The 130324-nt window shown below is 37.2% G+C and overlaps 2 protein-coding genes and 1 long non-coding RNA gene across 17 annotated transcripts; 2 read left to right on the forward strand and 1 right to left on the reverse strand.

Moving 5' to 3' along the window:
- Nucleotides 1-10771: 10771 nt before the first annotated feature.
- Nucleotides 10772-74101, reverse strand: LACC1 (laccase domain containing 1). Of its 8 annotated transcripts, XR_004428866.1 has the most exons (8): nt 73473-73598; nt 72184-72775; nt 71373-71551; nt 69811-69976; nt 64453-64678; nt 62855-63015; nt 61584-61705; nt 10772-10952 (listed from the first exon to the last, which is right to left on the reverse strand). XR_004428866.1 is itself a non-coding variant. In XM_033177003.1 (7 exons), exons 2-6 carry the CDS (start codon nt 72743-72745, stop codon nt 62856-62858), a joined length of 1293 nt encoding a protein of 430 aa, XP_033032894.1. In that variant the 5' UTR covers nt 72746-72775; nt 73987-74101; the 3' UTR covers nt 59192-61705; nt 62855. The 8 variants fall into 8 exon arrangements, 7 of the variants coding, with proteins under 7 accessions (XP_033032894.1, XP_033032893.1, XP_033032896.1 ...); XM_033177003.1 differs by lacking the exons at nt 10772-10952; nt 73473-73598 and adding an exon at nt 73987-74101 and having other exon boundaries at nt 59192-61705; XM_033177002.1 differs by lacking the exons at nt 10772-10952; nt 73473-73598 and adding an exon at nt 73996-74091 and having other exon boundaries at nt 59192-61705.
- On the forward strand, nt 45815-72679 carry LOC117063317. Of its 2 annotated transcripts, none has more exons than XR_004428869.1 (4): nt 45815-45935; nt 59226-59338; nt 71411-71500; nt 72594-72679. It is a non-coding gene; the product is annotated as an uncharacterized LOC117063317 (long non-coding RNA). The 2 variants fall into 2 exon arrangements; XR_004428870.1 differs by having other exon boundaries at nt 71411-71496; nt 72594-72675.
- On the forward strand, nt 73712-114499 carry CCDC122 (coiled-coil domain containing 122). Of its 7 annotated transcripts, XM_033177008.1 has the most exons (7): nt 73712-73849; nt 83095-83122; nt 84494-84655; nt 85101-85210; nt 90499-90897; nt 91676-91792; nt 113742-113922. In XM_033177008.1, exons 3-7 carry the CDS (start codon nt 84610-84612, stop codon nt 113889-113891), a joined length of 822 nt encoding a protein of 273 aa, XP_033032899.1. In that variant the 5' UTR covers nt 73712-73849; nt 83095-83122; nt 84494-84609; the 3' UTR covers nt 113892-113922. The 7 variants fall into 7 exon arrangements, 6 of the variants coding, with proteins under 6 accessions (XP_033032899.1, XP_033032900.1, XP_033032902.1 ...); XM_033177009.1 differs by lacking the exon at nt 83095-83122 and having other exon boundaries at nt 73715-73849; XR_004428868.1 differs by lacking the exons at nt 73712-73849; nt 83095-83122 and adding an exon at nt 103072-103179 and having other exon boundaries at nt 83887-84655; nt 113742-113852.
- Nucleotides 114500-130324: the final 15825 nt, after the last annotated feature.

Consider the following 130324-nt stretch of genomic DNA (forward strand, 5'->3'; position numbering starts at 1 on the left):
TGTATCTTAAGCAGCCTGTTTTTGTATTTTAATCTTGACCTATGGTATACAAGACATAAACCAAACCAAAACAAACAAAAAAGAGAAAAAAAGAAATTTAAAGAAAAAGGCATTGAGTAAAACACTAAGAAACCGTCAATCAAAACATAACTAATCCTCATAATTCTCAGAGAAATAAAAAAGAAATAGCATCCACAAAACAAAAACAGGAGGCTATAAAAAAGCAATATTTTGTGAACAAAAACTCTTGGAAATCAAGGGAACAAAAGCAGAAATGAACATTTTAATAGAAGGAATGGAAGATAAAGTTTAGTAAATCAAGTAGAAAGTCTGATAGTTCAAGAGATAGAAAATAGAAAGATTAAAAATGTAATTGATTTAGAGGTTCAACATCATTTTAATGGAATCTTAAGGGAGATTTAAAAAAAATCCAGGGACATAGAAATTATTTAAAAAATAATTTGAAAATGTATCAGGATTAAAAAACTTTGAAGGATCCACAAAATGCTCAGAACAATGCATGAGCAAAGATCCATATTGGTTCCTATAGTCAGAACATTTTAGAAGCTGAAGGACAAAGAATTTCTAAAACCTTCTTGGGAGTGAAAAACTGACGAGGATTAGGAATCAAACTAACATTGATTGCATTATGTTATTACAACTGCAAAATAACAAGGGTATTATCAGAAGCTAGAAGATAACGGAGAAATGCCTTCAAAATCCAGAAAGAGAAATAACTTTCCATCTCACCACCTAGTCAAATGATCAATTAATTACCAGACTAAAACAAGGGCAGCAAGTTCTCAAAACACTTATGTCCTATGAACTCTTTCCTAGGAAGCTACTACAAAATGTGCTCCATCAAAACAAAGGGTGAAATCAAAAAAGAGGAAGATGTGGGATGCTGGAATTAAGAAGCCCACACAAGAGGAGAAGGGAATCCCAAAAATGGTAAAAAAATGCTATGGTCAGAATATGTCCCCCCAGATTTGTATATTGAAACTTAATTGCCAATGTGATAGTATTATGAGGTGTGGCCTCTACGAGGTGATTATGTCATGAGGGCAGAGCCTTCGTGGATGGGATTAGGCCTGTATGAAAGGGCTGGAGAGAGTGAGTTCCCTCTTTTGCCCTTCCATCAGGTAAGGACACAACATTCCTCCCCTCCAGAAAATGCAGCAACAGGCACCATCTTGGAAGCAGAGAGAAGCTCTCACCACACACAAAACCTGCCGGTGCCTTGATCTTGGACTTCCTAGCCTCCATAACTGTGAGAAATAAATTTCTATTGCTTATAAATTACCCAGTCTGTGGTATTCTGTTATAGCAGCACAAATAAATTAACACATGAAGGCAGATTCTTTGGCAACATCTAACGCTCATTGTAGACCTAGAGATCAGTCAGTCCAGACTTGAGGGGGGATAGAGGGCTATGAGAGAGATATTTTCAAGAAAAAAAAAAATGTGATAGGTTTCCTGATGTAATTTAATATATTCAAAGGAAACAGTTTTGGCAGAGTTCAAGAATGAATTAATAGTAGTAAACTATATAAAACAAAATGAATGTGGGCAAGGAGGTGATTATTGTCTCTAGGGAAAACAAAAAGGTATAGAAGAATGCTGTGAAGGCCGACTGCAGTGGCTCATGCCTATAATCCCAGCACTTTTGGAGGCCGAGGTAGGTGGATCACTTGAGGTCAGGAGTTCAAGACCAGCCTGACTGATATGGTGAAACCCCGTCTCTACTAAAAATACAAAATTAGCCAGGCGTGGTGGCACACACCTGTAATCCCAGCTACTTGGGAGGCTGAGCCAGGAGAATCACTTGAACCCGGGAGGTGGAGGTTGCATTGAGCTGAGATTGTGCCGTTGCACTCTGGCTTGGGCAACAAGAGCAAAACTTCATCTCAAAAAAAAAAAAAAAAAAAGAAAAGAATTCTGTGAAAAATATTTACATGGAAATAATAATAATAATATAACTAACAAATATTGACCTAACAAAAGTGATCTATGTTGAGAAAATGTAAGAGAATTGAATTATGCTCTATAGTAGACATCATCTAAAGCTGAAAATCAAGCAATAAAATTATAAGTAAATTGTTGAGAAATATTAAATTAAATACCAGAAGAATGCTGAAAGACTTGAAAAGCTTGCTTCTTGAAATGAGATTTAGGAGTAAAGGACTACTTTTTTCATTTAAATGTTTATAGTGCTATTTGACTATTTAAATTATGTACATATGTAACTTTGACTAAAAAAATATAAAAAATTAGAGAGTATGCTAGCTATAACTTAGTGGTACAAAATTGTAAAGAAGAGTTTACTTAGAACTGATTCTAAAATGTATATGATAATGTAAACTATCTAGAATCACCAAGATAAGCTACAAATGTTTTTGTAAAGCTTTGTAATTGAGTCAGTGTGATACTGGCACAAAGATAGACAAATATGGCAATAAGACAAAGTAGAATGCAGAGAAGGACCCAGTTATATACAGTCATCTGATATACAACAAAAACACCACTTCAGTTAGGGTGAAAAGACTGGAATTTTCAATAAATGTTGCTGAGAAAAAGAAAAGAGAATAATATGTTTAAAAACTTGGAATAAGAAAAGACCGAAGCAGTTTAAGAAAAGCACTGTTTTTAAAACAAAAAATTGATAAATTAAATTTCATCAAAATTAAGAACTTCTATTAATCAAAAGATACATTAAGAGAGTGAAAAGGCAAGCCAGAGACTGAAAAGAAAGATAGTTGCCATATCTGACAAAGGACTTCTATTTAGAATATATGAAGAACTACCACAGATTAATAATAAGAAGTAAATCCAAGTTCAATAATTGGCAAAATACTTGAGTAAGAACTTTGCAAAAGTGGATATCCAAATAAACAATAATTAAACAGGAAAAATGCTCGATTTTATTACCCGTTGGGCAAATACAAACTAAAACTAGAATGGTTACTACTCTACACTGACTGTAATGACTAAATTTAAAAGACAAGTACTAGCAAAAGTTGCTGAAGATGTGGAGCAACAGGAATCCTCATATGTTGCTATGAAATTTAAATTGTAAAAGTGCTTTGGAAAAATGTTTGGCAATATCTATATGCCTATCCTGTGACATAGCACGCCCACTTCTTGGTAAAGACACAAGAGAAATACATGTGTATATCCACCAAAATATATATAAAAGTATGTTCATAGCAAATTTATTCATTAAAGTAAAAATACTGGAAACAACCCAAATGATCATCAGCAATAAAATGGATAAACTGTGGTATTTCATACAATAAAGTGTATGAATACCAATTTTAGAAAGCCACTGTTATTACATGAAACAATATAGACTCTTACAGACATACGTTGGGTAAAAAAAGCTGGACACAAATGTTGTGCATGTAGTGCAATTCCATGTATATGAGATTTACAGGTAAAACTTACTTTTAGTGACAAATCAGAATGATTGCCTCTAAGGGCAGGGATATTGACTGGGAAGGAGCAAAAGGAAGCTTTCTAAGGTACTGGAAATATTTTGTATCTTGAACTGGTTTGCGGATCCATGGGTCTATGCATAAATAAAAATTCAACAAGTTGTACATTTAAGATTCATGCACTCTCCTATATATATGTTATATCTCAATATAAAAGAAAAGTTCATTTGGGGGGACATACTGTCATCTACTTTATGCCCCTTCACCTTACTCTAGGCCTCACGTCACCATTACTCTGATTTCCAGTACTCCTAGTAAGGCCTGTTTATTCTTGGAGTTCAAACGGAGAGCAAGTTCCCAATTGTTCAGCCCCATGATTTTTCTAGTGTCACATTATACTGCTTCACATAACCCCCGCCAGAAACCATCTTTTGCTTAATCATCTCATAAGTATATACCATGCCAGACACTCTAGCCTTCCATCAGCAATAAGTAAAATGCATGCTTTCAGGAAAAGTGCACAAACTATTTTAAAAATTCCAATGCCATCAACTTATTCCACATTCTAAGTTTGCTAAAGTCTCCATTCCTACTCCACTTCCCTAAAAAAGAACAAAGGAAGAAAAGAGAAAAAAAAGAGAAAGAAAAGATGGTTCTCTAAATTTCTATTTTTTTTTTCTGGTGGCACAAATTCATTTCTTTATCTTATAATTCTTACATGTTTCTGCCTCTCCCTTTGCTTTACACTCTTCTTATTCCCTCTTTTCTCTCTACCTATATCTGTTGTATTTTAATAAGCCATATAAAGAATGAGGTATCCTTAAATGACTTTTTAATTAATAGATTTTTTTTAAGAGCAGAAAGTACAGAGAGTTTCCATATACCCTCTCTGCAATCTACCCTCCGTTATTCCCAGTTTTCCGATTATTAACATCTTGCATTTGTGTGGTACAATTATTGAAGCAATATTGATACATTATTGTTAACTAAAGTCTATAGTTTACATTAAGATTAACTCTTTGTGTTGTACAGTTCTATGAGTTTTGACAAATGCATAATATCATCTATCTACCATTACAATTTTATACAAAATAGTGTCCCTGCCCTAAAAATCCCTCCTCTCCCCTTCTCCATCCCTCATCAAACCCACAACAACTTCTGATCTTTTTACTCTCTATAAATTTGTCTTTTCCAGAATGTCATATAGTTGGAATCATATAGTATATAGCCTTCTAGATTGGTTTATTTTACTTGCAATATGATCTAGGTTTCCTTCATGTCTTTTTGAGGCTTGATAGCTGACTTATTTTTATCATTGAATGATAGTTCATTATATGAATATGTCATCATTTGTTTATCCATTTCCCCATTGAACAACACATTGGTTGCCTTCAGTGTGGGTAATTATGAATAAAGTTATGTAGAGTAGGAGAAAAAAGTTTTCTTTGCCTTCTTAGGTTCAATGAAAGAGGCTTGCAAATTAAACGAACAAAGGACTGATTAATAGGAGAAAAGGTTCATTTTGCATGCACAAAGGAGCTTCACAGAAAATAAGTGAAAACCTAAAGACATGGTTAGACCCAGTACTTATATACCACTTTAACAAAGGGTGATAAAGTGTGGAGAAGTGACAAAACAAAGGAAAGCAGTTTGAGTTTCTAGGGACATTAAATTACAGAAAGGTAAATACATGGGGGAACCTAATGGAGGATAAGAGTTATTTTAGTAAGGTTTGCTTATGCAGACACATCTCATGCCAGCTTTCTGTCTCCTGTGATGAGAGTTGTTTACTGCCTCCTGGCATGGGAGAGCAGAGGGAGGATGCCTTCACAAAGGGAAATTTATGCCATGCTTTAGGCAGAAAGAGAGACGTCAGAGAATTCCTCCTATAATTGCCGTGAGCCCAAAATAACACTTATGCCAAAGTGGCATATTTGGGGCTGACATAGTCTGATCCCCTTTGGCTACCATAAACATTTGTATGCAGGTTTTTGTGTGAAAATAAGTTTTCTACTCATTTTAGCAAATACCTGGGAATACAATTGGTAAATCATATGGTAGGACTACATTTTGCTTTGTGATAGAATAACTTTTTAAGCATTCTAAAAATGAAGAAATGAGATACATCTTCAGAATAGGACATTAGAAATAGACTTCCTTCTATTGCCACTCTAGTCCTGCTCAGTAATGAGTCTGATAATTGTTAATTTATTAATATTATCCTCTACATTTCTTCTCTTGAAGAAACCTCTGAATTACTTGGTATAACAAATCTGAACCAAGTAAATAATATGGCTGGGCAAGGTGGCTCACGCCTGTAATCCCAACACTTTGGAAGGCCAAGGTGGGCGGATCACCTGAGGTCAGGAGTTCAAGACCAGCCTAGCCAACATGGTAAAACCCTGTCTCTACTAACAATATACAAAAATTAGCTGGGCATGGTGCTGCACACCCATAATTCCAGCTACTTGGGAGACTGAGGCTGGAGAATCACTTGAACCCGGGAAGCAGAGGTTGTAGTGAGTTGAGATCGTGCCACTGCATTCCAGCCTAGGTGACTACAGAGCGAGTCTCCATCTCAATAATAATAATAATAATAATAATAATAATAATATATGGGTGGTGAGGAAGAGAACCCAATGTCTTCAACAAAATTCCATAGGAAAAGTCCCTATCTTACTCCTAATAACTTCCACAGAATACCACTGATTCTTGGAATTCTTTTCAGTAATTCAACAATTTTTGAATAACTTCACTATTCAATAATTCACTTGGAAGTCCTATTAGGGGAGATTTCCTGGTCTCCTGAGTGGGGGTGCCTATCCGTCGGTGTTGTCCTAGTGAAGCAGGGAAAGAAAATATAATGTGATATTCAAGTACTTTTAATCAAAAGAGAAAAATAAACTTTTGTTAAATTTTTCCCATCTGCCCAGCTCTGTTCTGTGTCTTTTGCATATGTCATCTAATCAATTCCTCCCTTCAATGCTATTATGCTGTTACTATTATCACTGTTTTACTTTCACGGGAAACTGAGACTATGGGAGGTTAAGTAATTGCTGCAAGGAGCTGAAGAGTAGCAGATCTCAAATTCAAACTTATTTCAAATTCCATTAAACCAAGTAAAAGATAGGGACCCTTCCTATGGAATTCTGTTGAAGACATTGGGTTCTCTTCCTCACCACCCACGTATTTACTCCTTAATGCTCTTTAATGTATTACCATCTCTGGGTATTTGCATTTTAAATAAGGGTGCCAGAAAATAATACAAAGGAATTGGCATCCAGTTGAATTTTATCAATCCTGTGGTTCACTCCCCTTAACCTGCCCCGGAAAATACCAGAGTTCATCTAACTAATTCATCTGAGGATTGTCCATGGAATTCATATTCTTTAAACAACAAAGGAATGTGAGATCGTTATTCCTACAAGGACTTCAGAGTTCAAATGAAAGGAACACTGTGTTGACACTGCTTAGAGTCTTGGGAAAATGAGACTGCGTGTTTCATGAATGAGAGTATAAAAATCATTTTTTGTAGAAATACACCTATTGTTGGACGTGTTAGTCTTACCTACTACTGGGAGTATCCAGTCAAAATTAAGTGATTTCACACCAAGCAAAAGTGCTGAGATTTGCTGATCAGGATTAGGATACGTCAGATACTTTAGAGCTAGCTCTGTGCTTTTAGTATCAAAATAAGTGATTTCTCTCTTTTGTCTCCCTAGATGACTACTGGGGGACTAACAGCTGTTTAAGTGCACCAGTATTATGACCTTCTGCCAGTCATAGGTAACACTGTTATTGCCCCAAGGTAATTTACTCTCCCAAGTCTCAAGGTTACATTTCCATCATGGAGCCAGTATTTTCCCTTCCTCAAGTGAGTCTTGTTTGTCCAAGTACTTTGTAGCATGGTGCTTGTATACAACGGTATTAAATATTTATTGGCAAATGCTATAGCCTCATTGTAAAACAGGAAATTAAATATGCAAGTTATTTCTTTACAATGTGATTACTGCCACGATGGTTTAATAATCTGCATTTTGCAATCTGCTATACAACAAGAACAATGTGGTAGTATTAAAAATAATTATAAGAGACCCTGAAATTCTTAACAGATACACCCTGAGACATGTACACATTCCCCAAATCACAGATACCATTATAGCACAGAATTTTCCCATAAAGTTCAGTCAAGTATTACTAAAAACTTATAATTAACCCCTTAAGACCTTTAGAATTTGGTAGAGGGCTAGACTCATTTATAAGGCTAATAATACAAATTCTGTCTGGAAAACTTATTGAAACCGTTTGTGAATTAGCTTTCTTTATTTCCTTGTAGAGCACATGGTAAAAGCATTCATAGCATGGATCCAAGCCGCTGCCAATGTGGCATTCCCACTCCATAATTTATCCCAAACTCCTGTTTTTCTGCATATCATCTGTTTCTTTGTTTTGTTTTGTTTTGTTTTTTTAACTTTTTTTTCACTTCTATGCCAACACAATTTGCTAATTGGTTTTAGTTTAGTTTTTGTTTTTCTGTTTGTTCCTTTGTTTAGCAGAGACATTTTCCATAAGATACAGAGGTTTTATTGTTTCACAAAAGGCATGCGGATGGAAAGATGAGCTAAGAACTATGAAGTCAGCCTAAGATGAGGATGCTTGTTATTGGGTAGGCTATACCCCAGGTAAGTTACTCACTCCTGCAAACCAGCCTTTTCTCAGTATATAGGATTCCAATGTGCACCTTGGCAAAATTCAAATTGTTACATTATGTGGACCATTGGAATTACTTGGCAATAGTCAAAACTATACATGTTAATTCTCTGGATGCCTAAGGTCTTGCAATGATTTTTTAAGATTCTAACATAATCTGTAAACATATACTCTGTTTGAGAGCAGGAGGGAAGGACACTAAATTAGTTAGTCCCATTGTGAGTAAGGAGCTGGGTTATTTGCTTTATGCTTTAGAGACATGACATCATTTAATTCTCATGGTAACTTTATGAGGCAGGTATATTATTCCTATTTTTACATGAAATTAAACTCAGAGAAGATTTAAACTTCTCCAATATTACACAACTAATAATTGGCTGGGAAACAATTCAAAGTCAGGTCTGTCTGACCCAACGATGTTATTTTCACTGGAACCTTGCTACACAAAATGTCCTCAGACCACAGCCTCAGTGTCACCTGAGAGACTGCTGAAAATGCAGCATCTCTGAGAAACGTAAACCAGCTTATAATTATAGATACTGAGGTCTATCAGATCTCATTGTGGCCTAGGAAAGAATGGAAAGCAGAGAAACTGAGACAAAGAGAGACTGAAGGGGTTAACAGAGTTGAGTTCACTACTTAATTAAAAAGGTAATCTAACTCTCTAATCTGTTCTTTTTCTCTGGAAACTTTGTACCCTGTCCTTAGGTAGCTCTAGATCCTCTGTTTCCAAATATGCTCCTCTTTTCTTTCTCTACTAGTGGTACTGCTACTTGCTCAGGCCTAACCTAGGGGTCATCTTTAATTATTCTCTTTTCATGGTCCTACATTGTAATGCATCACAAATCCTTTTGAATTCACCTTCAAAATAAATACCAAAAGTCAACCACCTGTCGCCATCACCACCCTAGTTCAAAACACCCTGTCTCTTTCTTGGGGTGAGACTATTACATAGTCTCATAACAATATATATAATAACTATAATGATTGTCTCTATTCTACTCTTCAAACTCCTGTAAGTCATTTATTACTCCTGTAAGTCAAAGTGGTATATTTAATTACTTCTAGTAACTCCTTATTTCATTTAGAATAAAGTTCAAATTCCATGATCTGGCCACTGTTTCCATCAGCCTCATTCTCATTTGTCTTGCCTGAGTTACACTGAACTTCTTTCATTTTCTGGAACATGTTAAGCTCATTGTCACCTCAGGGCCTTCATATTTCTCTCTGTCTGGAATGGTACATGCTACTCCCCCAGATCTTTCTGTGATCTTTCTCATCATTCACATCTCAGCTCAAATATCAGCTCCTTAGAGGAGACTTATCTGATCATCATAACTAGAGTAGCCTCGCCTTGTATCTGATCTTCTAGTTCATTTTGCTGTTTTATATATTTTAATAGTACTGTTGCAGGTGGATGCCCAGGGAACCAGAGAGTGAGGAGTGGTTTTGCATGGAAGAAGTTATAAGAGGTGTTCTTGATCAACACCTGAAGACGGGAAGGAAAATAAGAGTGCTGGGAAAAGGGAGAAATTAGGCTACAACTGCAGTCTCAACAAACACCTCAGCCAATCCCACAGGGATTTCTGAAGCTAGAATGACTTTTTAGAATATACCAAGTTTCAAAACGAGGAGACAAGTCTTTATGCCCCCCACATTGGATGCTAGCTGCCCCAAGAAGGCACAGCAGCTCTTGAGATGAGACAATTTCCAAAGAAGCCTGAAAGCCAAAACTATCTGTTTGCAACACTCTCGGCCTCTTGAGGAGTAAGATTTTTAGTATTGAATAGGAATATGGGCAGCATCTCACCAGAGTCCATCCTTTGAATCCACTGCTTTGTATAAATTCTGGAGGCAGCTTAGTTAGGATGCTGGGGCATCTGATTCTCAGTGAAAATTATTGACGTTTAGTGGAATGACATACACCTCTAGCCACTGCAGCCAGTCTTGGGATCACATTCTCCCTCCTCTACTCTCCATTCTATATGCTCCCTAAACTCACCTAGAAACTCCATGGGTTTATTTGTCTTGCCTGGTAGCATGAACCAGACCCTTATCTTGTGGGATCTGAGCTCTCAGTCACCATGATCTTCTCCGATTATGGCTTTTGCACTTGTCTACTATTGTCAAACTTGGGCAAAGGAATAACAAGAGGCACCTAAATAGATAATGTAGGTGCCATATATATTCTTCCCTGTCTCCATTGTATAACAGTAGCCCAATGTCCTACTGATACCAGGAAGCATCCCCTTCTTGCCTGTCGGTCCCTTAGCACAAAGATCTCAAAGTGCCCAAGAGTCACCTTCAGCTTATAGTTTAGTAAGATTCCTGCAGCGTCCTCTGGTGAAAGCATTTCCCCTCTGGGAACCAGGACCACCAAACCCATAGAACCCAGAGACACCAGGAAAGGAAGATACATCCCGCAAGCAGGTAACTGGGAGAGATTAAGGACCATTCATGCCTCTATCTCTTAATTCCAGGACCCATGTATTCTATCTAGTGGGGATGTAGCACTACATAAAATTCATTGATTACTGGTAAGCATCACACCCTAGATAAATGACACCCATCCCCACAAAGTATAATCTCAAACCTCCTGCTTCAGCTGTTCTTTGAACATACCTTTGCTCTGCTAAGCCAGCAGCTTCTGGTGGTATCTGAGAGGACTGGTGGATTTCTTAGTCATGTGCCCACTACTGCATCCCCTTTTCTTCAAAGTGGGACCCTAACTCTGATGCCAGTATGAGTCATTCCATGCTCATGGACACATACTGCATAGGTCCTCAAGTAGTAGTGCTGGTTGAAGCTCTGTGGAAAGGAAAGACAAACTTTTATGTATATTCCCCAAATATATTTCTATTTCTATAAAAATAAGCCACTACTCTTTCCAGGGTGGAAAATGTCTAATGTGTTTAACTTGCCATCAAGTGTCTAATGTGTTTTACTTGCCACCAAGTGGCTGGTTGGCATCCTGGAGGGTTGGTGCTGTACTGGGGACTCGGCATTGGTCTCTGCTGCTGGCCATGCTGATTTCTGTTGGGCTCGTCCATAGTACTAATCTCTACCACCAGTGACGGTATCTTTACTCCTAGCTAGGCAGCAGGTCATCCAGCCCCCAAATGCTAAATCAGTGTCTGTTTCCTTGATATTCTGCTAGTACTAACTGCTGCAGATCAGGACTCCCAAGAAGTAGACTGAGGTAGAGATTAATAAATAGAAAGTTTATTAGGGAGTTCTCTTGGTCCTCACTGATGGAAAGGATAGAAACAGGATTAGGCAGAGGAAGAAGTCGGGTTGTGATGTGGTCCCAACAAGGACCAGAGCTAATCCTACCAAAAGATGGAATAGACCTTCAGAGTTGTCCTGAGCTGGGTTAAGGGGGTCCAGCTATTGGATATGACTGCCCTATAGGCAGGAAACATGACCTTTGGCAAGGTGACTCTCTTCAGCTAAGGCAATTCCCAAAGAAGACTATGTTACTCAGGGTTCTCCAGGGAAACAGAGTTAATAGGATGGATAGATAGATAGATAGATGGATAGATAGATAGATAGATAGATAGAGGATTATGAAAATTGGCTGACATGATTATTAAAGCTGAGAAGTTTCATGATAGGTCATTTGCAAGCTGGAGAACCAGGGAAGCTGGTAACTTGCTTCAGTCTAAGTCCAAAGGGTTGAGAACCAAAGACCAGAGAACCTGAAGTTCTAATGTTCAAGGGCAGGAGAAGACAAGTTTCTCTGCTCCAGAAGAAAGAGCAAATTCAGCTTTCCTCTGCCTTTTTGTTCTATCCAGGCCTTCAGTGGATTGGATGGTGCCACACACATTGGGTGAGGATAGATCTTCCTACTCAGTCTATTGATTCAAATGCCAATCTCTTCCTGAAACAACTCTACAGCTATACCTGGAAATAAAGCTTTACCAGCTGTCTAGGTATTCTTTAATCCAGTCAAGTTGACCCATAAAGTTAACCATCACAGGGTCTGAGAGGTGAAGGCTGTGTATAGACAGCATTCCTAGTGACCAGGGAAATAAGAACATCACACCTGAAGGGGTGTCTGGGAAGGCTATGGTAGAGCTAATTACAAGTATGTGTCATTATGTGAAATTATTTTACTTAATTTTTTCCTCTCATTTATTAAATATCTACCCTAAGCAAAACTAGACACCATGAGGGCTGATAACTTACCTATTTGGCATGCAGTAGGTAGATTCTCAACAAATATTGTTGAATTTTGAATAAGTAAATTAAAACTGGTTATAACTCCTATCAAAATAACCAAAGATAATTTATAGAATGTTATTCGAGGGTACAATTTCACCAATAGATTGGAGGGGTTTTTGTACGTGTTTTTGTGTGTGTTTTTGTTGCTCTCTTCTTCCTTCCTTCCTTCCTTCCTGTTTGTCTTTTTGTAGTTCAAAGCCAGAATATAAAGGTCTGCAGAAGTCACAACCAGATACCTCAAAATCATTCATTTTTTGGATGCCATCAAAAGAATTGTAGTTATTTGGAGGAAAGAAGGAAGGAAGGAAGGACGGATGGACGGACGGACGGAAGGAAGGAAGGAAGGAAGGAAGGAAGGAAGGAAAGAAGGAAAGAAAGAAGAAAAAAAAGAAAACAGCCTTAGAAATTGGTTTGCCCACCACTAGAAGAATTTATATTTAAGAGTAATGGCATGAGGAAAAATAAATTGAACTGGAGTATTTGGGTATGTGTTTATGTGGCATAAACGTAGGAGAGCTGGTTGCTCCCAACAGCTGCTATGGTGAAGCTGAGACCACATCCCTTGCATTTGAAGCCATAATGGTTTCAAGAGACCTCACGTTTATGAGGCAAGGACTGGAAAAATCCTGTTATAGAGAGCACATTTTGGGGTAAATTCTTCCTTCAACTTGGGGCAAAGTTGCAAGGGTGAACTGGAAACCTTTTTAGGTCCACTACAAGTTTAAAATGTGATGGAGGAGTGAAAAAAATATCAGAGTTTGGTCACTGGAATTTCTGGAGCAGTTCAGATGGTAAAGTTACGGCTCCAAGCACCAAAGGGTCACCCTATTCAACTTCAGGGAATGTCTGGGCCTCCAGTGATATTTTACTCCAACTTCAAATCACAACTTCAATTCACATTTTAAAGAAAACTAAGAAAAAAATATATTAAGCTATTTTAAAATTATGAACATTTACCAATTAGATGAAAAACTAGATGCCAACTTGTGGAACTACAGTTTTTATCTGTAGTTACCTAAAGAAAACCACGTATAAATTTTGTTAATATTTTATATCTATAACTGTTTATAGATATAACTGTTTATATATAACTGTTTATATATCTATGTACATTTACATGTGTAGACAAATAAAGATATATCAGATGCCAGCTGACTTCCAGATAGCGATTGGTAATATTCTTTTGACGATAATACTCTTCAAAGCCATAATTTTTTTTTTTTTTTGCTAGGATGTCTAGCCAAAACACACTTACTTTTCATAATGGCATGAAATATGTGAAAAATAAGAAAAAATATCTATGAAAACAGCTAGTGCCAAAATCAAACCGAAAATTCAAGGAATGCCAAAGTCTGAAAGGGCGTTATGTGTGCACACTAGTGAGCTGAAGTGGTCAACCACAGTCACCAAACAGTTCTCAGTTCACTTGCAAGGTCCGTTGTAGGATTTGCTCATCTGGCCTGTTCATTCTTCTTTGGCTTCTGCATGAACCTAAATAAATACATTCTTTACCCAGAAGGGTGCGTCCATCTTGTGGTGTGGGTCTGGTTATTGGCGTCAGGAAGGAACTAAGTATTGAAATTGGCTGTGGACTCCATAGTCTACATTGCCTTTGAGCCGCAGTCTTGTTTGCTTAGGGAGAGGAACAGCCTGTAAGGAGGAGGCACCTTCTTCCTCCACTGCTGAATTTCAATGAGCAGAGAGAATCTATCAACAAAGTCAGGGCACTGTAAGGCCTGACAGGCCCCGGGCCTCTTCTAGGCTGAGGCCAGATGGGATTTGAGCCTGATGCAGAACTTGTTACATTTAATGTTAAAGAAACATGAAGCAACAGCATGACCCAGGAGGCGCTTTCTCCTGGAAACAGAGGAGTAGAAGTTATCGCCAGGCAGCCTTCTCTTTCCTGCCCTGCTGTCTGATGCTACTCAGAAATAAAGGCATCTTCTTTTTCAGATAACTATATAAACAATACATAATAGGTGCTAGTTACACATTTTACTACCATAATTCACAAAAAGAAAATGCCACAGCTTATAAATTGTGTGTGAATTTTGAATTTCATTTTGTCCTTAAAATGACTTCCCTTCCCTAAAACTTGAATGCCAGTACATTGAGCTGCCTGTATAAATTAACTCAACAGTTTGAGGTGTGACCAGAGAGCAGGTTTAACTTCAGTACCAGGCTTACCAGATTCAAGGGTTCACAATACAGCCTGGTCTGTTTCTGGTTTTATCTAGTTGTACACTATACTGGTGGGAAAACATTTCGTAGTGGTAACTTGTTCAGTATTACTCCTCCTAGGGTGTCTGAGTCCTCTTAATTTATTTCACTGACAAAAAGCATGTTTTTAATATGTCTGCATCACTGAACCGACTGAGAAAAGGGAGAGCACAAAATAGATTCTATTCCTTGTGAATTATTAAAGCAAGCTGTCAGCAACTATAAATCCTGCTAACGGATGACAGCCTCAGAAACAGAGAATACAATCTGTACAGCCTAGTGGAACAAAAGAAAGAAAATCACTTCTTGAATGGAAAACTGAAGAAATTCCTATTTAAATTTAGAACATGAATTTCAAGGCCATCCTGACAATCAACCCAAATCCAAATTAACCAATAAGTCCTCTTAAGCCATGGTTGGATAAACTTTTATACCATTTTGTTGTTGTTGTTCTTGTCTTTCCTTAACATCTTACCTGGTTGAGATCAGAGTCAGCCAAAGTGATTTAAGCGATGTTTCAGAGGAAAAGTTTGTGGACACTTAATATAGATACCTTTTAAAGCCTTTGTAAAAAGGTGTAAAAATTGTATATAAAATAAATGTAATACTTTAACCACTAAATGAAACTAAATGATACTGAGTTCATGTGAGTTCCATTCTCCCTTTTGCCAATTCTAATTCATTGTCTGTTCATTTGGCAAGTGTTTGCTGGAGTCACACAATAATTTATTTCCTCTCTGTTCTTTTTGCAGCAAATACTCTTGGGAAGGTATTTAGAACTTTCTGGCCAGAAAAAGAATATGAAAAAAAATGTCTTTACTATGGTGTTAACCAAAATTTTTCTATTTCACCAGTTTGGGAGTTTCTTTTTATCCATCCTACATTAGTAAATGCCAGGGAGTAGCTAAATATTAATAATGTTGTTTTTCTTTTTCAAGAAACACCATGAGCTCCACAGACTCTCTGATTCAGAATGAACTCATGGCCTAACGTCCATGAGACACAGAGCACCAGATGTCAGGTCCAGAGCTGCCCTGCCTGGGGTGTGAAGGGGCCCCTCCCCTCTCTGAGCCTCGGTGGCCCCGCATTCATATGACCTGAAGAGTAAATGCCTCCTGAAGTTTTGTACTCGAGGCACCTCACTCACCCACCCTGGTCCAGGCTGTGCCTCAATGTTACTACTTTGGTAAGCTTTATGACGCCAGAGCCAGCGAGTATGAAGGGCTTTCTTTATTCTGTCTCCTCACAGTGTAAGATGGGTGAAAACTTAAACAGCTCACCTTGCCTCCAAGATTAATCACACTCCCAAATCCCAGCAATAGTGGATGCTTTCTACATGAGCTGCCTCAAGTTGGGGTTAAAGAAGCATTGTTGCACCAAGAGTATTCAGAAATTGCATCGAGGGCAGTGTCTGAATGCTTATGCTGGACTGTTTTGCTCAACAGTGATCGCTCCTTTGGTTTCTGTCTTGTGCTTTGGCCCTGATTTTTGCTAACTGTGACTTTTGGCTTTAGTTCCTCTTGGGTTTCTGCCTCCTGGCTTCCGCCTTGTCTCAGTAGCAGAACTTCCAACTCTGACCGTTAGCTATGTCCTTGATCTGGTTTGTCGTGTAGATTCCCTTTGGGTTTCCTGCCCTTTTTTCCCCACAGTCCTGGGCTAAGGTCTGGAGGCCATTTCAAAATCCATGATGGTCACTGTGAGTATGTCCTGGAAGGGACAGAGGAGGCCAGAAAAACTTGTTTTCTAATGCTATTTTCCTACCATATAAAACAGATTTTTTAAAATATATTTTGCCCTTCTGGAATGCATAGGTGTGTTACAAAAATTAACATCTGTGAAGCCTGTGTGGATTAATGTGCAAAGCATTCGTGTAGAAGATTGCCAAGCTATTGCCTTGGCAACAACTCCACAATAGAAAAAGAAAACCTTTAACATAAGCTGTAATTACAAAGTAAGGCGGCTGTTTTTGTTTTTATCAACACAGCAACTCTGTAGTTCCAGGTGCCAGTTATCCCCTTCAAATTAGCTATTGTGATAAATTATCAGTTATTTCATCTATTTCAGCAGTAAACCTCTGTCCAAAAAATTGTTTGGAGTTACCTTTTGGTATTCCCTTTATGACTGGTAGCAGGCACATTAAAAAAAAAAAAAATTCTTAATGGTAAAAAGTCTCTGTCCTACCAAATGTGGGGGGAAATTTAGCCATAATCTAGGAACTATTGGAGAGAGAGAGAGACAGAGACAGTGACAAGGATAGATAGATAGATAGATAGATAGATAGATAGATAGATAATTATGTCTATCACTATCAGACCTAGTTCTAAAGTAATAAGGTAGATGTGTGCACATGCATGCATGCTCGTGGGGCAAAGGGGAGGCAGGTGTATGCATGAGGGAGTGAGAAAGAGAGAGAGAGAATATCCTAGGCATTCCAATTTGTTGGTGGAGTAGTGATTTTATTTCTCACCAAACAAAGGAAGCAAATCTAACAGGCTATGCATGCTACAACTTCCACTCTTGTCAGGAAAATTTCTCAGTTTCAGTCTTGATTGGAAGCAGAAATTTTTTTGAAACACAGATGATGTTGTCAGCTGGAAGGCAGAAGGTCTCATGGGACACACCACAAGAGTGTCTTTCCTCCGTCCAGGAGTCACACAGTCTTGTCATCATCTCTGCTGCTGCAAACCAGCCAACATGGTTAGATGTACAGACTTGTGAACACTTTCAATTGGATTTTTGAGGAAAAGGTTATTCTCCAAACTGGTCAATTTGTTCCTAAGCTTCAAGCTCTCTCTCCCTTCCCCATCTAAAACACTTCCTTCTTTTTCTGCTTCTACTAGTCTTTATTTCATTATTCTCTCCCTCAGACCCCTCTCTGCCTCTATAAAGATAAGCAATTATTTTAGTCTTCAAACAAGATGCTGCCCCCTGGGGGACCTTCAAATGTAGTAAGTCTGGGAGAAGGTGGAGGATTTGCAGATCAACAGCTCCCTGGTGGATACTCTGGGATATCTTGCAGTTAAGATCAAGGGACTGATGCTCATAGTTTTACTACCTATAGAAAAATCTGCAAGTAAAGAGAAACCAAAGCCTCTCCCCTTCTCTTGAGGAATCTGGTTGCTGCTTTCCTTCCCGTTGGCAGACAATCCAATTTTCAGGTGCCCAAAAGAGAAACATTCTTGCTTTATGAATTCTGGTATTTCTTAATTCGTACTGTGTATGATTCCAGACCAACATTAACAATGGACTGAATTCCCTGGGATTATAATACTCCCTGAATCCCAGGGGATCTGCCTGTCAGATTCTGGTGAGGACCACCTGAGGCTAAATCAGTATGAAGGCATTCATCCTGTGTTATTGCTCCTAATTCTCCATGGCGCTCTTCAACTTCTTACTCTGTAATTGGCATACCTACCTTCCCAATTTGCCAGGACTGGCGATTTGCCACATTTCAGAAACTACTTTTGTGTATGCCAGATTATACCGAGGTTCTATGTTCATGGGGTTTTTAAAATCTCTTTTAATCCCTTTGCTTGATAGATCACTAAAATATTTCAGGGTGGATTTGTTGGGTCTGTTTTCCTGTTGCATAAATTCAATTCAGTTTAATTTATACCCGGAATTTTACTACAGATAAATATAATCTTTAGTAAGAATTCCATAATTCCATATTTAACTGCAGAGGGGTACATACAAATTTAAGGTATGGTTTACATTCTAATTGGGTAGATAATTCAAGCACAAAGAGAAACATAATATAGGACAGAGTAAGGTGTTGTGTCCTAACACATAGAAAGTTATTCATTTACTACTATTCTGTCATGTGTTGGCCATCAGGAATGGGATACTGATGAGAAAAAAAAGATGAACAACACAAAGAAGGAAAAGGGCTCTATCAAAGAGTTCTTACCAAAGATATGACTAACACTGAATTCTGAGAGGGGACTGTGCTCTTCTAGCTATACCAGAACCCTCTAAATAGTGTAAAGTCAATCTGTTTTCAGGGTATAAGGGTGGAAAGCTATTACATTATTTTTGTAATGGTGAAATTCAAAGGATGGAAGAGACCTCACAGACCACTTGAGCCAACCTTCCAGAAGAGGCTGAATTCCCTCTTTCAACAGAAATCTCCCTGTATCAGGGACAGCCCTTCCAATAAACAAACCCAGAAGTGATTCATTCACCTCCTATTGACCCAGCAGCCCATTCCCTCTTCAGACAACTCTGTTCAACTTTCTTACACTAAGAGGAAATCTGTTTCCCTAAAATCTATACCAGATGGACATCTAAACTCTTCCAAGAAAGCCCTTGGATGTTTGAAAACAGGTATTGTGACCCACAACCCAACTTGTTGCCTGTCTTATCTCACCACATTTTTCTCTTCTACAGCTAAATTCCCTCAATGGATATCCAATTTCCTCAATGGATAGCTCCCTCACAATTCTTTTATTTTGTTAGAATGTAAAAATAATAAACAAATATTATAGAAAACACATAAAAATATAAAGAAACAACCCTAGAAGTGTGTGATCTAGTTGGAAAGATAATGTGTAATAAGGATGCTATAAAAGCACAAAGGAAACTGTATGTGGCATAGTCCAGAGGTAGGAAAGTGCATGATATTTAGAAAACTGGAGGATTTCAATTTGGGTAATGATATGTATGAGAGAGGGGTAAAAGATGAAACTAGAGATCTAGATGGACATAAACCAAATCACAAAGGACTCTATCTGTTAAGACATTTTATTTTTCTCCTAAAAGTTGTAGGGATACATGCCATTAATGTGTTTAAGGAAAGGAGAGATAAGATAAAATGTTTCTGAAAGGTCATTCTGCTGGCAGAGTGAAGGAAGAATTGAAAGGAGCAAGCTAGGATCAAGAAGAGATCAGTTGGGAGGTTATTGCAGATAAAGAAGTGATGAAAAACAGACTGGCAGCAATGTGGGAGTGGGAGAGAGGCATGGAAAAAATATTCAGGTGATAGAGTCATTATGATTGGTGTTCAATCGAAATTTAGAAGTGAAAGGGTCTGGGAACTGAGTGCATGGCAATTTGAGGAACTGAAAGACTCAATGTGGCCAGAACAGAGTTCATTTCAGAGAAGTGGTAAGAAATGAGAGTAGAGATTTGATTGAGCCTGGTATAGGCCCTTGAAAGAGGGGTAAAGGAGTTAGAACTTCATACTCAGGACAATATGAAGGCTTTTAAGAATAGTCATCAGAAGAGTGTCCTAAGTAAGAGTTCCATTTTCAAAAAACATTCAGGTTTCAGTGTGGACAATGAATTTTAGGGGAGGGGGTGAGATAGGAGGTAGAGATGAGAGTATTGCAATAATCCATCCACATGAGACAGCATGGTAGCCTGGATGAGAATAGTAGGACTGGAGAGTGGTGGATCAGAAATACTTAGAATGAACTCCAACAGGACTTAGTTATTGTTATGATTATAACATTATAACATAATACCTCAAGTCTAGTACACATCTACTGTGTGCTTGGCACTGTGCTTAGCAGTTGGTAGGGTGAGGTCAGACAGTAAGAAGCCATGGATAATTCTTAGCATTTTGATTTGGTCAACACAGAAGGTAAGGGCAGGGCAGGTTGAAAAGAAAGACAATAGGTTCTAGTTGATGCAGGAATATCAATGAACAGTGGAACATACATGTCTAAAGTTCAGGAGAGAGATCGGGCTAGATTTGAGAATTATTAGCATATAGGTGGCAACTAAATAGATGACAGCAGATGAGGTTCCTGGGAGAAGGTGTGGGGTAAGAAGGGACTGTGGTCTAGAGTAAAACACTAAAGAACAGAGGAAGTCGCTGACTTTTCCTGTTGACCCAGAAATGGTACTTAAGCCTGTAGCTGACAACTACTGGTTCTAAGTGCCTAACATTCTAAACATAAGTATCAATAATCTATGCTAAATGTTCCTTCTAGGACTTACTAAGAATTTCAGACTTGCCCCTACAATAGTCATCCCTTGAATAGATTTGCCATGAAGCTAATGAAGCTTAGGGTCTCTCACTTGCACAGGCTGTTTCTATTGTCTCAATAATATATTTACAAATCACATGTTTTTATAAAGTTTGAAAAAGTAACATACTTTAAATGCAACCATTAAGACTATTCCAACTTCTCTCCATCACACTTTCCTAGAAACATTTGGTATAACAGGTTTTTGAGTTCTTCTAAGGGGATGTTGAGTTGAGGACTCATTTAGTTTGGGTTTAGTGGAGTATTTTTATGTAGGTCATAGTCACTTCCATGTATAGTTAAGTTATTGCTTGCTGCACTGGTAGAGGAGAAATGTTCGTAAAATGAACATTTCACCACACCAATTCACTCAGAATTGTGACAAAATAATGCATGACCAGAGGACATATAGTGATATGAACACTGCACTTGGCACTGGAAATACATAAGAGGCAAAGAAAAACAATATGAAATGTTTAGAACTAGAAGCTAGCCCTTTAGAAAATTCTTCCAAATCTTACAAATCATGTATGAAACTAATTTGACCAAGGTTTTCCCAAATTTGACAAAAATCCTAAAAATGTATATAACTATTCCTATAATGAGTTGTGAAACAGTTTATCCTTTGAAGAATCAAAGGGTAAAATAATACACAGTCAAAATTATATTTAAGGAATTAATTTAAGGCTGGGCACAGTGGCTCACACCTGTAATCCCAGCACTTTGGGAGGCCGAGGCAGATGGATCATTTGAGGTCAGGAGTTCAAGACCAGCTTGGACAACATGGTGAAATTCTGTCGCTACTAAAAATATAAAAATTAGCCAAGCAGTAGTGGTGCGTGCCTGTAATCCCAGCTACTAAGAAGGCTGAGGCAGGAGACTCACTTGAGTCTGGGAGGCAGAGGTTGCAGTGAGTTGAGATTGTACCACTGTACTCCAGTCTAGGTGACAGAGTGAGGCCCTGTCTCAAAAAAATAAAATAAAATAAAATAAGAAAAGAAAAGAAAAAGAAAAAAGAAACTAATTTAAAGACATGTTTTTTTCCGAATTTCTTGTAGTAATTGTCAGGTTTCCAAAATGTGTAATTTAGTATGATCATTACTAAAGAATAAACAGAAAAAGCATAGAGGTATTTATTTATTTACTGTATTATTTTTGTAGAGAAGGTGTCTTGCTATGTTGCCCAGGCCGATCTCAAACTCCTGGCCTCAAGTTATCCTCCTGCCTCACCCTCCCGAAGTGCTGGGATTACAAGCATGAGCCACTAAACCTGGCAAAAAGCATAGATTTAAACTCAACAATCACTAATTATATTAAATGTAATTGATCTAAACACACCAAATAAAAAGCAGAGATTGTCAGATTGGATAACATCAAAAAATAACTACATGCTGTCTATAAGAAACCCACTTTACCTGTAATCCCAGCACTTTGGGAGGCCGAGACGGGCGGATCACGAGGTCAGGAGATCGAGACCATCCTGGCTAATACGGTGAAACCCCGTCTCTACTAAAAATACAAAAAAAACTAGCCGGGCGAGGTGGCGGGCGCCTGTAGTCCCAGCTACTTGGGAGGCTGAGGCAGGAGAATGGCGGAAACCCAGGAGGCGGAGCTTGCAGTGAGCTGAGATCTGGCCACTGCACTCCAGTCCGGGCGACAGAGCGAGACTCCGCCTCAAAAAAAAAAAAAAAAAAAAAAAAAGAAACCCACTTTAAATTTAAAAAGCAGATGGGTTAAAAGTGAAAGAACGAAAAAAGATCTTCTATGCTAACACTCATTAAAAGAAATCTAGAATAGTTGTATTAATATCAGATAAAGTGCATTTCAAAGAAATAGCTGGAATAAAGAGGGTCATTTTTAATGATAAAGGAAGCAATCTATTAAGAGGACATGACAATTCTAAATGTTTTTGCACCTATTATCAGAGAGCTTCAAAATACATGAAGTAAAAACTGATAATACTGGAAAAACAAATAAATAAATCCACAGTGAAAGTTGAAGATTTCAACACCCTTCTCTCAATAATTGAAAGTGGATGAAAAATCATGAAATACATAGAACACTCAAACAGCACTATCAACAAACCTGATCTAACTAATCTTTTAGAAGACTCCATCCAACATTCACAGAATACAGGTGGTCCCTGACTTACAATGGTTTGAGTTACGGTTTTTCAACTTTAAGATGGTGCAAAAGCCATACACATTCAGTAGAAACCCTACTTCAAATTTTGAATTTTTATCTTTTCTCAGGCTAGTGATATGCGGTACTATACTCTCTCAATACTGGGCAGGAGCAGCAAGCCAAAGCTCCCAGTCAGTGACAAGATCACAAGAATAAACAATCAATACTCTATAGCATACTCTGTTGCCAGGTGATTTTCCCAATTGTGGTCATATGTAAGTGTCCTGAGCGCGTTTCAGGTAGGTTGGGCGAATTAAATACATTTTCAACTTAATATATTTTTAACTCACAATAGGTCTATTGGGACGTAACCCCATCATAAGTTAAGGAGGAACATCTGCATACATTTTTTTTTTTAACAAATGCACATGGAACGTTTACCAGGTATATTCATTTCCTAGGGCCACCATAACAAAATACCATAAACTAGGTGACTTAAAACAACATAAATTTGTTGTCTTTTAGTTCTGAAGGCTAGAAGTCTAAAATCAAGGTATTGGCAAAGTTGGTTTCTTCTGGAGGTCCTGAGGGAAAATCTGCTTCATGCCCTCTTTCCTAGCTTTAGGTGGTTACCAGCAGTCCTTGGTGTTCCTTGCTTTGTAGGTGTGTCACTACCATCTCTGCCTCTGCCATCACATGGCATTCTTGCTGTATGTGTCTGTGTCCAAATTTCTCTCTTCTCACAAGAACAACAGTCATTGGATTAGGGTCCACCCTAATCCAGTATGACCTCATCTTAACTTGACTACATCTGCATCTGCAAAGACCTTATTTTCAAGTAAAGTCACATTGACAGGTATGAGGGGTTAGGACTTAAACATGTATTTTGAGGGAACGCAATTTAACCTGCAAGACCATACATTTAAAAGGATTGAAACAACACATATTCTCTGACCACGATGAAAGTAAATATAAAAATCAATAGCAAAAATGCATTTAGAAAATCTCCAAATATTTGGAAACTAGACAACACTTCTAAAGAACAAACCATGAGTGAAATTAGAAATTGAGCTGAATGAAGATAAACACTCTGATTGGCTACAGCATAGTGTTTGCCTTATTTGAACATGGTTCAAACAGTTGGCTATGTTTGACTGGCTAAAACTCAGTAATTAGCACAAGTGTAGGCTGGGTCTGTTTACACCTCCACTTGTTACAGTACACAATGAACAGAGAAACCTTTAGAATGAACTTAAAATATGTAAGGAGGCAGCTTTAGGCTAACCTTGATTTAACAACACAATATATTAAAATCTGTTAGATCCAGCTAAGGAGTTTTAGGGGCATCAGAGGTTTAAGAGCTTATAGTAAGAATGCTTGTATTTGGAAAGCAGAAGGGTTTAAAACGAATGATTTAAGTTTGCACCTTAAGAAACTATTAAGAGAGAAAGAAAAGCCCAAAATAAGCATAAAAAGGAATTAAAATAAAAATAGAAATCAATGAAACGGAACACAAAAAAGCAGTAAAGAAAAACCAGTGAAATAAAATAAAAACCCCAGTTCTATGGGGAAAAAAGTCAATAAAATTAATAAACTCTAGCTAATCAGCTAAAGAAGGGAAAACAAATAAATTGCCAATATCAGGAATGAGAGAGGAAATATCACTACAGATTCTATAGTCATTAAAAGGAAAATTAGGAGCAACTTTATGCCAATAAATTCTTCAACTTAGATAAAATGAACAAATTCTTTGGAGGACACAAATAACCAAAGCTCACCTAAGAAGAATTAGCTAACCTAGATTGCCCCATATCTTTATTATTATTATTATTATTTTGAGACAGTCTTACTCTGTTTCCCAGGCGGAGTGCAGCAGTATGATCTCAGCTCATTGCATCCTTGACCTCCAGGGCTCAAGACATCCTCCCGCCTCAGCCTCCAAAATAGCTGGAACTACGGGCACATACCACCACACTCAACAAATTTTTGCATTTTTTGTAGAGACGAGGTTTCACCATGTTCCCCAGGCTTGTCTCAAATTCCCCATATCTTTTTAAAAAATTGAATTCACAGTTAAATTTCCAAACACACGCATCTTTAAGTTATTTTTGAATGTTGATTTATATATTTTTATTTTTTTCTCTAGTTGCTTTTAAAATCTTTATCTTTTGTGTCCTGTAGTCTTGCTATAATGTTGTCCGGTGTAATTTTAGCATGGGATCCATTGTGTTTCCTCAATCTGAGGATTGATGGCTTTCATCAATTCTGGAAATTTCTCAGTCATACAGTCAGACGTAGGACTATTCACTCTTCACATCGCAGTTTAAGGTTCCCTTTTGTGTCTACAGCCGCAGAACATACTCAAGCACACAGCTCTCACCTAGCTCAAATTCCAGTTCCCATAGGCCCTAAATTATTATAACTTTTCTAAATTTAGGTAGATTCTTTTTATAAATGACCAGTACCCTGTCTCTAACTTTAATTAGTAGAATATTGAAAAAACACAATCCTGAAGTAGACACATTTTGGAGTATCTGCAGAGTCCATACCCCTTCTTTGTATTTGATGTCTCACTTTCAACCCGTGACTCTATTGTATCATAGTACCTGTATTAGTCAGGGTTCTCTAGAGAGACAGAACTAATAGGATACATACATACATACATATATATATGTGTGTGTGTGTATATACATACATGAGTTTATTAAGGAGTAGTGATGCACATGATCACAAGGTGACGTCCCACAATAGGCCATCTGAGGCAAGCTGAGGAGCAAGGAAGCCAGTCTGAGTCCCAAAATATCAAAAATAGGGAAGCCAACAGTGCAGCCTTCAGTCTATGGTGGAAGGCCCAAGAGTCTCAAAGCTGAAGAATTTGGAATTTGCTGTTTGAGGGCAGGAAGCATCCAGGACAGGAGAAAGATGTAGGCGAGAAGACTAAACCAGTCAGTCCTTCCACGTTTCTCTGCTGCTTTTATTCTAGCCTCGCTGGCAGCTGATTAGATGGTGCCCACCCAGATTGAGGGTGGGTCTACCTCTCCTAGTTCACTGACTCAAATGTTAATCTCTTTTGGCAATACCCTCACAGACACACCCAGGAACAATATTTTGCATCCTTCAGTTCAATCAAGTTGACAGTGTTAACCATCATAGTACCTCTTCTCTCTTAACTAAACTGAAACAAAGGTGGGCACCTAGCTCAAATTGAGTTCCCTTTTTTAGAGTAAGCCAGTTTATAGAAGGCAGAAAGAGAAAAAAAAAAATGTAACCAAGGCCTTTTGAAGGAGGGGCAGTAGGATGAGGATCAGAAACACATAATTAGTATTGTCCTGAGAACTGACACACTTCCTAAAAAATTAGATTCCACAGGATTTTAATCCCCAAAAAACCATGCAGTTACTTAAGTAAGATAGTTGGTGTGGAAATATTTTGGCTGAACCAGAAAATCAGAGCATTTTAATTTTCTAGTCATAGGCCCTGAATCTTTGAGTCTGATCATGGGAGATAAAGAAATTTTTACTTTTTTTTACAATAGTAAGTTCGCCATTTGTGATAGTTAATACTGAGTGTCAACTTGATTAGACTGAAGGATGCAAAGTATTGATCCTAGGTGTATCTGTGAGGGTGTTGCCAAAGGAGATTAACATTTGAGTCAGCAGGCTGGGAAAGGCAGACTGACCCTTAATATGGTGGGCACCATCTAATCAGCTGCCAGCAAATATAAAGCAGGCAGAAAAACATGGAAAGGCGAGACTGGCCCAGCCTTCTAGTCTGCATCTTTCTTCCATGCTGGATGCTTCCTGCCCCCGAATATCAGACTCCATGTTCTTCAGTTTTGAGATGTGGACTGGCTCTCCTTGTTCCTCAAGCTTGCAGACAGCCTATTGTGAGATCTTGTGATCATGTGCATTCATACTGAATAAGCTACCATATATATATTATACACATATATATATATCCTATTAGGTTTTTTTTTTTTTTTTTGAGACTCGCTTTTTTTTTTTTTTTTGAGACAACAGAGTCTCGCTCTGTTGCCCAGGCTGGAGTGCAGTGGCACTATCTCGGCTCATGGCAACCTCCGCCTCCTGAGTTCAAGCTATTCTCCTGCCTCAGCCTCCCAAGTAGCTGGGATTACAGGTGTGCACCACCACACTCAGCTAATTTTTGTATATTTATTAGAGACGGGGTTTCACCATGTTGGCCTGGCTGGTCTCAAACTCCTGACCTCAGGTCATCCGCCTGCCTTGGCCTCCCAAAGTGCTGGGCTTATAGGCAGGAGCCATCACGCCCAGCTCTATCCTATTAGTTCTGTCCCTCTCGGAAACCCTGACTAATACACCATATTTTATGTGGCACAGTTGTGTCAATTACCAATTAGAGTTCTATATTCGGTGCCATAGATCTTGCTTTTTTGTTTTTGGTTTTGTTTTGTTTTGTTTTTGAGATGGAGTCTCGCTTTGTCACCCATGCTGGGGTGTAGTGGTGCCATCTTGGCTCACTGCAACCTCTGCCTCCCAGGTTCGAGCAATTCTCCTGCCTCAGCCTCCCAGGTAGCTGGGACGACAGGTGCACACCACCACACCGGGCTAATTTTTGTATTGTAGTAGAGACAGGGTTTCACCTGTTGATCAGGCTGAACTCCTGACCTCAAGTGATCCACTCATCTCAGCCTCCCAAAGTGCTGGAATTACAGGCATAAGCCAGTGCACCTGGCCTGATCTTGTTTTTAGAGGAATTTCTCATAAGATGTTGTTAGCAAACTGTCTTATTAGTGGCTGGTATTTTTTTTTTTTTTAAATCAATTCTGTTCTATGAATGTTGTAACAGAAAGTAGAGGATGGCTCAATGGGAGACTGCTACCTTGACATCCTTTCTTCTATCTCTACATATGGAAGTCTATAGATAGTCTACGACTATCTTGACATCCTTTCTTCCATTCACTTTTACAAAGCAAAGCTATCAATAATGCTGTCTGATTATCTGAACTCTGACTTTTCCACTGTCATAAATAAGCTTTTCCAAAATAAATTTCTTCTTAACAAAAAATTTCTAGCTTCACAGATTTCAAGAATATTCTTCCAAACCTATACACAATCTCACATTATCTTTAATCACTTTAACTCACCCATTAGTAAAATGATTATTTTCCATCAGTTCCTCTATCTATAATGCTTTTCATTACATATATATATATATATATATAATTTTTTTTTTTTTTTGAGATGGCGTCTCGTTCTTGTTGCCCAGGCTGGAGTGCAGTGGCACAATCTCGGCTCACTGCAACCTCCATCTCCTGGGTTCAAGGAATTCTCCTGCCTCAGCCTCCCGGGTAGCTGGGACTACAAGCATGCATCACCACGCCCAGATAATTTTGTATTTTTAGTAGAGACAGGATTTCTCCATGTTGGTCAGGCTGGTCTCAAACTCCTGACCTCAGATGATCCACCTGTCTTGGCCTCCCAAAGTGCTGGGATTACAGGCATGAGCCACTACACTTGGCCTTCATTATATTTTTATAACAAAATCTAGCTCCCTCTTCCAGAATAAATGCCTCTGGAAAAGTCTCAGATATAGCCTAGTACTTGTAATTGTAAGTATGTGACTAGCATGGGCAAAAGCATTAGAATGTTTCACTCAGAGAATTCACTGGAAGATGAATCACACATACTCCTTTTTCCTCCTTTGGACAGTTAGTGGTCAAAAGTCCTAGAGTGCAGCTTAGGGCCATTCCTGGCTTGATTTGCTCAGTGACCACAAGAATGGTTTCACTACCTGTTCTTTAGTCTCAACAAGCAGAAATAATAATTCCACTTCCTTTATGGGCAAGAGCATTAATATGAATGTGTTGGTAAAACAATTTGAGGTTTCAAATGATCAAAAAGAGAGGAAAGAGTCAAACTGTGAGTCTTGGAAGGAAAAGGAAGGTGATATAGCCTGAATATTTGTTCCCTCCAAATCCTACATCAAAATTTGATCCCCAGTGTTGGAAGTGGGGCCTGGTAGGAGGCATTTGGGTCCTAGGGGCAGATCCCTTATGAATGACTTGGTGCTGTCCTCTGGCTAATGAGTGAGTTCTCGCTCTATTAGTTTGTGTGGGAACTGATTGTTAAAAAGAGCTTGGCACCTCTTCTTTTCTCTTGCTTCCCTCCTCTTGCCATGTGATACCTGATCCCCTTCACTTTCCACCTTAAGTGGAAGCTTCTTGAGGTTCCTTGCCAGAAGCAGATGCTGGTGGCAACCTACTTATACAGCCTGCAGAACTGTGAGCCAAATAAACCTCTTTTATTTATATATTACCTAACCTGAGGTACTTCTTTATAGCAATGCAAAATGGACTAAGAGAGAAGGTTATTATAATTCCAGGAGATTGAAGAGCCTCTGCTTCTGCTTCTCAAGAATATTGCTGAAATCTTAGAAAGGAGTGCTCACACACATTTCTCTCAATTCCTGATTATTTCACCAATGGCAGGAGAAGTTAGGCCAAATCATGCATGCTAATTTTGCTTTTAAAATTGGAGTCAGAGGTCAGGTGCAGTGGCTCATGCCTGTAATTCCAGCACTTTGGGAGGCCGAGGCGGGCAGATCACAAGGTCAGGAGATCAAGACCATCCTGGCTAAAACGGTGAAACCCCGTCTCTACTAAAAATACAAAAAATTAGCTGGGTGTGGTGGTGGCCACCTGTAGTCCCAGCTACTCAGGACGCTCAGGCAGGAGAATGGCGTGAACCCAGGAGGCAGAGCTTACAGTGAACCAGGATCACGCCACTGCACTCCAGCTTGGGTGGCAGAGTGAGACTCTGTCTCAAAAAAAAAAAAAAAAATTCGAGTCAGAGACAATGATCAGTATAAATATTCAAGTAGAATTTATACTAAGTTCATATAATCTCAACTGCAGATCAGCATTACATGCCAGGACCAAAATAGAGAAGGAGGCGACAAAAAAAAAAAGGAAACATAAGATACAGGTACAGTATTAATAACTTCAAACTTTATTTTCTTAGATAAAGCAGATTAGAGTAAGTGCATGCATATACTATTCACACCTGAATCTACCACCCCTCATACTCAACTCCATCATCCTCATTAAAAGAAAAAAATATTAAAAGTTTAATTGCTCACAATTTAAATGATTAATAAATTACATTAAATCATCCTTAATAAACATTAATTCTATTAATTATTCTTTAGTCCCAAGTATGATCCATTAAGAGAATAAGGGAGAAAAGGGAGTAGAGAGTAGGCAATAAAAAAATGGTAAATAGAGAAGCGAAATAAATGAGAGAAAGGGGGAAAGACAATGAGGGAGGTGAAGAGTAACAAAAAGAAAGTCAAATATATCAAAACAATTGGAACGAGTACAGATAACAGACGTAATTTTTTTAAAAAACTGAAGTAATTATAAAATGTCTCTCCCTTTCTTTTTGCCTCCTTCTTCATTGAATTTGTAATAATCTTTTAATTTAAATGTTAATAATAGGGGACATATAACACTTGAATTTTTAAAAATATTTTAATTTAAATTTTAAGAAATTTTAAAAATATAGTTTCCTAAATATTAAAAAATTCAAATGAGATCTCATTTGACCAAGTGTGCTAACTCTGCTTTTTGCACCTTTTGAAAGGCATCATGATACTACAGTTTGTACAGTTAAAATAAAGGAATTTTTCAAAATTCCTTTTTCACCAGAAAATGAACTCTGAGCTTGTATTCAAGGATATGTCAACTGCTATCTCTTTGAAACAACAAAATGAAAAAAAAAAGAAGAAAAAGAGTACTACTGCCCAATGCCTGGTAGCTAAAATAATGAAGCTCTTGTGGTTTTTTGCAGGGGGGAAAGCAGAGGGTTAAACGGTCAGCCAACACCTCCAATTTTTTCTGTCAAGTAAGTCTGTTAAAACGTTAAATCAGCTGGGAGCGGTGGCTCACGCCTATAATCTCAGCACTTTAGGAGGCCGAGGCGGGTGGATCACCTGAGGTCAGGAGTTCCAGACCAGCCTGACCAATATGGTGAAACCCTGTCTCTACTAAAAATACAAAAATTAGCCGAGCATGGTGGCATGTGCCTGTAGTCCTAGCTACTCAGGATACTGAAACGGGAACATCGCTTGAACCAGCGATGTTCTTGGCAATGTGCCAAGATCACGCCATTCACTCCAGCCTGGGCGACAAAGCAAGACTTCGTTTAAAAAAAAAAAAAAAAGTTAAATCAAGTTAAATCAAGTGAGTGCACATGGAGGAAAAGCTGCTGGTTGTTGTGGCCATTATTCCCTATACTACCTATAGCAGCAACCAGAGCAACATTACTTAATGTAAAAAACATTTTAATTTATCAAATGAAATCCACAGCAAAGATTCTATCCTACATGAACATGAAGATCATGCCTAGTGATTGCTTCACAAGGTTCAACTATTTAAACTTTCATTTAATAGGTCATATTTTCCTACTTCTATGTCTATATTAACAAACTATAAATTCCTATTTATTGGTGCTGAGATTTTTCGGTACAGATTCTCAGTTCTGCAGAATAAGATACCTAGAGTGCCTTTACTACAGAATGGGGCTCACCAGGTCAAGTTTGAAAGAGACATTGATTAATATCCTATCTCCTAGACAAATATTTCTTATTTAAGCAAATTATGAACTCACTTTAAAGGGAAGTGTCAAAAAAAAATCTATATTCATATAATACTATTTTACCTTTTAAACACACAATTATGAAACCCAAAGAAATTTATAAATATATACTATAAACACATTAAAACAAAATCAGGAAACCTCAAATTTGCAACCTTCATTTAATGGGTGATGTTGGTTTGCTGAAAATAGATCTCTGATCTCTAATGTAGAAAAACAGAAACTCGGATCCAGTTTTAAAATATACTCTTTCTCAGCCAGTGGCGGTGGTTCAGGCCTGTATTCCTGCAATTTGAGAGGCTGAGGTGAGAGGAACACTTGTGCCTAGGAGTCTGAGACCAGCCTGGGCAACAAAGTGAGATCCTGTCTCCACAAAAAATAAAAAAATTAGCCGGGCTGGCTGGCATGTCCCTGTAGTCCCAGTTAGTTGGGAGGTTGAAATGGGAGAATCCTTTGAGCCCAGGAGTTCAAGGCTACAGTGAGCTATGATCACACCACTGCATTCCAGCCTGGGTGACAGAGCAAGACTCTGTCTCAATTAAAATAAATAAATAAATAAATAAAAGTTTAAAAAAAATACTGTCTTCCACCTGTGAAAAAGATACCCCATATTATATAGAATGAAGTTTAGCTCCTTAGCATGGCACTCAAGACACTCCAGTCAGATGCTTTCCAACCTCATTTCTCTCTGCGTTCCTCACTCAACTTTCATCACCTTCCAGCTGGATGACTTGCCATTCTTACAAAAAAACCCAGTCCTCTCATGGACCTCTGACTGTGCCCATGCTGACTTCTCAGCCTCCACTCTTCTCTGCCTACCAACATTCTAATTTTGCTCTTAGATTCAGCTTCAAAGCCATCTGCTCCATAAAGCCATCTCCTAGTTTCCTGGTCTTAACAACTACACCGTCCCCTGAGTTTCCAGAATGCATTGCTCATATTTGTTTTTATGTTCCCTGGAAATGTTAGCTGTTCATTGATCTATCTTCCTCATTACACTGTTAACCTTGGGGGGAAAAAAATACAAGCACAGCTTTATTGAGCTATAATCCCATAGAATTCACTCATTTAAACTACGCAATTGAATGATTTTTAGTGTATTCACAAAACTGTAAAACCATCATCACAAACAATTTTAGAACATTTTTTCTACCTCAAAAGGAAATCCTATACCCATTAACAGTCACTCATTACCCCCCTACTCCCAGCCCTAGGCAGCCCTTACACTACTTTCTGTCTTTATAGATTTGCATATTCTGGGCATTTCATATAAACGGAATCATCCAATATGTGATGTTTTGTGTACATGTCATCTTCTAAAGGCAGAGATCAAGTTCTATTCATAGATGGAAAAGTAAATGAGCAGGATCTATGAAAATGAGTTTGCAATCAGACCTGAGTTAAAAATCTCAGCTATTTACTAGTTGTGTGACTTTGAGCAAGTCACTTCATCTCTCTGAATACCAGTTTACTCATTGTAAAATGGGGATAACAATCCTTCCCTGGAAAGATGGTTGTGAAAATTAGAAAGAAGATATGAAAAAAGTTCCTAGAAATGGGTTTGCTCAATAAACAGAAGGTGTTATTTGTATTTATCTTGGTATACCCACAGTATCTGGCATAATGGGTAGTAATGTGTGTTGATTAATTCATTCATTAATGATGAAGAACTTGAATGCCTTTCCTTCAGCATGCTAATAGACTGTTAACAACTTAGGGGAAGGAGCTAAAGTTAGCAGGGCAAAATCTTTTCTGGAAGATGCAAACTAGTTTCCATTTGTTTCCAGCTACTGTTCTCCCTCAGAAGAAGACAAACCTGGTCAAAGGACCAGTGAGACAACAGAGCTAATAAACAAATCTAGGATCTGAAATCAGAGGGAATCCAGTTGGGTTCTAGCCCTGATACTGCATTCCGAAGTCACTTAGAAATAAAATCAGCTCCATCCATCTCAACTTCTGGTTTCATTTGCATACACTTCATCTAATAATCATTTTTGCTTTCCCTATTATGGGACTAAAAAACCTGAATCTCACCTGAGCAATGTTTGAATTCTCCTTAAGACAGTTGAGCAATACCATCTGAATCATGAATAAAGAAAAGTACATAAAGGGAAAGGCACAGAATAGGTGTTTATCCAAAGGAAAAAAGTTCAACCACCAAAAAGCAATTAAATTATATCTAGAGATGTCCAAATAAATTAGGAATCTTCATCATAGGAACAGTAAGGCTCCCTTGCAGAAAAGAAACGCATTAGAATCGCTATTCAATTCCCCAAAATCAAGAGAGGAAAGAGTAAAATAAGTTTAGTTGTGTTATACTTGTAATAGAAGTGATGACTGAATCAACAAACTAAAAGAAATTGAACAGTCTGCCTTAAAACAAAAAGGATATACAAGTAATTCAATCTCTACAGGAGAGAAACATGAAAGGATTTTTAAAGGAGAAAGGAATGTGTTTGCAAAAAATTTCAGTGCAAGTTATATGAGTTTTCTATAGGACTTAATTTTTTAAAAAAACCATAACCCTCAAAGCCACAGAAAAATTAAGAAAACAATTATTTAATTAGAATAGATCATTTGGCAATTGACCATTGAAGCAGTTTAGTTTTACCAAAAGAAAAAAAAAACAAAACAAAACAGAAAATGATCTTGTAAACTTTTGCTATTTTGACCTTTTTTAAATATTCAGGAAAAAATACCTTCTAGCTAAAAGCATTTGTGAAATTCAGATGTAGACATACAAAACCGATGTCACGGAAATGCTTAAATTGATAAATGCCAGCGCTTCCAAGCAGGCTGAGGAAATTTTTAAACACAGCCATGAGGAAGGATCCATAAATGGCATGAAAATAGGTTGAGTGTTCCCATCTCAAATTGCTCTCTTTAATTGACTGGTTTCCAAATAATCCATCCCATCATGAGAGGATGTTTACCTTCCCATCCTAAGGAAGAGGGTCAAAAAGTTCTTCCATCTACTTATCTCTTTAGAAATAAGACAAAAAAATTAAAAAGAAAGTATATCAATTCCCAATAGATCTAGTTTCTTATGCCAGTGGTCTGCTCATATAGGTTCATAGACAAGTGATTCTAAAATCTCATGCCATCTCCTCACCTCCCTTTTGTGTAAACAAATTTCCTTTCAGAAGATAAAACACCTGAGAATCTGTTTCTGCATCAGAAGCACACAGGTGGGAACAGCCCCTAAAGCTCTCTAAGGGTATTTGCCCACTGTAAATAAATGTTATTCTCTGAGTATCTGGACCTAAAGTTAGGAATGATGTATATACTTTTCTTGTCATTATTTTCTGTAGAGGTCTACTGAAAGTATTTTCTGCCGGGCACGGTGGCTCACACCTGTAATCCCAGCACTCTGGGAGGCCGAGGCGGGCAGATTACGAGGTCAGCAGATTGAGACCACGGTGAAACCCCGTCTCTACTAAAAAATACAAAAAATTAGCTTGGCGGCCGGGCGCGGTGGCTCAAGCCTGTAATCCCAGCACTTTGGGAGGCCGAGACGGGCGGATCACGAGGTCAGGAGATCGAGACCATCCTGGCTAACACAGTGAAACCCCGTCTCTACTAAAAATACAAAAACTAGCCGGGCGAGGTGGCGGGCGCCTGTAGTCCCAGCTACTCGGGAGGCTGAGGCAGGAGAATGGAGAATGGCGTAAACCCGGGAGGCGGAGCTTGCAGTGAGCTGAGATCGGCCACTGCACTCCAGTCCGGGCGACAGAGCGAGACTCCGCCTCAAAAAAAAAAAAAAAAAAAAAAAAAAAAAAAAAAATTAGCTTGGCGCGGTGGTGGTGCTCGCCTGTAGTCCCAGCTACTTGGGAGACTGAGGCAGGAGAAAGGCATGAACGTGGGAGGCGGAGCTGGCAGTGAGCCGAGATCGCGCCACTGCACTCCAGCCTGGGTGACAGAGCGAGACTCCGTCTCAAAAAAAAAAAAAAAGTATTTTCTAACACATTTAATGTCGCAAACTACCTGAAGAACAGGTCCAGTCCAGCCCAGTTCCAGTGCTCAGGCCTCAGGAAAGGGAAGCAAGCTATGCAGCTTTGACTGGGATTGTTTGAGAAAGAAACCCTCAATACTGAGACACACTTTCAATACTGAGCGTCCATGGAAGCGATCCTTCAAGCTTGGGAGTTGTGAAAGAAGAGGGAGAACTCAGGTAACAAAACACTGTCATTTAGTATTACCCTAAGCATAACTGGAGCATACTGAAATCAACCCCAAACAACGTGAAACTCACTGCAAAAAATAAACGGAACATAAATATCCTTTAGTAAAAAATGATAGCACAGAAATATTGTGATTCACCAAGCCTCTGAACCCTTTCTAATATTCATAATTATCCTGGTTTTTTGCCCCAGCTTTAAATGTGATGATTCAATCTTTTTCTGACAAGACACACAAAATTAAGCCTTAGAGGTTGAGTTTATTTTTGTGCCCTTAATACTTCCCTAAAACTTTTGTTTCAAGAACCAAAAATCTACTATCCAGGCTAGTAATAATTAGACTCCAGTCCTATCTTTGACTTTTCGAGTGACTTGGTACTTTACCCAAGTTAAGTGCATATTTTCTTTCTCTCTCCAGTTTCTCTTTCTTAACATGGAAACAATAATATGGTACCTATAATTTGCCTTACTAGGGTTATGGCAAATATTCTTCAAACTCATGAAAATTCTTCTGAACAAATATGAAGAGCCATTTTATATTGAAACTGTTATGATACACATTAAGAAAATATTAAAATAAAACATTACAGTAATAGCTTCACAGTGGCTAATAGAGCTGAAAGGCATAATTACACTTACACACTAACCCTCAGGATACCTGATTACTGACCACAGACATTTTACTTCTCAGAAATGAAGGACATAATGGTCTGTTCAATTTATACCTTTGTCATCAAAATCATTTATATTAACAAAAGTTCTATCCACTAAAGAGTTATTGCCTGTGACTCACATATTTTAAAAATATGCAGCCTGACTAAACCATCCTCCAGCATCTCAGATCTCTCTTAGCCCAAAAGAGGTATGCAAATCTGACTTACTACTTAATATTATTATCAAGATTAGTTTGATGGGCAATCTAAGTAAATCTAACCAAAATAAAAAGAGTAGAATTATGGAGCCGGGGAAAGCATATGTAATTCATTCTACATCTGTTATCCTGGGGTCAATTCACCAAGATACTGGCATTATGTCACCTTACAGATACCAAGAGCCCAGTATCAAGTGAGGTATTAGACTGGATCACCTCTGTGCTCACTTTCAGGGGAAGGTTATGTGGAATGATAGGAAGAGTTTAAGGTTTTAGTTCCTGCTCCCAAATTTGAACTGAAATTTTAATTTCAGTTTGACCTGTTATATAATATTGGACAAATCATTTAATCTTTCTGAGTATCAGTTTCTTCTGTATAAAATGTCAACAACCCAACCTTAGAGAGTTGTAAAGGCTTTTATTGCATTCATCACATCCAATTTTATTTTGTTTACAGTTCTGTCTCTGAGATTCCTGAAGGCAGGGACTATGTCTTATCCATCCCTAAATTTTAGGTAGTTAACATAGTGCCCAACAAATAAAAAACATTCAATGAATATTTGTGAAATTGTGTTGAATCAACTATTTGCACTAGTGCAGCCCTTTGACAACATACTGAATAATACTTTTATAAAAACAAAAATTACAGTTTTAAATTCAGATGGTATGGTAGATTAGATGATTGTTCTGCAAATATTCACCTTTGTCCCACTCCTTGATGAGAAAACTATATTCCCTAACCCCTGGAATTTAGTCGTGCCCATATGCCTTGCTTTGGCTAATAGGATGCTAGTGACCACAACCTGAGCAGAGGCTTGAACTGAGCTTGCATAACCGGGCTTGTTTTCTTGAACTGCTGCCTTGCACCATGAGAAGAGCGTGTCTTGTGTAACAAGTAGCCCAAGGAGGATGAGAGATATTTGGTGCCAAGCCCTCCCAAAGCCAGGCTGGGTCAGCCAAACCTCAATTGACTTTTAGATGTGTTAGCCAGAAACACTTATTACTCTACACCATTTTGGGTGGTTTGCTAGACAACATAATTGTGTTGTGGCTTATTGAAGCAGATAGTGTTTGATTAAAGAATGTACACCATTTGCTATGCTATAAGTTCTCAGAGTGGACTATACTTTCAAGATGAGTCAATTTTTCAATTGAACTCAGTAGATTACCCACTAATATAAATGTGTTATTTGTATCTTATGATTCCAGTGGTATAGTGGTTAAAATTGATAATCTGAGAGCAATTTCCTCAAGCAAAGTATTTTTTTCTAGGTGAAGTTCACCATGAGAAGTTCAAGTTCATTTGAAGTTTAATCTAGTGGGAAGATTTCCCTTCTCCACTGCCTCTCATGTCACCCATGAATGCCTGGTGACATTTTGGGAAGAACCAAATTTTTTTCTCTGTAGGCAGTATGATATAGGGAATTACTCATGGGGCCATGTGTGCAAATTGAGGAAGGAAAGGCGATGAGCAGCCTTCTACTCATGGGAGTGGAAGCAAGTCCTGTTAATGTCTTAACACTGCCTTTGAGTTTTTCTCAGGCCCAGTGTCATATATAGCACTTTTATTTGCTGATTGAGCATCTCTAGACACATTTAACTTTATGATCAGCTAGATCCAAACAATCAACTGATATTGGAAAGCTTAGGTCATTTGTAGACCTATGGTCAGGTATTCACTCCTATCAGGACCTGGCAGTAAGCCACAAACTGTTTTCAGAAGGAAAACAGTGACTTGATAAAGAGGTCATAGACTTGTTGCAAAATCCTACGGGCTCACACCGTGATTCTCTTAGTCAAACTTGGTGCAGGGCCAGGCTCCATTTAGATTCCTTATCTGCCACAGACACTTAAGGAACCTATGTTCCACTGGTTTATAAAAGCTGAAATTGCAGAGCCTCTTATAACTAAAATCTAACCAACCATGGATTTCTTTTTGCTCTGGACTCCATTCAAGGCTGGAAATATTTTTGGTCAGTGACTGAATGAGTCAGAGCAGAACAACCAAATGTAGTATATGTTGCCTCAAAAAATCCAAAGACACCTACTAAACATTGTGCCTCTTTCTCAGTGGTAGGGGCACAAAGGTGCAAAATGTTTGCCTCTGGACAGAATAACCCAACATGATGCAGACAATCTGACTCTAGAAACTTTGCTGAGATGGTAGGCACCTAAATGTTCATGGATTTTCTCCTCCAGCTACTGCCACAAATGTGCCTTAAAGGTTTCTAGGGTATCTGTTACTCCCTGCTATGCAGATCTTAACAGTACGTCGTCACAGCTGTAGTGTACTAATGTGATGCTCTGTGAGATGTTAGGACATTTAAGGTCCTAGTGGGCCTAATTTTGGCACAGAGCTAAAGAGCTGACATAAGCTTTAGACCAGATTGTTCTTTGGAATAGTGGGAAAATGGGCTAATTTAATGACTGCATGTTAGATGCCAAGAGAGGTGTCAGTTTGTTTCAATAAAAAAGGCCACAGCTGAAACAGCAGCTTAACTGAAGTAACCATTGGTTGAGTTTTAATAATCCATTGTCATTCATGAAAATCCAGTCAAATTTGTATGTTAAATTTGAATATAAAAGGAATCACTTCTCCAAACAAACATAACTTCTAGGTACATAGCTTCTAAGTTTTCAGTGGTGGCAATGATCTCTATGGTGCTTCAAGGATTCAGTATTGCTTTTTGGTTTACTCTTTTGGTAGCATGAGGGAGGAGCTCCAGGAGCTTCTGCTTGGCCCCTGTATTAGCCTTTAAAGCAGTATTCTTTTGGCATGTATCAGAATCTCTTGAATGGAGAACATAAATTGTTAAACCCCACCCTCAGTTTTTGATCCAGTAAGTCTGGTTGGGGTTTGAGAATCTGCATTTTTAGATGTTGGTGATACTGATGCCAGCATAGATTATGACTACAGACTACAGACTGCAGATTGGGTAAGTGAAAAGAAATTTTCAAATAAATTTACCAGCCTCAAGCATTTAACATAGTACCAGCATCAGTCAGTGTGTTTTACAAAAAAGAAAGTGGAGACAAGGGTGAAGTTAGTAAGTCAATGCAGTGGCAGCTGGTGAAGAGATCTCCTATTATCCACCTCATATAGTTGCTATAAATTTTAAATGAGGGGATGACTGTAATGTGATCAGCACAGTACCTGGTATATGGAAACACTCAATAAATATTATTTTAGTTTTTTTAAAATTAATTTTAAAATCCACCCAACATAACCACTAATCACCTACGCATCTTTGTATTAGTTATTTAACCATTTGGGCACTGAGTTTTTTTGTCTATAAAATAAAGAAGTTGTAACAGGTGATCTTTAATGTCTTTAAAAATCACTAGTTTTACATTAAAAGGAATCTGTCATAGCTGTCTTAATTAAGGTTTTATACTCACTGAGGGTGATCTTTCTTTATAGCTCTGATATTCTGAAAATCTTGTTCCTTATTTATCTTGTCTAAATTTTGCATCCTGTGGAATACATACTTTTCTAAAAAGTAGACTGGACTTTAGGCCAGTTTCTACCTATATTTATGCCTGGGAACTCAGAATTGAGGTACTATAAAGAGAAAAACCTAAATAGTAAAGGCTGTCTTTTCTGTTTATAGGGTCACACTTTTCCCATTTGGGTTTCTCTAAGGCTTTACTGGAGAGAACTAAAGCCCCTTTAGCAAAAGTGCCACAGAGACATAAAAGAAGCTGCTGTTGTTTTAATTACATGGGTCTAATTACGGTAATGTGATAGATAATTTACCATGCACTGAGGGCTGGAAATTTCAAGTTGTTTGGGGATTAGAACCTGCAAATCATTTAGATTAAAATACCAATGACTTCACTGAAGGGCCACTGTCTAAAATTCTGCACAATGATATTATTCTTATCATGAAAATTTAATATGTCATTAACCACAACTTGATGAGAAAGCAAAATAGACCAAAAATGAAATGTGTGCTTGCCAAAATGGTTAATTTATCATTGACTATTAGTTTGCCTTCTTTCAAAATGTCCTCTTTGAATCTCACTGCCTCTTGCCTGTACAATAACTACCCTCTCTGTATTGTATCACCAATTTTCCCTATTTCCTGCATCTTTGTTTTTGCACGTAAAATACTGTGATTTCTCCCATCTTAAAAACAACAACAACAACAACAACAACAAACAAAAGCCTCTTTTGATCTCACAGTTCTTCATAGATACTGCCTCTTTTCTTCTCCCTTTTGTAGCAGTGTACCTCAAAGGCACAGTGCATATTCATCTCTCCGTTTCTTCTTCTCCTGTTCTGTCCAAGATTCCTATCAGAGTCCCCTCCATTTCAATGAAGCTACTATTGCCTTTACCTCCATTAACTTCCACATTGCCAATCCAAATGTCAACCTTGGTCGTAGCCAATTGTCCTCCTTTTTGAAATATTTTCTCAATTTGGCTTCCAAAGCACTACTCTATCCTGCTTGCCCTTCTCCCTCTCTGGCTATTCCTCCTCAACCTTCCTTCCTTCCTGAACCCTCCCTATCTTCCCTACCACTAACTGTTGGAGTTCCCCAGGCTGAGTCCTCACACATCTCTTCACTAACCACATTATTCTTCAGATGATCTCACTTACTCTATGGCTTTAAATACCATCTATGTGCAAATGATTTCAAAATGTCTCTATGTCCAGGCCTTTCCTGATTATCCTATCTAAAATAGCACTCCCTCCTGTCATTTTCTATTCCCTTTCCTTACTTTACATTTTGTGACAGCACTTACTTTTTAGCAGTGACTTTATATTATATGTCTATTTGTTTATTTGCTTATTGTGTACCTCCCTGACTAGAATGTAAATCTCATGAGGGCAGGGACTTAGTTTTATTCCCTGGTATATCCCAGCACACAGAATAGGGTGATGGTGGTATGGAATATATTAGGTACTCAATAAGTATTTGTTGAGTGAATCATTAATGTTCAAATTTATTATTTCAAATCATTGAGCACTCATTTATGTTATGTAACAGTGCAAGGCAAGCAAATAGCTTTTGCTCTAAGAGTGGGATCACTGCAGCCTGCCTGGGTTATTTACCACACAGCACAATGGTGAGAGGGTGGAGAAGTGGCAGCGATTCTAATTTGTGTCCAAATAAGGGAATGGCAAATCCAGTCTAGTTTAAGGCAGTTGAGGTTGGGATGGGGAAACAATGGGATGGGTGGGCCTCCGCATAGATTCATAACTATTCATAACTATTCATAACTATTAGGTGAAGAATAGAGACAACAGGGCTCCAAATATAAACAAGGTAGTCCAGAGAAACTATCAGTTGTTCTGAAGCAGAAGAAAATTTGCCTAGCCCACAGGAGACCCACAGGAACCCAGAGTCTGGTTCCTTGATTTCAGCATAGGTTCATGGCCACCTGCAGATGCTGGATGATCGATCCCACATCAGCTGTGGGGATAGGGCTGGGGCAGGTTCTCTGGGGAATGCAAAAATAAATATAATCTCTACCTTCAAAGAGCCTGCAGATTTATAAGAGATGCAAAGACACAGCTAATAGAAGTAAGAGCATTACATAACATGTAATGTGCTCAGCAGAGCTGTGAAATCACAGCAAATTATATCTGTAAAGGAGGCTATTTATGGATTGTGTTTAAATATAGAACTAGTCTCTTGGGTGCAAGAAAAAGAACAATTTACTAGTTATGTATTTCTTCATTTGCAAAATGTAGGGTTTAGAAAGAATTCTTTTTTATGTTTCCTTCTAGTGCTACATTGCTATGATTCTTAATTCACACACGTAAGCTTATATAGGTAAACTTGTATACACCGATAATAAAACCGCATTAATTTGGACTTTGCTTATTTTGAACTTATGACCAACCATCAAAGGTTAGTTGAATTTTCATTTTATCAGTAATATTAGTAGCTTGCTCAAAAAGACTGTAAACAAATTAAAAAGGAATGCTTACCAACTTTAAAGAATAAACTGTTTTCAAAGCATTTAGAACTCTTATTTGCAAACAAATAGCTGAAGTGGATGTCAGCCACTTGGACTGATGTTTTGATGCATTTCACACAGATCCCTGAACTAGGGCCGCCTGGAGAGAAGGGAGTTGACACACCAGGTCCCTGACCCTCATCTCACCTCAGAGCACCAGGAAGCCAGAGCTTGCCTTGACTGAGGACAAAACCAGAGGAAATCATTTGCAGCAGCACTGGGCCTGGCAGATTATGAGCCTCCTGCTGTATTTCTTGCTCTGGCAGTACAAGAAACTTTTTTAACAAAGAAGATGCAGTCTTCTTTATTAATAGGTTATTGTATAAAATTCATCCATTCAAAATGTTTCTTGAATGCCTACTACGTTTATCGACTGTGCAGGAGGCACTATTATATATCCTTATTACATTATAGATTTTCAGTACCAAGTATTTATTTCATTTACAGCTCTTGAGGATGTGTTTTAAGATATCTTATTATTCACAGTTAATTTTAATAAAAGTTGCAATTACATTACTTCAAAAGGCTACTTGTGGACCTCACAGTAAATGGGGATGTTACCAAAAGAAGAAACAAGGGTGATTATGGAATACTAAAATTTATCAAAAGCTTTTATGACGAAGGTCAGAAAAGCTGAAAATCAGAATGGAATGCAAATTGAAAAATGCCAGGAAGGGAATGCAAAAACAGAATCTGGAAACCACACAACTAAAAATTTTCATTATACCTTAGACAAATCATCACAAAGTTGATCCCAAATTGAAGAGAGATATAAGAAAGCAGTAATAGGAGTTATACAATCCATCAGATGAATTTAGTCACTCTCTGTGACTGAGCCAAAAGGCTGATCAAGGGAGGCCAAGGTCTTCAATCTCCCTTGAACACACCAAAGTCATTCCAACCAGATGTTTTTCCTGATGTTGCTTTCTTCACCCACTGTCTGACTTTTCCGCTATTGTGCTATCTTCAGATCCTTGCTGCAGTTCTAGCTTCTTCGTGCAGCCCTCCCTAATTCCTCCTACCCAAAATGAAAGCCACTTTCTGGATGCCCCAAAAACCTTACAACATTGCAGTTTACCACTAAATGGTTCTCTAATGAGTATGGAGTTCTTCTGGATTAGGCTACAAATACCTTACTTGCAGGATTCATACTTTAAACCTTTTAGTGATTTATTAACTGATAAGAAAAGTCTTACAAGATATAAAAATTTAGTCACATTAAGTAAATATTGAATGACTTGCATTTGTCAAAAAGAAAAACTGTAGAAAAATAAAACTACTTTGGAAAATTTGGGATGTAGGGTTCATAATGCCCATTGCACCTAACTCCTTATAAGACATAAAGGAGGCACTTTCGGCTGACAAATCGATTGATGAATGAATGGTAGTAAGAAAGTTTTCTTTACTGAGACCTTTCATATGAAATTGATTAGTGCAAATAATCATGCAGTAGTCTCAAAGTAAACTCAAAACGTTCACCACCACCACCACCCCCTAAAAACTGCTCAGCCTACGGTATTCTTTTATGCCTAATTAAAGGCATCACTCCCCACTCAGTGACCTAAGCCAGGAACCTGGCAGTTGCAAAGCACTTTCTCCTTATTTCCATATTTGATTCCTCACCGAATTCCGTTGAATGTCTCAGATCCATCCCTGCCTCTCCTTCAGCAGAGATTTTACTTGGTTCAGGCCTTAACATCCCCACCGACCCAGACTCTATGGTTATTTCCCAATGGGTTGCACATATCTGGTCTCACCTCTCTTCAATCCATGCCGCATACAGCCAGAGAGGATCTAAAATGCAAATCTGTTCACGTCATCCCCTTTCTAACTCTTGTAATAGTTTCTAATGCCTAAAAGATAAAGTCTCTTGTAATAGTTTCTAATGCCTAAAAGATAAAGTCCTATCTTCTTTGCATGTCATTCAAGGGCCCTTTTAATCTGGTTCCAGCCTTTCGTTTTAAAATCAACTTTGGCCACTTGTCTACATGCATCATACCTCTTCCCATCTAAAATTTCAAAGTCTAAAGTTGTCAGACTTGAAGTACCAAGCCATTTTATCTCACTGTGTAGGACAATATTTGACCCTGTATCCATTTAAACCAGTTGACTTACCTTTATACATAAACCAAGGACCAATTTATTTCTTGATCATCTCTGCAAGGCTGATACTTTGGTCACCACGATGGCTGGTAAATGTCCCTAATATAGCAATTATTTGATCATATACCCATTTAACCTACTAGAACTTCTCTACTGTCAGAAGGGCAGGGAGGGACATAGCAGATCCTGGCATGAGAGGAGAGTATATAGTTTGGCATTTTCATATATCAGCATCACTATAACAACCGCTCAAATATTTGTTGAACATTGGTGAGTCAATGATGAAAGAGTTTAGAAGAAGGAATTTCAGGGAAGTGGAACAGCAGGAGCAAAGGCTCAGAGGCAACAGTGAACTTGCAGTAGGCTAAGACCAACCCAAGGTAGTTTTTTTTTCCCTGACACTGCTAAATTGAAGGTTTTTATAAAGGAGCTAAAAATTAGGAAAGTGGCCAGTCTGAATAAGCTGTGACTCAATAAGTAGAAGATGAAACCAAAACATAACTCAAAGACTTCAGCCTGGGAGACTGGAAGATTGGTGACAACTTGATGGAAAACGATAAGCCTGAATTGTACATTCAGACCAATCCTCACCATCTGAATTTGAAAATAATAATAAAAAAAAACAGTCTAAGAGGAAAAACTGAATAGTTACTACAAATTACCTACAAACGTCCTTGCCAGTATGAGGATTTATGCCACCTGGTGGCAGTTCACCTAATTTTGTTATTCAATTCTTTACAGTAGTACAAACTCAAAATTTGTACTTACAAACTTGAGCACAGTGTCAGGCATGAAGGAGCTATTAATTTTTTTTTTATGTAGAATGAATGGATGAGTGGAACGTGTAAATAAATTATTCAATGAAGCAAAGCTCTGTGGTGAAAAAAGCTCTGATCCGAAAGTCAAGAGAGTTGGCATCTAGTTCCACACTAACTGTGGAGTGATTCCCAGGTCACAGACCTCTTTCAGTTCATGTCCAGCTCTAACATTCTTGACTTTATATTTCGGTTTCAGTGTATTTATCTGAAAAAAATGATATGTAAAAATTTCTTACAGTTATATTATTTGAGCTTGTTTTATATGTATATAAAACAATGTTATATATATAACACAAACTCAACAAAAACTCAAATAATATAACTGTAAGAAATTTTTACATATCTTTTTTGCTATATATGTATATTGGGGTTTTTATTTGAAAAATTATTAACTAAGCTCAAAAGTCCTTAAAGAGTCGCAACATCAGAGAGGCTGTCAGGAGTGATACGTACACTTCTGGCAATTGAATTTGAACTTACAGCTGGAGGAAACTTGCTGGTTCTAAGTTCTCTTCTGATTATGACATCATTGTTTCTCCTTAGCCAGATGTTTCTAACGATAGCTTTCAGATGACATTCCTCCTATTTGGTCCAGCCTCAGAATCTCCTCCTACACAGCACATTTGACCTCTTCCTATGAGTATTCAGGCTATACTCACAGGTGGGAATTGAAGGGTGAGTACACACTACTATGTGGAGTTTTTTTCTTTTTAGGCTAATATTATGTTTAATAAATGGGATTATGCTATTATATGTGTTTGTCTACTTCTCTCAGCTAAAGGAAAAGATCTATCCAGAAAGGGACTTTTAAAAAAGTTGTATTCCTAACACAAGGTCTTTATGCAATGGACATTCGGTGTGTCCTTTTCAATATTGATCTTTATGATGAGAGTTAAAAAGCATTATCCAATGTAGTGACCAGGGAGGGACTTATGTAACATGATTTGGAAGTACTAGTAGTGCCAGAAAGTAACAGCGTGCTAAAATCACATCCCACAATAATGGGAGTATGTCAAAGGGACACAGGAACACAACTGAAAAAGCACCAATGGCCAATTTAAGAAAAACAAATAAATAATGTTAGATTATAATCTCAAGTATATAAATATCCATGAGTTCATACTGACTTAAATAAATGGTTGGATAATGGGAGACGGTAGACAAATCTCAGGTATAGAAGAATTTGTAATGATTGATGTATATATCCGCCGTCACAGAGTGAAACATAACCCTTCACTCTTTAAGTGTGGGCTGTGCACACACTGCCATAGAGTGTAGTATGGAAAGGGAATCACCTCGTGATGGAAAAACCTGGCAAACACTGCCTCAGTCAGACGATCAACAAATGCTAAGTCAGGTTGGTAGCACATACCCTCCATGTGAGGTAATGAGAATAGTTACCTCTGTGGTCTTCCTCCCCCAAATCCATATCCTCACTCTAATCATGAGAGAAACATCAAACAAATTCCAACTGAGGGACATTCTGTTAATACAAGATACCTGACCAGTGCTCCTCAAAGCTGCCAAGGTCATGAAAAATAAAGTCTGAGAAACTGTGATGGCCAAGAAGAATCTAAGAAGATATGACAAATAAATTGTAATAAGTTATCTTGCATGGGATCCTAGAACAGAAAAAGAACATTAGGTGAAAACAAAGGAAATCTGAATAAAGTATGGACTTTAGTTAATAATAATGTATCAATATTGGGTCATTAATTGCAACAAATGTACCAAACTAATATAAGATGTCTCTAATAAATGAAACTGAGTGTTGGGTGTATGGGAACTCTGCACTACCCGTGCAACTCTCTGTAAAATGTTTATTTAAAAAATGAGTCAAATCTCCCATCACATTCATCAGAAACCAGTGCCATGTGGAGATGCAAGGAAATGTCAAACTCTTACTAAATATCTTTTGGAATATCAGATAGCAGAAAATTAGATAGGATATTTTAAAAACAGGGATCTTTGAGGCAGGAGAAAGATAAAAGATAGCTTAAGAGCAGTTATATATTTTTTATTTGAATAAAGTATAGTTCATTAAAGAAAATACAGGAAAAACTACACAAAAGCAGAAAAAGGAAACAAAAGCTTTCATAATTCTATCATCTAACACAACTACATTAGTATTTTATTTTCAATTTTTAAAATATGTTTATTTTTGTGGGTTTTTCTCATAGTTGTAATTCTACCTAATTACACAATTTAATTTCTTGGAAGGTTTCCCTCTCTTCATTAAAGACAAATCTTACGTAGAGCAAGTTAATTGGTGTCATTCTGCATTTCAGACAGAATTAATTTAAGTGAAAGAGAACCACATGACTTCGCAAGACTATGTGAATATCAAGAATCTGCTCTATTTGTCTAGGAGGTAGTGCAGAACTAAAGGGGTACATATGGTACTATATAGAAGCTTAAAGGTCTAGTTCTTGATTTCACTGTGGAGAGGGTATGATATTTAAGAAACAAAATGGAGAAAGGGAAAAGTCTACTGCCAGACAAGTTCCTCAGAACTAACAGATAGGATACAGAAATAAGAGGTAGGATAATAGGTACTTACCAATTCTCATACTAAGAGTATTGTTGGCAGAAGAAAGAATATGATTGAGAGTAAACGGTAGGAAGTATGCAATATTAACATTATTATACTCTCCATAATCATCTCTAGGGAGGAGCTTGCATTCAGACAATTGTTGTTTCTTAAGATTCGCTACAATGGCTATTTTCCAGATTTAAAAAAGTTTGGCATCTTTAAATTCCATTAGATTGAAGCAACGAGAAACATTAAATATTCTTGAGTACATACTGCCACCCAGTGGATATATCTGTGTGATGCACAAAGCATTTGCCAACGAAGAGGACAAAGAGTTTTTGACCATGATGCTAGTATTAAAGCTTTGCCTGCATTCAGTGAAGGCCACACATCATATGTAATCCCAAACTGAATTACACCACTCATTCAAAATTCTAGATTAGACTTTAATACACATTTTCAAGGTATTCTGATAAATATTACCAGAGGCTTTTGGCAATGGGAGAAAAATATTATGTGTGCTTACCAACACTATAGATACTAACTTCTTATTAATATTAATAAAACTAATGTCAGTGAATTTCCAATAAGATGAGTCAGAGATACTCAACTTCTAGTAAGGAAGAAAGAGGGATGTCATGGCAGAGAATAGATAGTGGAAAAATCTGGTAAACACTGCCTCAGTCAGATGACCAAAAATACTAAGTCATATTGGTAGTATATACCTTGGATATGGTAATCTTGACTCCCTTGGATGCTAAGAACTCTGGCATGAAGTCTAAGAGAATTACATTTTTGGCATAATAATCTTGGATTTCCCTTTATCTGAAAGCAACTAAAGGTTTACTAGAGTGGAAATACATAGAGACAATGGGTGGAATTTGGGTCATTTAAATGAATATTGAGGCCATATTTATGTAGAGACTTCCTAGAGAGTCCTGGTATTCTGTAGATAAGTCCAATACTATTTGTTTCCTAAAAATGAATAATGCAATTTATGAAATTGAAATGACACTGAAAGTCTAAGAAAAACTACTTGTCTGAAACTTTATTTTTTGCTACATTTATAGTTATCTTCTCCAAGAAGTTTACACATCCACAGGTGAACACTTCTGGATAGGAAATCTACTAACTAATGTGTTCTCCATTGTTGGGTATGAGATTTCTTGATCTCACCATACTTACAAGTTAATAAATTAGCCTATCACTGTTTCATAAATGTTGGCAGAAGATACGAGATAAAAGACTTCATTGTTCATGCTTACCAAGCAGCATGAACATCATATTTGAGTTAGTTCTCCTTGCCCCCTAAGTTCCATGGAGGCACCATAGAGAAGTTCAGGTATATCTTGTGCATACAGTGGATTTGTGTCGTATGTTAGGAATACTGACTTTGGGAAATCCACTGCTTTTATAATAAGCAGAAAGTAAGGTGGTTCTTTTTTCCAAAGTGGGACCTAAGCTTATCCCTTCAGGTTGCTTTCTGCAAACACAATCTTGAAAAATGGTTGCATTAAAAAGAGGTCAAAGCTTTGCATTTTTGGAATGCCCAGGGAAAATATTCTGGGAGGTTTAAGGCCTATTGGCAATTGTCTTTCTTAACATTCATACAAAGCCAAAATCAGCCTTCCTATAATTTCTACTGATTGGTTCTGTGTTTTCCAATCTCTTTGGTATTTTGGATGTCAGAGACCTGCGGTGTGCTATCTTATGGCCACTGAGATTTATTTTCTCCACACTAATAATTTCTAATCCCTTTGAGACCATTCCTCCATGGTCATGTATGGCTTTGGGCTCCCTCACCATTAGTATTGCTTTCCTCTGAACTTGTTTAGGTGTTAATTCCCAAAATGGACTACGATATTCCAAGTATGGACCACGATATTCCAAGTATGGACCATAAACTGTTATTTGGCTATACATTTCTATTCCACTCTTATGCCAGTGGATGGAAACTATGTAGTTTTTCATTAAAGGAATCATCATGCCAACCAGATTTCATTTAATATAACAGGAAGTCTAAGAGTAAGCTCTTTCATTTGAATAGTTGTTTAGCAGTTCTAGCAGGAAAGTGTTAAGTCATTACTGTCTGTGTTTTAAAAATTATGGGCTGGGTGCGGTGGCTCACACCTGTAATCCCAGCACTTTGGGAGGCCAAGACAGGCGGATCACAAGGTCAGGAGATTGAGACCATCCTGGCTAACATGGTGAAACCCTGTCTCTACAAAAAAATACAAAAATTAGCCGGGCACGGTGGTGGGTGCCTGTAGTCCCAGCTACTCGGGAGGCTGAGGCAGGAGAATGGTGTGAACCCAGGAGGCAGAGCTTGCAGTGAGTGGAGATCGCACCAGTGCACTCCAGCCTGGGTGACAGAAGGAGACTCCGTCTCAAAAAAAAAAAAAAGAAATTATGGACCTCCTCTATATGAGCTCTTTGTTTTCCATGTTAATATAAATGACATATGACTCCCATACTCCTTTTTAGGGGGCAGGAGAGGGGTGCAGCATCTCACTCTGTTGCCCAGCCTGGAGTGCAGTGGTGCAACCATGGCTCACTACAGCCTCGACCTCCTGGACTCAAGCAATCCTCCCGGCTCAATCTCTCAAGTAGCTGGGACTACAGGCACTGCCACCACTCCAAGCTAATTTTTTTTTTTTTTTGGTAGAGATGGGGTCTTGCTGTGTTGCCTAGACTTCATATTCTTTGTTCAAATAAGAATCCAACAGTCACAGGCTTTTATTTTCTCCTCCAACTCATGCATATAGAAGAGTAGGGAATTGACAATGTTTGTCTTCTGGTTTAACAAAGAAAACTGACATGTATATTTACTTTTTCAAAAACAGAGATATTACTTTAGATATTATTATAAGTTTAATTTTTAAAAAATTATGACTAAATTACAAACATACAGAAAAGTATGGAAAACAGTATAATGAAGATCCAGATGCTCATCACTCAGATTCAACAATTAAAAACTCTTGCCACATTTGTGTCATCTATGCCTTCTTTTCTTTATTATTATTAAAGCATTTAGTGGCCTCTCTCAGATAACACATCAGTTTATCCCTACATAGTTCAATATGTATTGACATGGATATTTCTAACATAACTTCAATGTCATTAACATCTAACAAGATTAATAATAATTCTTTAGTATCATTTAATACCTATCCTGGATTTAAATTTCCACAATTATCTAAAAACATGAGTCTTTAGAGTTAGCTTATTCTAATCAAACTCCAAACTAGGTCCACTCATTGCTTGTGATTGCCATGTCTCATAAATCTCTTTTAATCTAATAGTCCCCCTCTCATTCTTTCTTTCAATTCTTACCATTGACCATTTGCAAAAATTAGATCAATTGTCCCATACTTTGAGTTGTGGTATCCTTTAACTTACTCCTTCCTTCTCCAAATTTTTTATAAACTTGTGGTTAGCTCTAGAGCTTGATTAGATTCAGATTCAACATTTGTGGAGGGAATATTTCAAGATGTTTCTGTGTACTTCCTATTCCAGCAGATTGAGAAGCAACAATGGTTGCCACACTGATGAAATCATGTCAAGGAATTATTCATTGATTCTCATTTTATTGAGTTTACCTTCCTTACTAGAAATGTGATTTCCCATAAAGCTGTAACAGAATGTAACATGAGATTTTTCCTGTTGTGCAGTCTTTGTTAAGAGGCCAAAGCTGGCCAGGTGCGGTGGCTCACGCCTGTAATCCCAGCACTCTGGGAGGCCGAGACGGGCAGATCACGAGGTCAGGAGATCGAGACCATCCTGGCTAACACGGTGAAACTCCGTGTCTACTAAAAATACAAAAAATTAGCCGGGCGTAGTGGTGGGCACCTGTGGTCCCAGCTACTCGGGAGGCTGAGGCAGGAGAATGGCATAAACTTGGGAGGTGGAGCTTGCAGTGTGCGGAGATTGCACCACTGCACTCCGGCCTGGGTGACAGAAGGAGACTCCGTCTCAATAAATAAATAAATAAATAAATATAAAATAAAATAAAGTAAAATAAAAAAGAGGCCAAAGATAAACGCGGTAGCCCCATATTCTTACAGAGACTAAAGCTTCAGAAGGGAAATAGATCAGAACTTTTTTTTTTTTTTTTTTTGGAGATGAGTCTCACTCTGTTGCCCAGGCTGGAGTGCAGTGGCGTGATCTCGGCTCACTGCAACCTCTGCCTCCCAGGTTCAAGTGATTCCCCTGCCTCAGCCTCCAGAGTAGCTGGGACTACAGGTGCCTGTCACCACGCCCAGCTAGTTTTTTGTATTTTAGTAGAGACAGGGTTTCACCGTGTTGCTCAGGCTGGTCTCAAACTCCTAAGCTCAGGCAATCCACCCGCCTTGGCCTCCCAAAGTGCTGGGATTACAGTCTTGAGCCACCGCACTCGGCTGAGAATTTTTTAAAGAGCATTATCATAGTCTTGTGTGTTTCCCTTTACTCCTCAAAAAAAAGCCCCATTTCCCTCCATCAGAGCCAGGCGCTGCAGGGAACCAAAGCAGATCGTTTAAGTTAAATTCGACCTGTGGTCCCCTAAGTTTGGGAGTTGAATACACTGTGACCTTTGCCTCACTCTCCTCTGCTTCAGTCTGAAAAAAAGGAAGCTGGTTAGTGCCTGGAGCTGCCTGGATAGCAAAGAGACAGGGCTATACTGGGAATCGTTTGCACATCTAGAATTTGGTGGGGCAAAAATGTCAAGTTTCCTGTGGGTTAAGGGACAACAGCTAGGCTACAATGGTCTTTGTAAAATAGGACGAGGCTGTGTACAGTGTACCATCAAAGTTGGACGGCTGCGGTAAATGGTCAGTTGGAGAGCACCTTGTCTGAAGGGGTGTGTGGTAGTGGTGGAGAGGCGAGTTGCAGAGGTGGCCCACTAACCCAACCTATTTCTCATCCTTCCTTGCTATCAACACCCTGGCATTAGTAGGTGAAAAAGATGATCACAGTAGGGAAAACAGAGAACAGATTGTGCCTTATGCCCCAGTGCTTGTATGGTCTAAGCTGGGGAGGTGAGAAGCTCTAAATTTAAATCAGGTTAGACTTAATAATATCTAAAGTTTACCACAAGTGAAACAGAAATGTCTAAAGATGGGTAAAGAAACATGACTGAATGCTTTAAAACAGATCTCCACTGCAAGCATTCTTTATTTGTAGTACTTTTATTATTATTATTTTATATTTGGAGACAGAGTCTCACTCTGTCGTCCAGGCTGGAGTGTAGTGACGCAATCTCAGCTCACAGCAAACTCTGCCTGCAGCGTTCAAGCGATTCTCGTGCCTTAGCCTCCCGAATAGCTGGGGGTACAGGCCCGCGACCATGCCAGGCTAATTTTTGTGTTTTTAGTAGAGATGGGGTTTCGTCATGTTGACCAGACTGGTCTCAAACTCTAGACCTCAGGTGATCCGTCCACCTCAGCCTCCCAAAATGCTGGGATTACAGGTGTGAGCCACTGCACCCAGCCTGCAGTACTTTAAAGATATATTATTTTAATAAAATCAACTAAACATTGAAGATATAAAAGTACCTAGTGAGAAGGGGTCCTCAAATTTGGTTATACATTAGAATCCTTCAGGAAGCTTTAAAAGCCTTGATGTTGTCCTACCCCAGATTCTGATTTAATTGTTCTGGCATGTGGCTTAGACATCAGGGTTCTTAAAGCTTAACAGGTGATTCTATTATGTAGCCAAGGTTGAGAACTACTCTAAAAATAGAGACTACTGAAAGAGAAAAATAAAAAAAAATTAAAACAAAAAAAATCTATTTGACTACTTGACTATCAAATATCAACAAAACTATTGAAAAGTTGGAATTTTCATGGAAAAGATCTATATGTTTGGTCTTCACTCTCTGGGTCACTGTCATAGAGATTTGACTAAATAGTTTGTATTTGTTTTACTAAAGGCATGGACAGGGTATGGTATAAGATAAATATTAAAAATATATTATTACAGGAGTGGAAATAATTAATTTTTTAAAATAAGTATTAGTTTTTAACATACATGATTCCCACAGGAGACATGTATCCTAAAGCAGTATTTTTTTCTTTTTAAAATTGTTTTGCTTTTATTATTTTTAATTGACACATAATAATTGTACCTTTGTATGGGGCACAGGATGATATTTTGATACATGTATACAATGTGTAACGATCAAATCTGGGTAATTAGCATATTCAGTACCTCAAACACTTATACGGTCTTTGTGTTCGAAACGTTTAAAATCTGCTTGTCAAGCTATTTGAAAATATACAACAAATTGTTAATTATAGTCATCCTACAGCGCTGTAGAAAACTAGCTCATATACATCCTAACTGTAATTTTATGTTATCCAACTTCTTACTATCCCTCCAAACCTTCTACCCTTCCCTGCCTGCCTTTAGTAACCTCCACTCTAATCTCTACTTCTATGAGACCAATTTTTTTAAAGCTTTCACACGAGTGAGAATGTGCAGTATTTATCTTTCTGTGCCTAGCTTATTTTACCTAACATAATGTCCTCTAAGCTTGTCCATGTTGCCATAAATGACAGGATTTCATTCTTTTTTGCAGCTGAATAGTATTCTATTCTGTATATATGCCACATTTTCTTTATCCATTCATCTGTTAAAGGACACTTAGGATGATTCTATATCTTGCCTATTGTGAATAGTGTTGCAAAGAACATGGGAGTGCCTTTCAACATACTTATTTCCTTTCCTTTGGATATACACCCAGTAGTGGGATTGCTGGATCATATGGTAGTTCTATTTTAGGTTTTTGAGGAACTTCAATACTGTTTTCCATAATGGCTGTGTTAATTTACATTCCCACTACCAGTGTATAACAGTTCCCCCTTTCTCCACATCCTTACCAGCATTTTTTGTCCTAAAGCAGTATTTTAAAGTTTATGTTGCTATACAAGTTGAAAACAGTAAATTCTAATGATGGATAAGGAAATACAGCCAAATGTCTTAAAACTTTCTTTAGTGACTTTGATATATCATTATTATTTAAATAAATTCAACTAAACACTGGAAATATAAATGAACCTTGTGAAAATCAATAAAATGCAAACACTCCAAAATACGATTTATTATATTTATCCTTCCAGACCTTGTATGAGATTGTTTAAGGATTCTTCCCCCTCTAATACGGTTTGGCTCTGTGTCCCCACCCAAATCTCATATTGAATTGTATTCCCCACATGTCAGAGAAGGGACTTGGTGGTAGGTGATTAGATCATGGGGGTGGATTTCCCCCTTGCTGTTGTGGTGATTGTGAGTTCTCATGAGATCTGATGGTTTAAAAGTGTGGGCACTTCCCCCTTCCCATTCTCTCTTTCCTGCTGCCATATGAAAAAAAGATGCTTGCTTCCCCTTTACCTTCCACCATGATTGTGAGTTTCCTGAGACCTCCCAGTCATGCTTCTTGTTAAGCCTATGGAACTGTGAGTCAATTGAACTTCTTTTCTTCATAAGTTACCCTGTAGTTCATAAATTGCTCAGGTAGTTCTTTTTTTTTTTTTCTTTTGAGACAGAGTCTCGCTCTGCTGCCCAGGATGGAGTGCAGTGGCGTGATCTCGGCTCACTGCAACCTCCGCCTCCTGGGTTCAAGTGATTCTCCTGCCTCAGGCTCCCAAGTAGCTGGGACTACAGGTGCGTGCCATCATGCCCAGCTAATTTTTGTAATTTTAGTAAAGACAGGGTTTTACCATGTTGGCCAGGATGGTCTTGATCTCTTGACCTCATGATCTGCCTGCCTCAGCCTCCCAAAGTGCTGGGATTACAGGGGTGAGCCACTGTGCCCAGCCCCAGGTAGTTTTTTTATTGCAGTGTGAGAAAGGACTAATACACTTCCCTTTTTCCCTTTTTTCTCCTATAGATACTAGATTATTATAATGTGATAATATCTTTGCTAGGTACTAAAAATATGAAGATAAGTAAGATATGCTCCTTACTCTGTTGGAGTCTATATTTAGTAGTAGACAATTAAACAGACCAATATTTAAAAATCAGTTCACTGAGGACTATAAAAAATTATGCTCAGGATGGGTGATAATGAGACAAACAATGAAGGAAAATATTCTGGAAGAGATGACCCCAGATCTGAGTCTTAAAGGATAGTTAAGAGTTATTCAAGAGAAGCAACATTGACAAATGCTGTGCATATGCAATGTGTACAAAGAGCCAGCAATGTGTACAAAGCCAAGAGGCAAGAGAAAACATAGCTGTGGAAGATGATAGTGATCATGGTGAAAACTGCTGTTGATCCAATAACACAGAAAAAAATATTGTGCACGCTTTTCAATATAGTAAAACTTTCCTCATACAGTAGAAGGCAGACCTTTGAGCATTAGCATGGTCCCTCATGCTGCCCAGTGGAACCAAAGCTACTTAACTTCCACGTACGATCTGGCATGGTACTCACTATATATATACTACATTGACAACTGAATTTTGGCCATATCTCCATAAGAAATTAGGGAGACACTATAGTATTGTAACTATTTACATAAATGTTTTTATTGTAGCTGTCCTTGGTACTTTCTATTTGCTAATTTAGTAGAAAGCCTAGGTGAAGGTAATCCTAAACAGAAATCTGAGTTCTAGTCAGTCTTTGAATGCCAACCAACCTCTGGTCTGGCCTAGCTTAATAGTATACTCTAGGAAACGAAAAAAGTACAGAATGGCTAAAGCATGTGGCACAGAGTGGGGAGTGGTAGAAATTAAAGAAGTAAGCAGGGGAGAGAGGATGACAGCACTTACACACTTTAGTGAGTAGGTCTTTATCTTGGAGGCAGTGGGAAAGCCATAAAAATTTTTTGAGAGATGTAATATGACCAGATTTGCATTTTAAAACAATCAATAATGATACTGTAAGAAGGGATTCAATAAGGAAAGACTAGTCAGAAGGCTGCTCTAATGATACAGGTGAGAGATGACGACCTTCATGTCTGTGGCCGTTGAGAAAGAGTCATGGGAACAGATGGTAGATATACAGTCAGTAGTGTGGGAAGGCAAGGGGAGAAGGAAAGGGAGGCATTCAGAAACACTCCAGGGTTTCTGGCTGGGCAACTGCATGAATAATAATTTCATCTTCTGAGATAGAAGACAGGATGGGAGCAGGTTTTGGAGAGAAGATGATGAGTTAAGTTTGGAGGATGTTGTATTTGAGGGGACACAGGATATGTCAAACAGACAACTCTATAGCCAAATCTGGATATGTATTGAAAAGTAGAAAACCAAAGGAATGAAAGTACCTTGTGAATATGAAATATCAACTATGAAAACAAGGCTGATGGGAGGGGTAAGAAAATACAACCTTAAAACATGTGCTTTAAAAATTTAAGGAACAGGAAAGCATGGTGAGATGTAAATTGAAGCAGTGTGTGATGCAGAATTCAGAAAATGAAGGACATTAAAAACCCAATTGTTGCCATGAACAAATCTCTTTTCTACAGTTTCTCATGAAACAAGAGTACTCCCTTTACTTCCCCTTTTTGCCTTTTGTTTTGTTTTGTTTTTGGTTAGAAAGGAATGTGGTATTTTGAGCTAGTATCTGCTGGAAATTTTGTTTAACAAAATGTAGTAACTGGACACCCCAACCTTCTGAGAATTAAATAAAACAAAAAGTCTGCTCCAAATACAGAGACATAGCTCACCTCAAGTGCTTGGCACAAGGGCATGGGGAATGTGATGTAAGCATTTCCTTCTCTACAAAAATGCATCTAAGGAGAGTATGAAAAGTTTGTCTCAACACAATTGACGTGTAATCATTGTGAGTTCAAAACAAATGTGTTAATCTGGAAAAAGCAGTACTGGCAGATTTCTTTTTCCTTCATTAAGCAATGACCTAGTACAGAACAATACATTACTTATGGCAATCTTTGAAATCACAAGTAAACTTTAAAAACACTGCCTACAATGAAAATGCACGTGCCCTAGATCAGGGTTTCAAGAAACACACCCAGTAAGCATATGGACCATGCTTTCCATTCTTCATTGCATGATTTATTAAAAAATCTATAGGGAGAAATCTATGATTCCACTGAATCCAATGTGTTATGTGTGTGTTAATTTATATTAGCTAGGGCAAAGAGGCTATATGTCATATTTAACACATACATATTTCTTGTTTGCCATTTAGCACGTCCACAAAGACCCATGCATACAAACACAATAACACACAGATAACTGAGTAATGCTTTCTTTGAAGTGCTGAATTTTCATAGATTGGTAGCATTCTCTAAGAGTTCACACAAAAAGTAAGATGGATACATTGGAAGTATAACTCTAGGACAATCAAATAAAAATAAATATCAAATCCCACTTTGAGATATAAAAGCATATAACTCATATGTCACTGTTATCTTTCCTTCCAGCTGCTGAATATTTGGGTATTATTTCTGTTTTGCCATGTTACACAGAATAAGCTTCTCTGAGTTTCTCCCAAAAATCTACTTACAGAAAAGCAGTTACTAGAGATTCTATAGGAATGAGATAGAAGTGGGTGAGAGTTCCTAAATGCTTTTATCTACTTGAACTACCATGTTATTCCTAAAGTAAGAGCAATACATTGACTAACTTTAAATGCACCCTCCCCTCCCTTTTCATTCCACAAGAAAATACAGAGTTTAAGATTGGTTCAACTTTATACCAAGAAATAAGAGTAGAGTTACTTGTTGAAATACTACCTCCTAGTGGTAAGATCATCTCATTTGTTTTATAAAGCCCTGGAGTACCGCATATTTGGCCACTGTGCTATTCTTCACTATTTAAAATTACAGTTGGATAAATGGCCCAGGAAGTTTTAGTTTGATAGTACTTCCAAAAAGGTATTTCATTAATGTTTATTTGATTTACAAACTTAATTCCCCTTATTAATAAAATAGCAATCAATATTTCCTATGTGTAGTTAGTAGCAGTGCTTAGATTAAAAACAAAACTTTAGGAGGAATAAGTTCCAGTGTTCTATACCACTGTAGGATAACTATAGTTAACAATAATATATTATATCGTTTGAAAACTGCTGGAAGGAACAATTAAATCTTCATAACGCAAAGAAAAATGTTTGAGATGATAGATATGCTAATTACCTTGGTCAGATCACTATACATTATATGAACGGAAACATTATTATGTATCCCATGAAGAGGTACCATTGTTATTTATAAATTTAAAATAAAATTAAAAACAAAACCAAAACTTAATTTACTAGAAATCTTTGTTGTTGTACCCCAAAAGTCCTAGAAACCTACATACAAATGTGTGAGAGTGACAGCTATCTTGTAGATGCAATAAGATGGTTATTTAATAACCTGATAGTTCTGAGTTACTAAATCAGCACTTTTCATTCAGTAAAAGAGCAAGGAGACATCTTTTCATTATATACTTTGGCAGAGATAATCCAAAATCAGATAATCAAAATAAATTTCATTTCGTTGTAGAATGTTGTAGTACATAAAGCAAAATGTGTCTGCAGGATAGTCCAAATTTACCAACTTCAAACAAAATAATGCACAGTGAAGAACTAGAAAATTATTAACCCTTCTCAATACATGTAAGTATTCCTTAATCTTTATCATTTTCTTTAAACAAAACAATATTTTGGATGAGTTCAACATTTTTATCCTATGCTTTATGTTTAGTGCCTTCCCTGAATTGGAAAAAAATGAGGTATTTTATTTAAATTTAACACTGGGCTAAGGGAGATATAGAATTAAACTAAACAAGAATCAGTTGTCACAACCTCACAACATATATCAAAGTATTGAAATTGCTGGTTTACTGATTGTCACTTTTCACTAGATATTAAATATCCTGAGGGTTACAACTGTATTTTTTTAACCTGTCCCAGTACCTCAAAAAAATTTTCACTGAATAAATTATGTTAACAAAAAGTTAAAAATAAAAATATAATTAAGATCCCTTTAATTAATTTTAAAATCTGAGAGGAAAATTGGAGTCACAAAACGTATGCTCAAATCTTACTTCATCACAAATTATGTGATTTTTGACTTCCACCTCAATGAAGCTCAGTTTTCTCAGCTGAATAAAAGGGATAATGCCTGTGTATTTCAGAGTAGCTGTAAAGGTAAAATGAGGTAATGTACATGAAAGTCCTTTGGAAATACCAAACAAATGTTATTTGCTGTCATGCCACCACACATACATGTAGGAAATACATGTATTAAATAAGAAAATTTTTAAGATGCAACGTGATAACTTACATTAAATATATATACAATTTCTCCCAAATGAAAACTACCTTAAGTTCTCTCTTTAACTGACAAACATACTCAAAACCACTCATCCAAAAAAAGTCCCTTCCTTCAAGATGTAGTTCCCCAGCTTTTTCTCTTCTCTAGTAAATGCTGTCAAAGAAGAGTTGACACCTATGCATCTTCTTCCTAATGCACTGAAAGCTGACTCAATGACCACTGCCTATAGAACAGTTTCAATGTGCTTAATCCACTGATTTCTTTTTAATTATCACTTTATTTTATCCCTGAAGATTTCTTTTTGAGTACTTTCCACACCTATCCTGGCTTCTTCAAAACAACTACCCTATTTTTTCTTACTTCTGTGACTAATTTTTTTTACTCCTTCAGCTTCTTATTCTTGAAATGCAGGTGTTTTATAAGGTTATATTCTTGGACCTCCTTTTTCTCATCCTAATTTCTGCCTAGATGATCCAACTTGCTCCAATAGAATTAGGCATCATCTCTGTACCATAAACCTTGAAATCTCTGTCTCTGTCTCAGGTTTCCTCCTAATTTCTAGGTCTATATTTCTAATTATTAACCAAACATTTCTATCTGGATGTCCTTCATTCTATGTAAAGTCAAACTCATTATCCTCCTCTCTTTTCCCAAACTTTCTCCCTCCCTTTGTTGCCAATCTTAGTAAACAGCCAAGCAGAAATCTTAGTCATTAATGACTTTTCCACTCTTCCTCACCTCTTACTTCCATTATCTAGTAACAGGATCTATTGATTCCATCTCTTTAATGTCTCTCTAATCCATCTACTCTCTTCTCTATTTTAATTTCCACTTCCTTCATTGGATCTTCATTATTTCTTTTTGAAATATTTTGACCACCTCTTATCTAGTCTCTATGCTTTGGTCTCACACAATTTAAATTCATCCTCTTAAATATGATGCCATGGGGGAGGGAGAAAAAATATCTTTTTTTTTTTTTGGCTGCCTATTCATTGCCTGGAAAATAAACTGCAAGCTCTTTGACACTGCAGTTGAGACCCTTACTTATCTGTTTCCAACCTGTTTTTCCAGCCCTAACTCCTGCCCACACCCTTTTCTCTCTAGAATATGTTATGCACTTTCAGTTTCATGCCCTGGTTCATGGTGTTCCCTCTACCTGTTATGGCTGTTCTTCATTCGTCAAAAACCTCTACATCTTTTGAGCCAATGTGATACGTGATTTTCTCTTGTAATATTTTCTCTACTCTGCCTTCTGGGTAAAATTTACCTCTATTCCTTATGTTCTCTTCTACTGCTATTAAAATTAAGTTGCAGAAGTGTTTATCTCCTTCATTGTATTCAAAGGAAAAAAAGTCGTGTTCGTTTCAGTTCACCTGTGCTTAACACAATGCCTGACCAATAGAGGGTATTCAATAAATACTGAACTGAACAAATCTATTCCTGATCTGTGTAATAAACAGGGAGAACAAACTTTAAGAATAATTCTCATGCATAAAACATATTAGCTACAACATACTGATTTTTGTCAGTTATTATTATAATTAAATGAAAATCATTTGACTTTGAATAATAGTAAAAATATACCCTAAAGATGAATTATCCATTGTAATCCATTTGGTTTTAAGTAGATCAAACAGCTAAATTTCTCTCTTGCAGTCAGTTTGGAAGGAGGCAGGAAACAGTTATACAAAAATCCAGTCAAGTATCTGTAAAATACATAGAAATCAAATATGAGACCCTTGCAATCGTGAAGTCTATTAAAGTTTTTCTATAATTTAAAGAACTAAAAACATTGTAAAGAGTAAAAAATAATATTAATTCAGCTAGAAGTAACCTTAGGGAAAATTACATATATCCTGACGGGGCGGTGCTAAATCAGTGCCATGAAATATTTTTATATAATTCCAACAAAACCATCTCTAATAAATACTATTTTAAGAAAATTACACTCAGTCTTGCCCTATGACTTTAGATCATGTGTCAACGAACTATAGCCGATAGGCCAAATCTGGCCCTTTACCTGTTTATTTTATTCTTTAGAGACAGGGTTTATGGTATCCATGCTGTACTCAAACTCCTGGCCTAAAGCAGTCCTCCCACCTCAGCCTCCTGAGGAGCTGGGACTACAGGAGCAGGGCCACTGTGCCTGGCTCCCTCACCTGATTTTTGTAAACAAAGTTTTACTGGAACACAGACATATTCATTCATTTCTATATTATCAGTATATCTTGTTGCTCTACCTCTACAATGGTGAAGTTAAGTAGCTGAGACATATACTGTATGTCCCACAAAGTCTAAACTATTTACTGTCATTTTAAAACAAAAATTTGGCCAACTCCAAATGCAGATAATCATTTGGAAATCTAGTTGAAAATCAAGCTAGTTTGTATGTGAGAATTTCTTATTATTCTAGAATTTAGAATCTTTATGCAAAGATTTATTTTCGAAAATAACATGAAAATTATAAGGATGTTAGGATAAGGAATGTACAGATATCAAGTACATAGTAGCGAGAAAGAAAATACTTACATACTTTTTTAAAGATTAAATTGTTTTATTTTTATACTTTTAACATAATCCTGGCTAATTATTCTTCATTAACTAGGAAAAGCAGTGGCTGCTCTTTATAATAGAGTGTTACTGACAATGAACTTTGCTAGTACTGTTATATCACTAAAAAAGTAGAAACATCATTCTTCCTGTAGGAATAAAGGAGTAAAGTTAAACATAATTAACTGTTTTTTCAAAATGAGGGGAGGAAACGGCTAAAAGAGGAAGAAAGAGAAAGGGAGGGAGAGGTGGAGAGAGGGATGAAAGAGAGGAAAAATGGAGAGAGGAGAGAAAACCTACTGTACCTTATTCTCTAATTGATATGAAGCCAATTTGTGTACCAAAATTAAGGCCATCTCGGACATGGGAGAAAAACTTGTCAGGATGGCAAGATGTACAGAGGTTGAGATCTTGGTTCTGGTCCTGAATATTCCGTGGAAGAATTCCTTCCCGTTCTAGGAGAATCCTTAGGAAAAATATTTTTCAAAAGAGAGCAAGAGTTTATTTTCCCAATAGCCAAAGCAATATGAACAAAAATATGGATGTTGGCATGAAAGAGTTCCAGGAAAGATGTACCTAGAACAATGTATATTGTTATTCAATTACAGAACATGGACTAGTCAGGAAAAAAATGCTACATTGTATCAGCATTTATCACCTAAGTTCATATATGCACAGTACAACCTTCCATATTGTCCTATAGACACAATCTAGGTACAGAATTTTATAATCAAAATCAAGTGCTTATTTAAGAAGAAATCTCTACAAAAGTTACCAGGATATCAGACAAAATTCATCTGGCTCAGCCAGAGTATGCTTTTTAGTCATCTGGCCCTTCATCTCCTTTCCTTCTATTAGCCAGATTTTTCTCAGAAAACTTGCTTCTCCATGAACACTTTATGATATGAAATATGAGTACAAATTAGTGATACTTGATTTAAAAAGTCACATTTAAGAATCAATTTCAATCTCTTCCACGTCTGCACTAAATGAGGCAGACTCTGGGTAAGGTTCTGGTGACTGGAATAGAAACATGATTTAAAACACACATTAATTTGCCTTTGTAGTAATGACAAATAATTTTCACCAGTTATTAATAGCAAAACTTCATAAATTCAAAAATGCAAAGAACTGTAAAAAATTGAAAGTAAAAACCTGTGTATTTATATTATCTAATATTTTTTCTAAAAAATATATTCCTCTAGTTAATTAGATAATAAGAATAATTTTAAAATATCAGCTTCCTGAGAGTTCATTACATCTAGGAGAATTTAGCTGAGGAATGGCTGTGAAGTACATGCCAACTTTTCTATATGAAGTTTAAGTAGATCTCTTAAAATTAAATGCCAGATATTTCTTCCTTCACTTTCTTTTTTTTTTTTTTGGGACGGAGTCTCGCTCTGTCGCCCAGGCTGGAGTGCAGTGGCCGGATCTCAGCTCACTGCAAGCTCCGCCTCCCGGGTTTACGCCATTCTCCTGCCTCAGCCTCGCGAGTAGCTGGGACTACAGGCGCCCGCCACCTCGCCCGGCTAGGTTTTTGTATTTTTTTTAGTAGAGACGAGGTTTCACCGTGTTAGCCAGGGTGGTCTCGATCTCCTGACCTCGTGATCCGCCCGTCTCGGCCTCCCAAAGTGCTGGGATTACAGGCTTGAGCCACCGCGCCCGGCCTCTTCCTTCACTTTCAAATCAATGAAAGATACCAGACAAAAAAATTTCTGTTATTCAAACTCACATGAAAACAGATTTCATATTTAAAATGAGTGTTTGTGTACATGTGCACGTCAGCTGCTTAAATAACCACCACCTAAATTCTTCTTAGAGTTACTAATTGTTCTCTAAAATAAATTTCATTTTAGAGCAATAAGAAAGAATCAAACTTGCAGTTGAATGAAATCAGACATACCTTGTGGCTTTACGGATGTCAATATAGGGATTTGGTGAATCAAATAGTTGTACACATGCAGGATGAAGATTATGAAATGCCTCTGCTGATTCTCTTGGAAGAGTAAAACAGCAAGGTCCTACTGAAGGTCCAAGTACAACAACAATGTCTTCCAAACTGCAGCCATATTCTGCTATCATAGCATTCACTGTAGCCATAGCAACACCCAACAAAGTACCTTTCCAACCTGGTAAATAGGAATAAAAAGAGATAAGGAAAGTCAAAATGTAGCAAAATTTCACCTGAATTTATGTCTAAGTTAAAAGTGAGCAGATATAGTTTGTACATTTTTCAAAGTTCAGAAATAATAAATGAACCACAAGATTAATTACATTATCATGTGGTTTTTAAATGAGCTACAAAAAGCACCTGACACAGAAGAGACACGAAATGGGAGTTTTCTTCATCTTCCATTTAAAGATGCTCTATAGTTTTAGTTTCCACTGAGATCATAGCTTAGTCTTCTCTATTTTTCACATTTTAAAAGATTGTGGTTAAAAAAACCACAAAATCCACTATTCTAAGTACACAGTTCGGTAGTGTTGAATTCACATTGTTGTATAACCAATCTCCAGAATTTTTTCATCTGATAAAATGGAAACTCTACAACTATTAACAATAACTCCTTGTTTCTTCCTTTTACCAACCCCTGGCAATCACCATTCTTCTTCCAGTTCCTGTACATTTGATTATCGTAGGTATATCATATAAGTGAAATCAATACAGTATTTATCTTTTTGTGATTGACTGATTTCACTTAGCATAATGTCCTTAAGGTTCATCTATATTGTAGTATGTGTCAGAATTCCCTGCCTTTTTAAAGCTAAATAATATTCCATTGTATGCACACACCACATTTTGCTTACCCATTCATCTACCAATGTACCTTAGATTGCTTTCACCTTTTGGCTATTGCAAATAATTGTGTTATCAACATTGGTGTGCAAATATCTCTTTGAGTTCCTGATTTCAATTATTTTGGATATACTTCCAGAAGGGGAATTTCTGGATCATATGGTAATCTATTTATACTTGTTTGAGAAGTACTTGCCGTACTGTTTTCCATAGTGGCTACACAATTTCACATTACCACCACCAGTGCACCAGGGTTCCAATTTCTCCACATCCTCAACAACACTTATTTTCTGAGGTTTTAAAATATTAGCCATCCTAATGGATGTGGGGTGATATTTCATTGTGGTTTTGATTTGCATTTCTCTAACTTCTAATCCATGAACACAGAACTTCTCTCCATTTATTTGTGTCTTCTTTAATGTCCTTCAGCAATGTTTTGCAGTTTTCATCTCTCCCTCACTTTTTACACCAAAACCTATTATATTTCAATTAACAGTCTCTTTTTACTCCCTTCCCACTTGTCCAGTCTATCATTCCCTTGCCATCTCTGTCTTACCTGCCTTGCATCTTTTTTTTTTTTTTTTTTTTTTTTGAGACGGAGTCTCGCTCTGTCGCCCGGGCTGGAGTGCAGTGGCTTGATCTCAGCTCACTGCAAGCTCCACCTCCCGGGTTTATGCCATTCTCCTGCCTCAGCCTACCGAGTAGCTGGGACTACAGGTGCCCGCCACCTCGCCCGGCTAGTTTTTGGTTTTGTATTTTTTAGTAGAGATGGGGTTTCACCGTGTTAGCCAGGATGGTCTCGATCTCCTGACCTCGTGATCTGCCCGTCTCGGCCTCCCAAAGTGCTGGCATTACAGGCTTGAGCCACCATGCCCAGCCTGCCTTGCATCTTACAGTGTTCTAAGACAAAACCATCTTCTTTACTTCTGCTACCTTCTTGTTGACAAAGACAGAAAGCTAAGAATACTGCATTTTTCCTTTATTCCCTATATCTGGGTTTGATTCAGCTGATATAGTTGGCCAATAATGACTCCCCTTACACCTTCCTTAAGCACTCCATACTCATATCCTTCAAAAGCTAGGCACTCAGGTGAAGGGATCATTTTTTACAGATAAAAGGAGATGAAAGCAAGAAGTACTTAGGTGATAGGTTCAGCCTCCACAGGTAACCCACTGGATATGTGGTTATGGGAAGAACAGAATGAAGACATCAAGTTTCTATCTGTAAGTGGGTAGGAGGTCAATAATCAAAACAGGAAACCTAACTGGCAGAGAAGACTTTAGGGAAAACGATGTTGAGTTTTTGACATAATGATTTTGAGGCACCTAGGAAGATGTAGACAGTGATGTTCAAAGGGAAGCAACTAGATATAGGCATTTTGAGTTAGAAATTGTCAGGGCTTTTCTACAGATGAGAGTAGCTCTCTTCTTCAGTGAGCCTCCTTAATTATCCTCTCACTTGTAGTTCATCCACCTCCTTTCTATTTGATTTTTCTCCTACAGCACATGTATATCTATGTATACACATCTGGTTAAAAGATCTTTATTAAAGTAGTCCCATAGAAGAATTTTATTCTTTTTGATATCTGATAAAATAAGTATACAATGTATGTAATTATATTATATTTTAAAGTTAATTTATTTTTATTTTTCCAACTTTTTAGGTTCAGGGGTACATATATGCAGGTTTATTACATGGGTAAATTGCATGTCACTGGGGTTTCGTGTACAAACAATTTCATCACCCAAGTAGTGGACATAGTACCTAATAGACAGTTCTTCAGTCGTCACCCTCTTCCCACCCACCACCCTTAAGTAAGCCCCCATGTCCACTGTTCCTTTCTTTGTGTCCATGTGTACTCAATGTGTAGCTCCCACTTAAAAGATACATATGGTATCTGATTTTCTGTTCCTGCATTAATTCACTTAGGATGACTTCCAGCTGCATCTATGTTGCTGTAAGAATATGATTTCATTCTTTTGTATGGCTGCATAGTATCCCATTATGTATATGTACCATATTTTCTTTATCCAGTCCACCACTGATGGGCATCTAAGTTGATTCCACATCTTCATTATTGTGAAAAGTGCTGTGATGAATATACATGTGCATGTGTCTTTATGGCAGAATAATTTATATTCCTTTGGGTATATACCCAGTAATGGGATTGCTAGGTTGAATGGTAGTTCTAATTTTAAGTTCTTTGAGAAATATCCAAACTGCTTTCCACAGTGGCTAAACTAATTTACATTCCCACTAGCAGTGTGTAAGCATTTCCTTTTCTCCACAATCTCACCAACATGTTATTTTTTGACTTTTTTTTAATAGCCATTCTGACTGGTCTGAAATGGTATCTCATTGTAGTTTTGATTTGCATTTCTCTAATGATTAGTGATATCAAGCATTTTTTCATATGCTTGTTGACCACGTGTATGTCTTCTTTTGAAAAGTGTTTGTTCTCGTCCTTTGCCCATTTTTTAATGGTATTATTTGTTATTTGCTTGTTGATTTAAGTTCCTTATAGATTCTCAGTATTAGACCTTTTCAGTTGCATAGTTTGCAAATATTTTCTCCAATTCCGTAGGTTTTCTGTTTACTCTGTTGATAGTTTCTTTGCTGTGCAGAAGCTCCTTAGTTTAACTGGATCCCACTTGTCCATTTTTGTTTTTGTTTGCTCTTGAAGTCTTCAACATGAAATCTTTGCCAAGGCCTATGCCTATGTCCAGAATGGTATTTCCTAGGTTTTCTCCTAGGGTTTTAATAGTTTTAGGCTATATGTTTAAGTCTTTAGTCCATGTTCAGTTGGTTTTTGTATATGGTGAAAGGAAGGGATCTAGTATCAATCTCCTGCATATGGCTAGCCAGTTATCCCAGCAACATTTATCAAATAGGGAATCCTTTCCTCATTCCTTGTTATTGTCGACTTTGTCAAAGATCAGATGGTTGTAAGTATGTGGCTTTATTTCTAGGTTCTCTATCCTGTTCCATTGGCCTATGTGTCAGTTATGGTACCAGCACCATGCTGTTTTGGTAATAGTAGCTTTGTAGTACAGCTTGAAGGGAGCAATGTGACTCCTCCAGTTTTATTCTTTTTGCTTAGGATAGCTTTGGCTATTTGGGCTCTTTTTTGGTCCCATATGAATTTTAAAATAGTTTTTTCTAAATCTGTGAAAAATGATATTGGTAGTTTGATAGGAATAGTATTGAATCTATAAATTACTTTGGGCAGTGTGGCCATTTTAACAATATTGATTCTTCCTATCCATGAGCATGGAATGTTTTTCCATTTGTTTACATTATCTCTGCTTTCTTTCAGCAGTGTTTTTGTAATTCTTATTGCAGAGATCTTTAACCTCCTTAGTTAAGGCAGCTGTATTCCTAGGTATTTTATTCTTTCAAAAATAACTTATTAATGACTTGAAATTCACATTTATAACTTCATTTTGACTGCTTGATCTTGGATATTTTTAAACTAAATGTTTTCAAACCTAAGAAGTAAAAATATAATATCCTCTTTTTATATCCAGGAGCCAAGATTCAAATTTTAAATAACTTTTTGACAATGTCATGTAGTAAACCTGACTTCTACTCATTCAATCCCATTATTTCAGCTAGGTCAAAATAAAAATATGCTACTTTCTTTTTTACCTATGAGCTAAAAAGCAAAGTAGAAATAGATTTACAAGTGAAGGAAATTTTAAAGATTATCCTCATTTCACACAAAACCACAGCTATGGGGTAATCTAAAATACCATTTTAAAATACCTTCAGAAAACAAAACTCCATATCTTTAACACAATACACCTTCTAAAAATACTTCTTTGCTCTTAGAGAATAGTTGCAGTTAAATACATTAAATGATTTAAACTAAAAACAGTTTTCAAAACATCTTGCTTTTTCCTACCTCCCTAGCTTTACACATGCAGCTCCATCTGGGTGAATACTTTTCTGAAACATGCCTAACATTCCCATTTCCTATGGCCTGGATTTCAAGGATTCTCAACCAAAGGCAGTACCACTCCCCTAGGGAGTGTTTTGAAAAGCTTGGAGGGTTTCATTGTTGTTTGATTGGTTGGTTGGTTGGTTTTGGTTATTACAGTAACTAGAGGTGCTACTGTCATTAAGAATTTCAGGGGCTAAAGACACTTAATCTGCAAAGTGGTATTATCTTGCCCAAAATGTTAACAGCACCCTTGCTGAGGAACACTGTTACTCAGCCAAAACCAACAAATTCCTTAGGAATCAACCTAGGTGCGACCTCCTTTGGGAATTCTACTACAATTCATATAATTTGATGTGGATACTCCTCTTGGCCATCCCGATAATAAAACTATGCCGCCCCTCCCATCATTACATTTACCACAGTGTAATGTAATTAACTGTTTGCCATGTCTATCAGAAAGAAATTACAATTTTTCCTGCACAATGAGTAAAATCCTAAATGTTTAATTAAGTATACTTACCAGCATGAGCAACCCCACATGCTTTTTTGACTGGATCTGCAAAAACTATTGGTATACAGTCAGCACCAAGAGCAGCTATTGTGACTCCTCTCTGATTTGTAGTTATTCCATCATAAGAATCAGGCTCCTTTCTTCCCATAATCCAGATGTCATTGGAATGATGAGTCTAATACCAAAAATGTGCAACAAAAATGTTTTGGAAGTGGGATTTCTCATACCATAAGCTTTCCTGAAGGTATTCATTGTAGCATAAAATTATATAACCAGTTTAAGATTACTAGCATTCATTAAATATATCACTTTTATATATGGGAAAACACAAAATTTACTTATAATTTAACTATTTAAGCTTTTGGTATTATACTCTCTGATAGTTTATACAAAGAAAAGCACAGTTTAACATTATAAAATTCAATATAGTGAATAATGAACATCTTTCCATAAAGATAGGTATAACACTTCTTAAAGCACTTTCTACAAAATGAAAATTTTTCCTGTAAAAGAAAGTTAATTACCAAATCAATGATACTTTTACTTTTCCCAGACTCAAGTAAAGCTAGAATTCTGTAAGGAACAAGACATTATCTCATCAACTATGACCCTAGTTCCTCCTGGAGTAGATTTATAAAATAATGGCCTTTCTCTACCACCATGCAGTTCCCTTTCTTCAAATCAAAAAGGGCAGTGGTAGTATACTCTCTGAGAATTAACTGTACTTTTAGAATTGAGGACTCCAGATGAAATATACAGTAGGCTCTTGAATAATGTCATTTTATTCCACATCATTTCATTATAATGTTAATGAAAAAAATTGACTACCCACCCTGTCACTGACTGTGTGAGGTTTGCACCTTCTCCTCATGTCTGCGTGGGTTTTCTCCAGGTAATCCAGTTTCCTCCCACATCCCAAAGAAGTGTATGTTAGATGAATTGGGGTGTCTACATGGTCCCAGTAGGAGTACACTATAGTGTGTGTGTGTAAAAGCACCCTGCAATGGAATGGCGTCCTGTCAAGGGTGGGTTATGACCTTGGATCCTGATCTGCCAGGATAGACTCCAACTACCTGAAGCCCTGAACCAAAACAATTTGGTAGTTATCTTAATTTGTTTTTATTACTCTTTTGTAAATGTATGTCTAGCTCACATCTATTTCAATATTTAATACTAGGAATGTGTTGGTCTTTATTTAGAAGTTTGGTGATGTTTTTGTGACAAGAAATATGCCTTAGAAACTTTATTCTTATTTATATCAATTAGCCTATGGTAAAATTGGTTTTATTATGTCGTTTCGCTTAAAGTCACAATTTCCAAGAACCCATCAACATTAAAGGATGACTTACTCTGTGTGTGTGTGTGCATATATATCTGTGTGTGTGTGTGTGTATAAAATAGAACTGATCTTTAGGCTATGGTGTATAAATCTAAGAAAAACAACCACAGCATTATTCTAAAACTTTGGATAAAAAAGCAGATACAAAAGTTAAATAGCTTAAAGTCCATGTAGTTAGTAGTAAAGTAAAAAACATACTTTAGATCTTTCAAAATATAAAGCAAACTTTTACCTTTATTCGGTAAAATTTCTCCATATTAAATCCTGCAGCATTCGCCAACCTACGCAGATTTTCTTGAACCACTGCCTTGGGATCTCTCCGTTTGGAACTACTGAAGAGATTGAATGAGCTAAGAGTTGGTATATAAGATATCCCACCTGTTCTTGTAGTAAATCCATGAATGAAAATATCTGTTGAAGATAAGCAGTGAAGATTTAAAAGATGCTATTCAAAATACCAGTCTCTCAATTAGACCTTCCCTGATCACTGCTACCTGCCCTTGTTATTTGGCTTCTAATTTCTATGGCATTTTGTATCTCCATACGTTCTTATGGCGTTCCGCTGTGTTTGTTTTACGCTCCCTATGAGATTGTTGCTCTTCAAAAGGTATCTTGTGTCTCATCTAGCTTTGTTATATCTAACAGCATATAGCTCACAGAAAATACTGTTTAACCAAGAAGCAAGATTGATTGTTTTAAATTTTACTCTTCTATGAAGGTGCCAATGATTTGAAATTTCAGAATTTCTAAATAGAAGATTTTAAGTGTCATAAATCTCATTGCAAAGGAGGGCTAGATTATTTGTCTCAACATCAAATTTTCATAAAGCAAATTTATTTATTTGGGGTGGCTTTGAAGGCGTTATCCCTTGACCCTGATACTATAGGGTCATACATGATAGCTCTGTGTTGCCACTGATGCTAATGAGTAATAAGCCCACAACAGTCAACAAAAGAAAGGAGGAAAAAAAGAGGTGAACTACCTCTGAAGAAAGACTGGTTTTTCATGTACAAAGTAAAAACAACAGTTAGTGGTTAATATACCTGGGATCAAAGGAGAAGTGATAATAGTTAATTCTCCTCTCAGTGCTGGCAGACTTCTCAAAAATGTTTCTATTTCATTCTGAATTTCTCTTAGTTCTTGAGCTGTGATTATGTTTATTTCAATGGACTGTTTAAAAAGGCCTCCCCTCAAAGTCACTTGCAAATCTTCAAATTCGAAATTGTAAACATCAGTGAAGAGTTGATCAATAAAAGCTTTCATTAATGTCTTCCTGTGCCTGGGTACAATTACCTTAATGCTGCTCAGATTTCTTTCATCAATTTTCTGTTTAATGGTATACAAACAGGCAGCCATGCTGGGACAGCTAACAATCTCAAATTCTTTCAAGAGAGCTGATAATCCATTGCCTGTTTCTAATTCACAATTATCTTGTTCTCCATCCCTTTCACAGCTGATGTCACTGCAACACATTATACAAAGAAACTTGGCCTTGGCGGCATGGTGGTACTGGACAGCATTCAAAGTCTTCAGTAATGTCTGATGGCAGTCTTTTTGAGAGTTCAATTTCAAACCAAAAAGATCAATCAAAACTGCTTCTGCCATCCTTGAAAGAATACTTTTGTGCCAAATCACCTGCAAATAAAAATTAGTATAAGAATATAAAATTATATAAATCCTCTTATAGTTACGACAGAAATTTGTGGTAGATTAAAAAAAATTACATTGATTTTAAAATGTAATTAAAATAGTAAATCTAGGCCCCTCCCAGAAAAGCCAGTCTACTCTGTCACAAGAGAACCATGACAGTGAAAGCAAAGCCATCTTTTAATTCGTTTTGTGAAAATGCTGGTACATCTTTCCAGCAGTACAACAGTTCCTCTGTTTTGTTTACATAGAACTTTTAAGTAAGGAATTACTTGCTGAGTTGAGACAAAGTCCTGTTTTCAAATTGCAGGTTGTCAACCTGTGTGATATGTCATTAGTCCTGACATGACTGTCATATTAGGTCTCATCCTTTCATATGCGGGGGCTTAAGTTCACGAAGCTAAATGGAGCTGCACCCGAAATTCGCCTTTTAAGATGACAAAAGCTGAGATGGCTAATAGAGTTCCCCTGAGGATTTGCGCAGTACTCCACACTTAGCAATGACCACAAAAGCTGTAATGATTTGGACGAGACGGGCTTCCTCGCAACTTTCTTAATTCATTCTCACCATCCAGCTTTGCTCACCTCCAGCCCAGCCCTCCCACCCCATCCTGCGGGTCTCCGGTGACCCGCTTTGGCGACGCCCTTTGGCCCAAGAAGGTTTTCTCCTGCCGCTTCCCCTAACCTTCGCTCCCCATCGCTCGGGGCTCCCTCTGAGGTTCATTTAGCCAGTTTTGAGTGGGTGACTGTCCCCCTTCCCTGTTCATTGTGAATTTCTGCCCAACGTCTGTCGCCGCCGGGTCCCTGTTCCTCCTGCCCGCCTCGGCTCACGGGACGCAGGCTGTGGCTCTGCACCTGCCCGTGCACCTCCACCGGCCGCTCACCGCCCATTCGGGACTTCCTGTCGGACAACGCGCACCAGAGGCGATTCGGTCAGCGCCTTCCCGCTTTTCACCTTCCGTTGCACACAGGTCTACAGCGACCTCTGTGACGATTTGCCGCTCCGACCCTCATCCTGAGCCCCAACGAAATTGGGCAGCCGCGAGCCGGTCAACTGGAGTCGTAAGCTCGGCCCAGCGGCGACGACACCCGCCCCGCCACACCTCACCCACCTCGCCCCGCCTCACCTCACCCACCTCCTCCCGCCTCACCTCACCCACCTCGCCCCGCCTCACCTCACCCACCTCGCCCCGCCTCACCTCACCCACCTCTCCGCGGCCGCACAGATCCCCCGCCTGCCCGTCCCGGGATCCCAGGGGAAACCTGAAGGCCGGGGTCCCGCGGGCCAGCTGCCGGGAGGCGGGAGGGAGCTTGGGCAGGGCCGCCCGGCGTGCTTGGTGCGGACGCTGCAGGCCCAGCGCGAGCGCTGGGGAATCCCGGGATGAGCCAAGCGCCGCGAGCCCGCTGCTGCCTCAGCAGTTCCGGGTCTAGGCGGCCTGCCGAGCCGGCACCCAGCAGCCCGGCAGGCGTTAGAGGAACAGGAACCAGAGTCCCGCGAGGGCCCTCGGCCCGGAGCCAGGCGGGTTAGCGGGCGGGAGTGAGCAGGCCGAGTCCGGAAAGGGTCGCGAGGAGGCAGCTAGGGGCTCCGTCATGGGGGATGGGGCGGCGGAACGACCGACCCCGGGAGCGGGCGCGGGGCGGCAGGAGCTGCAGGTCTCCAGAGGGCACGGGGCGGGGAACTAAGGGCCAGGTTAGAGAGCGGGACGGCGGGCACCGTGACGGGGCGGTGGGAATGGCGGGTCGCGTGAGGTGGCGCTGCTGGAGCGACCTCGGGACCAAACCGCAGTCTCCCTTCTGCTAACGGAAGCCGTTTCCCAAGAGAGCTGAAGTCGCGCTTCCGGTCTCTGAGGGACGCCTCGCGACCCAGCAGCTTGGTCAGGACGCTGGGTTTCCTCACCGCAGCCCGGGGCCAGTCCCTTGTCATGTTAGCTCTTGGCTGCTTGTCCCATGCAGGGCTCAAGTCAGGGGCCCTCTCGAGGAGATGTTTTTAGTGTTTTTTTGTTGTTCGTTTGTTTCCAGAAACAAGCTGTTGTCTCTCCTCCAATACCTTTGTGCTGATTCTTGTTGACCAACACCCCTTCGAGCGCCTTCACTTGTGTTGACAACATGGATGACCTCTATGGCCTTTTAAAATATGTGCCACTAGCAGGACTTAAGTAAAAGGCCCTCATCCGTAACTAAAATCATGATAAAAGTGCAGTTTAGCACCTCCAAGAATATAACGTTCATTTATTTGAAAATAGCAGTTAGGACGTGGAAGGCCAGTGTATGCTAAAGGGAAAAAATATCCGACCTTTCAAGAGTAAGAGAAATGGTGCTTCCTGAGGAACTGGTTGTAATGAAACGAGAGGTCCTTTTTACATTTACTGTTGCTCATTTGGTAGGCGCTAAAGAACCTTTGTCTCATAATCTCAGCTGGGGGTTTGAAAGAGCCCTCTGGAGTAGGCATGTTCTCGTGCTTGACTAGAGAATGGGAGCATTAACCCAGAATAGGAACCCACCCTTCAGTAGCCCTAGCACCAGTTTTGTCAAAATTCGTGTTTTCTTTGGTCATTTGTTAAGAACCCCGAGAGGTAGATGGTACACACAATCAGAAGGTGCACTCTGCCCTGAGTCTATGTTAAATATCATTAGGTTGGTGCAAATGTAATTGCGGTTTTTGCCATTGACAAAGACCACAATTACTTTTGCACCAGCTTAGTACCTCAAGCAAAATAGACGTCTTTTAGTTACAAAGGTTTTAAACATTTATCTCTGTTTTTACGATGGTGGGATTCGTATTCTTTCATGCAACAGTAGTGGCAGTAAAAAAAATGAAAAAAAAAATTTCAAAAGAATGAAGTTGTCAGGGAAGAGAGAGTTTGTTATATTGTATTTGCATACCATTTCCTTTCACCATCTGGTCCTAGCATCATGTCCTAACACTTCCTCATCCCATTTTCACTCTATCCTACTCCAGTGGTTCTCAGTCTTGACTACAAATCAGAACTGCAAGGCAACTTAAAAAAAAAAAAAATTAGTGTAGAGACTCCACCCCAGATATACGTTGAATCATAATCTCTAGGAGTCAGGCCTGAACATGTTTTGCTTTTTTTGTTTAGTTTTAATCTCTATATATGATTCAGATGCATAATTAAGTCTGAAAAAATAAAAATGCCCTATTCCCAAGCCACTCAAATAAAAGCTGTTCTTTGGAGGCCACATGATTTCATTCTTTACATTTGCAATTCCTCTACTTAGCAAAATACCCTCCTCTTTATATGCCTAACTGCTACTTTTTGTTCAAGGCTCTTCAAGCTCAAACATAATCTTCCCTGAATCCCCATCCCTCATCAAGCAAAATTAGTAGCTTCTTTACATTTTGTTCATATATAAGAAGCCCTCTCATAGATGTAGTCTAGGCCCCTAGCCAAGCAATAAGTGGAAAAAATGGTTAAATATTGAATTGTACACTCTAAGGATGAACTTTGTGGTATGTATATTATATCTAAAGAAAGCTTTTTTAAAAGAAAAAAGGTCAATTAAACCAGAGTCATGAAAAAGTATAGCAAATACCTTAAACTGTATTCTGACCTAAAACAACTGTATATTCATTTGCCAATCTACTGAGAAGGTCCAAGACCTTTTCTTTGCATGTAGTCTACTGATTGGAATTCTGCATACTATCTCTTGCATAAATCATACCCATAAACCATCAGCTAAGATTTCCCAAGATTTTGTTCTTTTAAGGGGAAAATAACTTAAAGGTACTTGTGAAGCAATCTGAGAGCAGATTTATACTTTATAATTTTTTTTTTTTTTTTTTTTTTGAGATGGAGTCTCGCTCTGTCACCAGGCTGGAGTGCAGTGGTGCGATCTTGGCTCACTGCAACCTCCGCCGGGTTCAAGTGATTCTCCTGCCTTAGCCTCCTGAGTAGCTAGGATTACAGGCATGCACCACCACTCTATTTTTAGTAGAGATAGGGTTTCACCATGTTGGCCAGGATGGTCTTGAACTCCTGACCTTGTGATCCACCCACCTCAGCCTCCCAAAGTGCTGGGATTACAGGCGTGAGCCACCACTATACTTTATAATCTTTTACAGTTAATCTCACATACCTTTGTTGGGTCTTTCCAAAATATTAAACATAGATTTTTAAAGAAACAATTTTCACACTCTTTCATTGGTTTATACAATGTAAAGTTACGAAAGCACAATATCAAGTACAACTGGCAAAAACAGGTTTGCAAACAAACACAAGTAAGTCGTAAGATTGAACGAGTCAATTGATAGGACCAGAAATAGGCAGATTTACTAGATAACAGTTTCCTAGCATGATATGGGAATTAGTCACTTATGACTTACAAAGGAAATAGAGTGAGTTAACTAGTTAGAGGTTATGTGTAGACAGGCTAAGACATCAGCTACTGTACCTCTCCATTTTAATTGACTATGTGTCTTTCTACCTAGAGTGTTTTGAGGGCAGAGATGGTGCTTGGCTATTAAGGGAAACTACTGAAGAACTTCCCAGACATTTTTATAATGCTGTGTAAATCTTCTCATGAAAACAAGTATGATTTTAAAAAACAAAACAGTCATTTTTAAGCCATTTACACTAAGGTTTATGGATCTTTCCAGAAAAGGCCATGTAGCAGATGCAAATTTCCTTGCTAAAAGCTTCTGTTCATTTCCTAGGGCTACCATAACAAATTAGCACTAACTGGGTGACTAAAAACAACAAAATCTTGTTCTCTCACAGTTATAGAGGCCAGATAATGAAACTGAGGTTTTGACAGCACTTACCTCTTCTGTTCACTGACCTCTTCTGTTGTCTAGTGACTTCAGGTGTTCTTTGCCTAGGGGCTAAGTGACTTGGAGCTCCATGCCTCCATTGTCAAATGGTCTTCTATGTGGGTCTGAGTCTCAGATAGCCCTCTACCTTTCTCTTATAAGGATTCTTGTGTAGAAATCAATGAAGATCAATCAAATGAGAACAAGCAAAGGCTATTTATTCAGGCCTTGTAAGGGAGGGAGCCATGATCTCCTGCATTTTAGCAGAGCCAAAGGCAGGCAGAGGAGTGGGCATGCCCTGATTAGAGGCTCTCGGCATGAGGAAGCTGCAGGCAGTCCAACTAGAAGTGGAGCATTCTATGGCTTCTTCTTGTTAGTCTCAACTTGGAAATGGGGACAAAAGTTAGGGAAGATGCCAGTTATTAATCCAGTACTGGTCATTTGGGCCGATTGTTATAGTTTGTCTCCTAGGATTGTTGTTAGTGATAATGATATGACTTTCTACAAGTCTAATTTATAGATTTCCTGGACTGGTTACTGTAGATAATAGATTGGTCTCCTGGGTTGCTTGCTGCAGGCTGTGGGTCAGAGTTCTGTTTTTACATATGGTCTGGCCATTGTCCATTTGCATATTCAGTCACCTACCCTAAAGCCAGGATGATCTCATCTCAAGATCTTTAACCCAGTTATATCTGCAAAACTCCTTTTTTCAAAATAAGGTCACATTTGCAAGTTCTGGGAGTTAGGACATGGATATATCTTTGGATGTGCGTGAGGGCACCATTTAACCCACTATAAAGTTCCTCTTGGTTTAGAAATCATGTTTACTTGTTTAGAGGGGGAGGAAAAAAAGATCTTGCCTCTTGCCTCTCTGAATGAGACAAGCAGGTAGGTTATAACTGGATTTCACCAAAGGTCTATATAACTTCTGTCCCAGAGGTAGAAATCTTTTCGAAACAGTTGCCTAGACATCCTTTAAAGCTTGGATTTGAGCTGCAGACCAACTCCTTTATGTCTGCACTCCAAAACAAGAGATGTTTTGGTAGTCCAGTACTATCTATACATTCAGCAAAGCCCCTCCTTTGGTAGAAACCTAGAAGCAGTGTGGATAATGTATGAATGTTGCCTATATTATCTTGGATAGGGAGGTAAGGAACAGTACAAACCCTCTGGTTTCTTTCTTTTTCAATGCCCTGAAACTCTAATCTCATTGCCTGACCAGAAAAGGAAGTAATCCCTAGTGTCAGCAGATTCAGCAGTAGGGGTATATGATAGGTATACAGTTTATTTTTAATTATTCGATTAATTATTTTTGGATGACTCTGATGATGTTCTAACTTATCGTAAAGACGTATTTGAAAAGACAGTCTTGTCTCTAAAAGACTGTTTCCTTAATTTATGCAATTCTAATGAATTATCGGTAGATGGCAGTAATTTGTTTTCATTTTTCTTTTCATTGCACAATAGAAATCTGGAAAAAAAAACAAAATGTTTCCAATTTTACAGCATGAATTTTATGAATAGTTGGTTTAAATAAATATTATCCAAGAGTTCTTCAATTTATGTTGCTATAGAAATAGAGATCAAGAAGTACTAGTTACTTTATTTTTATTGTATAAATCAAATTTTCTTTATTCTTTAGGTTACTTTATCAAATACTTTAAGGAATACAAAAATGAATAAAACACTGTATTTGCCTTCCCGGTGCTTACAATCTGATGGGGAAAGATACTATAAAATAATGAAAATAATCAAAATAAAAATCCGTTGAGTATTCATTGTTGGACAGGAATCTGCTAAATGCTTTACATGCATTATTTCATTTAGTCTTCACAATCACCCTAATGAAGCAGGCACTAATATTGTTTCCATTTTATGAGTAAGGAGTCTGTGGCCCAGGTTGGAAATAATTTTCCTAATAAGTTAATAAGTAGTGTAATCTAGATTCAAAACTAGCTCTGTCTTACTCTAGACCTATACCTTTATTGAAAATGGCATAATGGAAATACTGAAACAATTCTTCTAAAAAGAGAAAGACCATATCTTCCCAGAAAGATCAAGAAAGACCTCCTAAAGAAAAAGCCATCTAAATGGAATTGAAAGATTGGCTGTGATGTTGACGTGATCAGAATAGTGCTTTTGGAGCATTATTCTGTTAGAAAAGGGCAAATTGGAGTGGAGATAGACTATAATTAGACACCTGTTATATGCCAGGCATTTGTAGACCTCTGCCATCATGGAGCTTACATTAGTAGAAGGATATGGAGATGTCAGTAGTGATAGATGCTGTCAAGAAAAATGAGGCAAGGCAAGGAAACAGAGGGTGAAAGAGAGAGTTATCAGGGAAGGCTTCTCTACTAAGATAGTATTTCGAATTGGTAAGGAGTGATTGGATTCCAGTATAATTTAAAGGTAGAGCCAATGGGCTTTGCCGAAAGAACTGCATGCAGCTTGTAATGGAAAAACAGTGAAGGTTCTGGCTCATCTTTTGAGTAGGTCAGTCAGGGCAGCACCCTTGGAGTGTTCAGGATTTCTCAAAGGGCGTATGAAATGTCAACAATAAGGTCTCCTTTATTATTGCCTTGGGCAAGTCTAGTTGAATTGCCTTGGGCTCTATACCCTTGTAGGGACCTCCCTGCTAATGAATTCAGGGTTTTTGGCCTAAAGAACAAGAAAAATGAACTTATAATTTACCGAGATAGAGAAGACTATGAAGGTGCAGGTTTAGTGGTGGTAATAGAGTGGACAGAGGAATCGAGAGTTCAGTTTGGGACATACTGAGTTGAAATGTCTATTAAAAATCCAAATGGAGATATCAGGTAGGCAATGAGTATGAGTCTGCTTCTCAAAAGGAATGTTCAGGGTAGAGATATAATTTGGGAATTGTCAGCCTACAGGTGGATTTTAAAGCCGTAGAACTAGATGGCATCATATGTAGAATAAGTATGAGAAAAGAAGGAAGCCTGAGGACTGAGCACTGGGAGGTGTAACATAAGTGAAAAAGATGAAAAAGGACCAACAAAGGAAACCAAGAAGTATGGTGTTTCAAGAAGGCAGTAATTATCAGATGTGTTAAATGATGTCAATAGGTCAAGTAAAATGAAGATGGAACTTGTTCATTGAATGTGGCAATGTGGAGCTCACAGATACCGTGATAAAAATCTTAAAAGCACAGTGATAAATGCCTGGTTCTAGTGGGTTCAAGAAGAAAGAGGAGAGGAAGTGGAGAGCAAGGATCTTGGCTTTAAAGGGGAGCAAAGAAATGGGTCAGTACTGAAGGAGGTTATGGTGTCAAGCAAGGGTGGTGGTGGTAGTGGTTGTTGATTTATGATGGGCTGTTCAGAATAATATGTTTGAGCAAGTAAATAGGGAAATTCTGTTGAGGGGCCATTCAAAGAAGTAATGTCTGTGAGAAGGGAGTACAAAAGTAGAGGACTGGCATTAGATAGGAGCAAGAACACTTTATTTATTGCAAGAAAACAGTATGCTGGTATACAGGTGCAGGTACAAAATCTGGTAGATGGGTAATTTACCATCTTCTCTGACTTTTTTCTTCTATCTCAGTTAAATTAGAAAGTAAATTATCAACTCAAAGGAAGGGAAAAGAGGTGTGGGAGGTTTGAAGACAGAGGATAAAGAGTGAAACAATCATCTACATAACTTGGTGCATCTTAAGAGCCTAGGATCAAGGTCCCACTTGCCATAAAATGGTCTTGAATTTAAAGTGAGTCAACAGCATAGTTGTATGTCTTTCTTTAAGCATATTCAGCTACTTGAGTATAAGCAGAGCAGCTGGTTGGGATTCTTCCAGGGAATTAGGACAGAGAGTGAGCTGTAAGGGAAATGAGGGTGAAAGCAAAGGAATCTAAGTGAAGTAAGGAGGGAAGAATACAGGAAGGGTTGAGGGAATGTGTAAAGATACAAGAGTCGATGGATTGGAAGTCTTGCGGGGTTAAACAGCACATACTGTCAAAATACTAGATGGGATGAGCTAGAAAAATAAACAGTAGTTTGAATCTGAGATAATGGATGAGGTACAGTTATACTCAATGGGTTGCTGGGGAGAATAAATGAAAGAAGATCTCGAAACAACTGAGAGTTCAGGGTTTTAGATATACCATTTGTGCAGATATTGAAATTCCCAAGGAAATACGAGAGAGTAGTGATAGAGGAACAGTAAGTCAGATGCTATAATCTAGGAATGAGCCTTCCAAGACCTGGAAGACAGCTGATAACAACAAGGAAAGATAAAGCCTATGTAGTCTATGACCTGAATTTCAAAGAAACCAGAGAGGGTTTTAGAGAGAAGAAAAGGAAATATGGTGGCAGTGGAATGGAGAACAGAAAAAAAAAATGTTTCATCTCCAGACTTAGTGGCTTGAGAATGAGGAAGCTGTATCTTTGGACTTCAGTTAAAGCCAAAAGGTAAAAGGGAAGTTCACTGAAAAGGTTGACAATAGAAAGGACTTGGCTGAAGATGGCCCATGAATTTCAGAAGTCAAAGTGGAAGGATAGAAAAGGGTTGGGGAGTGGGTAATACAGCATCACACTAAGGGGCTTACCAAGCTGAATAAGGATGGGTTCTCATGATGAAGAATGACCTGGCTTCTTCTGAAGACTGAAGTTAATAGGGATGTAGAATTTAATGGGAATTATGCCCACAATATTTTAGGCAGCTTATGGAAATTGCACTGTGATTTGGGGGAGAGAGAAGTGGGGACTCACCAGAAAGGTAAGTTACCTAACAGGAATGTACTGCTAGGTGAGAGCATGAAGAACTCATTGGATTACCTCTTCAAGCATGCAAATTGTGTCATTAGGCCATTGGAGGCCTGTTGGAGCTGCAGCAGCTCTATAAATGCACTTTACCAGAATAGTTTCCCAAAGAAGAAATGTAGATGGTAGTAGTGGGAATAGAAAGAGTAAGTTGATTAAAGTGACGTGTTAGCATCATAGGAATACAAAATGTAGTAGACCCTTGAACAACACGGGTTTGAACTGTGCAGGTTCACTTACCCGTAGGTATTTTCAGCCAAACTCGGATCAAATATACAGTATACGCAGGACTTGAAATCCCTATGTAAGGGGGGCCAAGTTTTCATGTAAGTGGGTTCTGAAGCACTGACTTTGGGACTTGAATATGCACAGATTTTGATACGAAGTGGGGAAGGGGGTGACTTGGAACCAATCCCCTGCATATACTGTGGGATGACTCTAGTTTTATTCTGGAGTGATATATGGAAGACATAATTCTTCCTGTAAAAAGTCATAATCTTGGTAGTCTATCATAGTCTAGCATTAAGAGCATGAACTTTGGAACCAAAATACTTGAATTCAAATCACATAGCTTACATTTAATGGCTCTCTTTGGATAAATTCTTATATCCATTTGTGTACCTCACTGTACTTTTTTTCGTAAAATGAAAATTGTAATAATATCTACCTTATAGGGTTAAATGAATTCCTATTTGTAAAGTTCTTAGAATACCATCTGGCACAGAATAAACGCTATATAATTTTTTTTTTTAATCTAAAGCACTTGGAACAACAGTGACTAGCACAAAGTAAGTATAAGTTTTTACCATTGTAATTAATTGAGAGAACTGACAGTATATACTGAAAGTATAAATGTAGAGGGCATGCATTTTTCAAGGTAGATATATTTAAGGATGAAGTCTGTGACGGTGAAACTCAAATGAAAAACTAGAGAGAAAATCAGGTTTGGATTCATTAGCACTAATCTGGGACAGTTCTGTGTGTTGAGCAAAAAGTATGCAATGTGAACGGAGTAAATGGCTCAGTTTCAGGGAAGACTTCATGAAGGAGTAGGTTTGAAGTGAGATTTGAAGGACGTGACATGAAGGAACAGGAAAGAATTATAAATTTCAAGGAATGGTTATGATAATCTGCTAGGTAAGCCCTCACGATTTCTTTAGCTTGGTTGTATATTTCTAGATAGATTTGATCTCTACACAGGAAACTATTTAACTTTGCCTGTCTTTTTTGTTGCATATATATCAGGTTTCAATCCTTTAAATTTTTTTTTTTTTTTTTTTGAGACGGAGTCTCGCTCTGTCGCCCAGGCTGGAGTGCAGTGGCCGGATCTCAGCTCACTGCAAGCTCCGCCTCCTGGGTTTACGCCATTCTCCTGCCTCAGCCTCCCAAATAGCTGGGACTACAGGCGCCCGCCACCTCGCCCAGCTAGTTTTTGTATTTTTTAGTAGAGACGGGGTTTCACCGTATTAGCCAGGATGGTCTCCATCTCCTGACCTCGTGATCCGCCCGTCTTGGCCTCCCAAAGTGCTGGGATTACAGGCTTGAGCCATCGTGCCCGGCCTAAATTTTTTTAAACACATGTAACTAGTACATGGATGCTTTGTAGTTAATTGATCTTTAGAAAGGTATTTAGTGATTTAAGAAGAAAAATACTTATTCCTCCTATCGTTACTCCTAAATAAAGAGTAGATCAAAATTTGCTTACGGCTTACTGTGTCCAGAATATCACTGGACAGGAGTCCTATATTCCCTGGATTCCACACCCATAGCAGAAATTGTTAATCATTATTGATATTATTTCTCACAGATTCTGATTATAGTCTCAGAATCTATTTCCTCATAGTACTGGAGTTACATACTATTAATACTAACCCAAAATAATTATGCAGTGTATATCGGGTACTGTTCTAAGCCTACTACATATATTACTTTAATTATTAGAACAGCCTTATGAAGTTTTAAAGATGAGGTACTGAGGATCAAAGAAGTTAAGAAACTTACTCAAGGTCACAACAGTGGAAAATCAGAAGAAGCAAAATTCAAATACAGTTCTACTTTCATTCCAAAATCACTTAACCATTGTATTCTAATTCTTGGCACTAATGATGAAATGTCATTGACATCCCTGTGACATGTTTGACAATTAATTTACCTTTCAGGGTCACCAATATACAACAGGAAAAAACAAAAGTGAAAGATTATCAATATAGATTATTGAGTAGGAGTAAAGAAGGTAAATCAAAAAGGGGAAAAGAGGAGATTGCAGACACAGAAAATGTCAGACAACAAAGAAAGGAAGAGTCAAGGATTTCCTAAAAAAGGTGATGAAACAGTCTTAAGAAATGAATAATTAAAAGATCAGCAACAACAAAAAAAGTAGTCTGGTAGGATAATTGTGTTAAAATTGATAGCAAATTAGAATAGATGGAAGCAGTTACATTTAGCCGGGACAAACATATATAGTGTTTAAAAAAGGCATACTAACCTGAAAATACAGAATTATAATGAAAATGCATCAACTCTAATTGCTATAGAGCTGTTATGGTAGCACTATAATTATAGTATATGTGCAAGTGGTCTGGATAAAAAAATTAGGACAATCAAAATATTTATACTGTTCCATAAAGGAATATATCCTAATTCTAAATTTAGTTTAGGAGGAAAAAGCATCAAATATTTAATGATTTTGAGTACAGAAGCATAACTTTCTTAAAATAACTGTATTTTAATTTTTATTATATACTTTATTCTTTTGTCTAATTGTAGATAACCAAGACACAAGTTCGTTAGCTGATGCTGTAGAGAAAGTTGCAAAGCAACAACAATCACAAGCGTCAGAGATAGAAAAAAACAAAAAAGTTCTGTTCAGTTTGAAGGTAACTTCTTTATATAGTCTTTTAAATGTCTTTACTTTCTTTAAAAGTAAATGACTAGGAGGTTATTAAAAATACTTATTATTGGGAGTCACTTTTAAAGTTATTCTCTGTCAATTATTCTGTTCTCCCTAAGTAAAGTTTACTTAGGGAGAGTATTCCAGTTTTATGGAAAATTTTACACTCCCAACATATAAAGATTCAACAGTGTCATTGCAACTGTAGGATAAGCATATAAAACCTAACATGTTAGATAGAATTATTTTACATTTCCTTATTTGATAGTTTCTCCTAAAATGCTGAATTGAAGGAATGTTAAGTTTTAAGCCAGTGTTTGTAAAGCTATGTATTGTGAGTTGTTTGTTGTCAGTGAACATTTCAAGTAGCCTCCCTCTATGTTCCTTTCCTTTTTAAGTATATTTATAATCTTACTACAGGGAATATGGGAGCCATACTTGGTCTTCACATGCAACATAATTAGATATAACTATACTATGTGAATATGACTAAAGAAATGAAAATGAAAACAGTATCTTGTGCTCTGTAACGATTGTTATTAAATATATCATAGAAATGAGAAGAATAGGCTCATTGAACTGCCTAGTTCAAATGGCCAGATTTACTACTTCTTGTTCCGTGATTGAATTTCTTGTGCTCCTGTTTCCTTAGTTGTAGAATAGAGATAACAATACGACGTCCCCATAAGCTTTTCATGAGGATTAAATGAGTTAATGTGTTTGGTGGGGACCAGGTGGACATGGTACTGATAGGGCCCTATTTGACATTGGCTTTAAGTATCATTGGCGTTAAGTGCGTCAGCAGATACATGATGACAATAATTGTATTATCATGGTGATATGGATTTCTTATAAATATTTGTATTATGTTAGTCACTTCTAGAAAAGAATATATCTATACAGTAGAATGTAATTGAAAAACTAATGTCATAGTTTTGTAAAGAAATTTTTTTGTAAAACTTCAGTCTTCAAAGAGTTTCATAGACTTTATTCCATTTATATTGAGAGCCTACTTTGTGTTAAGCATTTTGCTGAACACTGTCTTCTCTCTTATGTTACTTACCATTTATTGGGAAGAGAAAGAAGTAAACAAATAATTACATGTAGAGTAGTAGTGTCAATGATAGAGGCATGAATGCAACACAGATTTAACACTAGAGAGTGATCCCAAAATAAATGATGTTTCAGTTGAGTTTTAAATGGCAGCTGGAGTTCATCTGAATGATTAGGTGTCTAGGACAGGTTTAAAGGTTAGGGAGTAGGGAAGATAATATTCAAAATAAAAAGGACCTGAGGATATTCACAGAGGATATTTGCAGAGGCCTGAAATAGCATTGGTACATTCCTAGAACCATAAATAGTTTGATGGTAAAGTAAATTACAGTACGTTTTGAAAAATCGTGGAAGATATATACCACGGTAAGAAACTTCAACTTTATTCTAAAGTTGATGAGAAGCATTTGACAGATTTTAAGCAAGAAGCAAATAATTAAATTTATATTTTAGAAAGAATTCTAGATACATAAAAAGCACTTATTATAATCCAATATCCATTCATGATAAAAACTCTCAGCTCATTGGAAATAAAAGGGAACTTCCTTAATCTAAGGAAGAACAGCTACATAAATGCTCTAACCAACCACATACTTAATGGCGAAATAATGAATGTTTTTCTCCTAAGATCACGAACAAGACAAAGATGTCTCCTCTTACTTCTATTCAAGATGGTACTGGTAGTTCAAGCCAGTACAGCTATGCAAGTAAAAGAAAAAAAATTCATTCAGATTAGAAAGAAAGAAGTAAATCTGTTTTTATTCACAGATGACATTATTTTTTATTTAAATAAAATCCCAAGGAAGCTATAAAAAGCTATTAGAACTAATAAGTGAGGTTAGAAAGATTGCAGGGCACAAAAAATACACAAAAATATATTGTATTTCTACACATTGGCAAGGGAAAATCAGAAATTAAAACTTCAAAAGCAATACTACTTACAATGCCATCAAAACTATTCAATACTTAGGGGCAAATTTAACAAAAGATTTAAAGACCAGTATGCTGAACACTGTAAAACATTGGTGAGAAAAATTAAAGAAGGTTTAAATATAGAGGTATGTCATTTTTATGAAACAGAAGACTCAGTATTGCTAATATGTTAGTTCTCTCAATTTTATTTGTACATGAAATGCAGTCCCAGTCAAAAGTTCAGCAGGCTTTTGGGAGAGAAATACATAGGCTAATTCTAAAAGTCATATGGAAATGCAAAGGACTTAGAATATCCAAAACAATTTTGAAGAAGAAAAGTGTTGGAAATCTTACACTACCTGGGACATTTTCTAACACTAACAACCAATTTTCTGATTCTCTGGATGCCAACTGGGTGTCCAATGATTGGATTCTGTTCTGACACTACAACAGTTTTCCCTTATTTGCAGTTTTGCTTTTTCAGTTTCAGTTACCCACAGTGAGCTGCATTCTAAAAGTATTAAATGGGAGATTACAGAAATAAACAATTTGTAAATTTAAAATTGCAAGTCATTCTGAGTAGCACGATGAAATCTCGCACTGTCCTGCTCCATCCTGCCTGGGACGTGAGTCATCCTTGTGTCCAGCACGTCTATGCCATATGAGCTACCCATTCTTTAGTCACTTAGTAGTCGTCTCAGTTATCAGATTGATTGTGGCAGTATCACAGTGCTTATGTTTAACTAAACCTTATTTTACTTAATGGCCCCAAAGTATCAGCGTAGTGATGCTGGTAATTCAGATATGCCAAAGAGAAGCTGTAAAGTACTTAAAGTGAGAAGGTGAAAGTTCTCAACTTAAAGGAAAGAAAAATATCATACACTAAGTTGCTAAGATCTATGGTAAGAACAAATCATCCATCTGTGAAGTTGTAAAGAAGGAAAAGTAAATTCCTGGCTGGGTGTGGTGGCTCACTCCTGCAATCCCAGCACTTTGGGAGGCCGAGGCAGATAGATAACTTGAGGTTGGGAATTCGAGACCAGCCTGGTCAATGTGGTGAAACCCTGTCTCTACTAAAAATACAAAACAGCCAGGCATTGTGGTGCACGCCTGTAATCCTAGCTACTTGGAAGGCTGAGGCTGGCCAATCACTTGAACCTGGGAGGCAGAGGTTGCAGTGAGCCGAGATCACACCACTGCAGTCCAGCCTGGGCAACAGAACAAGACTCAGAGATTCCATCTCCAAAAAAAAGAGAAAAAGAAATTCCTGTTAATTTTGCTGTTGCACCTCAAACTGCAGAAGTTATGGATACAGTATGTAATAGTGCTTAGTTAAGATGAAAAAGACATTAAGTTTCTGGGTAGAAGACATGAACAGAAAACATGTTCCAAATAACAGCCACATGTTGCTCCAGAAGGCACTAAGTCTATATGAAGACCTCAGCAAGGGATTTTCTGAAATAAGTGACACCAAGTAAGGGATGATCACACAGATTCAGAAATAGGTTTGGACTGAAAAATATAAAAATTAAGGAGAGACCAAGTCTGCCAATAAAGAAGCTGCTGCCATTTGAGTACAGTACAATAAGATAGGAGAGACCACATTCACATAAGTTATAGTATATCATTATAATTATTCTGTTGTTATTATTCTCTTATTGTGCCTAATTTATATGTTAAACTTTATCATAGGTATGTATGTATAGGAAAACAAAATAGTATATATAGAGTTCAGTACTGTCCATGGTTTCAGGCATCCACGGAGGTCTTGGAACATATTCCCCCTAGATAAGGAGGGACTACTGTATCTATCTGGAATTAGCATCAGCTCCCAGAAGATAAAGAGCTCAGTCCCATAAGACTGCCCCTGCTTCATGTGCCAGTCACAAGTCCCAGGCTACCCATACTTTGGACCAACTGGCTATAAAATCAGAGGTTCTCACCTTACCATTAACTAAGTTGGGGAACATAGGAGGTGATAATTTGCATTTTTGGTCCCAATTTTTCATCCCTTAGTCTATCTGTACCCTTTGCCATGTATTATAATGCTTTCCCATAAGGGATGGACACACTTCCACCCCTGACTCTGGGTTTGATTATGTGACTAGCTGGGATGTTATCAGATGTGGCTCAAACAAAAGCTTTAAAAAACTCTTCCATAACTGAATTTCACTCTTCCGCATCTACTATTATCATTATATGCCTGGGTTGGCCCACTGGAGGAGAAGATACATATAAAGCAAAGCCTAGACACCCCTGTCAGCCCAGTTAAAGCCAATTTAAATCATCTTACAATCAGCCAATCCCCAGACACTTGGGCAGATTCAACCAAGATCAGCAGAACCACCTAGCCAACCCTTGCTTCTCCCAGGCTTATGAACTACCTAGCCAACCTCAGCTGCTCCTAGTCATGTCAGCAGTATATACTTATGTATTGTTGTATGCTACTGAGGTTTTGTGGTTCTGGCAACAGATAATTGATACAAGGAGTAATTGGCTGTAGTTGTAGAAAGGATTCATTCAGTTTTTGGATATGGTGAATTTGAGGTGGCCAGTGGCAGCTGGGTGTAGAACTCAGCACTTATATTCTGTGAATCATCAGCAGATATGTAGCTGAATATGTAAATTTGGATGAAATTACCCAAGGAGCATATATAGAGAGTGAGAAGAGAAAATTATGATGAAGACCTATATTTGAAGGAACTGTTGAGATTGAGAAGGAATTCTCAGAAATTTCTAAGGAGAACCAGAAAAGACTGGTGGTGTGAAAACTAGGCTTTAAAAAGAAGGCAGCAGTTAGGAATGCAGAATGCCCCAGGGAGGCCAAGTAAATATCTTTATACTCATTTTACAAATGGAGAAACTGTAGTTTGAATGGGGTAACAAAGTTTGTTATGCATGATCATACAAACTAGTAAATAGCAATAAGGGTGTTAGACCTAGATCTTTTGATTGTTAGCTCAGGGCTTTATCATTTTTTATCGTATTGTCTTTCCTGAGTGTGTACTTCTGATGCCTGTAAATAAATTAGTAAGATTATTATGAAGTATCTTACATATATAAAATGTCAAGATAAAACATGAGATTTTAATATTTAGAATTAGATGAACATTAAAAAATATGTAACTGAGATTCCTTCTGAAATTATAAAGTAGTGTCTATTGTTTCCTTTTATTAATCAATTTTTTAATATCTGATAAATGTATTTTTATGAGTGATTTTTCCTATATTCATATGGATTAAAACATTGATTTTCCTCTCATGTTTAAAATTTTGAATTAATAATGATAATGTTAAAATATATTACAGAATGAACTTCATGAGCTTGAAAAACAAATAGCAGCTATCTCTGCAGAAACTAAAGGAACAGAAAGACAAATTTATCAACAAGATGCTGCCATACAGAATACCAAACTCCATTGTGATAGCCTGGAAACTCAAATCAAATCCTTACATTCAGAAAATGTAAAGCTTAAATTTGACATAGAAACAGCCCAAGAAGATTTTGAGGAACACATGATAAAATATAATGCATATTATGCAAAAATAAAAGCACATAAAAATAGTTTGGGGGAATTAGAAAGCAAATGGTCATTTATGACCGAACTCTATGAAAAACGAGATTTTGTTAAAAAATTAAAGACAATGAAAGAAGAACTTATGCAAGATCTTCAAAATCCAGGAGGGAACCGAATAACACAAGTACAGGTGTGGAAAATTACTTAGTAAAACTATTTTTTCTATTACTCCTTTTTTGCAACTACATACATTAAATGATAAATTTATTGTGAAGTTAATAAAATGCCCATAGCTGTTCTATTACATTCAGAAACTATTGTCACAATTGAAAAAAACTTGGAATAAGTACATGTGTTATATAACAACTACCTTAGATGCTCAAATGCATAAAGGAAACATCCACAAATCCCCTGGATTTATAAAAATATATGGTCAAATAAAATCACAGTAAACAACTAATCTATTTGTTGTAGAAAATGTAATTCATAAAAATGTTGAAGCCTTAGCTTCTATGCCAATGGATCCAGACCAATTCAAATCAATTTAGTACACTTAACACTGTTATGCAAACAATCTAAATTAATAATTGAACCTTAAGCATCTTACTATTTCTCTGTTATTTAAAGATGATAGAAGACACAAACTTAAAATATCGATCATTTCTTGCTAGAGAATTAAAAGGTGTCTTTTACACTGTTGTTGGGCAATTGCCACCATAAGTACCACTTTCCTTTTTGTCTTATTTCATTTGGTTTTTAGTTCTGTTTCAAATGTAAGGTTTCTTTACATTTTCTTTAAGTAACAGTTCTTTATTTTTGTATACCTATAGAAGTAATATTCTAATGCTATTTATCAAAACTAAATTTTGATTTGGCTAGTTTTCTTAAATTAGAGAAACACTGAAATATTGGATTTATATTGATCATCCTTTTTTGACTTCTATATTTCAAATGTTGTCAACATACAGGAAGACATTACAAAGTTAAAGGATAAAATTTTAACTGTAAAAGAATCTATCATTGAAAAAACTTGTTTTCTTGAGGAAGAAAAAAAGACACATGAAAAATTAAGAAAAGAAATAGAGGTAAGTCTTAATTATCTAGATTTCAATGTTTTATGGGACCATTTTTTAAACTTACACTATATTCATATTTCCATAGTTTACTCTCAATACTCAAAACAGCTGAAAAACAAGAACTATAAAATTTAGTAAATACGAATCATCAATAGATAACTAGAGATAACCGCCTCATTCAAAGATGTTCAAATATGTGAATGTGTTCAAACAATGCAAGCATTCACTCCTATTTAAATCTGGGCGAGGGTTCTTCCAGGTTGTTCTCATTCCACTAAGAACATGATACCCAATTAATGGCTAGAAAGCAGCTATGTAGTCAAAGAGGATGCCCATTCTTAGACATCAGAGACTTCTCAAAATAGAATAAAACACAATGGAAAGCATTGTCTTTTCCAAACCTCTCTGACTTCATATTCGCAGTTATCAAGAGTCAAGTTAATAAAACAAACTGAAAACATGCAAAATTGAAAGTCAGAGTAAATTAAATTCTTAATGTGTTGTGGTGCCGCCTGTGGACTTCTATAGTCATTATTCTTTAGGTGAATGGTGAACAGAAATGTAAAATAATATGCTATTAAGGGCAAATAATTTTCACCTGAATACATTAATTTGGAAAATAAAAATATGCATGATTCAACTTGCTTTTGACTAATTTGGCACAATACAAAGCATCTGAGGAAATTAAAGATAAAAACCCTCATCTTTACATATTCGCTATTAAAAAATATCATGATTTTACCTTATAGTTTACTAGGAATCTAAACAAATAATGATTTTTTTTTGCCCTTGTAGACATTAAGGTTCATTATAAAGCAATAAATAGCAAGACAGTGTATTAGTGGTATAAAAGTAGAAAAAAACTTATTATTATTATTTTTTCTTTATTTTTGAGAAGGGATCTTGCTCTGTTGCCCAGACTGGAGTACGGTGGTGTGATCTCAGCTCACTGCAGCCTTGGCCTCCCAGGTTCCAGCGATTCTCCTGTCTTAGCCTCCCAGGTAACTGGGATTACAGGCACGTACCACCACGCCTGGCTAATTTTTGTATTTTTAGTAGAGATGGGGTTTCACCATGTTGACCAGGCTGGTCCCAAACTCCTGAACAGGTGATCCACCTGCCTCAGTCTCCTAAAGTGCTGATTTTACAGGTGTGAGCCACCACGCCCGGCCAGAAAAAAAAGTATTAATAAAAAAAGAATCCAGAAATTATGCATGCATGAATGGTAAAAACAAAATAGATTACCTCTATGGAAAAATAAAGAAAAATGTTGAAATAAAACTGGATTTCTACCTGATAATACACACATGAGCATGCACACACACACACACACACACACATACACACTTCTGCGTACTGAGTACAACATAGGAGGAAAACTTAACAATTTGTTCAGAAAAGCATTTATTTTAAAAGAGAAAAACACTCCATAAATTCTGTGGTTAAATATCTTTAGTTTTGACTATGCCATAAGTTTTCAGATTATGGGAATACACCATAACAAGAGAAAGAACAAGACTCCATTCTAGATTATTATAACACACGTATGTGATAAGAAAGAGATAAGAAAATGTCAAATCAGTGAAACATTGGGCAAATGGTATAAAAAGACCATTTTTCTGAAACATGAATATCAGAAATAAAGAAAAATATGACCATCCTCATTAACAATAAGAGACTGATAATTAAAACCACAGCGAAGTTCCATGTTTAGCCCATCTGATTATCAGTATTACAGTTGGTAAGATGTTGAGCATGGGAATTTTAATACAGTATTCTTGTGAGTGTGAATTACTAAAAGCACTTTGGAAAGAAATGTGAAATTACCTTGTAATGTTTTTACAGTAACATATTTTATTGAGGTATAATTGTCATAAGAGTAAGTACACAAATTATAAATGGATAGCTTGATTTATTTGGACTAATATGTACATATATTTATGTTGGTATTACCTAGATCAAGATATAGAACTTTCCCAGCATGTCCAGAAAGTTCTCTTCTACCCTTTTTATCAAATAACCACTATTCTGATTTTTATAAACAGCTTCACTAAAATTCACATACCATACAGTTCACCAATTTTTGTCAGATATCCTGTAACAAAGTTTTAAAAATGAAAACAAATTATTCAGAGTTTTTTTTTTATTATTTAACTTTTTTTTTTGAGACGGAGTCTCACTCCATCACCCTGGCTGGAGTGCAGTGGCGTGATCTCCGCTCACTGCAAGCTCCGCCTCTCAGGTTCATGCCATTCCCCTGCCTCAGCCTCCCGAGTAGCTGGGACTACAGGCACCTACCACCACGCCCCGCTAATTTTTTGTATTTTTAGTAGAGATGAGGTTTCACCATGTTAGCCAGGATGGTCTCGATCTCCTGACCTCGTGATCCGCCCACCTCACCCTCCCAAAGTGCTGGGATTACAGGTGTGAGCCACCGCGCCTGACCTTAATTTAACTTTTAAGTTCAGAGGTACATGTGCAGGTTTGTTATATAGGTAAATTTCTGTCATAGTTTGTTGCACAGATTATTTCAATACCCAGGTATTAAGCCTAGTACCCATTAGTTATTTTTCCTGATCCTTTCCCTCCTCTCACCCTCCTGTGTGTGTTATTTCTGATAGGCTCCTGTGTGTGTTGTTTCCCTCTGTGTGTCCATGTGTTCTCATCATTTAGCTCCCACTTATAAGTGAGAACATCCAGTATTTGGTTTTCTATTCTTGTATTAATTCACTTAGGATAGTGGCCTCCAGCTCCATTCATGTTCCTGCAAAGGACATAATCTCATTCCTTTTTATGGCTGCATAGTATTTCATGGTGTATATGTACCACATTTTCTTTATCCAGACTACCATTGATGGGCATTTAGGTTGATTCCATGTCTTTGCTATTGTGAATATTGCTGCAATGCACTTACACATATATGTGTCTTTATGATACAATGATTTATATTCCTTTGGGTATATAATCAGTAATGGGATTGCTGGGTCGAATGGTATTCTGTTTTTAAGTCTGAGGAATTGCCACACTGTCTTCCACAATAGTTGAACTAATTTATACTCCCACCAACAGTGTATTAGTGTTCTTTTTCTCTGCAACCTTGTTAGCATGGGGTTTTTTTTGTTTGTTTGTTTGTTTTAACTTTTTGATAATAGTGATGATGGTATCTCATTGTAGTTTTGATTTACATTTCCCTAATGATTCATGATGCTGAACATTTTTTTATATGATTGTTGTCCACATGTATGTCTTCTTTTGAAAAGCATCTGTTTATTTCCTTTGTCCACTTTTTAATGGGGTTGTTTGATATTTTCTTGTAAATTTGTTTAAGCTTATAAATGCTGGATATTAGACCTTTGTCAGATGCATAGTTTGCAAAAATTTTCTCTCATTGTGTAGGTTTTCTGTTTTCTCTGTTGATAGTTTATTTTGGTATGCAGAAGCTCTTTAGTTTAATTAGATCCCATTTGTGAACTTTTGCTTTTGTTGCAATTGCTTTTGGCATCTTCATCATGAAATATTTGCCCACTCCTATGTCCAGAATGGTATTGCCTAGGTTGTCTTCTAGGATTTTTTATAGTTTGGGTTTCATATTTAAGTCTTTAACCCATCTTGTGTTAATTTTTGTGTATGGTGTAAGGGAGGGGTACAGCTTCAATCTTCTGCACATGGCTAACCAGTAATCTCAGCACCATTTGTTGAATAGGGAGTCTTCCTCAGTGCTTGTTTTTGTCAGCTTTGTCAAAGATCAGATAGTACTAGATGCATGGTCTTATTTCTGGGTTATCTATTCTGTTCCATTGGTCTATGTGTCTGTTTTTGTACTAGTACCATGCTGTTTTGGTTACTGTAGTCCTGTATTATAGTTTGAAGTCAGGTAGCATGATGCCTCCAGCTTTGTTCTTTTGGCTTAGAATTGCCTTGGCTATTTGGACTCCCTTTTGGTTCCATAGGAATTTAAAAATAGTTTTTTCTAGCCATGTGAAGAATGTCATTGGTAGTTTAATAGGAATAGCATCAAATCTATACATTGCTTTGGATAGTATGGCCATTTTAATGATACTGATTCTTCCTATCCATGAGCATGGAATGTTTTTCCATTTGTTTGTCATCTCTGATTTATTTGAGCAGTATTTTATAGTTCTACTTGTAAAGATCTTTTACCTCCCTCGTTAGCTGTATTCCTAGGGGTGTGTGTTGTGGGGAGGGGGCAATTGTGAATGGGGCTCTCAGCTTGATTGGTGTTATATAGGAGTGCTAGTGATTTTTGCATATTGATTTTGTATCCTGAGACTTTGCTGAAGTTGTTTATCAGCTTAAGAAGCTTTTGGGCCAGGACTGTTGGGTTTTCTAGATATAGCATCATGTCGTCTGCAAACAGGGCTAGTTTGACTTCCTCTCTTCTTGTTTGTATATGTTTTATTTCTTTCTCTTGCCTGATTGCTCTGCCCAGGACTTCCAATACTATGTCAAGTAAGAGTAGTGAGAGAGGGGATCCTTGTCTTTTGCTGGTTTTCAAGAAGAATGCCTCTGGGTTTTGCCCATGGAGTATGATGTTGGCTGTGGATTTGTCATAGATGGCTCTTACTATTTTCAGGTATGTTCCTTCAATACTTAGTTTATTGAGAGTTTTTAACATGAATGGTTGTTAAATTGTATTGACAGCCTTTTCTGCATCTATTGAGATAATTCATGTTGTGTTTGTCTTCAGTTCTGTTTATATGATGAATCATATTTATTGATTTGCATATGTTGAACCAAACTTGCATCCCAGGTACAACACCTACTTGGTGGTGATGGACAAGCTTTTTGATGTGCTTCTGGATTCAGTTTGACAGTATTTTGTTGAGAATTTTTGCATTGATGTTCATCAAGGTTATTGGCCTGAAGTTTCCTTTTTGTTATGTCTCTTTCAGGTTTTGGTATCAGGATGAGTTTGGCCTCATAGAATGAGTTAGGGAGGAGTCCCTCCTCCTCAATTTTTGGGAATGGTTTTGGCAGGAATGGTACCAGCTCTTCTTTGTACATCTGGTAGAATTCAGCTGTGAACCTATCTGGTACTGGGCTTTTTTCAGTTAGTAGGCTATTTATTACTGAATTAATTCCAGAGCTTGTTATTGGTCTATTCAGGGATTCGATTTCTTCCTGGTTCAGTCTTGGGAGGGTGTATGTGTCTAGGAATTTATCCATTTCTTCTAGATTTCCTAGTTTATGTGTGTAGGGTTGTTCACAATATTATCTGATGGTTATTTGTCTTTCTCTGGGGTCAGTGGTAATATCCACCTTCTCATTTCTGATTAGGTTCATTTTGATCTTCTCTATTTTCTTCTTTATTAGTCTAGCTAACCGTTTATCCATTTTATTAATTTTTTCAAAAAACCAGCTCTTAGATTCACTGATCTTTTTGAAGGGTTTTTTGGTCTCAGTCTCCTTCAGCTCTGATTTTGGTTATTATCTTCTACTAGCTTTGGGCTTGGTTTTCTTTTGGTTCTCTAGTTCTTTTAGTCATGATGTTAGGTTGTTAAATTGAGATCTTTCTAACTTTTTGATGTGGGCATTTAGTGCTATAAATTTCCCTTTTAATACTGCCCTTAGCTGTGTCCCAGAGATTCTGGTATCTTTGTTCTCATTAGTTTCAAATAACTTCTTGATTTCTGCCTTAATTTCATAATTTACTCAAAAATTGTTCAGGAGCAGGTTATTCAGTTTTGAATTTCCATGTAATTGTATGGTTTTGGGTGAATTTCTTAGTCTTCATTTCTAATTTGATTGTGCTGTGGTCCAAGAGATTGTTATGAATTCAGTTATTTCACGTTTGCTGTGGAGTGTTTTATTTCTGATTATGTGATTGATTTTAGAATATGTGCCATGTGGCGATGAGAATAATGTATATTCTGCTGTTTTGGAATGGAGAGTTCTGTAGATGTCTGTCAGATTCTTTTGATCCTATGTTGAGTTCAGGTCCTGAATATCTTTATTTATTTTCTCTCTTGATGATCTAATATTTTCAGTGCGGTGTTAGAATCTCCCACCATTATTGTGTGGGAGTCTAAGTCTCTTTGAAGGTCTCTAAGAACTTACTTTATGAATCTGGGTGTTCCAGTGTTGGGTGCATATATATTTAAGATAGTAAGGTCTTATTGTTAAATTGAATCCTTTACCATTATGTAATGCCTTTCTTTGTCTTTTTAAATCTTTGCTGTTTTAAAGTCTGTTTTGTGTGAAACTAGGATTGCAACACCTGATTTTTTTTTCTGTTTTTCCATTCGCTTAGTGGATTTTCTTCTATCCCTTTATTTTGAGTCTGTGTGTGTCACTGCATGTGAGATGGGTCTCTTGAAGACACCATACCAATGGATCTTAGTTCTTTATCCAGCTTGCCACTCTGTCCCTTTTAACTGGGGCATTTAGCCCATTTACATTCAAGGTTAGTATTGATATGCGTAGATTTGATCCTGTCATCATGATGGTAACTGGTTATTTTGCAGACTTGTTTATGTGGTTGCCTTATAGTGTAACTAGTCTGTGTACTTCAGTGTGTTTTTGTGGTGGCTGACTCTGGTGTTTCATTTCCATACTTAGTGCTTTCCTCAGGAGCTCTTGTAAGGGAGGTCTTGTGGTAACGAACTCCCTCAGCATTTGCTTATCTGAAAAGGATCTTATTTCTCCTTCGCTTATAAAGCTTAGTTTGACTGGATATGAAATTCTGGGTTGGAATTTCTTTTCTGTAAAAGTTTTGAATATTGGTCCCCAGTCTCTTCTGCTTGTAAGGTTTCTGCTGAGAGGTCCACTGTTAGTCTGACGGTTATCCCTTTGTAGGTGATCTGACCTTTCTCACTAGCTGTCTTTAACATTTTTTTCTTTCATTTCAACCTTGGAGAATCTGAAAATTATATGTCTTGGGGATGATCTTCTTGTGAAGCGTCTTACTGAGGTTCTCTGCACTTCCTGAATTTGAATGTTGGCCTCTCTAGGTAGGTCAGAGAAGTTCTCATAAATTATATCCTGAAATATGTTTTCCAAATTGGTTCCATTCTCCCCATCTCTTTCAAGGACTCTAATGAGTCATAGACTTGGTCTCTTTACATAATTAAACATTTCTCAGAGGTTTTGTTCATTCCTTTTCGTTATTTTTTTCTTTATTCTTGTCTGACTGTCTTATTTTAGAAAGCCAGTCTTCAATCTCAGAGATTCCTTCTTCTGCTTGGTCTATTCTGCTATTAATATTTGTGATAGCATTATGAAATTCTTGTAGTGTGTTTTTCAGCTCTGTCAGGTCACTTAGGTTCTTTTCTATACTGGCTATTTTGTCTGTCAGCTCCTGCATTGTTTTATCATGATTCTTGACTTCCTTGGACTAGGTTTTAACATACTTCTGTAGCTTAATGATCCTTCCCATACTCTGAATTCTATTTCTGTCATTTAAGCCATTTCAGCCCAGTTCAGAATCATTGCTGGGGAGGTGATGTGGTCATTTGGAAGAAAGAAGGCACTTTGGCTTTTGGGGTTATCAGGGTTTTTGTGCTGGTTCTTCCTCATCTTTATGGGCTTATGCTCCTTCAATCTTTGAGCTGCTGACCTTTGGATGGTTTTTTTTTTTCTTTTATCCTATTTGATGATCTTGAGGGTTTGATTGTTATATTAGGTGGATTCATCTGACTAGCTTCATTTCTGGAAGATTTTAAGGGCCAACGCTCTGCTCCCAACTCCTGGACTGTGTGCTCTAACTCTGGGGGACTTGTATCAGGCCCCAATTTTGTTCTCTGGCCCCTCGAGGTTAGGAATCCACTGTGCTGGGGGCGCCAAGGTACTCCCAGACTACTGGTCACTATACTCGGATGGGTTATGTCAGCCAAAGTGGTCAGTAGTGCAGTGATAGCAGGATCCATTCTTGTTTGTGCATGCCAGCAGCAGCAGTAGTAGCAGTGCAGTGGGGTGCAACTCATCGGCTGCAGCAGAGTGCTCATGAGTCCTGGGGTGCTTGCCTCCCTGCGGGCATTCACTACAGTGGCAGAGACAGTGTAGCTGCGGGGAGACGGGGGCCCCTGCTGATGGCTGTGTGTTTGGTCTCACTGGTGGTGGTGTTGGCTCAGGAGCAGGGTGCTAGCAGGCACAGATCTGTGTCCAATTTACCATTTAAAGCATATAATTCAGAGACTTCTGATATAATCAGATATGTGCGACCTTCACCAAAGTTAAATTTAGAAATTTTCATCACCTCACAAATAATCTTGTACTTTTTAGCTATGACCTCTCTATCTCTCTATTGTATTTACTCACATTTTTGCTTTATTATGTTCTTTCTTCCTGACATTCTATGATTTCTTCTTCTGTCATTTCCTTTTTTATATACAACTTCTAAAATCATTCTTTTAAGGTAGCTCTGCTGGTGACACATTCTTTTATTTTTTTCATGGAAGAATGTCTTGATTTCTCCTTCATTCCTAAAGGCTATTTTTGCTGGATACAGAATTCTGGGTTGACAGTTCTTTCCACAGTTGAAAAATGTTATGTCACTTCCTTCTGGCCTCTGTCATTTCTGGTGCGAAATCTGCTGTAATTCAAATTGGTTTTCCTATATATGTAAGGTATTTCTTTATTGGTGTCTTCAAGATTTTCTGTCTGCAGAATGGGCAGGATTGGGGAAAAAACATTTTTCTGTTTTCAGAAGTTTTACTATGACATGTTTTTGCATGTATTTCTTTGCATTTATCCTTTTTGGAGTTCTCTCAGCTTCTCAATTCTGTAGTTTTATCTCTTTTGCCAAATTTAGGATTTTTCAGCCATCAGTTACTTGAATCTGTGCCTTCTTTCTCCTCTCCTTCCATAACAAAAGATATGACATCTTTTGTTATAGTCTCATAAGCCCCTGAGGTTCTGTTTATTTCTATTTTGAATCTATTTTCTCCCTTTTGTTTAGATTGAGTAACTTTAGCTTTCTATTTTTCAGTCACTGATTAGTTTTTCTGTTCTCCCATCCACTCTTGAATTCCACTGAACTCTTCACTTTGGTTATTGTACCTTTTAGTTCTTAAGTTTCCATTTGAGTCTTTCTTATATCTCGTATTCCTTTGCTCAGACTTTCTATTATTTCTTACATTTTTTCCAGGCATGTTTGTAATTGTTTATTGAAGCATTTGTATGACAGAGGCTTTAAAATGTTTGTCAGATAATTTTAACTTTTGTGTTATGTTGGTGTGGTGCATGTTGGTTGTGATTTCTTGCTCAGTTTGAGATCTTATTTTTTGGTATTATGAGCCATTTTTTATTGAAATGTGGACATGTTGGGTATTATGCTTTAAGACTCTGGATCTTCACTATTCCCAGGTGGCCACTGGGGTCTAGATTCTGCTACCAGTCTCCACTGACTCCATTGTTTCCCATGGAAGGAGGAAAGGCTATTCTGTAGGCCTCTGCTGATATCATTCTGGGTTGGAGGGAAAAGGAATCCTTGCTACTACTCCTAACATGGCCTCCAGTGACACTGCAAGGACATGGCCTGGTTACTACTGAGTACTGGTGAGAGTCCTGACTCTCTACTAGACCTCCTTTGATATTACATCAGGGAGGAGAAGAATATTACTCCTTGATGGGCGGAGAAGTCCAGGATCCTCAAATGGGCTCCAGCGACACCACAGTGTATGGTTTCTTGCTGCTTAGAGAGGATTAAAACTCCTGACTCCACAGTTAAAACTCCTGGCTCTTTAGTTAGCTTTCCCTGAGAGTGCACCAGCAGGGGGATTAGGCACTTCATTACAGCCTTGCAATGGTAGAAGTTTAGGCTTTCCACCCAGCTCTTGCTGGCATGAGTGTTGGAGGGGCCATAGTTTTTTCTGTGGTGTTTGACTTTAGTAAAACAGTTACTGCCTACAAGTTTTCTGTCTCACTAAGCTGCTATTTTCCTTATCTTTTGACTAGATGGAGCAAATTTTTCTTAGGGCTTTTTGTCTGTACTTCTTGGCATTTCCAGATTGCTATCTTCTCTAGAATCCTCTCTGGTATATATGAGGAAAAAAGAAAGCCCATGACCTTACTTGGGTCTTGATGTTCCCTAGACAGTTTGCCTTCTTCTCTCCAACTTTCAGGAGCTTCTGACGTTTGTTTTATATACAATGTCCAGGGCTTTTAGTTCTACTTATCAGGAAGAATAGGTAACTGAAGTGTATCAACTTCATCTTGCCAGCAGTAGTATAAATTGGTAAAGGATCATGTAAGTGGTCACTAATGTTAGATTTAGAGGAAATGTTACTAAGGTTAAGACTTCTGTTTTTTGATGTTTCCATCATAAAACTTCTTGTCATGAAATTTAATAAACTTTTTAAGTTTTTATAATAGGGACACCTCTGTTAAGATTCTTTTGAACTTTTTCATTTTAATTCTATTACTTTTAATTCATTTAAAAGTTGTCCCCAATTCAGCTTAAAAAAATGAAAATTTAAGAACTTGAAGATTCTCCACAACAAATTATGAAACCGAAGGACAAATATAGTCAGACCATTGTCTTTAAAATGTTGCATTTGTGTCAATAATTTTATTTATTCCATGATGAGAATTGGTCATTAATATGAGTAACCTTCTTCTCAAAACAACCTGTTTTTAAAGAAGATGAATTCAAATACCAGAAGATTTTTATTATTTCTTTTTTGGAGTCTTTTTTCTATCCCTTCTGAATATCTTCAGCCATGGCCTTGTTAGAGTTCAAGAATCATCTTTTGCCTGGAGTACAGCATTATTTTGTCCTAATTCTTTTAAATATTGTGCTTCACATATTTTAGTTCTCATATTAATCTTGCTTTTACATTTTTTGGTTCATAAAAATAAAAAATGGTTTTTTAATATCAATGTTTTCCTGTCAAATAAATGCTTTCAGTATTTTTAGGCCATATCTGAATGAAAAAAGCCTTTTCAAATATTTGTTCCCAAAATGTCCTTCCCCCCCAATATCTATTGTCTGTCTTCATATATTTTGGAAGAAAGGAACTAAAGATAGAGTGGAGAAAAAAGATGAGCTATGAGTCATTGACAAAAAAAATTGGGGAAGCAAAATACAAGGCATGCAAACACAAAGCTTCGAATATAGCACATTTAAGCAACAATCAGTGGTTTCTAGTTAAAGGTTAAAAAAAAAAAGTGTTATTTCCAAATCCAAGAGTTTTCAGACAAAGGATACTGGAGCAGTTGAGAAGTTTTTAGCAAATGATGAATGTTGCAAGCAATGCTTTGGGATAACAGACATTGTGTAAAGCAGTAATACACAACTATATAATTAACAAATGTATTCATTTATTGAGGTCAGCAACAGAAATGATTACACAACTAGAAAGCCAGTCCTATGAGAAAAACCCAGAGCCTGGGCACAGTGGCTTATACCTGTAATCCCAGCACTTTGGGAGGCCCAGGTGGGTGGATCACTTGAGCCCAAGAGTTTGAGACCAGCCTGGACAACATGGCAAAACACTGTCTCTACTAAAAATACAAAAATTAGCTGGGCATGGTGGTGTGTGCCTGTATTTCCAGCTACTCAGGAGGCTGAGGTGGGAGGATTGGTTGAGACTGGGAGGAAGAGGTTGCAATGAGCTGAGATCGTGTCACTACACTCCAGCCTAGGCAACAGAGCAAGACTCTGTCTCAACAAAGGAAAAAGAAAAACCCAGAGAAGCAAAGGGGAAAAAGCTGATCTGAAGGCCAAATAAGAACTATTCAGGTAGATACAAAGATAAGATAGTAACTAATTATTCTCTTTTGTAGAAAGTATAAGAAGAAATGTCCAATGTTATTAAATCTATTATTATTTATTGAATGCCTGGTATTTTTGAAGCACTTTCTATAGGCTGTCCTATTTAAATTCCCCATAATAATATGTCTTACAAAATTTTAGAAAATTTAAATAACTTGCACAAGGTTGTATAGATAATGATAAATGACAAAGTAGGATATGAATCCAAACCTGTTGGACTCTATTTTCCCACTTCTTTTTTAAATATAGCTTTTGTTTCTAGGAATACATTCTCCTTAAAAAAGATTGAAATGTTAGAAGAAAGGCTATAGTTCCTTTTATACCACCTTCTGGCATGTTGTTCTCTCATTACTCTCACCTCTTATTAATGGTACACACCTCTTATTAATGGTGCACACAAACACAAACCCCTGTGGGTGGAAGAATATTATGTAAATGTAGTATATGTATCATTTTGCAACTAATTTACTTATTCAACAATCTGTCTTGTAGATTTTCCATGGTGCAAATTGGCCTGCTAATTATTTTTAACTGCTGCAAAATATCCCACAGTTTGGCCATACTTTAATTTATTTAGCCATGCTACAACTGGTGAACATTTAAGTGGTTTCCAGTTTTTTCAATATTAAAAGTAATGTTGTAGCAAACATAATAAACAAAACCTTTGCACCAAGAAGTAGAATTACTGGGTCATGAGATAAAATCTGTGCTCTTTCTGTTACATAATACGTTCTCTTAATAACTATGAACACAACTAATAGTAATAATATCTTATAGTTGAAATAATTTTATACTGTTTTATGGATTCTTACTCCTTCATGAGGTTGGTTGAGTAAATGTTGAATTTTTCCTTATTGGAAGCCCCAAATTTGCAAATTAGCTCCCCTCAAAAACTTGGCTGTAACTTAAACTGCACACACAAGGGATAAAATTCCAAGGAGCACAGCTGGGAAACAATTAGAATGCTTATAAGCTGAGTAGAGATTTCAACATCTGTCCACTGTAGCAGCTGCCCAATTCCCACAACTGCCAAACTTTAGGAGTAAAGACCACATCTATAACTAAAAACTAAAACAAAGCTGGACTAAAGGCAAGACCTAGATCTAAGGACAAAATTGAAATAGGTGTACTCTAACTTAAAATATAAAACAAAGTCTCACAAGTTCAAGATGATCCACCAGTAATTTAACTGACAGAACAAAACACTTTCCAGAGGAAAGTAATAAAATTCATAGTTTCCAACATGTGCACAATGGTTAGTAATAAAACATTACTCAATGTGAGGAAAAAGAAAAATATTGGCCGGGCATGGTGGCTCATGCCTGTAAACCCAGCACTTTGGGAGTCCAAGGTGGGCAGATCACTGGAGGTCAGGAGTTTGAGCCCAGCCTGGCCAATGTGTTGAAACCCCGTCTCTACTAAAAATACAAAAATTAGCCGGGCGTGGTGGTGGGTGCCTGTAATCCCAGCTATTCAGGAGGCTGAGGCTGGAGAATTGCTTGAACCTGGGAGGCGGAGGTTGCAGTGAGCTGAGATGGTGCCATTGCACTCCAGCCTGGGCAACAATAGTGAAACTCCATCTCAAAAAAAAAAAAAAGGAAAGAAAGAAAAAGAAAAATATTATCCATAGCTAAAAGTAGAATCAACCAATAAAAATAGCAACAGTTGACTCAGAAGTTGTTAGACAAGGACTAGAAAACTATAAGTATGTTACACATTCTACAGGATGTTTATAGTGGATATACAAACATCCTTTTCATTTTATAATTAAAAGAAGTGTATAATGATTGATATTGTGGGTAAAGAGAGAGGACTTTAATCACATAAAACAACCAAATGGAAATCTTAGTACTGAAAAAATAAGTTGAATTTTTAGAATGTATTGATAAACAACAGTTGGTGGACTTTGTTTCCAATAGACTTACACTATAAAAAATGCTAAAGAAAGTTTTGCTTTGTTTTATTTTTAGAGTTGGAGTCTAGCCCCTGCCCAGACTGGAGTGTAGTGGCACGATCTCGGCTCACTGCAGCCTCTGCCTCCGAGGCTCCAGCAATTCTCCTGCCTCAGCCTCCCCAGTATCTGGGACTATAGGCATGCACTGCCATGCCCTGCTAATTTTTTGTATTTTTAGTAGAGATGAGGTTTCACCATGCTGACCAGGCTGGTCTCGCATTCCTGACTTCAGGTGGTCTGCCCACCTCAGCCTCCCAAAGTGCTGGGATTAAGGCATGAGCCACTATGCCCAGCTTAAAGGAAGTTTTTAAAGCTGAAAGGAAATGATACTGGGAAGGACTAGAAATGGAAAATATATAGATAAAAAGATGAGTCTTTTTTTTTTTTTGAGTAATTCAAAAGTCATTTGACACTTTAAATACAAAACAATAATGGATTTTGGGTTTTATAAGATGTAGAGTAAGAGATATCAAGAATAGCCTTTTGTTGTAAGGTTCTTATAGTTTTACATGTACTGATATGTTAATTGAAGACAGATTGTGATAAGTTAAGAGAATATATTAAAATTCCTAGAGCAACTTAAAAAAATATATAAAGGTATAGGCATAGCTAGAAGGACAAAGGAAGAAATAAAATGAAACAACAAAAAATACTCAATTAACCCAAAAGAAGACAGAAAATGAAGAAAGTAAAAGGACAAAAGGGATTAATAGATGACAAACATTATGATGGTAGATTTTAACCCCAAAATATCATTAGTTGCATTAAATGTAAATGAACTAAGCATTCCAATTAAAAGGGGAAAAATTATTAGACTGAATAAAATCAAGTGGCAAGCATAACCTCTTCACAAGAGATGCACTTCTAATATAAAGCCACACTTAGTTTGAAAGTTAAAAAAAGGAAAAAGATAAACTATGAATACATCAGTCTTTAAAAAGCTGGTGTAACTGTGCTAATATCAAGTAGATTTCAAGATAAGAACTACTAACCAAGTTAAACAGGGTCAGTCAATTCACCAAGAAGGAATAACAATTCTCCATGTATATTTACATAATGGAGCTTCAAAATACATGAGCAAAAACAAACAGAACCAAAGAAAAAAAAGAGACACGTATAGTCATATCAGAGATCTTAACTTTTTTGAGTAATTGATAGTACAATACAGAATATCAGTAAACATATAGAAGATTGGAAGAACTTATCCATCAACTTAATTAACATTTATAAAGCGCTGCACATAACAACTACTGATTACACTTTAAGTGTACATGAAACATTCACCAAGACACACAATATACTAGATTACATATTTCAAAGTTGAAATTCTATTATCACAGCAGAATTCCATTAGAAATCAATAACAGTGAGATAGCTAGAAAATATATAAGCTTTTGGAAATTGAGCATTATACTTCTAAATAACCCATGAGTCAAAGAAGAAATCACAAGAAAAATTAGAATATATTTGAAATTGAAGGATAATGAAAACACAACATATGGAAAATTATGGGGTGAAGCTAAAGCAGTGTTTACAGGAAAATTAAGTTTTTAATGCCTATAATAGAAAAGAGAAAAAGATTTGAAATCAATTACCTAAGCTTCTACCATCACAGACTAGAAAAATATATTTAGCAAAAAGTAAATAGAAGGAATTAAATGATAAATAACAGAAATCAATGAAATAGAAAATAGAAAAATGAGAAAAAAATCAACAAAGTCAAAAGTTGAAAAGAGTAATAAAATTGAGAAACCCATAGCAATACTGATCAAGAAAAGAGAGAGATTAGTAGGGACATTACTCCAGGTTCTGTAGACTTAAAAGGGTGATGCAGGCCTATTATGAAAAACTTTATGCCAATTTGACAAACAGACAAATTCCTTGGAAAAAAAAACATACTATATATAACACAAGAGAAAATTGCATCCATGTTTAGCCTTATGATCCATTTCAAATTAAGCTTTATGAATGGTGTGAGGTAGGAATCAATGAAATTGAATGAATAATTAAAAACTCTTCCTATAAATAAGACTCCAGTGGACACATTTTCATTAGTGAATTCTAATCATATATTTAAGGAAAAAATAATGCCCAATCTAAACAGACTATTTCAGAAAATAGAAGGGAAAACTCCTCCCAACTCATTTTAGGAGGTGAACATAACCCTGATACAAAAAGAAAAAAAATTAACAGGAATCCTATTATAAAAGAAATCACAGACCAATGTCCCTCATGAGTATAGATGCAAGTCTCTAACAAAATACTTGCAAATTAAATTTAGCAATATAGTAAAAGTCTAGTACATTACAACCAAGCGGGATTATCCTAAGAATACAAGGCTGGTTCAACTTTCAAAAATCAAATGATGTAATTTACTGTAGTGACAAAATGACAGAAGTAAAAAAGATATAACCAACGTAATAGTTTCAGAAACAGCATTAGACAAAATTCAACACTCTCAACAAATTTTCTGAGAGTAACAAATTTTCTGAAAGTAACATCTCAGCAAATTAAGAATAGAAGGAAACTTCGTCAACTTGATAAAGGGAATTTATTTTAAAAAAACAGCCTTATAGCTGACATATCATACTTACTGGTGAAATGTTGAATGTTTTCTCCCCTACGATTGGGAACAAGGCAAAGATGTCTGGTATCACTTCCTTTATGCATCATTATTCTGGAAGTCCTAATCAATGTTATAAGAAAAAAATAAATACAAGGCATAAAGATTGGAAAGAAAAAAGTAAAACTGTCATTATTCACAGATAGCATAATTGTTTATGTAGAAAATCTTAAGGAATAGAAAAGACTAGTAGAACCAGTAAGTGAATTTAGAAAGCTCATACGATAAAAGGTCAAAATACAAAAATCAGTTACATGTTTATGTAGTTTCTGTGTAGTAGCAATAAACAATGAGGAAGTAAAACGAATAAAACAAAACTTTATTCATTAACACTAAATGACATAAAATACTTGCTAATGAATTTTGTGAAAAAATGTGCAAAACTACAATATATAAAAATTGCTGAGAAATTAAAGATACTAAATAAATGGAATGATATTCTATGTTCATAGTTTAGAAAACACAATATTATTAGTGTCAACTTTTCCTTCGAATGATGTATAGGTTCAACATTGTTCTATAAAAATCCCACCAAGTATTTTTTCCAGGAATTGATAAGCTAATTTTAAAATTTACATGAAAATGCAAAGCATCTAGTAGCCAAAACAACCTTATAAAAGAAGAATAAATTTGTAGGACCTAATCTACCTGATGTTAAGATTTATTAAAAAGCTATACTTATCAAGTAACTGTAGTATTGGTAAAAGAATAAATAGACCAATGGAACAGAATACAGTTCAGAAATTAATCCTATTTTGTCAATTTGACCAAGTTTTCAAGGCAATTCAATGAAGAAAGGAAAGTCTTATCAACAAGTGGTGCTGAAACAACTGGATATCGGTGAGGAAACAATGAACCTGTATCTCCACCTCACAACAAACACAAAAATTCATCTGAAATGGATCATAGGTCTAAATGTGAAAGTTAAAACTCTAAAGCTTCCAGAAGAAACTATAGGAGGATATCTTCATTATGTTGGGTTAGCAAAGATTTCTTGGTACACAAACTTCGCTAACTATAAGTGAAAAATATTCACATGTTAGACCTCAAACTTTGAAACTTTTACTCTTTGAAAGACACCATTAAGAAAATGAAAAGGGCTGGCCACAGTGGCTCATGCCTATAATCCCAGTACTTTGGGAGGCCAAGGCAGGAGAATGTCTTGAGCCCAGGAGTTGAAGACCAGCCTGGGTAATACAGTAAGATCTTGTCTGTACAAATAAAAAAATTAGTCAGGTGTGATGGCGCACACCTGTGGTCCTAGCTACTCAGGAGGCTGAGGTGGGAGGATCACTTGAGTCCAGGAGGTCGAGGCTGTAGTGATCTGTGATCATGCCGCTGCAGTACAGCCTCAGCAACAAAGTGAGACCTCCCCACTTCAACAACAACAAAAGAAAATGAAAAGAGAAAATCACAAAAGTAAAAATATTTGCAACACATGTATATGCACAAAGGACTTGTATCCAGGATGTATAAAGAAAGAATTCCTATCAGCCAATAATAAAGTCATACAGTCATTTTTTTAAAAATGGGCTAAAGATTTGAACAGAACTTAACAGAAGACATAGTATGACCAATAAACACGTGAAAAGATGTATAACACCCTTAACACCAAGGAAATGTAAATCAAAACCACAATGAGATACTATTCACATGTTTTTACCCCAGAATGATTAAAGTTTCAATGAATATTAATACCAAATGTTGCTAAGGATATGAAACAACTGTCAAGATCATGCACTGCTGGGGAGATTATAAGATAGTGCAACTGCTTTGGAAAAACAGTTTGAGAGTTTCCTAAAAAGTTAGCATATACCTACTGTATGTTCAAACAATTCTCCACCTAGGTGTTTACTCAAGAAAAATGAAAAAAATATGCCTTAAAAAACTTGTAAAACTTGTATATGAATTCTTATAGTAGCTTTATTGACAAAAGCCCCTAATTAGAAACATCACAAATATCCCTAGAAAGGAGAATGGAAAAATAAATTGTAGTATGTTTATATAATGGAATACTACACATACTACCTGTGAATAGATAACTTGTCCAGCCCTATTATTCTATCATTTTATCAGTCCATTTAAAAGTAGGTGTTTTGCCCAGTTAGAATGGCAATCATTAAAAAGTCAGGAAACAATAGGTGCTGGAGAGGATGTGGAGAAATAGGAACACTTTTACACTGTTGGTGGGATTGCAAACTAGTTCAACCATTAAGGAAAACAGTATGGCAATTCCTCAAGGATCTAGAACTAGATGTACCATATGACCCAGCCATCCCATTACTGGGTATATACCCAAAGGATCATAAATCATGCTGCTATAAAGACACATGCACATGTATGTTTATTGCGGCACTATTCACAATAGCAAATACTTGGAATCAACCCAAATGTCCATCAGTGACAGACTGGATTAAGAAAATGTGGCACATATACACCATGGAATACTATGCAGCCATAAAAAAGGATGAGTTTGCGTCCTTTGTAGGGACATGGATGCAGCTGGAAACCATCATTCTTAGCAAACTATCACAAGAAGAGAAAACCAAACACCGCATGTTCTCACTCATAGGTGGGAACTGAACAATGAGATCACTTGGACTCGGGAAGGGGAACATCACACACCGGGGCCTATCATGGGGAGGGGGGAGGAGGGAGGGATTGCACTGGGAGTTGTACCTGATGTAAATGACGAGTTGATGGGTGCTGACGAGTTGATGGGTGCAGCACACCAATATGGCACAAGTATACATATGTAACAAACCTGCACGTTATGCACATGTACCCTAGAACTTAAAGTATAAAAAAAGAAAAAAAAAAGTAGGTGTTTTGCTATAATGAGATGCCACTTCACATCCACGAGCATGGTGTTAAAGCAAACTAAATATGGCCTGAGAAGAACTCCATACTTCTATATTTGAGTCCTAGTGGATGAACTGCAACCTAACTTAATAGGTAGACAAGATTGAAAACCCAACTTATGAGTATGTGTCTGTAACAAGAGCTGAGTGTTGGACAATCCCAGCGGCCATACTTCAACCACTCATAGACTGCTGAGTGTTCAAACTATGTTCAAATAAGGCAAATGCAGAGCTGTAGCCAATCCTGCTGTTTCTGTACCTCACTTCCAATTCCTATACCTCACTTTACTTTTTTTGTCTATACATTTCTTCTGACCATGGGGCACCCCTGGAGTCCCTGAATCTGCTCTGATTCTGGGGAGTGCCCAATTTGTGAATCATTCATTGCTTAATTAAACTCTTTAAATTTAATTTGGCTGAAGTTTTTATTTTAACGATGGTCATGACCAAAAACATAGATAATAAGTATTTTCAAGGATGTGAAGAAATTGGAACCCCTCACACATTACTGGTGTGTAAAGTTACACTGGAATGTCAAATTATACAGTCGTTTTGCAAAACAGCTTGGCAGTTCCTGAAATGGTTAAACATGGACTTACCATATGACCCAATAATTCTACTCCTCACTGTATACCTGAGAAGTGAAAACATATATTCACACAAAATCTTGCAGAGAAGTGTTCATGGCAGTATTATTTACAATAGCCAGGAAGTGGAACCAACTCAAATGTTCATCAACTCATGAACTGGATAAATAAAATGTGGTATATCATATAATGTGCTATTATTTGGCAATACAAAGTAATTAAGTTCTGTTACATGCTATTCCATAGACCCTTTAAAAACATTATGCTAAGTGAAAGAAGCCAGTCACAAAAGACCACCTATTGTACAATTCCATTTATAGAAAATGTCCAGAATAGGCAAATGTATATAAGGAGAAACTAGATTCATGGTTGCTAAGGGTTAAGGGTGGGGACAGGGGAATGGGGAATGACTGCTGATGGGTACCAGTTGATGAAAATGTTTTAAAATTGATTGTGATGATAGTTGTGAAACAGAGTAGGAATGGAATTTAGCCCTCACCATGATTTGGCCCCCATCCCTACTAATACATTTTTTCCATACCCGCCCATTACCAGACCTTGCACCACCCCATCCACTGGGGTCATCCCTGCTGACCACAAGATACCTCTTGAAAGAGAGATAAGCAGCATCCCACTGTAAACCTTACTCAAGGGAGTTAGCCTTATTGCAGGCCTGTGCACAAGACCAGAAGAATGGCTGATCTTTACCCCATGCCTCATTATAATACTAAAATCCTCACCCAGGGAAGAGCTTATCCATCATATTTTGATCATGCAATGTATGTGCTAGTATGATTTCTCACTGTGCCTGCACACTCTGCGCTCCACCATGCACTGTAATGACACTCCCATACCCCATGCACATTCCTGTCACCTTTCCTAAAAACACCACAAAGACCTGCCCTTGGAAAGCCAGCCAGCTAACTCTTGCTCCTGCACTGTCTCCATTGTGTTCAAACATAAGCCCCCAATAAAAGCCTTGTTTGGGAAACTTGCTCAGCCTCGTGTCAATTTCTATTACATGAGAGCCCAAGAACCTGTGGTCGGTAACAGTTGTACAACTCTGTGAATATACTAAAAGCCATTGAGTTGTACACTTTAAAGGATGAATTATATGGTATGTGAATTATATTTCCATAAAACTGTTTTTTAAAAAGATTGAGTGTTCTTGTGGCCCAACACCAAGACCAATGAAGCACTTTCCACTGTGCTTCATTGCCTTCCAGTGTATCCTCTCCTGGCTCAGTATAAATGATGGTTTATTTAATAGCAAGGAAATGGACTACATGATCTCCTGGATCTTTTAGACTGAATGATCTATGTTTCAGTGAATCACTGGATACAGGAAATGGGAAATGTAACCATTTTTCTTAACTGATGTTAAAAGAAAAACTTTAAATAAATTCAATTTGATAAATTTAAAACTTTAGACAAATTTAAATTTAATAAAATTAAATTTAACAGAGCTTAATAGAAGAATGATTAGAGAACCAGCGGCCCTCAGAACCAGCAGAGGTTCAGAGAGCTTCACTTCACAAAGTGGGCAGGCAACATTTATGGACAGGAAATGGAAATGAGGTGCAGAAAGAGTTTGATTGGTTACAGCTCAATGTCTGTTTTATTTGAATATGGTGTGGTCAGCGGACCACCTGTGATTGACCAAAGCTGGCTGCTGTGGTGAACTGAGTCACAGCTATTGTTACAAAAATGTACTCCTAGTTAGGCTTTCAGTTTAAATACTATTAGGTTGTGGTTCCTCACATAGGGACTCAAAGTAGAGTCCCCCAGGACAAATTTAGTTTAACACTGGTAACTCTCTTAACAAGAAGGTATTCCATTATGGATACTTCACTTCAGCTCAATTCCCAAACTCTGTCACCTGCTAGCTATGAAACTTTGGTCAAATTACTTGAACTCTTTTATCTTTGGTTTCTTCACACAAAAATGAGGATAATAATACCCGTATCATATGGTGTTATAAGAATTTAATTATATGCAGAAAGCTCTTAGCACAGTATCTAACATGTAATAAGTGTTGAATAAATAGTTATAAAATTACTGTTTATTTTTATCATAATTATTTATAGTGTATAGTTTCTAATTAAGTGCTTTCCTCTTTAGAGTAGTCAAAATATTATTTATGGCTGTTTACTATTTATACTTCACAAGCCCTGTTGATGTATGCTCTTCTTTCAATAGGTACAACATAAGAGATATGACGCAATTCTTAAGCGTTTGCATTGTCAGGTGAACAAGCTTCAGGCAAATAGACGACAGTGGCAATGGAACATTCAACAACTGGAAAAAACTGCAGCTGAATTAAGAAAATGCATTGGAATGCAAGAATAACATTGCCATAGGGCAGTGTGGAACACAGACCATGACAACAAAAATTATGGGACAGAACATTAAGAAAATCTTTTGGATTCTTAATAACAAGCATCCACTATCAGAGGCTTGTCTTAATGACAGATGTCTTTGGTTGTTGTTGTTGTTTTTAAATCAGTCATCCATTTGTTAAAATGCCTTCTAACCCTACACTTGATAGCAGTAGACAGACGATAGGAATGCCTACAGGAAAATAGTGCAAGAGTCTCTATGACTATTGGGAGTGTGTAAAATGTATTATACTCATGAATACCTGTTTATGTTGCATTTGCTACCCTATAAAGTAAAAATTTAGAAGGGAAAAAAACACTTGAATTTTCAATGATTTAAATTGTTAAGATATTTTCAAATGTTTGTCTGTTTCAAACTTTTTATTGGAAGTTGCTTTTTTACAACTGCCTTCACAGTAGCCCATAAATATTGATATTTATAATAATGTTTTTGTATGTTCAATGCTTCAAATATTTTACTCCATTTTCTCTTTTGTCCAGAAGGTAACAATCATTTTTCTTTGTTATAAAATAACATATTTTAGAGTGATACAATGAATAAAATATTTTGTTCACTTTTCTTTCTATAAATTATTCATATTCTGTGACTAAATTAAAGTTATAACATCTTGTAACTCTTAAGAGTATTACTCAGTATAGGCTAACATATTTTTTCTCACTGAAAGGCAAAATGTCAAAAATCAAATGGTAACTTGTCCCTTTCAAGATAAAAGTGCTCCCCCTTTTCATGGTTCCATTGAGTCAAATACTTAGAAACAAAAACAAATAGGAAATATGGTTTAAAAATATTCATTTGTAGGATTAAATAATTTCAAACAGACAGCATCAAAAAAGATTTAAATCCATTTTCTCCTTACCTTTCTATGTGCCTGAAATTCAGTAAGGGGAGCTGATATAAAATCTGATATTAATAATCTTATTATGTCTAACAGTAATAGTTTTATTATGGCTTAGCATGGCTTACTATGGCTAACACTTCAAACAGCTTATCCTGTAACACAATCAGCTTTGGTCCATGACTCAGAAACAGCTACAGTGAAAATGGTGAAACCTACAGATTGTGGGGAGTACACAGTATACTCGGCTGAAGACAAGTCAGAACCAAATGCTGATTATATAAATAGATTTTAATGTAACTTGCATATTAATAAGTTATTATACTTTATAAGTTTAGTTATCGCTTGTAAAAAATTCTAGTTTTCTAAACTGTTTTAAAGTTTATATTGCGATTCAAAATATTTGTAAATGATAACACTTTGAGTTATAGATTTGAAAGTTTGCTTTTAAATTCAGATATGAAGAAGATAGGTGTAATCTGCTTAAGATAATGTGCTCTGCTTGTAAGTTTTAATGTAGTTTTCTAAAATATCCTTGATAATACATATACCTATTTTACATTTTATGACAGTCAACAATTATTTGAAAAAGAAATCTTTTTTCCCTGTTTTTTCTTATCTTGGAAACTATTTCAGATAATAGAGGCTTTCAGATTAATGAAGAACTAAAATTTGAGGTATCCAAAGTCTGATGATTTAGTGGATATGATATTTCAACATAATCACAAACTCTAAAATTAGAAAATTGAAGTTATTTTTACTTTTACTTCTGTATAATTGAACCTAGCTTAAAATATGAGCCCTTTTGCTTAGTGGCATTTCACACACATGCTTCTGGTTTAAAACTCAGTCTCTTTGGGAAAAATATTCGGTTCAAAATTCTCCTCTTCCTCATTTTTTTTCCCCCATGGATGTGTTCTAAGTTCCAGCGGACTTGTGTCATCAGGGACACTGCTCTGCACTAAATGTCATTTTCTGATCTCACTGGCCTCTGCAGAGATCTAATCCATTCTTCCTGGTGTTGAGGATCATCGTAAGTCTGCGCTGTACCTGCAATTGTTTAGTCAATACGGTCAGCTTCATTGTCCAATCACAAGACCTCTTCTAGCCCTATATCATTTTCTGTCTGTATGCTGGTCAATTTTTATCTCTTTGGGAGCTGTTACTCTACCCATGCATTCTTCCCCACTCCTTGATTTCAGTATAAATGGATTCTTTCAAGGTTCTCAGTGCTTTTAATGGCTCAGCAAGATGTCAACTCTCAAAATACCGAGTCTTCTGCAAAGGAACGCTATGATTTCAAGAATACTGTTTTTAAATACTTTAAATTCAAGAATACTTTTTTAAAAGTCTCATATGAAACTCAAAGCAAATATATTATTTCTGAATTCTCAGTAGTATCTGTCCTGACCCAGGCCTGCTAGGCACCATTACCTAAATGATCAGTAAAAGGTAACAAATGCAAGGAAACAGAGGGAGGGGAAAAAACCCACAGTTAACGTCTCAAAATATTAGTACATGTGCAATCTGTGGGCAAATTACAGTTGACCAATGTAAAGAAATTGATATCTACTTAAAGCCATATCTTAAAAACCATGGGAGTCACCATATTTTACACATTAAAGCCAGTTAAGTCAGCCATTATGGACACTTTCATGGCCGATATAAATGGTCTATATATTGTCTGTTAGACTGTGTCTCTTCCAGTCAATTGATTAATCATGCTGTTTTCCAAAAACACTGTAGATACGAAATAACAACACTAAACAATGATAAGGTACTGAGTATGCTGTGTCCTATTTGACAATTTGTATACATCATTTCATTTAACTCTCAAAATAATGAAAGCATATATTATTTTCCCTGATTTGCAGATGGGGAAACTGATGCTTAGATTGAGTAGCTTGCCTAAGATTTCATCACATAGCATGTCAGGGGCAAGGTTGAAATCAAAGCCCTATTTTAGCTACAAGGAACTACAAGAAAATGATTCCAAGGGCAAGATTCAATGTTATTATAAATAAGTAATAATTTATTTCTACATTTAATCTATCATTTTGATATACTGAAAGGCATACAATAAATTTAATGAAGGGGAGAAATTTTGTAATTAAAAATAAATGGCACACAAATGCATAGGTAACAGTACATGAGGGTCAGGGTCAGTATAGTATTTTGGCTGTGGAAAATGGAATCCCATTTATGAAAACTGCTTTGGAACCTTTTAAAGTTTACAAAGGACATTGCAATTAAAACTCTAAATTTCTATGTTATTTTACATTGAACATGGAATTCACTGTTTATCCATAAAATTTATTAAAGGACTATGCGAATACTATAGTGATTTGGAACTATTTGGGGGGAGTCAGGAATTCAGAAGAACATGGGGTTTTGGCTTGTTAGTTGCTCATAGTTTAGCTTCTTATATTTTTAATATTATAAAAATTTTATTTTTCATTAATAAATGATTACTAAAGGTAATGATCAGCAGCTAAAAGTTGTATGCCTGTCAAAAACAGCCCATGTTATCTGTTATTCGAATTTATAATGTATTTTTAAGGGAAGCTTTTTTTTTTTTTTTTGCTGATAAAAATGGCAATGTAAGCAATGGGTCTTCTATATCACATTAGCTACCATATAATACTTTCTCTTGAATATTACTGAACTATGACCAAAACCAAGAAAAATAAATTGAAACAGACACTAATAGAAAAATAGATCTATTCAATACATAGCTAAGAATAGGTCGCTCCAAATTGCTTTTTCTTTTCTATAATGTTCTATTTAAATAATGACTGTGAGCTCTAGATCTTTAGAAAAATAAAAATAGCATATGATCTGGTAATGACAGGGTTGCTGTTTACATAATCCGGTGAAGACAGATATGAAGTAATGAGACTTCAACCTCTTAATTAATGAGATGATGTATTCCAAAAGAAAATTAGAGTTCATGTGGTAAATAGTTTTAAAAGGCTTCTTACCCACAAAGCTCTCTGGCATAAAAATCATGTCAAAAATGGAATAAAACACTTAAATTACAGATATTTGCCAGCATTACTCACTCACATAACACAAAGTAATTTAGACACATTGACATATACTGCCAGTCTAAGATGAATTTTTAAATATTTTTTGTCCAAAATAAGTAAGTCAAGACACATCATCTACTTCATCTGCCATTACTATCTCCCTAACATTATTTTACATGAAATAGATGTATGTAATTCCGATGCTTGTATTGGAGAGGCTTCCTTGAGATGCTTTTGAGACTGTTTCTCCCAGAATCCGTAGTGCTTCTTTGTGTATATGACACTGAAAAAAAATACAGCAAGCCTACAATTTGCATTAGTTATTTTGTCTTCAGTGACCTAGTGTTAACTAACTCATGCACAGGAATCTAAGCCAGATGTCTGGATCCCTGTGCATGACCTACACACCTACTTGGCAAATATATCACATGATTTTCTCTTCCACCTTTTCCACAGAGACTGTCTAGCCACGCTCAAGTGTCATTGTTTAAAATGAAACCTCTCTGAGAAAACTTTCTTCACTTAGATGTAATATTGACTTTGCTGGGCAGTTAAATAATGTTGATAGTATTTTAATTTTAATTTGTGGTTCATACGAATAAAACATATAAAACATTCAATTCAGAAAAAGATCCGTCCTTATTCTAACCTTCCACTAATTTAGATTATTTATCTTCTAAGCCTTTCAATCTCAATTAATCTGTCAATGTAATTTACTCATGCACAGTTTTCTAATAATTAGTGTAATTCTCTCATGTTTCATTCATGTCTTTTAATAAAAAAAGCAGCTTCCTCATTCACACCTCAGCTTTTTCAGTCCCTACACAACCATAAGTTGCACCGTCTTCAAGCTCCAATTCTTATTTTTTGTGGTAACTCCAAAGCTTAGTCCAGTGGCCTCAATTTAGATCTCAGTCATTGAAAATACTCTCTTCATTTAGAACTGACTTATGCAAGAATCTATGATTTCTTTACTTTGACATGCCTGACAAAGAAAAACTTTCTGAAACATTGTGTAATAGACACAGCCACTGCTTTGCCCAAATCCTCTCAGATTTTTAAAAAATCCTTTTTGGGCAGCGCTCTCCCAGTTGAGTCATGCTTTTGCCTCCAAAAACTCTCACCTAAGACTTTCTTCGGGATGTTTCCTACCCTTAAAAGGACTTTCCTTGATATTGCAGCTTTTCTTGGCTTCTTTTCTCCTTACCAGTCTTGCTTCCTTCACCAATTTCTCTGGAGAAGCCTTCAATAATAAATCACTCGCTCAAGAATCTTCATCTCAGAATCTGCTTCTGGGAATCCCAAACTAAGTCACCTTACAAGGTTAATCACACATGGAAATCTCTATTTTCAAGAGATGACTATTGTTCTACTCCCTGTTCCTCCCTCCTCCCTTGCCCCAGATCAGTTCCACTCAGCAGCCAAAGGAAAGACATCTAATCACTGTCCCATTCAATGTAATTTTGACATGATTTATTTGCTTTAAATAGAAAAGCAAACCAGGCCAGGCGCAGTGGCTCATGCCTATAATCCCAGCACTTTGGGAGGCTGAGGCAGGTGGATCACCTGAGGTCAGGAGTTCAAGACCAGCCTGGCCAACATGGTGAAACCCCGTCTCTACTAAAAATGCAAAAATTAGCTGGGTGTGGTGGCGCGTGCCTGCAATTCCAGCTACTCAGGAGGCTGAGGCAGAAGAATCACTTGCAGCCGGGAGGTGGAGGCTGCAGTGAGCTGAGATCGTGCCATTGTACTCCAGTCTGGGCAACAGAGTGAGACTCCATCTTAAAAAAATTAATAAATAAATCTAGATTCTGAAGCCCCAATTTAAAAGTTTAGGATATTTTTCAACTATATTGAGGTCACACAATTTTTTAGACAGATTTATTAGAAGTCTCATGCAACCAGACCAAAAGAGTGATATTTGGGGAAAATATTTTGGTGGTTCTCATTCCGACTAGATGACAAAGACAGGGACATGGACAGGAGCAAATTATGTCTGTACAGATCCTATGTCCTTCTATAATCACCTTGGTTCTCTCAAACCATTCTTTCTCATCTTTTAAAATGAGCTGGTTGGGTATGTTGGCTCACACCTGTAATCCCAGCACTTTGGGAAGTCAAGGCAAGCAGATCACTTGAGGTCAGAAGTTCAAGACCAGTCTGGCCAACATGTCGAAACCCCATCTCTACTAAAAATACAAAAATTAGCCAGGTGTGGTGGCACACGCCTGTAGTCTCAGATACTCAGGAGGCTGAGGCAGGAGAATCACATGAGGCCGGGAGGTGGAGGTTGCAGTGAGCCGAGATCGTACCACTATACTCCAGGCTGGGTGACAGAGCAAGACTCTGTCCCAAAAAAATAAAAATAAAAATAAAATTAAAATTAGCAATTCTCCCTTTTAGCCATTTATTGTCACATCTACAGCTCAAAAAACACTAGCATAATAGTGTGATGCAGATGAAGAGCAATTAACTCTGAAAATTAGAAAGGAGTATGGATCTATAGGATGTAACACTGCAAAATATCAGCCACAGCATTTGTCATCATAGTTACAGAAAACTTAGAGTAACTTTAACAGTATTTATTGTCAACCATAACATATTTGTAATATTTTTACTATATCAGAACTTAAAATATAAGATTAGTAACAATTTATCAAAATTAATTGTTAGTGTTGTAAAAATGATTTTAGCTTAGGCTAAAGTCAACATAACCTTTTTTGCCCTGGACCTCAAAACACTTGTAAACTTGTAAATTAATGGTGCTAGTCCTCAACATTTGTAGCTTATATACAAATAATTTAAAACTGCCGCAAAATGTCATACACTTATGGAAGTAGGGCATAGTAATAGGAACAAAACTTGAATATCAACTTTTAAAGAACTAAATTTGTTTACTTAGTTCTTTAAATTAAATTTATCTCACACTGACCAGTGTGAGAGCCCAAAACAGGAAACTGATGGCAAAGAATTCTAACCAATTTTCATGTTATACCTTCTCTGTGTTAGGTAACTGCAAGAATAAATATGATGTAATTCTTCTTACCCAGGAGATCAATTTAGTTGGCAAGAAAGACGTGTGTGTGTGTGTGTGTGTGTGTGTGTGTGTGTATGTGTATCTCTGTATAAAATAGGCTCAAATATGATGTAAAACATCCTGTAACAGAAGCATAAACCAAGCCCTTATTTTATTTTGGAAACACAAAATAAGGAGAAATTAATCCCAATTGGGGAAAGATGTTGCTTAAAGGAAGACTTGGCATTTGACGTGGCTGCAAAGCAAGTACAAGTTCTCATGGATATTCTCATTCATTAGACTTGAAACATTCCTATTTTATTATCCATTGTAATCTCCACCAGTTAGCAGATACCTGACACATAATGGTTACTCTGATGTATGTTGAATAAATTAATGAATAAGATAATCAGTCTTATCAAAATCTCCCAATATCCTATCTTCAGTCTTTCCTACCTCTAATCTTCACTGTCAGTACCATTGCTTGAGCTGCCTTCTTTGAGTAAAAATTGAGCATGTAATGCCTCTTCTAAAAAGTAAGAAGAAGAAGAAAAAAACCTTACCATGGGCACAAAATCCTTGCCATGAGTAAACAGTAAACACTTTAAAATCTGTCCCCAACCTGCTTATCCAACCTCATTTTCCCCATTCTATCTAACAGATAAACTCTGTACTTCAGCCAAAACAAAATTCTAACTCTTCTCTAAGCATGTGCTTTACCATATTATTCCCTCTGCCTGGGAGTTCTCTCTCCCAACATCCAGGAGTCAACTCCAACTCCACCTTCAGGACAAATTTCAATGGTTACAGCTACAATAAAGCTGAACTTCATTTAACATGTCTCAATTTCTCTGCAATGCCACAGTTTAGAAGCACAGCCATCCCTCAGTATAAACAAGGGATGGGTTCTAGGACCTCATGTGTAACAAAATCTGAGCATGCTCAAGCCCACAGTCGGCCCTGCAGAACTTCTGCATAGCGAAAGTCAGCCCTCCATATACACGGTCTTGCATCCCTAGAATATTGTATTTTTCAACTGCATTTGGATGAAAAAGAATCCCATGTAAGCGAACTCATACAACCCACGCAGTCCAAACCTGTGTTATTCAAGGGTCAACTGTATCAAAAAAACTGTATCATGATTTCTGAATCAAATTTATAGAGACAGAGGCTTACAACTTAGAGAACTTATGTAAGCCTTCTCGTTTAGAATAGGTTAAAATCATTTTAAGCTTTTGAGTCTTTGGCTCCATTATGGACAGTCTAGCATTTGATTGGCATAAGATGATACCAAATAAAAGATAATTCATTTATGATTTATAAAAGAAAATGAAAATTCATTTTTCCTGGACTATTTCCAAAATCTACTTTTATAATTTTACACCAAAATGTATGAACGTTTACAAATACCCAAGCACTTTTTAAAAATGCTTTTCTGGAAAATGTAATGATACTTTTAGGTAGCTCTAATGAAAGTAAATGTGCTTAAAAAGCCACAAGAAATATGCTTTTGTGTCCTTTCATTATAAATACTTTGAACCATGCTTTAAAAGAGTTTGATATATTGAATAATTATGTAAAATGTTCCATCTTTAAAAGAAAAAGCTGTAATAAGCTTCATGAAAATACAGCTAACCAAGTGGGACTGTCTGGGAATAGAAACGAAAATTCTTATTAAAAATGGAAATCATAACATTTCTCTGAATACAGTACTATAAATTAGTCATAAATGTAATAAATATTTAAGATGATTTTGGGCAATTTCACTTTGTTCTATTGTTTCTATATGGTTATGCATGATTATGAAATTTAACTATAATTCAAATACAGTTTTTTCCAATGATACGCTTTGTATCGTTCCTAATTATATCTACAGCAAAGTCATTTTCAGAAAACCAGCTTTCTGTGTCTATTAAATTATTTTTTTTTGCACTGCTGAAAATAACCTCTATTTTGATCACTTTCAAGTAGTGTTTACTTTTTTCTCTAAAGTTACAATATCCTATTCGTTGATGGCACAGGGGTTTTGAGTACTTTTCAGAGTTTTGGCATCACAGGTATTCTTAACCGTGCTTATTGGACCTTAGAGAGTGCTAATTTTCTAGTATAAAGGGAGTTTTGAGCTTTCATTAGGATGTTTCCCAAATGCTTTAATTATCAAATACAGTTTAGCACAATTATGGCTGCTTTAGCCAGGGATATTTGAGAAATAACGTACACAACAAAATGGAAAAGCACTGGGTAGCTAATAAATAAACCACCACAGTAACACGATTTACTTCCCATATACCAAAGAGATAGTGTGTGTTTTGTGGTATTAACTATTGTAATTGTGAATACATCACAATTTAGGTAAATAAGTCCAAAAATACAGTGTCCCTGAAATTGTATGCATTCTTTGAATCTGAATTAACAATATAGCACTATTTAATATGGTGAGCACTACAGCAGAGTGAAGAAAAAATGGAAGGCTAAATACACTTTACTAAATAATGGGGGAAAAATAACTTAATAATATGCATGTTTCCAAGAGTATAAATTCACTGAACGGGTTGAGACAAAAGTAGATTACAAAGCATTACAGACAATATATTCTATTTGTGTTTTATAAAGAGTGACTATAAGTTGTGTTTCAAATTGCTGGGAATATTTAACCCATGTCCAGATCGAGTACTGTTTTGTCTGTGCTAAATACTTCCAGTTCTTCTTTTCTAAGAATGTTTATTTTTATTTTAGATTCAGGGTGTACATGTCCATGTTTGTTACAGGGTGTACTGCATGATGCTGAGGTTCCACTTCTACTGATCCCGTGACCCAGATAGTGAAGATAGTACCCAACAGGAAGTTTTTCAGCCTTTGCCCTACCCCCTCCTTTTAGAGTTCCCAGTACTATCTTTATGTCTGAGTGTACCCAGTGTTTAGCTCCCAGTTATAAGTGAGAACATGCAAATTTTGGTTTTCTTTTTCTGCATTAATTCACTTAGAATGGTGGCCTCCAGATGCATCCATATTGCTGCAAAGGACATGATTTCATTCTTTCTTATGGATGCATAGTATTCCATGGTGTATATGTACACCAGTCCACCATTTATAGGCACCTCGGTTGATTGCACATCTTTGCTATTGTGAATAGTGCTTCAATTAAAATACATACCCGTGCAAGTGTCTTTTTGGTAGAACAATTTATTTTCCTTTGAATATATACCCAGTAATGGTACTGCTGGGTTAAATGGTAGTTCTATTTTTAGTTTTTTGAGAAATCTTCAAATTGCTTTCCACAGTGGCTGAACTAATTTACATGTCCACCAACAATGTATAAGCATTCTCTTTTCTCTGCAGCCTCACCAGCATCTGTTGTTTTCGACTTTTTAACAATAGCCATTCTGACTGGTATGAGATGGTATCTCATTGTGGTTTTGATTTGCATTTCTCTGATGATTAGTAATGCTGACCATTTTTTCATATGTTTGTTGGCCACTTGTATATCTTCTTTTAAGAAGTGTCTGTTCGTGTCCTTTGCCCACTTTTTAATGCGGTTATTTGATGTTTTTCTTGCTGATTTGTTTAAGTTCCTTATAGATTCTGAATATTAGACCTTTGTCAGCTGCATAGTTTGCAAATATTTTCTCCCATTCTATAGATTGTTTGCTTACTCTGCTGACAGTTTCTTTTGCTGTGCAGAAGGTCTTTAATTAAGTCGAAATTGTTAATTTTTGTTTTTGTTACAATTGCTTTTGAGGACTTAGTCATAAACTCTTTGCCTAGGCTGATGTCCAGAAAAGTATTTTTTAGGTTTTGTTCTAGGATCTTTATAGTTTGAGGTCTTACATTTAAGTTTTTAATCCATCTTCAGTTAATTTCTGTATGTAGCGAAAAGCAGGGATTCCGTTTCTATCACAACTTAGGTAGTATAAGTGCAAGTCCTTTCACCATGCTAGTCACATCCCTTTGGATATACTCTTCCTTCACATTGTCTGATGAAAGTTGAAGAAGAGAAAATGATACTGAAGATATAGTCTCAATAGTTGCTTATATAAGAGATCTATTTCATCCCATATTTGGGACTCAAGTTTCTACTAATGCAACCTCAGTTTACATGTGCTTTTCATGGTAGTCATAGCATACTGTTCACTCATATTGAACTTACTCCTCCAATCTGAGATTCCATTGGCATAAAAAGGGTTAAACTCCTTGCTAAAACACGAAATCATTACTTATTATCATTTAATACATTTTTTGGAGGGCAAAGCAAGACGACCCAATAGAAGCCCACACCACTCATTCCCCCAGCAGGAACACCAAATTCTAACTACACACAAAAGAGTACCATCATCACAAGAACCCAAAACAAGGTGAACAATCACAGTACCTAGTTTCAACTCTTATTTCTGAAAAAGGCTAGAAGAGACAGTCTTGAATCGCCAAAACCATCACTCCTCCATAACCCAGCAGTGACTGGGAGCTCAGAGAGAGAGAATCTGTGCACTTGGGGGAAGGAAAACTGGGGGACTTTACACTGAACTCAGTGCTGCCCTGGGAGTAGAGAGCAAAGGTATGCTGGGGTCAGCCAGCGCCCACGCATGGAGGAGGCTTTCAGAGCAGACCTAGCTAGAGGGGAATCACCCATCCCAGTGATGGAAACTTGAGTTTCTCTGAAGGCCTTGCCACTGTGAGCCATAAGTGCTTTGATGTCCTAGGTAAACTTGAAAAGTAATCTAGGGCACAAGGATTGCAATTCCTAGGCAACTCCTAGTGTTGGGCTGGGATTAGATCCTGTGAACTTGTTGGGTAAATGGTCTAGAGTGATACCAGACAGCGAGGCAGAGGGAGTGCTTGCACCACCCCTGCCTCAACCCCAGGCAGTGCAGCTCGCAGAGATGAAAGTGACTCCTTCCTTCTGCTTGGGGAAAGGAGAGCAAAGAGTAAAGAGGACTTTGTCTTACATATTGGATACCAGCCCAGCCACAGTGAGACAGGGCATCAGGCAGAGTCATGAGGCCCCTCTTTCCAGGCCCTAGCTAGTGGATTACATTTCTAGACACACTCTGGGCCAGAATGAAACCTGCTGCCTTGAAGAGAAGGACCCAGTCCTGGCAGGATTCATCACCTGCTAACTAAGGAGTCCTTAGGCCCCGGATAATAAACAGCAATACCCAGATAGTACACCGTGGGCCTTGGGCTCTGAGATGTGTTGGCTTTAGGTGTGATTTAGCACATTCCCAGCTGTGACTACAGCAAAAGACTCCTTCTGTTTGAGAAAAGCAGAGAGAGAAGTAAAGGGGACTTTGTCTTGCACCTTAGGTGCCAGCTTGGCCACCGGGGAGTAGAGTACCAGCAGACTCTTGGAGCCCCCAATTCCAGGCCTAGGCTCTTGGATGGCCATTACTAGACCTGCCTTGTACAAGAAGGGGAGCCCACCACCCTGAAGGGTGAGTCCCAGGCCTGGAAGCCTTCATCACAAGTTGACTGAAGAGCCCTTAGGCTTTAAGCGAACATCAGCAGTGCCCTGGCAGAACCCCACCATGGGCTGGTGGTGGTGGTGGCCACAGGGAGAGGCTCCTCTCTCTGTGAAAAGGAGAGAGAAGAGTGGGAAAGGGTTTGTATTGTGGTTTGAATGCCAGCTTAGCCACAGTAGAATAGAACATCAGGTGAATTGTTAAAGTTTTTGACTCTAATCCCTGGCTCCCAGACAGCATCTTTGGACCCAACTGGGACCTGGGGGAACTTGCCACCCTTAAAGAAGGGACACAAACTTGGCTGGCTTTGCCACTTGCTAATCATAGAGCCCTAGGGCCTTGAATGATCATAGGCGGTAGCCAGGTAGTGATTACAGGGGGCCTTGGGTGAAACCCAGTGCTGTGCTGTTTTCAAGTCTGAATCGGTGCAGTCCCAGTGGTGGTAGCCTGTGTTCCCCACCCCCAGTTTCAGGGAGCTCAGCAGACAGAGAGAGACTCCATTTGTGGGAAAGCGAGGGAAAAGAACAAGAGTCTCTGCTTGGTAATCCAGAGAATTCTTCTAGATCTCATGCAAGGCTGCCAAGGCAGTATCTCTATGAGTCTCCAAGAACCACAGTATTATTGGGCTTGGGGCTCAAGTTCCTTCCAACACCTGAAAAGCCTTCCCAAGAAGGAGGGGCACAAACCAGCCCACACTGCAAAGACGACAATAAATGCCTAACACTTCAATGACCAGACACCGATGAACATCCACCAGTATCAAGACCATCCAGGAAAACATGAGCTCACCAAAGAAACTAAATAAGGCACCAGGGACTGATCCTGGAGAAACGGAGATATGTGTCCTTTCAGACAGAAAATTCAAAATGGCTGTGTTGAGGAAACTTATGAGAAATTCAAGATAACACAGAGAGGGAATTCAGAATTCTATCAGATGAATTTAACAAGGAGATTGAAATTATTTAAAAGAATCAAGGAGAAATTCTCGAGTTGAAAAATGCAAGTGACACACTGAAGAATGCATCAGAGCCTCTTAATATCAGAATTGATCAGGCAGAAGAAAGAATTCATGAGCTTGAAGACAAGCTGTTTGAAAATACACAGTTAGAGGAGACAAAAGACAACAGAATAAGAAAGAACGAAGCACTCTTAAAAGATCTAGAAAATAGCCTCAAAAGGGCAAATCTAAGAGTTATTGACCTTAAAAAGGAGGTAAAGGGATGGGGTAGAAAGTTTATTCAAAGGGCTGAGATCAGAGAACTTACCAAACCTAGAGAAAGGGCCAGGTGTGGTGGCTCACGCCTATAATCCCAGCACTTTGAAACACTGAACCAAGTGAACCAGGGGGATCACTTGAGGTCAGGAGTTTGAGACCAGCCTGGTCAACATGTTCAACATGTTGAAACCCCATCTCTACTAAAAATACAAAAATTAGCTAGGCATTGTAGGGGACGCCTGCAATCCCAACTACTCGGGAGGCTGAGGCAGGAGAACCGCTTAAACTTGGGAGGTGGAGGTTGCAGTGAGCCAAGATCACGCCACTGCACTCCAGCCTGGGTGACTTGAACAAAATTCTGTCTCAGAAAATAAAAATTTTTTAAAAACCCTACAGAAAGGGATCAATACTCAAGTCTGAGAAGGATATTGACCAGTGAGCAGATTTAACCCAAAGAAGACTACCTCAAGGAATTTAATAATCAAATTCCCAAACTCCCAAAGGTTAAGGATAAAGAAAAAAAATCCTAAAACACATTTTTCTTCCTGGCTTATCCTTATGGAATAGCATATGGAATAAGACATTTGAAAGCATGTGTACTTTCTCTATAGCATTTTTTAAAAGAAAGCATACCCTTCAAAATGTGTAATTGTAAAAGCTAATGTGTACTGGACCTTTACTGTGAGCCACAGCAACAATATAAAGTAGATCACAAATATTCTCATTTTAGAGATGAGAAACTGATTTATTTGCTGTGATTCTTATATGAAGACAAATTCAGCTTTATCAGCTCTTTGATTTACTAGAAACATGGTTCATAGAAGAGAGGCAGGATTGATACTCAATTCTTTCTTTTTAATTTTCAATGTTTAGAATAATAAGCCAGTGTTCTAGCCACATTCAAAGGTAATAAGCCAGATTCCCTTTTCAAAGCATTATAATGAACTCATAGATTTTTATATATTTGATGTTTTAATCAGTGACAGTATTGTTATTGATGTTCAAATAGCCCTATCTTTGACCAGTGAGAGTTTCTCAAGTTTTCTTGAATGTCCTTTCGGCAAAACCCCAAGCTTTTTGTAACTTACTTGCTTAAGGAGTGTCAAGTTGTCTCATACTTACCATCTATATTCCCTGCCTTAGACCTGAAACCTGCTACTTTACCATGGAGCTCTTGTGTTTTTTTAAATTAGGAAATAGTATTTAGAGACTACAAGCTGGGCATTAAGGGTGTTCATCAAAACTAGGTTGTCACTATTCCTCAGATTTTTCCGTGGGTAGAGGTAGAAAATATCAATATTTTTGGACTTATAAGTAAATCATCAGTTTCTACTGTTATTTTTGACAATAGTTTGGACTGATTTTTAAAAACTCATCAATTTATACTATGTTTTTCAAGTCAAAGATTACATAGAGTTTTCCTTAACACCTTTGCTTTTATAGATGCACTTTTTTCTCCTGTGCTGAAAATCTTACTTCCTAAATCACATTAATACAAATATTTATTGTTTCAAAATAATAATAACAATTGTGTTGACAATAAAAAAAACTTCAGGTTTTTTTGGTTCTTTTTGTCCTTATGATATTCTACTAGTGATGAATAGACAAAATATGTATTTTGTTTCTCTTTTTTATATTTCTAGAAATCACATTTTTATGTTTTTAGAAATCACATTTTAAATCTTTATTTCATCTTATTTTTTAATTATGTGAGATATTTACATGGTTCCAAGTTAAAATCATAAAATAAGGTAACATTAGAGAGGTCTGGATTCCATTTCTGCTGTCTTATTTTCCTTATCCCTCTGTAGCATACAATTTTTATTTTTTGATTCATCATTTCATTGTTTCTTTTTAAATATAAAAAAGTACTGTATTTATCCCTTTATGAGACAAAAAGTAGCATAGTATAGGCTCTTTAAACTTTGTTGGCTTTGTTGCTTCTTTTTACTAAATATATCCTGGCCATATCTCCACAGTGATACATAGAGGTCTTCCTAATTTCTTTTTCATAGTTATATCACTTTTCATTCTAATAGATGTATGTCATCAGTTATTCAACTTTTAATGAATATTTGGAGGTTGTTTGTAATCTTTTGTTGTTACAAATAATACTGCAATGGATGCTCCCTCATGAAAATGTCATTTTCTATTTTAGCCAGTATACCTTTGAAATAGACTCCTAGAAGTGGAATTGCTGGCTGAAAACATACATGCACATATAATTTTGCTAGATATTAGCAAATTCCATCCACTGGTGGTGTACCATTTTTATATTCCTACCAACAATGTATGAGACTGTTTGCTTCTCCAAAGCCTTACCATCACTGTACATTGTCAAGCTTTTGGATTTTTCCTACATAACAGGTCAGAGAACTATTATACAAATATATTTTAATATGCTTTTCTCAAATAAGTGAGGTTCAACATTTTTCATATGTTTAAAGGCCATAAGCATTTCTTTTTCTGCTAAGTATTTTTAAGTGTTCTGCCCATTTAAAAAATTGAATTGATTTTTTTTTCTCAATTTTTAGAGGCACTTTATATATAAGCAATAATAATCATTCTTGTATTGGTATTGTGCTAAAATATGTATAACATAAAATTTACCATTTTAGCCATTTCTATGTGGACAGTTCAGTAGCATACAGTTCATTCACATTGTTGTGTTATTACCACCATCAGCACCATCTATCTCCATAACTTTTTCATCATCCCAAACTGAAACACTGTACCATTGAACGATAACTCTTCCTTTCCCCCTACCCCAGCCCTTGGCAACCACCATTCTACTTTCTGCCTCTGTGATTTTGACTATTCTAGCTACCTC

This window comes from Trachypithecus francoisi, unplaced genomic scaffold (genome assembly GCF_009764315.1).
Source record: "Trachypithecus francoisi isolate TF-2019V2 unplaced genomic scaffold, Tfra_2.0 Lachesis_group18, whole genome shotgun sequence".
NCBI classification, from domain to species: domain Eukaryota; kingdom Metazoa; phylum Chordata; class Mammalia; order Primates; family Cercopithecidae; genus Trachypithecus; species Trachypithecus francoisi.

Coding starts and splice junctions, on each gene's coding strand:
- LACC1 (XM_033177000.1), bottom strand. CDS start 73,511: ATGAACCTCAGAGGGAGCCCCGAGCGATGGGGAGCGAAG. Junction 64,679..69,810: donor ATGTGGGGTTGCTCATGCTG/GTAAGTATACTT, acceptor CCTATTTACCAG/GTTGGAAAGGTACTTTGTTG. Junction 63,016..64,452: donor GACATCCGTAAAGCCACAAG/GTATGTCTGATT, acceptor ATTTTTCCTAAG/GATTCTCCTAGAACGGGAAG.
- CCDC122 (XM_033177008.1), top strand. CDS start 84,610: ATGTCAGACAACAAAGAAAGGAAGAGTCAAGGATTTCCTAAAAAAG. Junction 90,898..91,675: donor ACCGAATAACACAAGTACAG/GTGTGGAAAATT, acceptor GTCAACATACAG/GAAGACATTACAAAGTTAAA. Junction 91,793..113,741: donor AATTAAGAAAAGAAATAGAG/GTAAGTCTTAAT, acceptor TTCTTTCAATAG/GTACAACATAAGAGATATGA.